We start from the raw sequence: 144,179 nt of genomic DNA, 5'->3' as shown, positions 1-144,179 counted from the left end.
TTGAGTTCAGTTGTATTTATGAGAGTATTTACCTTATGTGATTAGGCGGAGGCTAGGTCACATTTCTACCGAGTCAGACACTTACCGAGACACCGAGGTGAGTCTTCTCACTATACATTACCTAGAGTGGTACTATGCGATGATCAGAGGGACTTATGTGTTATGTATGAAATTATGTGCTATGTGATATTTGTATGTTGTATGATGATATAGACTGGACCGGAGGGTCCAACGAGCTATGACCGGACCAGAGGGTCCAACGAGCTACGGGACTGGAGGGTCCCACTAAGACACATCGACCGGAGGGTCGTATTATAGCCTCGAGTGGCGTATGTGCTGTATGTGGTATTTTGGGGAACTCACTAAGCATTCATGCTTACAGATGTTGTGTTATGTGTTTTAGGTACTAGTGATGAGCGCGGGAAGGTGCCGGCATGATTCGTACACACACGCATTGGAGTTTTTGTAGAGATTCTAGGGAGATGTTTTGTGACAATAACATTTGATACAATGTGTTTGACATTATTTTATGAATGAATGAATGTTTTAAAAATGAAAAATTATTTTGAAAATTTACGTTGTTACACCCCTTTATTCAATTAATCTCTTTAAGTCACCAAATTGATTCTTAATTAATATATGACTTATATTAGTCAAATAATATTATTATTCCTTTAATATATTATTCTCATAATATATTAACAATAATATCTCTTCTCTCTTTACAAATCATCCTGTCAAGTTGCTATGGTGAAGGCAACCCAAAAGGACCATGCACAACCGGGTCAAGTACTTACCAAATATAGTTACAGCCTTAGACACTAATCCAACAGTCTCCCACTTGGATAAGTCTAGTAACTATATATGCAAACACAATCCGATTAGTAATTGTAGCTCTTAAAGATGCTGTCAAACTCTGATCTTATCAGTATCCTGTCCTTTAGATAAGGAATCGTACAGTCCTCTGTTTACATATTGTGCGGACAATCTCATGGAACTTATTGTCCAACAGTTGGTTTCTTGATCTCAGATTCATTTGACATAGAACTTAATTGAACACATCAATTCAGTCCTGACCGGGCCCAACACATAAGTCGAATCAAATCATTGAGGGGCCCTGATATCGCTTTTACCCTCGTAGGATAAAAGTAACAGATAAACTTCGACTTATATGCATTTACTATTTACTAATCAATTATACATAACAATGCGTTTTATGAAATCAATTTACTGATGCGGTTTCACATTGTCAATGCACAACTAATTAATAAACAATAAACCATATATCTTGGTTTTCAGACCATATGATATTATCGTCTTGCGATCACTTGCGTTACGTTCCATAAAGTGATTCCAGCAAGTGCGGGTTTATTCCAATGCTCAAAACTTGTTCATAAGCACTCATGAACGTTGCAGCAAACCTTTGCTATGTCTAATACCTTTTAGACAATCTACACACCAATTCATGACAATCTTCATTCATACCTACTTCCAACATATGAACGATTGTGGACCATTCGAATAATTCGATTATTCTTAATAACTCAATTATTCAGGAAGTCAAAACATGCAAAGTGAAACAATAGTTAAACAATTAACATAAGACAGTAGCTTTACTTATAAATAATACTCCTTTATTTAATCATCAAATGTCAATTACATTTATCTATTACATGTTTCCAAAGTATCTAATCTAAACTAATATTGTCTCTCAGCCCAATGCTCCTAGTGTGCTGCAAATTCTTAAACCTACTCAGTCCCTTCGTAAGCGGATCTGCTGGGTTATCCTCTGACAATACCCTCTTTACTACGAGGTGTCCTTGTTCTACTCGATGTCTAATAAAGTGATATTTTCTGTCGATATGCCGAGATGTACCATGATCCCTCGGTTCCTTGGTCAAGGCAACCGCTCCTTCATTATCACAGAAAATTTCCATAGGCTCCTTTATGGCAGGCACAACTCCAAGGTCACCAATGAAGTTTTTCCATAGGCTCCTTTATGGCAGGCACAACTCCAAGGTCACCAATGAAGTTCTTCAACCACATCTCCTCCTTTGACGCTTTACTCGCTGCAATGTACTCTGATTCGTATGTTGAATCGACTATGGTCTCTTGCTTTGAACTTTTCCAAGTCACTGCTCCTCCATTAAGGGTAAAGACCTAGCCCGACTGCGAATGATAGTTGTCCCTGTTGGTCTGGAAGCTTGCGTCACTATACCCTTGTACCTTTAAGTCATCACTCCCTCCGAGGACTAAAAACCATTCCTTGGTCCTCCGAAGGTACTTAAATATATTCTTCACCGCAATCCAATGGGCTCTGCCAGGTTTCCCTTGATATCTACTGACCATGCTCAAAGCAAAGGCCACATCAGGGTGAGTACAAGTCATAGCGTACATGATTGAGCCAACTGTGGAAGCGTAGGGTACTCAACTCATCTCAGCTATCTCGGCTTCTATACTCGGACTCTGAGTCTCACTCAATTTGGCATTACTCTGTATCGGTAGTTCTCCCTTCTTCGAGTTTTCCATACTAAAACGTTTTAGTACCTTATCCAAGTAAGTATTTTGACTAAGTCCTATTAGTCTCTTACTTCGTTCTCTTACTATCCTTATTCCCAAAATATAGGAAGCCTCTCCGAGGTCCTTCATAGCGAAGCACTTCCCGAGCTAGGACTTAACCTCCTGCAGAGTCGGGATGTCGTTTCCTATGAGCAGTATGTCATCGACATACAAAACGAGGAAACTAACTATACTCCAACTGGCCTTGACATATACACATGATTCATCTTCACTTCGTACAAATCCAAACTCTTTGACTTTCTCATCGAAGAAAAGATTCCATCTACGAGATGCTTGCTTAAGTCCATAAATGGACTTCTCAAGCTTGCACACTTTATTGGGATGCTTCGGATCGACAAACCCTTCTGGATGAGCCATGTAAACATCCTCATCCAACTTCCCATTAAGGAAAGCGGTCTTGACATCCATCTGCCATATCTCATAATCATGAAATGCAGCAATGGCTAGCATCACCCTAATAGACTTTATTTTAGCAACTGGTGAGAAGGTCTCATCATAGTCAACTCCGGGAGTTTGATTAAAGCCCTTCGCCACCAATCGTGCCTTATACGTGTGCACATTCCCATCCACGTCAGTCTTCTTCTTGAAGATCCATTTGCACCCAACCGTCTTATGTCCGGGTACATTGTCAACCAAATTCCAAACTTGGTTGTCATACATGGACTAAATCTCGCTGTCCATCGCCTCTTTCCATTTTGCAGACTTTGGGCCTTCCATGGCTTCCTTATAGCTATTAGGTTCATCTAGATTTATTAGTGTACCATCACTAATATACATGTTCCCTTTGGTAGTAATATGAAAGCCATAAAACTGGGGTTGAACTCTAAATCTTTCGGAACGTCTAAGAGGTAATGACTCGTCAATCGGTTCAACCAGAGTTTCCTCCTTGGGTTGAGCGCCAGCGTTAGAGGTTCCTTCATCGCTCGACTCTTGAATCTCTTCAAGATCGATTTGCCTCCCACTGTCCCCTTGGCTTTTGAGTTCTCGCTCTTGGAAAACTCCTCTCCTTGCAACAAAGACAACATTGTCACTCGGCCTATAGAAGAGATATCCAAAGGATTTCTGTGGGTAGCCGATGAAAATACATCGCTCACTACGAGGTTCGAACTTGTCGTGAGTTTCTCGTCTTATGAAAACTTCACAACCCCAAACCTTGATATGTGCCAACGAGGGAGCTTTCCCTGTCCACATCTCGTGAGGTGTTTTGGCAACCTTCTTTGTAGGGACTCGGTTAAGGATATGTGTGGCGGTCTCTAAGGCATACCCTTAGAATGAGATAGGTAGCAAAGCACGACTCATCATAGAACGAACCATGTATAATAGGGTTCGATTACGCCTTTCTGCCACACCATTCAACTGCGGTGTCCTAGGTGGCGTCAATTGCGAAATTATTCCGCATTCCTTGAGATAGTCGTGGAATTCAAGACTTAGGTACTCTCCTCCTCGATCGGATCGAAGCATCTTGATTTTCCTGCCCAATTGATTCTCCACTTCATGTTTGAACTCTTTGAACTTTTCAAATGTTTCTGACTTGTGCTTGATTAAGTAAATATACCCATATATACTATAATCGTCGGTGAAAGTCACGTAGAAGCGATTCCCATCCTTTGTGGTGGATCTAAAGGGCCCACACACATCGGTGTGTATGAGATCCAGTAAACCCTCACTCCTCTCACAAGTGCCAGCGAAGGGTGACTTGGTTATATTTCCAAGTAAACAAGATTCGCACGTGTCATCTTCCCTAAGGTCGAATGATTCCAACACTCCATCCTTTTGGAGTTGGGCTATGTGCTTCTTGTTGACATGTCCAAGATGACAATGCCACAAAGATGCTTTATCCATACTATTGGAAGAATCGATACACAACACATCATTTCCTAGGTTATCTACAACCATAACAGTTTCATAAATTCCATTACAAGGCATTGCTTCAAAATATAAAACACCATTTAGATAAGCATAAATCGAACCATTCTCATTATTAAACGAATATCTAAATCCTTGTCTAAATAAACCATGAAAAGAAATGATGTTTCTTGCTATATCTGGCGAGTAGCAACAATTATTTAAATCTAAATTCAAACCATTACTAAGCACTAAATAATACACTCCAATCTTGGTAACAGGCGACGATCTTCTGTTCCCCATGATTAGATTTATTCTTCCAAGCTCCACATCCCTATTTCTTCCTAGTCTCTGCAAATCAGAACAAATGTGATAACAACATCCTATATCAAGAACCCAAGAAATAGCATGAGATGAATCATTAGATTTAATTGTGTAAATACCTGCGAAAGATGGCTTGATCTTCCCATCCTTGATGGATTGCAGATATTCCGGGCAGCTTCTCTTCCAATGCCCTATTTTATGGCAATGGTGGCACTCTGCCTCCTTTGGGTTTGGGTTAGGCTTAGCAGGATCAACATTGGTCCCACTAGAAGAGGAATCATCTTGGGACTTTCCCTTGTGGTGGTTCTTTGAAGAAGCCTTCCTCTTCTTGCCCCTTCCCTGCCCAATAGCCAAAACAGGAGCAGCGGGTGGATTGGGAGTTGGTGCAACAGACTTGTCCTTGAGGTTGCTCTCAGCAGTCCTTAGGATCCCTTGGAGTTTGCTTAGGGTGACCTCTTCCTTGTTCATGTGGTAGGTCATCCTAAATTGGTTGTAACATGAGGGCAAGGAGTGAAGAACAATGTCGATAGCCAAATCTTCCCCAAAGTTGACATTCAACTTGCGAAGATGATCAACATACCTTTGCATCTTTTGCAAGTGCACGGTTAGAGACTCTCCACTTCCCATTTTAACAGTGATCATATTCGTTATGATCTCATATCGCTCTTGTCTCGTGCTTTGGTGGTATCTTTCCATCAAGTCTAGATGCATCTTATAAGGATACATGTCCTCATAGGACTTTTGGAATTCGGAGTTCATTATGGCTATCATGATGCAATGGACTTTCATTGCATCACGTTCATGGGTCTCAAAGACAGCCATTTCTTCAAGAGTTGCAGTTTGTGACAAGCCGATATTTCAACTCTTTGTAATGACCTAAAAAGTCAAGTATTGTAACCACTTTTGTGTCAAAGAAATTAACTTTGATAATAAAATGTCCAAAAAGTTTCTATTTAACTACCTGCTATGTTTAATATCATTAAACCGAGATCGTACGTAAAAAGAATGCCCAAATCCGGCTTCGCTTACTAAAGTTAAGATTTTTCCAAGTTCAGCTTAGCAACAGACAGCTAAAAACTCGAATCGAAGATCGAACGACTTTTGGCCGGAATGACCTAAACGAGAATCGAAGGTCTCGACAATGGTATTTCAGCGGTAAAAAGTCTGGCAAAAACCGACGTCAGATAAAGAAGTTATGAATTTTTAAAAAAATTCCTTAATCACGTCATTTTAATAAATAAATAATAAAAATAATTTCGGAATTTGCCGACGGAGTCTAAACGAAAGTTGTAGAGCGTAGTCTCACCTACGCGTGGATATAAAGACCATCGAAAACGGAATTCGTATGAAGATACGAATTTTAGAAGTTTATTAAATAAATTATATATAAATTTAATTATAAACTCTTGGTATTATCCGAAGGAGTCAGCTGATAGGGCCGAAGTACGCCCTGCGTACCCTCGTACGCCCCACGTACTCAAGGCCAAGGCCTCAGATCGTCCACGTCCCGGTCTATGCGAAACTAGCCTGTCCCATCCGAAGTTCGAGGCAGTCGAGGACTCGGTCATGCATGACGTACGCGTACGCCCCGCGTACCGAGGCTTCTCAGACCCCCTATAAATATATATGCGAGGGTTCCGGGAAATTCACCCCATTTCTCTCATTTCTCTCACGATATTGCGTCGTTTTCCGTGCCCGCACTACCCCGAAGCCCTGGTCATTTTGCTTAAGTCCCGAAGATCGATTTTACTCCAGAGATTCCCAAGGATCCTGAGAAAAATCCGTTTCCCGAGACGAAACTCTGCCCGGTTTTCCATCTCGCTATCTTCAAACTTTCAAGTGAGTTCATACCCCTTAATTAACCCTTTATAACCACTTTTGTGTCAAAGAAATTAACTTTGATAATAAAATGTCCAAAAAGTTTCTATTTAACTATCTGCTATGTTTAATATCATTAAACCGAGATCGTACGTAAAAAGAATGCCCAAATCCGGCTTCGTTTACTAAAGTTAAGATTTTTCCAAGTTCAGCTTAGCAACAGACAGCTAAAAACTCGAATCGAAGATCGAACGACTTTTGGCCGGAATGACCTAAACGAGAATCGAAGGTCTCGACAATGATATTTCAGCGGTAAAAAGTCTGGCAAAAACCGACGTCAGATAAAGAAGTTATGAATTTTTAAAAAAATTCCTTAATCACGTCATTTTAATAAATAAATAATAAAAATAATTTCGGAATTTGCCGACGGAGTCTAAACGAAAGTTGTAGAGCGTAGTCTCACCTACGCGTGGATATAAAGACCATCGAAAACGGAATTCGTATGAAGAAGATATGAATTTTAGAAGTTTATTAAATAAATTATATATAAATATAATTATAACCTCTTGGTATTATCCGAAGGAGTCAGCTGGTAGGGCCGAAGTACGCCCTGCGTACCCTCGTACGCCCCGCGTACTCAAGGCCAAGGCCTCAGATCGTCCACATCCCGGTCTATGCGAAACTAGCCTGTCCCATCCGAAGTCCGAGGCAGTCGAGGACTCGGTCATGCATGACGTACGCGTACGCCCCGCGTACCGAGGCTTCTCAGACCCCCTACAAATATAGATGCGAGGGTTCTGGGAAATTCACCCCATTCTCTCATTTCTCTCACGATATTGCGTCGTTTTCCGTGCCCGCACTACCCCGAAGCCCTGGTCATTTTGCTCAAATCCCGAAAATCAATTTTACTCCAGAGATTCCCAAGGATCCCGAGAAAAATCCGTTTCCCGAGATGAAACTCTGCCCGGTTTTCCATCTCGCTATCTTCAAACTTTCAAGTGAGTTCATACCCCTTAATTAACCCTTTTTAAATATTCTAAATGTTTTTATATGCTTTCTAAGAGGGGGGAAATACAAGTAAAACACACGACTACTATCGGGTGTTATATATAAAGATTATTATACACTTTTATTAAGTAGAATCATATGTGGTTTATAAACTTTATAGGGAACTCCCGTATACAAAATATATTACAATAGCATTCTATCTTTAAAAATATAAATTGTTGTAATGCATGTGTAAACTAAACATTTTTCCTAGATTTAATGTATATGTGTCTATCTAGGCTCTACAAAAATCTATGCTTTCATAACAAGTGATTCCTTTTCTAGATATTCTAAAACAAACGAGGCACACTTTTAGAAAACTATAATAGGTATAGTTTTACGAGGATATTGCTAACTTTTACATACTAGCAACACGATTTTCAAGAAATCACTTTCATATACAAGAACAAACGAACATTTTAACACGTAGATCTGTTTTTATACCACGGTTTTGTGAGACATTAACTTCACGTACGTTCGAGTACACATTTCAAGTCCTGTATTATATACCAGAATCCCTTGGAGGGGGAGCATGGTGTTTGTGTATAGATCTATACGGGCTTGACAACCCGCGCCTTGACTGTTAGCTACAGTCCACCATTTGGGGTGACAAACGTCATAACATTCCAACGCCTGAAGAACGTTGTGTATAGGCATTCCGAGTCAATAGTATGGTTATAAAACTCACATGAGGTATTAAAAATACAATGATTTACGAGGTTTTCAAACATATTGGTTATTTTTACACTTAAATACATTTTTGGAAACAAACTTTGGTCTTGAAGGAAGACTACTTTTATACTAGTAGAAAATATAGGATTTTCTAAACACAAACAAACAAAGACAAAACATTTCATACAAACATTTTCATTTAAATACTTATGAAAATCACCAGCTTAAATGCTGATCTACTCTTTCAAAATTACTTGTATGTCCCAGGGATTCAGTAACTACATGTATCATTATGCTTTTGATGAGGGGATGCTGCGGCGCCAGTTAAATCTCATATTTTGACATCATATTGTAATTGGTTTTGAACATGTAACTTTTGACAAATGTAAACTTTCAATTATATATATGATGGTTGTATTGCTTTCTTTACTATGTATTCATTTGTTGCGTTACCACATGAAGTCATCCGCCCCCGAACGTTTCCGCCGTTCAGGTTTGGGGGTGTGACAGATTGGTATCGGAGCAATGTTTATAGTGAACTAAGTATATCGAACCACATAAGATATACAAACTATAAATGCTTAAGGGACTAATACTCTCTGACAAAACAATTTTCTTTTTACGCTTGAGCAGCGTTACATTTAACTTAAATTGTAATTCATTTAAGTACAAATACGTGCATACAACAAATTATTTTCATGATATCTAAACTATACAACAAGTATTTAGGCAAGTTGACACTACGATTAAGACTCGATATATGTAATCGGATTTGGGACAAATATAGCGTGATCAACTATATTTGCCCGAAATCGGACCAATGTATATCGAGGAATGTTCGTAGTAAGCAACAAGTCAAACTCACCAAAAACATCGCGAGAATCAAAAACAAGAATTTAAATACTATAGGAGTATTTGCTACATAAACTAGTTTAACTTACATGTTTAATCTTACATGTTCCGACTTTATTCAATTCTTATAACCCTATTCTCGTACAGTCAAATTGCTGGATTTCATCACCCCGACGACCCCTACTATCCCAACCAAGGCAACGGGGGATGGATCGAAGATGATCCCGAGGAGAACGAAGAACCCATAGAATTGGAAGAAGAGGATGACTCCGGTACCGACTCTGAGCCGGAAGTGATCAACCCACCACCCGTACAACCTCCCGCCTTCGTAAGGAACTTTCAAGGACCGACTCCCGTTTGGGGAAGTCACCTCCACCATTGGAGCCAACAACAAAGTCTACGCCCTCCCTACGGCATGTGCCGAGATTTCTACGATGTTCGCGGTGGAGGTTCAGCCGATCGGGCACTTCCGGTCATGGTGGGCAAAATCGCCAACCAGTCCTACCAATCCAGAGTTCAAGCTAGCCGGATTCGGGAAGTCAACGTGGAAGTACAGGTTCACACTTCCGACATCCGTAGGCTGGACAGAGCTCAGGACAATGCACAACTCCAAATCGAGGCATTTCAGGCGCAAATGATTGCAGCGCTCGCCGAATTAAGGGAACAACAGCCCGCCTTCGATAGACGTCTAATGGAGTCAAAGCAATCAGATGCGGAGTCAAGCTCCAAGCACAACCTACGTCGCAAGTAGTGCTTGTCAAAGACTCAAATTTTGTTATAAATTAGGACCTCGGCTAAAAGTCTTTAAATTTCTCGAACTTTGTAATCGGAGACCCTTATAGGGGTCAAATCGCCAACCAGTCCTACCAATCCGGAGTTCAAGCTAGCCGGATTCGGGAAGTCAACGTGGAAGTACAGGTTCACACTTCCGACATCCGTAGGCTGGACAGAGCTCAGGACAATGCACAACTCCAAATCGAGGCATTTCAGGCGCAAATGATTGCAGCGCTCGCCGAATTAAGGGAACAACAGGCCGCCTTCGATAGACGTCTAATGGAGTCAAAGCAATCAGATGCGGAGTCAAGCTCCAAGCGCAACCTACGTCGCAAGTAGTGCTTGTCAAAGACTCAAATTTTGTTATAAATTAGGACCTCGGCTAAAAGTCTTTAAATTTCTCGAACTTTGTAATCGGAGACCCTTATAGGGGTCAAATTTTCATGATCGTTGTATCAACTTTTATATTAATATAAGTGACACTATTATTACTATGTTGAGTATTTCGTTCAAACCTTGAAAAGTCATCGAGAAACCAAATACTTGTTTCATACTTTCAGTCTTACAAATAACTTTCATTCTTCTATTTTAAGACTCATTCTATCATCTGTTGTTGAACTATAGCAATTTAGTTCATGAGACACATACATTCTCTATTCTATGGAATTCTTATCTTTACCTTTTCAACCTATAGTTGAAGGATGCCTCCATGTAGGAATTCGAGACGAAACAACGGTAAGGAAGCACCGCTACCACCACCGCCTCCACCACCTCAGTTTGATGCTACCATGTTCCAAGCAGCAGTCACCGCAGCTATAGCGGCTGCCATGTCACAAGTTAATACCCCTGTTGCTACTGGCTCGGGAATTGGCACACTTCCATCCAACCATGGCGAGAGTCATGGACAACCCTGAGAGTGCACCTATAAGGACTTTACTAATGCCAAACCCCGGATGTTTTATGGAACTGGTGGTGTGATGGCTCTGAGGCAGTAGATTGAAAGGACAGAATCAGTCTTTGAAATATGCTCCTGCCCCAAACACAGCAAAGTCAAGTTTGCAACCTTCACACTCATTGATAGAGCTTTAGCTTGGTGGAACGGCCACGTTAAAGTACTTACCCTAATAGTGGCAAAATCCATAAGCTGGGAGAGCCTCAAAGCCATGATGATGAGAGAATATTGCCCACGGGGAGAGATTCAAAAGCTTGAACACGAACTCTGGACTCTCGGAATGGTTGGTACCGATATCGCAACTTATACCAACAGATTCTGCGATCTGGCAATCCTTTGCCCAGATATGATTGCTCCTGAGAGCAAGAAAATAGAGAGGTACATATGGGGACTGACACCCCAAATACGGTCAAGCGTGTTAGCTTCCAAACCCGACACCTTTGAAAGTGCTAAGGAACTGGCACAATCTCTGATTGACTACGGAGGTCATCAGAACTCAACCGTTTCTACACCAGAACCACAGAAAGGAAACAACAACAACAACAACAACAACAATAGGAAGAGAGTATGGAATAAAGAGAAGGGTGGGTCTTCCCAAGAATCCGTAAAGAAACAACTGGTTTCAGTGAATGCTGCCACTGTACCTACTACAGCTCCTATAAATTCCTACCTAGCAAAGCCTTATGTAGGCAACCTTCCAAAGTGCACCAAATGCGCTTACCACCACCATGGACCTTGTCGGGAAATGCAGTGCTCCAACTGCAATAGAAAGGGACACACAGCTCGTTTCTGCAAGGATCCCGCAAAGCCGATCACTCAAGTTCCTAGTGTAGGTGTAGGCCAGACTTGCTACGGTTGTGGCGAGGTGGGCCACTACAAGAGGAACTGCCCTAAGGCAGTAGGCAATGGCAGTGTGGGACGAGTTTTAGCTATAGGCCACGACGAAGCTGTAGCTGACCCAACTGTAGTTGCTGGTACGTTCCTTCTCGATAATTCATATGCATGCATATTATTCGATAGTGGAGCGGAGAGAAGCTTCGTGAGTCAAAACTTTATTCACTTACTTAGATGTGCACCTAGCAAGTTAGAAAAATCATTCACTGTAGAGATGGCCAACGGAAAAACCAAAAACACTATCTTCATATACAAGGACTGTACGTTAACTTTAGACGGTCATTCTTTCCCAATCAATCTCATGCCGGTCCCTATTAAAAGTTTCGACGTCATAGTCGGCATGGATTGGTTAAGTCTTCTTCGCGCCGACATCATGTGTTTTGAAAAAGCAGTTCGTCTTAATCTCCCTAACGACGAGACATTAGTGATTTACGGCGACAAATCAAGTACAAACCTTCGTATCATTTCGTGCATCCAAGCTCGAAAGTGTTTATGGAAGGATTGTCGAGCATTCCTAGCGCACATCGTCGATACAAGTCAGGAACTGAAGGACATCAAGAACATTCCAGAAGTACGCGACTTTCCCGATATCTTTCCAGAAGAACTACCAGGATTACCACCACAACGCCAAGTCGAATTCAGAATCGACTTAGTTCCAGGGGCTACCCCAGTAGCGAAGTCGCCTTATCGTCTAGCACCAGCAGAGATGCAAGAACTTTCCAGTCAACTTAATGAACTCCTTCAAAAAGGATTCATAAGACCAAGTTTCTCACCTTGGGGAGCACCGGTCTTGTTTGTAAAGAAGAAAGACGGATCGCTCCGCATGTGCATCGACTACAGAGAGCTGAACAAACTTACTGTCAAGAACCGTTATCCTCTACCCCGTATTGACGACCTATTCGATCAACTTCAAGGAGCAAACTACTTCTCGAAGATAGATCTACGATCCGGATATCACCAATTACGGGTACTGGAGGGGGATATTCCCAAGACAGCTTTCCGAACTCGTTATGGACACTACGAATTTGTAGTAATGCCATTCGGATTAACCAACGCACTAGCAGTATTCATGGACCTAATGAATAGGGTGTGCCGTCCTTACTTAGATCAATTCGTCATCGTATTCATCGATGATATACTCATCTACTCCCGAAGTAAGGAAGAGCACAGTCAACACCTACGAAAAGTCTTAGAAACACTTCGATCGGAGAAACTCTGTGCGAAGTTCTCTAAATGCGAATTTTGGATTCGAAGAGTCGAATTTTTGGGCCACGTTGTTAGCGAAAATGGAATACACGTGGACCCCTCCAAAATCAAGGCCATCGAGAACTGGTCGGCACCAAAGACACCTACAAAAATTCGTCAATTTCTAGTTCTTGCTGGCTACTATCGCAGATTCATAAAGAACTTCTCTAGCATTGCGAAACCTCTTACTACGTTAACCCAGAAAGGCGTGGCCTTTGACTGGGAAGCGAAACAAGAGAAGGCGTTCCAAACCCTAAAACAGGCCTTGTGCACCGCACCGATACTATCCCTCCCCGAAGGGATAGAAGATTTCGTAGTGTATTGCGATGCATCAAACCAAGGACTTGGTTGTGTTCTTATGTAGAGAGGGAAGGTTATTGCTTATGCCTCCCGACAGCTTAAGACCCACGAAGTGAACTATACAACACACGATCTTGAGTTAGGAGTAGTGGTATTTGCTCTGAAGATCTGGAGACACTACTTATACGGAACAAAGAGTACTATTTTCACCGATCACAAGAGCCTTCAACACATTTTCGATCAGAAGGAACTCAACATGCGACAACGACGATGGGTTGAGTTACTAAATGACTACGAATGCGAAATTCGTTATCATCCTGGAAAGGCCAACGTGGTAGCTGATGCCCTCAGTCGAAAGGAATACACTGGTCGGAGGGTCAGATCTCTGACTATGACTATCCATTCCCACTTATCCACACAAATTAAAGAGGCACAAATGGAAGCTTTGCGACCTGAAAATGTGGCGGGTGAATCCCTGCGGGGAATGGAAAAGAATTTAGAAGTCAAGGGTGGCAGAGCATATTATCTCATGGACCGAATCTGGACGCCGAAACATGGCGGGTTCAGAGACGTAGTCATGACTGAAGCACACAACACGAGGTATTCCGTTCACCCAGGTTCAGATAAGATGTATCTGGATCTTAAGAAATTGTACTGGTGGCCTAACATGAAAGCAGAAGTTGCTACCTTCGTAAGTAAATGCCTTACTTGCGCTAAGGTTAAGGTCGAGTACCAAAAACCGTCAGGATTACTACAACAACCAGAGATACCAGAATGGAAATGGGAACGGATTACTATGGACTTCATAACCAAGTTACCGAAGACGATGGGTGGACTCGATACCATATGGGTCATCGTCGACAGATTGACCAAATCCGTGCATTTCCTACCCATCAAGGAGACTGACAAAATGGAAAAGCTTACAAGAACTTACTTAACGGAAGTAGTGCGACTGCATGGTGTTCCGATATCCATTATCTCCGATCGAGGTAGTAGATTCACTTCAAGATTCTGGCAGTCACTACAAAGTTCCCTAGGGACTAGGCTTGACATGAGTACAGCCTACCACCCACAAACAGACGGGCAAAGTGAGAGAACGATACAAACTTTAGAAGATATGTTGATAGCCTGTGTGATTGACTTTGGAAAGGCATGGGATATCCATTTACCCCTTGTCGAATTTTCATACAACAATAGTTATCATACAAGCATAAAGGCTGCTCCGTTTGAAGCCCTCTATGGTCGAAAGTGCAGATCCCCTTTGTGCTGGACTAAAGTCGGCGATACCCAGTTAGCTAGAGGAAGAGTTCCTGAAAGCACTCTCACCAGTCCGAAAATCATACGAGAAACGACAGAGAAGATCGTTCAGATTCGTGAACGATTGAAAGCCTCTAGAGACCGATAGAAAAGCTACGCTGACCAAAGGAGGAAACCTTTGGAATTCCAGGTAGGAGACCACGTTTTATTAAAGGTCTCACCGTGGATGGGTTTAATACGCTTTGGAAAGCGGGGGAAACTAAATCCAAGATACATAGGGCCTTTCGAGATTCTTGCCAGAATCGGCCTTGTGGCTTACAAGCTTAACCTACCGCGTGAACTTAGTAACATACATCCAACTTTCCACGTCTCAAACATGAAAAAGTGTCTGTCCGATGAGACTCTTGTTATTCCACTCGACGAGATCGAGATCAACGAGAGCCTCAACTTTGTGGAAGAACCAGTAGAAATCATGGACCGAGAGGTCAAACAAACAAAACAAAGTCGCATACCCATCGTGAAGGTTCGCTGGAACGCCAAGCGGGGACCTGAATTCACATGGGAACGCGAAGATCAGATGAAACAAAAGTACCCTCATCTCTTTCATGTTCACTAGTATCTTTACTACTTTGAATTTCGGGACGAAATTCCCTTTAACGGGGGGATGATGTGACAACCCGATATTTCAACTCTTTGTAATGACCTAAAAAGTCAAGTATTGTAACCACTTTTGTGTTAAAGAAATTAAATTTGATAATAAAATGTCCAAAAAGTTTCTATTTAACTACCTGCTATGTTTAATATCATTAAACCGAGATCGTACGTAAAAAGAATGCCCAAATCCGGCTTCGTTTACTAAAGTTAAGATTTTTCCAAGTTCAGCTTAGCAACAGACAGCTAAAAACTCGAATCGAAGATCGAACGACTTTTGGCCGGAATGACCTAAACGATAATCGAAGGTCTCGACAATGGTATTTCAGCGGTAAAAAGTCTGGCAAAACCCGACGTCAGATAAACAAGTTATGAATTTTTAAAGAAATTCCTTAATCACGTCATTTTAATAAATAAACAATAAAAATAATTTCGGAATTTGCCGACGGAGTCTAAACGAAAGTTGTAGAGCGTAGTCTCACCTACGCATGGATATAAAGACCATCGAAAACGGAATTCGTATGAAGAAGATATGAATTTTAGAAGTTTATTAAATAAATTATATATAAATTTAATTATAAACTCTTGGTATTATCCGAAGGAGTCAGTTGATAGGGCCGAAGTACGCCCTGCGTACCCTCGTACGCCCCGGGTACTCAAGGCCAAGGCCTCAGATCATCCACGTCCCGGTCTATGCGAAACTAGCCTGTCCCATCCGAAGTTCGAGGCAGTCGACGACTCGGTCATGCATGACGTACGCGTACGCCCCGCGTACCGAGGCTTCTCAGATCCCCTATAAATAGAGATGCGAGGGTTCCGGGAAATTCACCCCATTTCTCTCACGATATTGCGTCGTTTTCCGTGCCCGCACTACCCCGAAGCCCTGGTCATTTTGCTCAAGTCTCGAAGATCGATTTTACTCCCGAGATTCCCGAGGATCCCGAGAAAAATCCGTTTCCCGAGACGAAACTCTGCCCGGTTTTCCATCTCGCTATCTTCAAACTTTCAAGTGAGTTCATACCCCTTAATTAACCCTTTTTAAATATTCTAAATGCTTTTATATGCTTTCTAAGAGGGGGGAAATACAAGTAAAACACACGACTACTATCGGGTGTTATATATAAAGATTATTATACACTTTTATTAAGTAGAATCATATGTGGTTTATAAACTTCATAGGGAACTCCCGTATTCAAAATATATTACAATAGCGTTCTATCTTTAAAAATATAAATTGTTGTAATGCATGTGTAAACTAAACATTTTTCCTAGATTTAATGTATATGTGTCTATCTAGGCTCTACAAAAATCTATGCTTTCATAACAAGTGATTCCTTTTCTAGATATTCTAAAACAAACGAGGCACACTTTTAGAAAACTATAATAGGTATAGTTTTACGAGGATATTGCTAACTTTTACATACTAGCAACACGATTTTCAAGAAATCACTTTCATATACAAGAACAAACGAACATTTTAACACGTAGATCTGTTTTTATACCACGGTTTTGTGAGACATTAACTTCACGTACGTTCGAGTACACATTTCAAGTCCTGTATTATATACCAGAATCCCTTGGAGGGGGAGCATGGTGTTTGTGTATAGATCTATACGGGCTTGACAACCCGCGCCTTGACTGTTAGCTACAATCCACCATTTGGGGTGACAAACGTCATAACATTCCAACGCCTGAAGAACGTTGTGTATAGGCATTCCGAGTCAATAGTATGGTTATAAAACTCACATGAGGTATTAAAAATAGAATGATTTACGAGGTTTTCAAACATATTGGTTATTTTTACACTTACATACATTTTTGGAAACAAACTTTGGTCTTGAAGGAAGACTACTTTTATACTAGTAGAAAATATAGGATTTTCTAAACACAAACAAACAAAGACAAAACATTTCATACAAACATTGTCATTTAAATACTTATGAAACTCACCAGCTTAAATGTTGATCTACTCTTTCAAAATTACTTGTATGTCCCAGGGATTCAGTAACTATAGGTATCATTATGCTTTTGATGAAGGGATGCTGCGGCGCCAGTTAAATCTCATATTTTGACATCATATTGTAATTGGTTTTGAACATGTAACTTTTGAAAAATGTAAACTTTCAATTATATATATGATGGTTGTATTGCTTTCTTTACTATGTATTCATTTGTTACGTTACCACATGAAGTCATCCGCCCCCGAACGTTTCCGCCGTTTAGGTTTGGGGGTGTGACACAGTTTCTGGATTGATCTTTTCAAGCTTCGCATCGAGAACATACTCTTTGTCCTGATAACGCGCGATCGTGCGAATGTATCTTATCCATTTGCTAAAGTTCGATCCGTCAAAAGTCACTTTTTGACAAAGGCTCATTAGTCTGAATGAGCTAGCAGCAGCGTTGTTCGCGTTAGACATCTACAAATAGAAAGGAAACAAAGTTTGATTAGAGTTAAATCCCTAATTAACACCCAAAATAAAAATTAGGGCTAGGACCCAACAACATCATTTACACATTAGAATAGGGATTCCGTAATCCAACATGCAAATAATTTGGAGGTAAGTGAAAAACATAAGCTTAAGTTGTAAATGTATTGAGAATTCCTAGATTTCTTTGAGATTCATTAAACTTTTCAATGGCATGTTTAAATCTTGATATGCCCCTCTAGTTTGTGACTGGGATGCCGAGGTTCACAAAGCGGGTGTGAATAACCTTGCAAATCTACATGGTGCCTTCATTGTTATAGTCACCTATTTGATGTGCCGGTAAACCACACACGCTCCATCGAGCTACCACAAACAATGAATTACCCTTTGCCACCTTTGGTTAGAACCAATTAGTGTGCTGATTAACCACACACGCTCCACTAACTTCTTAGCATGGGTGCAAAGTGTAATTTCATGGGATTGCATCAATTCACTTTTTCTAAAGTAACTAAGATTGGGAATTTTATTAAACACGTTTAGTTACTTTATGTAGATTCATTATACTTATTAATGAGAAGAGGTTTGCCCTATCCTACCCATTCGGCTAACGACCCTCCACCAGTCAAGCAAGCGGTGGGTGTGAGTGTACACCCATTAAGCGCCATTTTATAGGCAGCAACCTTATACCCACCTTATAGACCGGCTTCTTCAATGAGGCCTACTAATTATATATATATATATATATATATATATATATATATATATATATATATATATATATATATATATATATATAAAGCTTGTAATAATATAATAGTATAGTGTTGAATTTTAAACTTGTAAAATTCTAGGGTTTGAAATTTAAATTATTCAAATTAAACTTTTAATCACTAACTTAAATTTCAAAACTTGAGGACAAGTTATAAACTTTTCAAAACATAAGGATCAAATAGCAAATAATACAAATCAACTAATTAGATTATCTCAATTTGATCTTATTCAATATTACTTGCAAGACAATTCACCAATTCAATTCAAATAATCAATTATTATCATATAAGGAAATTATTATTCAACTAATTGGTAATTATCTTTTGTTTGGTCAAGAATATACTCATATATATGATTAAAATCAGATTTAACGACTTAAAGCAGTTAAGGCAAGTATCCTCAAGTAAAACAGCAAGAAATCCCGAAACTACCTCCAACTTTGACAATCCGAAAATTTTCCCTCATTGTAACCCGTTTCCGTTAATAAAACCCGTTTGTATTTCAGTTTTTTTCGTTAACTTTTGGATTAAGTTAATTAAATTGAGGCTTCATGTGTGTCCAAACGCATTAGAAACACGTGAAAACTCCCTCAATGTTCATTTGGGAGATTTTTAGTTACGACCACGTCGGGTTACGACAACTTAATCGGGTATGACCATAATCCTCGTTAAACGTCAGTATCGGGTAGATTTCCACTGGGCCTCAAACTCTAACCCTATATAAAGGTGAGTGGACTTCATTTGACGCTTTTTCACTCTCTCTCTACTCTCTCTCTCTCTACAATCCAAATCTTCATCCAAAATCACCCATTTCAAGCTCCAAATTGGTAAGTAATCCATCCTAGCTTATAGTTTAGCTTGTTTAGCATTCAAATCGGTGTTTAAATCATCCAAATGTGCCAAAAACATGTGTTTACAGCCCAGGAACAACCCCAAACCGCAAACACCTATAAATGGGGTTTTGAAGCCCCAAAACCCTTCCAAATCACTTCTGGTGCTTAGCTATGAGTTAGAGGCTTACATGTAAGAACTTAGAACACCAAAAACTTGATGTTTGGGGAGTAAACATGAGTTTACGGACCAAGATCATGATCGGACCGTAAACCCTCCTTCAAGGGCCGTAAACACCATTTAAGGTGTTAAATTGCCCCTTAAACACCTCCTATGGCTTGGAATAATGTCTAGAACCAACCACCATTGCATTAGGGACCTTAAAATTGAAAGAAAATATGACCATAAGGGGATTACGCCCGTAAACCCCTAAGGGAAGGGTCCTTTGGCCGTAAACACCTCTATAGAGGTCAAATGGTGCCCTAACTTCCTTCCATGGCTTGTAAGTTGGACTAGTATCATTTGTACTTAACCTAGGACCATCAAAACACAAAAGGAAAGGGGAAGTAAGAGTTTACGGTCATAAACTCTATGTTTATAGCCGTAAACTCCCCATAATGGTCCATTTAATGGTTTAATCACTTCCATTGCCTTAGAACTGAACTTAGCCTAATTCCACAAGTGTTGTAAGACCTTTAAGCATCCAAGAAGACACCACCTATAAGTTTACGGCTGTAAACTCATGGGGATATGGTCATTGGGCCGAAAACTCCCTTAGGAGTTTACTCTTGAAGAGCAATATCCATATCTAGGCCTTACACCTCCTTAGATGCAACCCGGATCACTCCTAACACTTGAAATAAAGTGTGTCCGCGTCTCGGAGTGTATTATGTCACAAAATTAGTAGTTTAAAGTATAATTAGATACAATTATGCATCTCGTTATGTTACATAGGAACCTCACGCGTGTTCAAGCCTTAAACTGATACTTAGCATCTTAACCGGCACATTTCTCGTCTGGTGAGTTCATACCCCTACACATTTTTCCGTGTTTTTCAATGTTTTCTGGGGGGAATACAAGCAAAAGTACAAGAATATCTTGTACTCAAACTTACTATTTCGTATGAAATGTTTCATATTCCGCATGCTTTTAACACCGGAAACCGTATTGACCAACCGTTTAACTTGCAGAGTTAGCTTTCATACTAATTGTGAAACTCATTATAAAATGTTATAATTTATGTTATATTTTATAATTTACAAAGGATTCATGCTAATCATAAAACAGGATTATTACTAACATTATACGCCTTTGGATGTCACCAGAGCTTCGAAAATACAGCTAATGTACTTCTTTGAGTGTCACCAAAGCTTCAAAAATACGTCTAATATACGCCTTTGGATGTCACCAGAGCTTTGAAAATACAGCTGATGTACTTCTTTAAGTGTCACCAGAGCTTCGAAATTTCGTCTAATATCCTTCTTTGAGTAAAATTAGAGTTTCGAAAATACATCTATTAATATACTCCTCTAAGCGAAATTAGAGTTTCGAAAATAAAATTCTTGTTAAGTATAGTAGATATTCGCGTATGGATAATAAATCACCTACTTTTAAGGAAAATAAGGGTTTTTCCTGGGATAACTTAACTTTTCATAAACATGCTGTTAACAAATGGATAACTAAACTTTTCTTATAAGAAAATATGGGATTTTCTTGGATAACAAGTTTTTCAGAAAACCAAAGGAAACTTGTTCTTTTGCAGAAACAAACCGCTTATGAACTCACCAACTTTATGCTGATATTTTAAAACTGCTTGTATTCTCAGGTCCTTGTTAGACAGGTATCCCGCGTTCTTTTGGAGAAGACGGAGCATTTTAGCAGTCTCGTCTTTACTTTTGTTATATTGATGTATATGTAAAACATGTATTACTTCGCTTTCAAACAAATGTAAATATTCATATGTAATGTAATGATTGTGTTTACTATGCTTACTATGTACATTGGTTATGATACTTTACATGACGTCCTCCGCCCCAGAACGTTTCCGCCATCGGTTTCAGGGTGTGACAACAACTGACGCTCGAACTCGCCGAGTTCCACTATGGACTCGCCGAGTTGGAGCTACTCGCCGAGTCCATAATGGAACTCGCCGAGTTTATCAGACAGAATCACAAAAATCGAATTTTTCAAGCAACAAGCAATCAACCAATGCATCAATTCAATATAAATCAATCAAAGCTCTGATACCACTGATGGGTTTGAGCCATAAGAACTTTCCTATGTGCATATACAAACCCTAATGCTTGGATCTAAGTTTCTCTAATTGAACATGCAATGTATCCAAGACTTACAATTCTAGATCTATTGTAAACAATTGAATCATATCATATAAAACAGATCTAGAAGAGTACCATAAGTTGCTTGCTTGAAACTTCTTGTTCTTGGAGCTTAGAGTCACAATTGTCACTCCTCTAATGGCTTACAAACACCAATTAGCAAGAGGATGATATTGAGAGAGAGATAGGAGGGTAAGAAATCAGCCCTAGGATTTCTTGCCTTGCATGAATGCCGATTTCCCTCACCCAAGGGATCTATTTATACTATGAGGTATTAGGGTTTCACCCTTAACCCTAATTGAATAACTTAGGCCCTAAGCAATCCAAAGATCCTCCTAGATATTAGGCTTGGATGATTTTAAGGTCTCCTAACCCTAAAATCCGTCCACCCTTATATCCATAAGGATACAAAGCCCAAAACACAACTATCACACATTTGACAGTTTATGCCCCTTTATTCAATTAATCTCTTTAAGTCACCAAATTAATTCTTAATTAATATATGACTTATATCAATCAAATAATATTATTATTCCTTTAATATATTATTCTCATAATATATTAAAAATAATATCTCTTCTCTCTTTACAAATCATCCTGTCAAGTTGCTATGGTGAAGGTGACCCAAAAGGACCATGCACAACCGGGTCAAGTACTTACCAAATATAGTTACAGCCTTAGACACTAATCCAACAAATTCATGGTTCCCTTGATATACTTAAACACTCTATTCACTGCTTGCCAACGTTGAGCCCTAGGATTGCTAGTGTACCTGCTCAATTTACCCACAACAAAAGCTATATCAGGTCTGGTACTTTTCATGGCATACATCAAGCTACCAATAGCCTTAGAGTATTCCAATTGTGAAATGGGAACACCATTATTTGGCATTAATTTCACTTGGGTCCATAGGAGTACTCACAGGAGAACACTCGGTAAAATTAAACCGCTTGAGAATTTTCTCAATATAATGACTTTGAGTCATTATCAATCCTTTGTTCATCCTCTTAATTCTTATTCCAAGAATTACATCAGCCTCTCCTAAATCTTTCATGGAAAACTTGGATGATAAAAATTTCTTTGTTTCATCCAATTGATTTTGGTCGGTACCAAAAATCAACATGTCATCTACATATAAGCAAATGATCACTCCAGCTCTAGTAGCATCATCAAATCTACTATAAACACATTTGTCACATTGTTTTGTATTGAAACCAAAAGACAAAATCACCTCATCAAATTTTTGATGCCATTGTTTTGGCGCTTTTTTCAGCCCATACAAAGATTTGACAAGTTTACAAACCATATGCTCTATACCGGGCATAATGAAATCTTCTGGTTGTTTCATGTAAACTTCCTCATCAAGATCACCATTTAAAAAGGCTGTTTTTACATCTATTTGGTGAATAACCAGATTGTGGATACTTTCCAAGGCAACCAACAATCTAATAGTAGAAATACGTGCAATTGGAGCATACGTATCAAAATACTCAATACCGGCTTTTTGTCTAAAACCTTGAATGACTAACCGGACTTTGAATTTGTCAATAGTCCCATTAACATTCATTTTCTTTTTGAAAATCCATTTGCAACCAAGTGGTTTAGAACCTGGAGGCAAATCAGACAACACCCATGTGTTGTTTTCAAGAATTGATGACATTTCATCATCAATTGCTTCCTTCCAAAAGGCACTATCACGAGACTCCATGGCCTCTTGATAAGTCTTAGGATCATCTTCAATACTATAACAATATGAGTATTCAAGATTAATTTCATCCCTTGAACCTTCCACCAAGTATAGTTGGAAGTTGGATCCGAAATTTTTAGCAATTTGGGCTCTTGTGCTTCTACAAATATCTTGTGATTCTTTCACGATACCACCATCTTGAGTTTCTAAATTTTGCTCTTTATTAGCACCAAAAGTCAGATCCTTAGACCTTTGAATCGATGAAAATCTCATCTCATCAAAAATTGCATCCCACAATTCGATGACAGTGTTAATTGAAACCAAATCATTCGGTTTTATTACATAAAACCTATATGCCTTGGAATGTTCAACATATCCAATGATTATGCAATCAATTCCACATTCTCCCAAAGTTTTCTTTTTGGGCACGGTAAGTTTTACAACTGCCCGACATCCCCAAACCCGAAAATAACTCAAATTCGGCATTTTCTTGAACCAAAGTTCATATGGGACTATTTTGTTCCTTTTATTTTGAACCCTATTCAATAGATAGCAGGCCGTTAACATGGCCTCTCTCCAGAATCCTTCACTCAATCCGAGTAAGACAACATCGAGTTTACCATTTCCTTTAAAACTCGATTTTTGCGTTAAGCAATACCATTCTGTGGGGCGTGTAAGGTGTCGTGGTATCATGAATGATACCCACTGACTGGAAGTATATGGGATCCATATACTCACCTCCCCTATCAGTCCTGAGACATTTAACCAGAATGTCTAATTGCAATTCCACCTCGGTTTGTATATTTTGAATTTTTTTATGGCTTTATCCTTAGAATGCAACAAATACACATAGCAAAACCGAGTGCAGTCATCAATAAAAGTGACCACATACTTTTTATTTCCCAAAGAAGGAGTGGAGTGAAAATCATGCAAGTCACTGTGTACAAGTTCCAAAACAGCTAAATTTCTAGTTACACTAGGAAATGGCTGTTTTGTCACTTTTGTAAGCATGCATGTTTTACATTTATCAGATGTCATATCAAAGGTTGGAATTAATCCATCTTTTTACATCTCATGCATCCTTCTAAAGTTGACATGACCTAATCTTACATGCCAAAGCATAGATTTATCAACATTAGAAGCAGAAGATACAAATGCAGAATTTTGAACAAGTAATAATTTATCAACAATATTTAAACGAAACTTTCTATGATTTAAATATCCAAAGCCAACAAACGATCCACCCGTAGACAAAAAAAAACTTATCCGACTGAATAACTTGTTTAAAACCATCAGAATTCAAACAACTAGAGCTAACAAGATTCTTGCGAATCTAGGGAACAAACAAAGCATCAAATAACCTAATTGCCTTTCCATAAGTAAATTGAAGACACACGACACCTAAACCACAAATATGAATAAAAGAATCGTCTCCCATTTTCAGCACTGACCCAACTTCAAGCGGAGTTAATGTTTCAAACATCTGTTTATCCTTGCATACATGGTTCGTTGCTCCGGAGTCGATCCACCAAGCAACATCATCATCCTGCACATAGAATGATTCAGGAATAAATGAAACATAATAAACATAATTCTGATTAGAATAATCAAAGTTACTCAAAAACTGACCTCCTTTAACTTGGGTTGAAGACCCGTTCACTTTCCCATTTGCTCCACTGTTTCCAGCACCATTGTTGCCCAAATTCACACGACAATCACGTTTGCAATGCCCAACTTGATTGTACCTCCAACAAACCAGATCCTTTCTCTTTTTATTGGAGTTGCTTGGGACATGTTCCTGCTTACGTTTTCCATGTCCTTTGTGGTTCTGGTTCCTTGGTTTGTTTTCAACCATATGAACCGAGGGCTGTCCAGGTTCAACTTTTCCTTTGGGTTTTTCAGATTTGTCACTTTCCTTTGCACGAAGAGATTCTTCAATACGAATGTGACTAGCAAGTTGAATCAATGACAGTTCCTCCTTTTGATGTTTCAAGTTATGTTTGAAGTCTTTCCAGGAAGGAGGCAGTTTGTCAATGATAGTGGACATAGCAATGGATTCATCCATATTCATACGGTGTAGTTTAAATTGACCGTATATGCCAAGGAGTTCATTGTACTGTTCAGTGACAGACCTTGAATCTTCCATCTTATAGTTATTAAAGTCACTGACTAGAAACTTCTTGCTGGAAGCATCCTCAGTAATGTATTTCAGTTCAATAGTGTCCCACAACTCCTTAGCACACAAGGCTTCACTATGGATATCAAATAAAGCATCAGACATACCGTTCAGAATGTGACCTTTGCAGATGTAGTCATCATTGTCCCACTTCTATCTCTTTCTTGTCTCTTCATCCGTCTCAACAACACCTTTCGCAGGCTCTACTGGTCTTGGAGTAGTCAGCACACATGCTGCTTTCAGAGTGGTCAGAGTGAAGTGTATCTTTTTCTTCCAACGCCTGAAATCGACGCCTTCAAACTTCTCCAGCTTGGCAAACTTAGTAGTCATCTCCCAGATTGAGCCACCCATCTCCAAAAATAAAGAAGTATCAGTTCAAATGTAGGGAAATTTAGGGTTTGTGGTGGAGATCTAGATACCAACTTGGATCGTGATATCACTTTCCGAACTGATATTTCTACCTTATGCCTGGGTTACATGAAATTTAGCCTAGGATAATCTAAGTGGACACTTACGTTTATAGGCACATAAAACGTAAGCCAATATGCTAAAGGATTCTGTGAAAGTATGATGAAAACGAGAGCTTAAGATCGTAACCCCATCTGGAGAGGAAGAGCTCTTTATATATTAAACACGATTAGGGTTTCATTAGGGTTGGGCCGTCATTAGTTGCTTTGGAAGCAAGTAATGTCAATTCAGATTTAATGAGGATTTAAGGTTACCAAAAACTAATGAGTTTCGTTAGTTTTACCTTAACCACCCTCAAGAAATTGAATTTTCCATTATGTTCCCATATGTAATCAGCCCAGCTAGGGGCTCTGCCCCTTGGACCCCGCTAGGGGCGCTGCCCCTAGACCCCGCCAAAGGGGTGCTGCCTCTTTAGAAACCCTGGACCCTAGACTAGTCGTCGAACCGGCTTCTGACTTGATCTTATACATGTGTGCACTCCGCACAACCCCGTACATATATTAGAGTACAAATCATGAAGCCCCTTACCTCACATGTTGGTTCCAATTGCTTAAAATGACATGGTGATACTAAAATCACCAACATTTTTCGATTGCTCTCATTATATGAACCATGTTAATTCTTTTTTTTCTGATATTTTCTTCACATCATTATCATGTGTGGTATGTGTTCATCGAGTCTTGATTATAACAACCAGTATCAAAGATACAATTACGATTGAAGAAAAGAATGTCAGGATCGATAAACTTAAAGGTCATGAGTTTGACTTTTGGAATATGTAAATAGAATATTATATTTACCAGGAGAAGTTCCACGAATCGTTGTACGGAATGAAAACCAAAGATGATTTTGGTGTTTGGAAGATATAGATAGAAGATTATAGATCATGTAAAGGAAATTAATTATATACTATTTAGTTGATTATCAATTAAAAAATCATTTGAAGATGGAGTGTAAACGTTGTTATATCATCAGATCATACTATACTTATAAAGGATGCATTTTTCCTAGCATCTCATTCATTCGAAGCTCACACTCCTCTTTTTCCTAGCACCTCATGCATTTGAAACTCCCACACCTCTTCAACTTCAAAATAATTAATCAATAATGATTATTTATTTGAAACTTCCATGTTTTTTCATATTCTCCAATGACTTTTCAAATGTATTTTTAATAATGATTATTAATTACTTATACATCAAGCATATTATATAAATTGTTACATGTGACTTATGAATCTTTGTTGCTCTTTTAGTTCTTGGTTTCCTAAACATCTCACTTTGAGTAAAGTTCTTTCTACATCTTCGTAGTTTATAATGTCACCAACTTGGAACATTTCAGTTTTAACAACATTGCACCACACTTCTCCAATCACTCATGTAAGAAGAATGATGATTAAATTGTTTTTATATAGAAAAGGGAAAATATTATTTATTTTACTATGGATTTAAAAAAACGGTGGTCGGATATTGTACATTTAATTTTAGTGGATGTCTAATATTAGGATTTGGTTCACAATATTCTTTTTCTATGTTAATGTCTTTTTGTTTATGTTATATGAAGATTATTGTGCACTGTTGGTTGTTTTGTGGTAACTTTATGTTTGTAATTATATTATAGTTTCCATTTATGGGTGGTTGTAATTATACTTTATTTTCGTAGTTGTAATTTAGTTTGAGTTTATTTTGTTTACGGGCAAGAAAAATATGAGAATGATTGATACTTTGATTGTAGGCGTTTTTTATTTTGTTGTATGCATCAAATCCACGTTAAACATAGATGAACATTTAACCTTATGGTGTATGTTATGATAGAGTAAAAACATTTATATATATTTTTTATTTAGGTACCTTTATCTTTGTTTTGAAAAACTCTTGCTACCCAAGTTTTACCTTTATTCCATTCATATAGAATAAATTCTAAGATGTTTACCTTTTTTTATTAATATTGGAATGTGATTGTCCTTACTATATTTTCCCTTTGGTGTACGTCACAAATGAGCACAAGTAAGAATTAAAATAAATAGCATTATTAATAACTTTAATTATAAATAACTTAAAATTTCATCCGGTTGTACTATATGAAGTATTTTCAACCAAATGCTTAATTTCCTTAACAATTAAACATAAATATATGTTTATAATTCTCATTTTATTAACAAATATTGTTTTTTCTATGACAAGTAAATAAAACTTGTTATAAACGTTCTCTTAAATTTTTACCTTTGTTCCACTTATATAAAGAAATTCTTAGATGTTTACTTTTTTTTTAATAAATGGAATGTGATTGTCCTTTACATTTTTGTCATTTATTATACGACACAAATGAAGACAAATAAGATTTAAAATAATTAGCATTATTAATAATTTTATTTATATATAACATAAAATTCCATCTACTTGTAGTATTTGAAGTATTTTCAACCAAATGCTTAATTTCCTTAATAGTTAAATACCAATCAACGTTTATAATTCTCATTTTATTAATAAGTATTGTTTATTCTATGATTAGTAAATAAATATTGTTTTAAATATTCTCTTAAAACAACATGATAACAATAATAGCTTAAACAACTTAAAACTAAAAGAAAATAGATTATGATATATTGAAAAAACGATTAATGTTTGAAAGTTAATCATAAATGAAATAAATAAAATGTTTAAATAAATTGTTTTCTAATCAACAACGTCAATAGCTAAAAAATATATCAAATAAAAAACTACATTTAACTAACTAAGTTCACACACAACATATGAATGGATATTATTGAGACGGTATGATCCTAAAATACACCTATCTAAATTGATTGAACATAAGTAGATGATATTATAATGATTTCGATTTAATATATATATATATATATATATATATATATATATATATATATATATATATATATGTGTGTGTGTGTGTGTGTGTGTGTGTGTCTTAGAGTATATTTAAAATAATTATAATATTTTATAACATCTTAGTGCAATATTCATTGGAAACCCCATCTTTTAATTAATATCACTCAAAATGCTTCTTAATAATGACTTAAACGCTCAAAAGTTTTATAACATATATATTATGTTTAATATGCATTTAACGAAAACATTACAATAATAAGATCAATCTTTTGTGTAGACAACCATATAAATAACTTACAATTGACAAAGCAAACAAAAATAAAACTTATTGTGTTGGTTAGAAGTATTTTCACAGTTTTTTGAATTATTTTATTATGGTAGAGCTTTTAATTTATATGTTTGTTATATGTTAATTTATATATATATATATATATATATATATATATATATATATATATATATAGTTATAGTATTCTTATAATACAATTGTTGTATGTTGTGGTTAAATCGTAAATGTAAATTATATTGTATACATGTTGTCGATCATATATTATATATGTTGTTTCAAAAAATAATTAATTAGAACAATGTATATGCTATATTTTTTATGGGGTGTATGAGTCAATTTCGTACAGTTATAGGCCAAAACCAAACCATAATCATTGCAATTGGTTAGTGAATTTTGGTAACCAATGTGTATTGGTTAACATTTTAGTTGGTTAATGGTGTTCATATATCTGTTAATATTGGTTAACGTTAATGGTTTAAAATGATAAGGAAATAAAAAATACATTACTATTAAATATGAGAAACAAAAAATCATTGCTATAAAAATACATTACTATAAAATGTGAGCAACAAAAAATCATTGCTATAAAAGTGAAAAATCAGAAAGTAGGTTGCTAAAAATACAAGTGGGAAATTAATGATGATTAACTAATACCAAATTATATAACTAAATCTAATTCAAAATTAAGTACTTGATAACCATGACATGATTACTCTTCAAATTCTCAGTTTCCAATATAATTACATATTATATATATATATATATGTATATATATATGTATATATATATATATATATATATATATATATATATATATATATATATATATATTCGGTTAATGAATATTAGAAATCACACCATCTTTTAGTAATGGTTCAATTATATTGGTTGATTTGGTTTTGATGTGGTTTTCGGTTAATATGTTCACCCCTCAATGTTTTCCATGTATGTCTCCTTTGAAATTCAAATCGCCAATCTTATCATGTTATACTAATCTTGCAACACGCAGGTATACGCCTAGTATACTTATAAATGAGACATTTTTCCAAGCATCTTATGCATTTGAAACTTTCATGCATTTTTCCATTCACCACATTCATTTGAAACTACCATGACTTTTCAATTTCTTTCTAATAATGATTATAAGTTGGTTAATAAGGTTAAAAAAATATCAAACTTATAGTGTAATCATATATAAACTAAATTTCAATGTTAAAAAATATCTTTACTTCTACCTGTAAAGTTTTTTTTTTTTTTTTTTTTTTTTTTTTTTTTTTTTTTTTTTAACTTTTAACATATTATACTTAATGTATTAGTTTTAATATATTGTTGGATGTCAACCATTATCATTTGAAGTTTCAAATTTTGAACAATTTGTATAAAATACTTAAATTATTAATTTAAATATAACATTACAGGGTCAACCTAAATACAAATTTTAGTTTAACTTAAACAACCCAAAAAATATTTTGTAAATAGTTAAAAGTGATAAATTGTAGTGACTTTCTAATAATGATTATAATTTGGTTAATAAGGTTAAATAAATATTAAACCTAAAGTGTAACCATAAATAAACTAAATTTCAATATTAAAATAATATCTTTACTTCTATTTATAAAGTTATGACTTTAACTTTTAACATATTATACTTCATTTATTAGATTTAATATGTTGTTGTATGTAGACTATTATCGATTTAAAGCGACAACTTTTGAAATGCCCATAACTAACAGGTTGGAATGCCCACATACTATGAGTCCAATCATCCTCGAGATGGAATAATCACGACCCACAACTAACATGTTGGAATGCCCAGGTCTGTTTGCCTTCGCACAAAGTAGAGAAGCCTCAACTGCTAAACAAACATGTTCACATATATATACCAGATAATCACATAACAGTTTATAGACAACAAGTGATCAAAACAATTCATACTACATAATACATAATACCATCCTGTCTACCAGGATACCAGTCTAATAGATCACACTAGCATATCGTATAATACCACTCTATAACCAGGACATTTACCTAGCCAGGTTACTAAGCATAACATAAACTCATCGTAACTACCAGGATTCAAACCAATAAACATATCATGCCATAACCAGATACAATCCATAAAGGGCCAACCTTGGTGCCATAGACCCTGTTGATATAGTGAGGATAACTCACCTCGCTAGTAGTGCTAAAATACTGCAAATCTCTGACTGCTGTCTCACCGGGAATCCCAAACTATTACACAAGAAACACCAAATTAATACCCAAAAGAACCTTCTTGACTAAATATCCACACCATTCATTAAGTCCACTCTCGTTATTGGGCCAAGTCTCAAGTACCCAATCCTTGACTTGAAAGTTCATATGAAAGCCCATTATTGGCCCAATTTACCAAATTGGGCCCAACCTCCTAATTGGGCCTAACCCCAAGATCCACTATCACTACTTGGCCTAACATATTTTATTTAAAAAGTCCAGTAAAGACCCAATTCCATTTAGTCCATAAACAGATCAAAACCCGAAGCCCATTTGTCAAAAGCCCAACAGAGGACGTACGCGGGGCGTACTCCTCTAGGTACGCGGGGCGTACTCATCAAATCGCTGACCACCATCAGGGTGGTTGACCCAGTACGTTGGGCGTACTAGATTTATGCTAGGCGTACTAGACAATGTGTCAAAACCTCATTAAGTGCTTAATGGCTTAAACACTCAAGCCCAAGCTTCAGATCTAAAGACCTATCATGCCTAGGATCCTTAAAGTCATGAACTTTATCACTTTGGACGTCCATAAAGCTCTTAATGCTTGGTCTTAATCCATTAAGACCCTATTTTGCATGCATGGGGCAGATTCAACTAATGGGACCTTATTTTTATCATTCAATGTACCTTCATAAGTCTAGAAGGACAATCATTTTTGTCCAAAACACAACATGCACCACCTTGTGGATTTTGGGACAATAAATGGGTCTTTTAAAGCAACATGGAGAGATCTAATCATATAAGCATAAAGTTTGGAACTTTATACCTTTTGGAGCTTCTTAAGCATGAGCTAACTTCAGATCTACAAGATCGGTCTCTTCCTTCAACTCCTTGATGCAATGATTCCCTATTAAAGCACTCAAGAACACACAAATGAGCTAAAACACACAAAAGGGAGGGCTAGGGTTTGGGAGAGACGAGTTTGATCTGTGGAGGCTGAGGTGGGAGGGGTATTGGTACTCATTATGATTCTTATATAGGCCCCAAAACCTAAATATTAGGGTTTCACCCAGACATTAGTACGCCCAGCGTACACAAGTATACGCCCACCGTACTAAGGCGAGCCTTAATACGCTTAGTGTACTTGTATGTACGCACACCGTACTCCCTTTTTGGCCCAAGTGTGCAAAATTCGTCCGTAAGCTTATCTTGGCTCTTCACTTCCAACCCCAAGGACTATAAATGACAAGGAAAAAATAGAAAAGGGTTCGAGAATACCTGCCAAATCTCAGCATGTTACAATTCTCCCCCACTTCACCTAGACTTTGCCCTCGAAGTGTAACGACCATAAAAATTCAACAAATTTTTAACTTTTAAAAAACAACCCATTTTCATAATGTTATTACAAAAAGGTTTTCAGTATAATTATTATCAGAGTCTTCCCAGAATCACATCATAAAACATAAACACGAGGAGCGGTACGATCACGCCTTCGCCTTGCCACGGTCTCCTGAAGAACCTAAAAAACATTAAACCACAATTGTAAGCCCGAAAGCTTAGTGAGATATCCCCAAAATACCAACCACATATACCATACACGAATAACATGCCAAATCATATCTGATCACAGAACAACCATGCACTTCGGGTCTACTGTGTGACTGGTCCACCGCTCCGGCCAACAGTCCACATGGTCCACCCTCCGAGTCTAGCCATATACATCGAGTCTGCAGTGTGATTGGTCCGCCCGCACCGGGCCTTCAATCCACCTGGTCCACTCTCTGAGTCTACAGTATGAATGGTCTGCCCGCACCGGGCCTTCAGTCGGCCTGGTCCAGTCTCCGAGCCTCGGCACGTCTGGTCCGCCCTCTTGGGGCCTACAGCCTATCCGGACCGCTCGCTGGGCCTTCGGTACAACCGGTCCGCCCTGGGTATCTTGGCCTACAACACAAAGTAGGACCCGTCTCAACCCAACTCCAGTCTAAACAACCATGTGGACATAAACATAAAATCATATAACAATTCACAGTCAACAAGACGATCAAGCAGATCATATAACATACCATCATCCTAACTAGGATACCGACCTAACTGGTCACTAGCATAACATCACTCTACAGAACAGGATACCGACCTCGACCAGGTCTCTAACATATACCATCCTAACTACCAAGATGCAAACATATCAAAGCAATAACATAACAACAAATACCCTGATCTCAATCCGACAAAGGGCCGGCCTTGGTGCCTTAGACCCTGTTGATATAGTGAGGATAACTCACCTCGAAATTGCCGACTGAACAGATAAACCCAAGCTACTCCCACCACTGATATGATCTCCAACACTGGCCAACACCAAGACTCTGAACTCAAAACAAAAGGCAACAATTACCAAAAATGCCCCTAAAATCAACTGGTCAACCCTTGGCTAACTCTACTCGCCGAGTCAACCCGATGACTCGCCGAGTCCCCATGCTCAGAATCTTCCACAATTCGCGACTCAACTCGCCGAGTCACCCCGAGACTCGCCGAGTCCAACAACTCTGAGTCCTTCCTCACTCGACTCACCGAGTCATCCCTTGACTCACTGTTACACAGCTCACCCTGAAGAAGGATCAAGACCTCGCGACCAGACTCGCCGAGTCCAAGAACAGACTCGCCGAGTCTAAGGCTATCTTCAACCTACTCGCCGAGTTGTTCTTCCAACTCGTCGAGTTCCAGTCCATCTTCAAGCAACTCGCCGAGTACACCTTTGTGACTCGCCGAGTGCCTCTAGATCTCATCCCATACAGAAGCCTTCCAGGCCATGCAATTGATCCAAAACGTAGATCTACCCTCCTACAACCCATCAATCACGTAAAGTGGCAAACTTTACGTGAATCCAAAGAGATCTAGGCATTAATCACTCTAGGGTTAGGGTTTGGGACAAGATGACTTCACCAAATACTCAAGAACAGGGACTTTAATGCACTCTAGACCTTCTCCATTCCAGATCTGAGGTAGCAACCTCAGATCTAACCTTCAAACTCAAAATACCACAAGCTAAACCTCCCACACATCCCAAAAAATGAAGAATCTAGATGAATAGCAGCCCAAGAACGAGATAATACCTCAAAAGGAAGCCCCAACAGCAATGAAATCCGAATCTAAGCAAAGCCCCTTGCTCCAAGCCTCCTAACTCTCCAAGATCTTCCTCCAAATCTCTTCTCCAAGGCTCAATTGCACTCAAATCATTCACAATCGCGTTTCTAGGGTTTTCTGGACTTCAAGGGAAGATAAGGAGGCTGGGGGAGAGGGTATAATGTCGTTTATATAGGGCTCATTCTCCGAAATTAGGGTTTTCTCCACTCATCACCAACTCGCCGAGTCTAGCCGCCGACTCACCGAGTTGGCCACTTAACACACGACCAAAGTCGCGACCCTACTCGCCGAGTCCACTCGTGGACTCGCCGAGTTGCCCTTTCCTAAATACACTTTTAGCCCTTCAACTTTATTCTTGATTTTCCGGGATGTTACAATTCTCCCCCACTTAAATTAGGCTTCGTCCTCGAAGCCTGCGGCGACTCAACTCTAGAATTACTCTCGCGTTGCATCACCTGGCACTAACCACACCAAGTTCCTCAAAGCACTACCATCGAAACCCAAAACCCAATTTCCTTCCCGCGGTGTTCCGACCACCACTTCAAGATGGCCACTGGCCTCGCCCTTTGACAATCACACTTACCAACTCATCAACTGAGTATCATTCCATGATACCTCACCCGCTCCAATTCACAACAATCACTCGACTCAACGAGCTAGAGTCACTGGACACCCGATTTAAGTCTAACTTCATCCACTCCAGGTTGACAGAAGAACACATCCTTCAATCTCAGAGCAGCTCCCATGAGTTCTCCTCTTGTAATCGCATGCACATGCTGAACTGGCTCTAGCACTCTTGGGATGGGACCACCCGTCACACTGACGACACCTCCAAACATCCCCCCCAAGATGACTCACCACTATATACACAATTCCTTGATCAGAATCAAGCTGGGAATCCATGAGTCCATCCCTGCATCCCTTTCGAGCCTCTTGACTTTACACCCGCGGAATCCCTTCCGCGACCTCAGTAGCCATCCAATACGGATGTGATTCCACACTACTGCCGCAATCACACTGCTCAAAGACCATAATTGGATCATTCCAATCATAACTCTGCACTGCCACTTTCACTTCCGTGAATTTACACTTCCTCTCGGAGCTACATTCTTCTCTCTTTCCTAACCAGGGAAATCCACTTGGCCGCCTTGTCACTACGACAAATGCCACAGTGCTCGCCCAATGCTACACCACTCCCTTATAGCATAACCGCTATCCATGCAACACACATTCTCTGATTATGCTCGCAAGGACTCTCGAGCCCATGCACCATCTCCACTAAGCAAGATCAATACCCGGGGCCAGACCCTCTAATGCTAACACATCGCGACATACTCAACCCATTTCCTCGAACCGGTCTATCAATATCTGCAGAGTCTTCAGCATGACTGGACCGCCTTACCAGGCCTTCAGCCAATCTGGACCACTCTCAGAACCTTCAGCCAATCTGGACCGCCTTCCAGGGCCTTCAGTCTGGTTGGACCGTCCTCCGAGCCTTCGGCCTAACTGGTACGCCTACTGGCCATCAGTCTATCTGGACCGCTCAACTAGCATTCATCATTTCGAGTTATCTCTCCGGGAAATTCCCCCCTCATGCATACTGTTCTAGCCCTCTAGGGCTTCCGAACTCTATCTCCATCATACACACTCAATCTCGGCCTGATCCCAGGCCCTCCACAATCAAATACCCTTGGTCTGTATCCCGCCCCGCATGCCTGCCACTTACTCATACCAGCCTATGCTCTTGGCTGACAGAAACACTGCTGAATCCCAAACAGTTAACAACCTCATATGCTCATCGATATTCCGGAGAACTTTTCAATTCTCCCCCACTTATAGCACTGACTAACAACCACTGGTCGTCATCACCGACCTCCTTCAACAACCCTACACACAACACACACACTTACACGCGAACTGCGTCCCGCAAGCATGAACAACCTTCACAAAATCACATATCAACACTGATCATTTTGAACTCGAAAGAATCTCAAACTGCAGCTAACCACTCCTCAAAATGTAGATGCTACCATCCTTCAAACCAGATGCCAGATTACCACTAATAACCCCCATGAATGATAACCAACGAAATTCCCAACATTAAGCCATAACCAAATCATATCCTCAAGGAATAACGGATACCATACCAAAAACCACACAATGGGACTAGCAGATAACCATACTCCACAAAAATCACAAGATAAACAAGACATCAAGAAAGAAACATACCCGCAGCTGCATCTGGCACTGCTCTGACCTCCTCTGGTGTAAGCTGAAAAGCACGACCCTGAGCCCTTGGGGGCTCCGCTCCACCCTGACCTCCACCCGTGATCCTCAAAGTGGCTGGTGCTGGAGTCTGCACCGGTCCTGCAGCAAGCTGTGGACAGTTGACCCTCAAGTGCCCAACCTGATGATAATGATAACAAATCCTCAGATCCCAAACCGGCGCTGATTGTCGACAATCCCTCACATAGTGCCCCTCCTTCCCGCACTTGCAGCATGCACCACCGGACCTACAAACTCCAGTGTGACCCCTCCCACACTTCCCACAAGCGTGGCTGCTTTGATCTCCCACCCTAGAATCAACAGTCTTGGACCCTTTCGGCGCCGGCTGCGACTGCACCGGAGCCTGCCTCAGCTCACGCAACTGCAACTCAATCTCTAACTCACGCCGCCTGGCGGCCTCCTGCAACTCCAACAAGGTCTCGCACCTCTGCATAGACACAAACTATCTGATATCCCTCTTGAGCATACTCAGATATCGAGACATCTGAGCTTGCTCCGAAGCGAACTTAGGGCAAAACATCACCCTCTCAGTGAACATCCTGGTGATCTCCGTCACTGAATCTGAATCCTGCTTCAGCTCAAGGAACTCCTGAGCCAATCTCTCCCTCTCAACCTACGGAACATAATGAGTGCTGAACATCTCTCTGAACTGATCCCATGAAACCGCAGCCCTCTGCGCATCCGAATATGATCCCATGGTCAATCTCCACCAATCCTTCGCCCTGAGCCTCAACAAGTTCAGAGCACACCTCACCCTCTGATCAGCAGGGCATGAACACGTGAAGAAACACCCCTCCACGTCCGATAACCATCTCATAGCAACAATCGGGTCCTGAACTCCATCAAAGGTAGGAGGATTCGTATTATCGAAGTCCCGATACTGAAAACCTCGACTGGCTCCTCCCCCTACCGCTGCTACAGCCGCTGTAGCCGCGGCGACAGCCGTCTCAGTGAGAGCCGCATAGCGCTCATCAAAATACTCAACCATGGCGGTCTTGATCGACCCAAACAGTTCTGGCAACTCAGCCCGGAACAATGCAGCAACCTCATCGTGTAGGATCTTACGAATCCTAGCATCCAACTCGCCTGTGCTCATTTGACCAATAACTTCGGGCGGTACTGACCCACCCTGACCGTCCTCTCCTGCTCTCAATCCTGACCCAGATCCGCTCCCCACATGCCTCGTAACCACCATACTGAAAAACATAGCAAGATCTCAGATACTTCCCACTAACCCGGGAACCAACCCCCGAACCAACCCTAGAGGTTGTGGCTTACTTGATACGTGTATGGGTCCTGTGCTTTCAGTAGTACGGGCCCATACTACCTTCCACACCTACCCATATTTATATCAATTATCACCACAACACCCTAGTGAAGAACAACATAATAATAACTCAACCCTCACTCCTAGAGGAACACTGGAAATCTCTCACAGAAGAATCCCTAGGCTAGAAGGCATCATAAAACAGACAACATTATCATGAAATCCTGAAGATCCCTAGCCTAGTACTAGCATGTTGTTCTATCAAAGCTCAAAACAATTATCATGTATGGTATTTTGGTGTTACTTACTGGCTCCGGCTGATCGTACCTTCGCATCCTCCTTTTACTCATTTTGAAAACCATTTTAAATTCTCTTTTAAAAACTCTCCCTGATTTGAGACTGGATTCACACGAATGTTCCTCCAATTCACTCAAACCAAGGCTCTGATACCAACTTGTAACGACCATAAAAATTTAACAAATTTTCAACTTTTAAAAAACAACCCATTTTCATAATGTTATTACAAAAAGGTTTTCAATAAAATTATTATCAGACTCTTCCCAGAATCACATCATAAAACATAAACATGAGGAGCGGTACGATCACGCCTTCGCCTTGCCACGGTTTCCTGAAGAACCTGAAAAACATTAACCCACAACTGTAAGCCCGAAAGCTTAGTGAGATATCCCCAAAATACCAACCACATATACCATACACGCATAACATGCCAAGTCATATCCGATCACAGAACAGCCATGCACTTCGGGTCTACTGTGTGACTGGTCCGCCGCTCTGGCCAACAGTCCACATGGTCCACCCTCCGAGTCTAGCCATATACATCGAGTCTGCCATGTGATTCATCCGCCCGCACCGGGCCTTCAATCCACCTGGTCCACTCTCTGAGTCTACAGTATGAATGGTCTGCCCGCACCGGGCCTTCAGTCGGCCTAGTCCACTCTCCGAGCCTCGGCACGTCTGGTCCGCCCTCTTGGGGCCTACAGCCTATCCGGACCGCTCGCTGGGCCTTCGGGACAACCGGTCCGCCCTGGGTATCTTGGCCTACAGCACAAAGTAGGACCCGTCTCAACCCAACTCCAGTCTAAACAACCATGTGGACATAAACGTAAAATCATATAACAATTCACAGTCAACAAGACGATCAAGCAGATCATATAACATACCATCATCCTAACTAGGATACCGACCTAACCGGTCACTAGCATAGCATCACTCTACAGAATAGGATACCGACCTCGACCAGGTCTCTAACATATACCATTCTAACTACCAAGATGCAAACATATCAAAGCAATAACATAACAACAAATACCCTGATCTCAATCCGACAAAGGGCCGGCCTTGGTGCCTTAGACCCTGTTGATATAGTGAGGATAACTCACCTCGAAATTGCCGACTAAACAGATAAACCCAAGCTACTCCCACCACTGATACGATCTCCAACACTGGCCAATACCAAGACTCTGAACTCAAAACAAAAGGCAACAATTACCAAAAATGCCCCTAAAATCAACTGGTCAACCCTTGGCTAACTCTACTCGCCGAGTCAACCCAATGACTCGCCGAGTCCCCATGCTCAGAATCTTCCACAATTCGCGACTCAACTCGCCGAGTCACCCCGAGACTCGCCGAGTCCAACAACTATGATTCCTTCCTCACTCGATTCACCGATTCATCCCTTGAATCACTGTTACATAGCTCACCCTGAAAAAGGATCAAGACCTCGCGACCAGACTCGCCGAGTCCAAGAACAGACTCGCCGAGTCTAAGGCTATCTTCAACCTACTCGCCGAGTTGTTCTTCCAACTCGCCGAGTTCCAGTCCATCTTCAAGCAACTCGCCGAGTACACCTTGGTGACTCGCCGAGTGCCTCTAGATCTCATCCCATACAGAAGCCTTCTAGGCCATGCAATTGATCCAAAACGTAGATCTACCCTCCTACAACCCATCCATCACGTAAAGTGGCAAACTTTACGTGAATCCAAAGAGATCTAGGCATTAATCACTCTAGGGTTAGGGTTTGGGACAAGATGACTTCACCAAATACTCAAGAACAGGGACTTTAATGCACTCTAGACCTTCTCCATTCCAGATCTGAGGTAGCAACCTCAGATCTAACCTTTAAACTCAAGATACCACAAGCTAAACCTCCTACACATCCCAAAAATGAAGAATCAAGATGAATAGCAGCCCAAGAACGAGATAATACCTCAAAAGGAAGCCCCAACAGCAATGAAATCCAAATTTAAGCAAAGCCCCTTGCTCCAAGCCTCCTAACTCTCCAAGATCTTCCTCCAAATCTCTTCTCCAAGGCTCAATTGCACTCAAATCCTTCACAATCGCGTTTCTAGGGTTTTCTGGACTCCAAGGGAAGATAAGGAGGCTGGGGAGAGGGTATAATGTCCTTTATATAGGGCTCATTCTCCAAAATTAGGGTTTTCTCCACTCAGCACCAACTTGCCGAGTTGGCCACTTAACACGCGACCAAGTCGCGACCCTACTCGCCGAGTCCACTCGTGGACTCGCCGAGTTGCCCTTTCCTAATTACAATTTTAGCCCTTCAACTTTACTCTTGATTTTCCGGGATGTTACACGAAGTCTGTTGTGGAAAATAGATCTAGGTAATTCTCCTACATCTCGGACTCGGGATCCCATGTCCACTCGGATCCCTTCTGATGCTCTCACTGTACCTTCACCAAAGGTATCTCCTTGTTCCGTAGAACTTTCTTCTTACTTTCTAGAATGGCCACATGACTCTCCACGTAATTTAGGCACTCATCGACCTGAATATCATCCAATGACACCATTGCCTCGTGATTCATAATACACTTTTTCAATTGCAAAACGTGGAAAGTTTTGTGGATTCGGCTAAGCTCCTCTGGTAGCTCTAGCCTGTATGCCACCTTGCCAACCCTGACAACAATCTTGAACGGTCCAATGAAGAGGGGACCCTATTTCCCCCCTCTTCCTAAATCGGATCACACCCTTCCAGTGTGAGACCTTCCGGAGTACCATATCACCCACCTGGAACTCTAACTCAGATCGGCGTCTTTCAGCGTAACTCTTCTGCTGACTCTGAGCAGTCTACAGTCGCTACTTAATCAGTTGAATCTTCTCGGTGGTCCGCGAAACTACCTCCGTCCTACCCATCACCCTATGTGCGACCTCACCCCAACAAACTGGGGTGCGACATCTCTGCCCATACAACAGCTCGAAAGGCGGGGCGCCAATGTTGGAATGGTAGCTGTTGTTTTAGGTGAACTCTACAAGGGGTAGGTGGGAATCTCAGCTCCCAACGAAGTCAATGGCACATGCCCTCAACATATCCTCGAGGGTCTGGATGGTCCGCTCACTCTGACCGTCGGTATGTAAATGAAATGATATACTAAAATGTAGCTATATGCCTAGTTCCTCATGGAACTTTTGCTAGAAACGGGAGGTAAATCTAACATCTCAGTCAGAAACAATGGAGACCGAAACCCCATGGTGAGCAACGATCTCGCGAACATACATGTCGACCAACTTCTCGGCCGAAGAACTCTCCTGTATAGCCAAGAAGAAATGGGCACTCTTGGTCAATCGATCTACGATGACCCATATAGCATCAAATCCCTTTTTGCGTCCTCGACAGTTTGGTAATGAAATCCATTGTGATCTCTTCGCATTTCCACATGGGAATCTCTAGGGGCTGCAACATACCATGTGGCCTCTGATGCTTGGCCTTGACCATCCTACAGGTCAAGTACCTCTCGATATACCAAGCAATTTCTTGCTTCACACATGGCCACCAATAACTTAAACTCAGGTCTCTGGACATCTTGGTGGCCCTCGGGTGAATAGAGAAATGAGACTTATGAGCCTCCTCCATGACTGTCTGTCTGACCCCACCAGACATCAGAACCTATACCTGACCGCATTGGGCCAATAATCCCCGACTATCCTGCACAAACCGGGTATTCTCACCCCTAATCCTCACCAACTTCCAGTTCTCAGGCCTCAACCTGAGCATCTCTGATCAAACTCACAAGCGTAGAATCAACCACTATCCTCATACATTTCGCTTTACTGGGATGCTAAAGGATCTCACAATCATAGTCCTTGACTACAGCCAGCCACCTATGCTGCCTAATATTTAGGTTCAGCTAATCCATGATGCGTCTCAAGCTCTTGTGATCCATGTATATGGTACAACAAACCCCATATAAGTAATGTCTCTATATCTTGAGAGCAAACACCACCACTCCTAGCTTTAAATCATGCGTAGGGTATCTTGTCTCATGCGGCTTCAACTTCCGCGATGCGTAGGCTATCACTTATCATCTCTGCATGAGGACCGTCCCCAAGCCAGTGATGGATGCGTCATAGAACACCACAAAATCCTCAACTCCCTCCGGGAGAGTCAAAAATGGAGCCTCGCACAAACGATGACGGAGGGTCTCAAACGCCCTCTGCTGCTCAGGGCCCCACCCGAAATCCACCCTCTTCCTCGTCAGACGAGTGAGGGGTACTACAATATTGGAGAAGTCCTGAATAAATCTTTGGTAGTACCCTGCTAATGCCAGAAAACGTCTGATATCCGAGGGAGATCTCGGCACCTCCCACTGCATGACCACGTCAATTTTGGCCGGATCGACCAAAATCCCCTCCAGGTTAATGATGTGTCCGAGGAATTAGACCTATCGTAACCAAAACTCACACTTTGAGAACTTAGCATACAACAGTTCTCGTCTCAAAACTCACACTATGATCGAGCGATCAACCATCGGTCTGCAAAGCCGATTCATCAAATCCATGAATACGTCCGGCGTGTTGGTGAGACCAAACGGAATCACCACGAACTCGTAATGACCATGACGAGTCCGAAACATGGTCTTCTCCATGTCCTCCTCTCTGACCTGGACTTGATGATATTCTGACCTCAAATCTATCTTGGACAACCAAGATGCTCCCTGTAACTAATCGAAGAGGTCATCAATCCTAGGGAGTGGATAACGGTTCTTCACCGTTAACTTGTTCAACTCTCTATAATCAATGCACATCCGTTGCGAACCGCCATTCTTCCTGATGAAGAGGATCAGTGATCCCCATGGAGAACTGCCAGGTCGAATGAACTGCTTGCCCAACAGTTCCTGTAGCTGTGATAATAGCTCCTGCATCTCGGGTAGTGCCAACCGGTATGTCGCCTTGGCAATAGGGGCCGCACCAGGCACCAGGTCGATTCGAAACATGACCTGCCTCTCCGGAGGTATCCCTGGAAACTCCTCCGGAAACACATCTACAAACTCCCTGACTACCAGAACTTCTGAAACTGAAATCTACTCCCCGGCTCATGTATGCACCGTATGCTCTAGAAAACCCGCACACCCGTGCTGAATATACTGTCGAGCCCTTTCAGCTAAATAGAAGCCAGATCCCACTCTGGTGCCCTCGCCATATATCATTAGTTCTCCCCTACTTGGGGTTCGAACTACCACCCGCTAGCCCTCGCAATCTATCAAAGCACCGAATCGGCTAAACCAATCCATCCCCACAATCACACACACTTTCCCTATGGGAATAGGAATCAAGTCTACCGGAAAGGATACTCCGATGATCTCCAACTCGCATCCTCGGTAGACGGAAGAAGCAGAAACCCCGTGTTCGTTGGTGATAGAGACTGGCAACGGACACTCAAGCTCACCTACTGGCACACTGAACTCCCTATTGAAAGTCTGAGACACAAATGACCGACTCGCCCCTGAGTCAAATAAAAGCAATGCAGGAAAGGAGTTCACTAAAACTATACCTAAACACAGGTACAACACATAAGCATGACATAGATATAATAAATGATATAAGGGATAGAAACATACTAGCAACCACATCCGATGTTGACTGGGCCTCCTCGGGCGTAAGTCGGATGGCACGCCCTTGAGCCTTCGGAGGCTCGGCCTTCACTGGCCTCCCATCGGCAATCCTCAATGTAATCGGCGCTGGAGCCTACGTCGGCTTAGTAGCTAGAAGAGGGTACCAGGCCTTCATATGGCGCACCTGCTCATAATGTTAACAAAGTGTGACTCCGAAAGTCGGAGTCTGCTGCCTGCAATCCTTGGCCAGATGGCCCTGCTTGCCACATCGGTGGCACCCACTCCCTGATCGACACATCCCTGAATGATCCTTTCCTCACTTCCTACAAGTGCGACCTGGATGTCCCCTAGTCCTGGTAACAGTGGTCTTAGACCGCTTCGGTGCCGACTAAGACTGTGACGGGGCCCGACGGTGCTCCCTTAACTGCAACTCAATCTCCAACTCTCACCGCCTAGCAGCCTCCTGTAAATTCAGAAGAGTATCACATCATTTCGTCGAAACAAATGGGCATATGACCGTTTTGATCATGCTCAGATACCAAGTCATCTGAGCCTGCTCGGAAGCAAACTATGGGCAGAACATCGCCCTCTCGGTGAACATATGGGTGATCTCCGACACTGACTCCCCATCCTGTCTTAAACTCAAAAACTCCTGAGACAATCATTCCCGTTCAACCCGTGGAATGTATCAGGCGTAGAATGTAACATCCCCCATTGTCACAGCCAGAAAACACCAATTTGTTTATACTTTATTTAAAAGTCAGAGTAACATTTTAAATACAAGAGTTGCGGAATTTTTTCCCAAAACAAAATATGATAAAGATTTATCACAACATTTCCATAGAAATCTGTTTCATTAAAATGACTCAGGATGTCATGTTCGATACAGATCAAAAGTATAAACAATACAATATAAGCCTTACTAAGTTATTTCATATCTACAGGCCTATATCTGTAATCCGTCATCCAAAACCTCACATCTATGCTTGAGCGCCACTACTTTTAATACCTGAAACTGAGTGGGTCAGGTAAGGGAGCCTGGTGAGCACATAGGGTTTTCAACCCCCAGTAAATAAGTTTATTAATTTCAACAACCAACAATAACCCGATTACCCGTTCTGGTTATCCTCACATTACGTCCCTAAAACACCTATCATAAGGCACCTAGACTAAGGATCAATATCGGGATGTACACTACTGCCAAGGGGGTTCCTCAGCAATAAATTTCTTATAGGCAACCATGTGTGGGATGGAGTACACCGGTGAACACATCGTTCACAAACACCTATAGGTTGCGAGCCTGCTAGCGTTCCACTAGAATGTCTAGAAGAGTCTGTGGTCGTCATCCATACTCTGCTAAATGATAGAATCAACAACAACAACATCGAGGCCTCTCATCATCTTATCACACATCGTTTATTACATGTACCCATGTTTTACCCCAACATTTTTGTAGATATAAAATACATATATAGTTTAAATCATTTAAAAGATGCATACAAATCTTTCATTAGCATAGACAACAAGTATTCACACAATATGCACACATAGAACGTAGTTTATATTAAATAATTCATATCTATGTGTAAGATGAAAGTAACTATGTAATCACTTGGAAAGGTGGTGACTGGATACTCGGACAACACTTCATTATCTCAAAACAATTACCCTCAGACAAAAACTAGTATCATTTCCACTAGAGTTTAGTCTAATATTCACCGAGATTAATTAATAGTCTAATTATTACTATTATATAATCATGAAACGATACTTTTCACCCACTATGTTTAGACAGGGGCCAAACATGAAACACCAGAGGGCATGATCATTTTGGCATATAGCACTTCAGAATCCAGCAATCCAAGCAACCCTCCAAACCAGATTCCCTGTACCACGAGTGGTTAAAAAATATATTATAATGACACCTATATAACCCATAATAATAGCCTAAATACTTATTATAAGTTCCTAATAACGTTACTATAATTAAATAAAAGGTATACTAAAATTAGCATAGGTGTAGCTCACTTACAACGGGTTTTATAAAAAACTGGGCTTCGCTTGGAACAACTTCTTTGAACTGAAAGACCCTTTATCTCAGGACTTCGGGAGCCTCGGGGCTTCCTTCGGGTGCTAGGGGGTTTACCTAGACTTAGGGGGGGGGGGAGGGGGCGTTAGGGGGCTTAGAAAGAGAAACTAGCGAGAGAGAGAGAAGGATTTGGGGTGTGGAAACCGGCTGACCTCGCACCTCTATTTATAGGTGCTGAGCTGCTGGGAATGCAGCGCATTCCGGTGGGTATGTGTCCGAACTCTACCGGGGCGACGTGGCTGATCCGAGGCCAAGTGTTGCGAGAACGCGGGGCGTTCCTCCTATGTAGGGCGTTCCTTCGCAGATCACTCTCTCGACTTCTAAAGTTCATAACTTTCATATACGAGCTTCGTTTTCGACGTTCTTTATATCCACGTGTAGGCGGGAACGTACTCTATAACTTTCATTTAGACTTCGTTGGCTAATTTTGATTTTATTTTTTAAGTTATATTTTTAACAGGCTGGGACAGGATTGGTCCGTTAAAAATCTACAACTTCTTCATCTGACATCTGTTTTCATCTGTCTTTTTATCATTATGCTGATATTAATGAGATCTTCGATTCTTGTTTAGGTTGTGTCAGCTAAAAACTGCTCGATCTAATAATCGAACTTCAGGCTATACACTGCTAAGCCGAAACTTCGAAAAATCATAACTTCCTCATATGAAGTCAGATTTGGGCGTTCTTTTTATGGATGCTCTTAGTTTAACATATTCTACAACTTTTGTTTAGATCACTAAGTCTAAAAATCACTCTATCATCAATTCACTATTTACTCTTCCCAGTGTCGTGCCGGTTCCCTTGCGAAACTTCCACGAATCATAACTTCTTTGTTATTACTCGGATTTCGGCATTCTTTATATCACCAAATTCCTTGTTTCGACAACTTCAACTTTATGTAAAGATATCGGGCTTATCTAACACTTTAATTCTAACGCTTATTTTTATTCTTTATTAATTATACCTTTATAATTAAGTAATAAACACATAAATGCACATAATTCACATAATACCCAAATAATTCATCTTTATTATTTCAAAAAGAGTTACAATAGTTGACCTAGATTATTACATCATTTATTAATGCCTAGCCCCAAAACCCGGACGTTACAATTCTCTCCCCTTAGGATGATTCCGTCCCGGAATCATGCATCATCAAACAGATGTGGGTAGCGACTCATCATGTCACACTCTATTTCCCAGGTGTGATTCGGCCCATTCGAATGTTTCTGTTGGACTAGCACTAAGTCGTCCATATTGTGTTGTATCTTCTTAGTCTTACGGTCAACAATATCCTCCGGCTCATCAATCAGACTCTTATTCTCATCCATTCTTAACTCCGAGATTGAAATTATGTTGGGAACTTCTCCCATGAACTTCCTCATATAACACATATGGAAGGTGTTATGAATTCCATCCAGTTCTTTGGGTAATTCGAGCTTGTAAGCTTGCTTCCCAATCTTCTGAAGAACTATGAACGGTCCAATAAACCTTGGACTCAGCTTTCCTCATTTTCCAAATCGCATAAGTCCCTTCCACAGTGAGACTTTAAGCAAACCCGAATCCCCAACTTTGATGGTCATCGATCGCCTTTTGTTGTCAGCATAGCTCTTTTTACGATCCTAAGCTACTTACATTCTTTCCCTGATCACCTTCATCTTTTTAGTAGTCTCACGGACTATCTCGGGGCCCATAAACTGCTTTTCCCCAGCCTCAAGCCAACAACATGGCGTACGACAGTTCTGTCTATACAATGCTTGATAGGGTTTCATCTTGATGCTCGAGTGGAAACTGTTATTGTAGGAAAACTCTACCAAAGTTAAGTGCTCATCCCAGTTGCCATGGAAATCCAGGGTACATGCTCTGAGCATATCTTCGAGTGTTTTTATCATTCTTTCGCACTGACCATTAGTCTGTGGATGGTAAGTTGTACTCAAACACAACTTCGTACCCAATTCCTCTTGTAGACTTCTCCAAAACCTCGATGTGAAACGACTATCATGATATGATACAATTGTTAGAGGCACACTGTGAAGTCTCATAATTTCCTTCATGTAAGCACTTGTGAGCTTATCCATATACCATATTTCGTTGGCAGCTATGAAGTGTGCACTCTTAGTGAACCGATCTACGACCACCCAAATCGTGTTGTGACCATTCTTTGTCCTAGGCAGTTTAGTCACAAACTCCATGGTGATGTCTTCCCATTTACCCATGGGTACAGGTAAAGGTTCTGAACTCCCATACGGTTTCTGATGTTGTGCCTTAACTCTTGCACAAGTTACATACTCGGCCACATACTTCGCAACATCGAGCTTCATCGTCACCCACCATTAGTAGGGTTTTAGGTCCCTATACATTTTAGTGCTACCAGGATGAATCGAGTATCTGGTCTTGTGAGCTTATTCCATCAGAAGATCTCTTATCCTTCCTGTCTTAGGTACCCATATTATATCTTGGAATACCTCCAAATGCGTCACTATAGACTGCGAAGTCTTCAACTCCATCAGGTAGAGAAAGAATCGGTGCTTCACATAACTTCTTCTTTAGCTTCTCGAATGCCTCTTCGTGCTTCTCACTCCACATATATGTAGCTCCTTTGTGGGTTTAAATTAGTCAGTGGATCAGCTATCGAAGAAAAGCCGTGGATAAACCTTCGGTAATATCTAGCTAATCTCAGAATGCTTCAAATCTCTGTGGGACTTTTCGATCTTTCCCACTTCAGCACAACTTTGATCTCTGCTGGGTCAACCATTATCCTTTCCTTGTTAACCACATAACCCAATAATTGGACTTCTTGGATCCAAAAGTCACACTTGGAGAACTTTGCATACAACTTATCCTTCTTTATTACTTCTAGCACTTCTCACAAGTGTCTGCCATGCTCCTCCTGGATTTTCGAGTAAATCAAAATGTCATCTAGGAACACTATCATGGCTTTATCGAGGAATGGTTTACAAACTCTGGTCATCAAATCCATGAATGTTGTTGGAGTATTGGTTAGTCCAAATGACATAACCAAGAACTCATAGTGTCCATATCTTGTTCTGAATGTGGTCTTCTCGATATCCTGCTCTCTCACCTTCAGCTGATGAAATCCTGACCTAAGATCGATCTTTGAGAAATAGCACGAAGCTTGCAGCTGATCGAACAGGTCATCAATACTTGGCAATGGGTACTTGTTCTTTACCGTTGTCTTGTTCAACTCTCTGTAATCTATACACATTCTCATGCTTATGTCCTTTTTCATGAATAGCATCAGAGCTACCTAGGGTGATGAACTCGGTCTAATGTAACCTTTATCCACCAACTCCTGAAGTTGCGTCATGAGCTCCTTCATCTCCATCGGTGCTAATCGGTATGGTGCCTTCGCTATCAGCATTGTTCCTGGTAACAAATTTATTCTGAACTCTACTTGTCTATTGGGCGGTAATCCAGGAAGATCTTCGGGAAAGACTTCTGGATAATCACACACCACTGGTATACTTTGCACCTCCTTTTTCTCCTTCTTTTCATCGATCATGAATTCCAAGTATGATATGCATCCTTTGGACAAACATTTCCTGGCTTTCATCAGGGAGATGATTCCAAAATTCACTCTGTGTTTATCCCCGTACACCATAAATGACTCTTTTCCTGGTCGGTTCACCCTTACTATCTTCTTTCTACAAAGTATCTCAGTATCGTTGGCGCAAAGCCAATCCATTCCCAGAACGATGTCAAAACCGTTCAAATCTATGGGTAATAGATCTTCGTGGAATTCATTTTCATTTAGGTCGACGACGATGTTCCTAATACGATTACTAATAGGTACGAACATGCCACTGGCAACTTCCACAATTAGGGCATCCTTAAGTTTTTCTATAGGTACTGCTAACTTTTCTCTAAATCTATGCGATACAAAGGAGTAATTTTCTCTGGAATCAAACAGTATATTGGCAGGTAATCCATTTCCAAGAAAGGTACCCAAAGCGACATCTGTTGCCTCCTTTGCAGCCTCAAGTGTCATCTGGAAGGCCTTCGCCTTCGGCTTCGGTGGAATGTTGGGTCTCCCTATCTCTTTCTTATTTAGGCAGTCCTTCGATATGTGCCCCTCCTCACCACACTCATAACAGACTTTCTTGTTGAAGGTGCATTCATTGGCATAGTGCCCAGGCTTTCTACACTTAAAGCAGGTGACCTCACCTTCAGATTTTCCAGAGTGCTTCTTCTTTCACTTATCACACCATTTGGCTTCACCTCCAACATACTTCTTCACATCCGACCTTGAGAACTTGCTCTTCTTCCTGAACCTCGATGATCCATCAAATTTCCTTTTCTCACCAACCTCTACCCTCTCCAGACCCCTTTCCTTCATCTGGTTCTCTACATTATTAGCTTTTCGAACAGCTGCCTTCAGAGTGGTTGCCATCTTGACCGTTGGGCCAAAGTCGGCTGCCAGTCCATTCGCAAACTTCTCAATTTTGGAGAGTTCGGTTGGCACTAGGTATGGAAACAACTTCATCTTCTTCGTGAATGCAGTAGCATAATCGTCAATTCTCATTCTCCCCTTTTTCATGTTTTGGAATTCATTGTTCAGATCAATCAGATCTATCTTTGAACAGTACTGCACCTTTAGTTGTTCCAAGAACTCATCCCATGACATCTTTAGGGATTCTCCTCGCGGCATTGTATCTGCCAATAGCTTCCACCAACTCAAGACTCCGGTTTTCAGTTCTCTTACTGTGAAGATGATTTTCTATTTCTCGCTGCAGTTGTGGCTATCGAACACCATCTCCATTTCAGAGATCCAATCCATAATCTCAATAGGATTTGGGCTTCCTGAGAGACTTGGTGGCTTTGCACCCAGGAAATTCTTATACATGCGCCCGTCCTTGTCGTTTCCCCTCTCCGGGCCATTCCTTCATTCTCCTTGAGTCCCAACTTGACTCACTTGGTGGCTATAGTTCCCTTCCTTCGATTGCTCGAAATCATCTCGGGGTTCTCAATAGGGTATGGTAGATTCATCCTTCTTCCACATCTGCCTCATTTCTTCCCTTTGTTTAGCTAGCATAGCCTGAATCATGGCTTGTATTCTAGGCATGGTTATTGGCTCAGGTGCAACTTCTACTACAACATATATTTGTTGTATCACTGGGGGTTGATTTATGTTTCCATTTGCATTGCCAACTCCGCTGCGGGTTCCTGGCATCTTGACCTACACACCGAATAGGGTGAATTTAGATCTTTATTTAGGACAAATGTTTACATCATCCTTATCACTCCAAAATGTTTACATGTAAGTTCTAATATCGTAGTCGTATGTTTAGAATCCTGAACACATAAGGTTTCCAAATCCGGTCGGCAACAAACCATAGATCTGTACAAATAACAACATATACGGCATAAAGTATATAGCACATAAAGCATATTAGGCATAATTCCTAAATAAGCTAGTGCTCACATCTCACAATCATCGCTTAGCATTCTAAGTTTAAGTCTAGAAATCCTACAAATTCCTAGTACGCTTAAACTGATGTTCTGATACCAACTGTGACATCCCCAATTTCCACAGCCATAAAATACCGATTTGTTTATACTTTGTTTAAAAATCAGAGTAACATTTTAAATACAAGAGTTGTGGAATTTGTTCCCAAAACAAAATATGATAAAGATTTATCAAAGCATTTACGTAGAAATGTGTTTCATTAAAAAGACTCTGGATATCTTGTTTGATACATATCAAAAGTATAAACAATACAATTTAAGCCTTACTACATTATTTCATATCTACAGGCCTATATCCGTAATCCCTCATCTAAAACCTCACATCTATGCTCGAGCGCCACTACTTGTAATACCTGAAACTGAGTGGGTCAGGTAAGGGAGCCTGGTGAGCACATAGGGTTTTCAACCTCCAGTAAATAAGTTTATTAATTTCAACAACCAATAATAACCCGATTACCTGTTTCCGTTATCCTCACATTACGTCCCTAAAACACCTATCATAAAGGACCTAGACTAAGGATCAATATCGGGATGTACACTACTGCCAAGGGGGTTCCTCAGCAATAAATTTCTTATAGGCAACCATGTGCGGGATGGAGTACACTGGTGAACACATCGTTCACAAACACCTATAGGTTGCGAACCTGCTAGCGTTCCACTGGAATGTCTAGAAGAGTCTGTGGTCATCATCCATACTCCGCTAGATGATAGAATCAACAACAACAACATCGAGGCCTCTCATCATTTTATCACACATCGTCTATTACATGTACCCATGTTTTACCCCAACCTTTTTGTAGATATAAAATACATATACAGTTTAAATCATTTAAAACATGCATACAAATCTTTCATCAGCATAGACAACAAGTATTCAGACAATATGTACACATGACACGTAGTTTATTTTAAATACTTCATATCTATGTGTAAGATGAAAGTAACTATGCACTCACTTGGAAAGGTGGTGAATGGGTACTCGGACAACACTTCGTTATCTCAAAACAATTTCCCTAGGACAAAACCTAGTATAATTACGACTAGAGTTTAGTCTAATATTCACCGAGACTAATTATTTGTCTAACTATTATTACTATTATATAAGCGCAAAACATTACTTTTCACCCATTATGTACAAACAGGGGCCAAACAGGAAACACCGGAGGGCATGATCATTTTGGCATATAACACTTTTGAATACAGCAACCCAAGCGGCCCTCCAAACCAGATTCCCCATACCGCAAGTGGTTAAAAAGATATTATAACAACACTTATATTACTCATATAATATCCTAAATACTTATTATAAGTTCCTAATAATGTTACTATATTTAAATAAAAGCTATATTAAAAATAGCATAGGCGTAGCTCACTTACAGCGAGTTTATAGAAAACCGGGCTTCCCTAGGAGCGGCGTTTCTGAACCGAAAGACCCATTCGGGAGCCTCGGGGCTCCTTCGAGTACTAGGGGCTTACCTAGGCTTGGGGGGGGGGGGTTAGGGGGATTAGAGAGAGAAAGTAGTGAGAGAGAGAGAGAGATGGATTTGTGGTGTGGAAACCGGCTGCCCTCGCACCTCTATTTATTTGTGTTGCAGAAATCGGCCTTCACGGCCGATTAATCGCTTGGTAACCTTGAACCGATTACTATTAGGGTGCTTGGCGGAAATTGGTCAAAATCGGTCAAATTCGGGCTTGGCGGTCCTTGGTGGGTCTAGGCGGTCCTCTGTGGTCATATGCGGGAAATATTTATAAATTTCAAAAATTTTAATTTTCAATTATTACACTAAAAATTTTAAAATTTCAAAATTTTAAGTTTTCAAATTTTAAAATCTTATACTAAAATTTTCAAATTTTAATATTTTTAAAATTTTAATTTTCAAATACTTAATGTTTTAGGAAGTATTCATTTTTTAAATAAATTTATTTATAATTTAGGGTCCCCAATTAATCCCTGCATAGTCCGATTAATTGCTTATCGCCAGTCGACCGCCGAGCTACCGCCGAACGATTTTAACAACCTTGCTATTTATAGGTACTGAGCTGCTGGGAACGCAACGCGTTCATTGCGAACGCAGCGCGTTCTCGTGGGTATGTGTCCGAACTCTACTGGGGCGACGTGGTTGATCTGAGTCCAAGTGTGGCGAGAACGCGGGGCGTTCCTCATACGGGGGCGTTCCTTCGCAGATCACCCTCTCGACTTCTAAAATTCATAACTTTCGCAAACGACCTCCGTTTTTGTCGTTCTTTATATCCACGTGTAGGAGGGAACGAGCTCTACAACTTTCATTTACACTCTGTCGGCTAATTTTGACTGTATTTTTAAAGTTATATTTTTAACAGGTCGGGACATGATTGGTTCATTAAAAATCCATTACTTCAACATCTGATGTCCGTTTTTGTCTGTCTTTTTATCGTTATGCTACGCTAAACGAGATCTTCGATTCTCGTTTAGGTTGTGTCGGCTAAAAACAGCTCAATTGAATATTCGAACTTCAGGTTGTACACAGTAAACCGAAACTTCAAAAAATCATAACTTCGTCATATGAAGTCAGATTTCCACCAACCCTATAGCACTAGTGTATGCTAGTCACACATGACGCTGGACCTTATAGACTTTCGAATATCCAATTCTACCCTAAGCTCCAATCAACAAGAACAGAATCATAAGGCCAATTCAAACATTCTCAGGCTATAAGATCTTAATTATGTATAGCCATGATGCATACACTAAGCAACTATACTAAAGGTGTCAATCTCATATAAAGGAAACCCAAGGCTAGAAGGCATCATGTGATCAAACAATTCTATCATGCAATTCCTGAAAATCCCTAGCCTAGCACCAACATGTTGTTCTAACATATCACATATCAAATAAGTGTATGGTATTTTGGGGTTTACTTACTGGCTCCGGCTGATTGTACACCGTGCATCCTCCTTTAGTTATTTTGAAAACCAATTAAAAAAATCATTTTGAAAATATTTCCTCGATATGAGATTGGATTCACACGAATGTTCCTAAAATTCACTCAAACCAAGGCTCTGATACCAAATTGTGACACCCAATAAAAATCATGTCAATTAAAACGTTTCCAAAACACTTAAATTCATTTAGCATTACGTAGTTTGTTTTCAAAATAATATATATCAGAGTATACCAGTATCCAATCATGAAATCATAACACAGGGGGAACGGTACGACCATGTCGTCACATTCCCACGATCACCAGAAGTACTTGAAACAACCAACTGAAATTGTAAGCCTGAAAGCTTAGTGAGCTACCCCCAAAATACCCATACCCACGATAATATACATACAATCATAAACAACACACTATGGGTCCAGTCAACCATCGGGTTGGAATACCCCATGCCTACAACCAACAGGTTAGAATGCCCACCTACTATGAGTCCAATCATCCTCAGGATGGAATACTTACGGCCCACAACCAACAGGCTGGAATGCCCAGGTCTATTGGCCTTCGCACAAAGCAGAGAAGCCTCAACCACCAAACAAAGATGTTCAAATATATATAATAGATAATCACATAACAGTCTATAGACAACAATTGATCAAAACAGATCATACCACATAATACATAATATTATCCTGTGTACCAGGATACCAGTCTAACAGATCACACTAGCATATCTTATAATACCGCCCTATAACGAGGACATTGACCTAACCAGGTCACTGAGCATAACATAAACTCATCGTAACTACCAAGATTCAAACCAACAAACATATCATGCCATAACCAGATACAATCCATAAAGAGCCAGCCTTGGTGCCATAGACCGTGTTGATATAGTGAGGCTAACTCACCTCGCTAGTAGTGCTGAAATACTGCAAATCTCTGACTGCTGTCTCACCGGGAATCCCAAACTATTACACAACAAACACCAATTTAATACCCAAAATAACCTTCTTGACTAAATGTCCACACCATTCATTAAGTCCACTCTCATTATTGGGCCAAAGCCTAAATACCCAATCCTTGACTTGAAAGTTCATATAAAAGCCCATTATCGGCACAATTTACCAAATTGGGCCCAACCTCCTAATTGGGCCTAACCCCAAGATCCACTATCACTACTTGTTCCAAAATATTTTATTTACAAAGTTCACTAAACGCCCAATTCCATTTAGTCTATAAACAACCCAAAACCTGAAGCCCATTTGTCAAAAGCCCAATAGAGACTCCTCTAGGTACGCATGGCGTACTCATCCAATCGGTGACCACCAATGGGGTGATTGATCCAGTACGCTGGGCATACTGGATTTACACTAGGCGTACTGGACAATGTGTCAAAACCTCATTAAGTGCTTAATGGCTTAAGCATAGGGATGAGCATCGGAACTGGGTACCCGCTTTCGGAACCAGAACCGCCTCGGAATTGTCGGTTCCGAAATTGGAACCGCATTAAGCGGTTTCGGTTCTGGTTCCTAAAGATACGGAACCACCTTAAGCAGTTCTGGTTCTCATTTTTTAGGAACCGCTACCCGCGGGAACCGGTTATATATATATATATATATATATATATATATATATATATATATATATATATATATATTATCTAGTATGAATATATGTATGTTATTTTGGCCGATTTAGAAAATATTGGTCTGATTTTATCCGTCTTTGGTCTGAATTGATTCGATTCCGACCGAAATAAATTGTGGTTTTAGTGAAAATTTTTAATAAAGTGGATGTAACCGGGTTACCCGCTCACGGAACCAGAACTGATTCCAAAAATTTAAGAACTACCTAGACCGGTTCCGGTTCCGGTTCTAACTTTCTAGAAACCGCCGATTCCGGTTCCGGTTCTCGCCAAATGAGGCGGGTACCCGCCTATGCTCATCCCTATTTAAGCACTTAAGCCCAAACTTTAGATCTAGAGACCTATCATGCCTAGGATCCTTAAACTCATGAAATTTATCACTTTGGATGTCCATAAAGTTCTTAATGCTTGGTCTTAATCCATTGAGACCTTATTTTCCATGCATAGGGCACATTCAGCAAATGGGACCTTATTTTTATCATTCAAGGTCCCTTCAAGAGTCTAGAACGACAATCCGTTTCGTCCAAAACACAACATGCACCACCTTGTGTGTTTTGGGACAAGAAATGAGTCTTTTAAAGCAAAATGGAGAGATCTAATCATATAAGCATAATGTTTGGAACTTGATACCTTCTAGAGCTTCTTGAGCACGAGCTAACTTCAGATCTACAATCTTGGTCTCTTCCTTCAACTCCTTGATGCAATGATTTCCTCTTAAATCACTCAAGAACACACAAATGAGCTTAAACACACAAAACGGGGGGCTAGGGTATGGGAGAGACGAGTTTGATCTGTGGAGGCTGGGGTGAGAGGGGTATTGGTGCTCATTATATTGCTTATATAGGCCCCAAACCCTAAATATTAAGGTTTCATCCAGACATTAGTACGCCCAACGTACACAAGTGTACACCCAGCATACTAAGCAAGCCTTAAAACGCTTAGCGTACTGTTATGTACGCGTAACGTACTACCATTTCGGCCCAAGTGTGCAAACTTGGTCCTTAAGCTTATCTTGGCTCTTCACTTAAAACCCAAGGATTTTAAATGACAAGGAAAAGATAGAAGAGGGTTCTGGAATACCTGCCAAATCGCAGGATGTTACATATGCACTTTTGAAATGAATATTGTTTGTGTTCGTAATATTATGACTCGAAATGATAATTGGATCAAAAAAGGAAACTCGTTGAACTGTCTCCCTGATGAGTGTTATAACTGTTGGATTAGGTGTCTAAGCCCATAACTATTCTGGTATGTAATTGACCTGATTATGAGCATGGTCCTTTTGGGTTGCCTTCACCATAGCAACTTGTAGGATGAATTAAGGAGAAACAAGATTAATTATGGTTTATTAATACATTATGTGAATAATATATTAAAATAGAAATCATATTGTTTAATTAATATCGGTCAAGAATTTATTTTGTGGTTAAAAGAGATTAATTAAATAAAGGGGAATGATATTGTAATTATAAGATAGATACAAAGATGGTCCTAGGATCCATAAGGAAGCAATAAACGAATTCTATATGAGAGCCCATATAAAATTGTCCAAGGGGCCTTCTAAAAGGATCTTTGGGACGCTTAAGGACTAAGCAACTGGTTAGGGTTTTGAAGTTGATAACAATAGGATCCTAACTGTATAAGGAACCCTAAGGCCACCAAAATCGTCCCTAACCATTCTTAGAGTATCTTCGACGATTTTTGTGCCTCTCCCCTCCCCCCCCCCCCTCTCTCTCTCTCTTATTCTTCCTTTTTTCTAGTGATGTTTGTGACTCCATTAGAGGTGCAACATTTGAGGCAATAAGCTTTCAGAAGTCAAGATCAAGATAGTTTGTAATTGTTATTACTACATAACAATTAAGGTAATATTCCTAACCCTATTCATAAGTTAATTTCGATTATAGTATGCTAGATCAAGGGTTTATGAGATTTGGATAATTATTACATGTACAATTAGAATAAATTAGATCCAAAGTATTAGGGTTGCATGCCTACCATAGGATTTATGTAATGCTCAAAACCCGTCAGTCGTATGAGAGCCTGGTTGTTTATTCTAATGTATTTGATGCAAAGTTTATTGTTCATAGCTGTTAAAATTCATTTTCTGTTCACTGCCCAACTCACGACATGACTTACTGAACTTACGACGTGAGTTTAGTAAATCTGCTCAACTCGATGAGTCCATATGGTGACTCAACGAGTTGGAGGATCACATGGCAGATTTCTCGGGATTTTGACATATTTTGAGTTTGGATAATTACCAAAAATGCTTTTGATTGATAAAATCCGATTTTTATTAATATGGTGTGATTATCCTTATCAAAATAAAAGATAATTGTCAATTAATTGGATAATCACTGCCTTATATGATAAACTTCAATTATTTGAATTACTTGATTGAATTATCTTTCCATGAAATTGAATTAGGTCAAATTTAGATAATCACTAATTAATTGTTTAATGAAATTGTTTAAAATTTGATCAAGTATGTTTTGAAAAGTTTCAAAACTTGTCCTCAGGTTTTGGAATTTAAATTTAGATTAAAATTTAATTTTGAAAATATTAAATTCTAAAACCCTAGTGTTTTGAAAAGTTCAAAATTACACATTTATGGTTTTATTAAATTAATTAAGTTTGTAATTAAAAGAAAGTTAAAAAATCCATCATGATATGGTTTATATTTATTAAAATTAAAAGTATAATTTATCAAATTAGACCACCTAGTATTTTAAAAGTGTAAAATACACCCTTATAGTATATAAAATTAAAAGTTTAATATATTATATGTATATGTAAAACTCAGTCTTACTGTTAGTAGGCCTCATTCATGAAGCTGGTCTATAAGGGGTGTTAAAGAAAATTACCTAGAAAATGGCGATTGAATGGGTTTGTAGTCTCACCCACTGCACTCTTGACTAGTGGATGTCTTTATCCGAATCGGTAGGAAAGGATACGACCTTCCATTATAAGTATAATGAAGTACGAAGTAACTAAACACCTTTTATAAATTCCCAAATCTTAGTTACTTTAGGAAAAATATGAATTTGGTGCTAACCCATGAAATTACACTTTGCAACTTGTTAAGTCATTAGTGGAGCGTGTGTGGTTAACCGGCACACCAATCAAGGATTGGCAATGTGTGGAAAAGGGTAGCTCGATGTTAAACATGGAGCAACGGAGTGTGTGTGGTTACCCGACACATTCATTGGACGATCTGTAACATTAAGTGTACCAAGCTAATTTGCATGGTCATTCACACCTTGTTTGTGATCCTCGACATCCTAGTCACAAACTGGAGAGGGCACAATCGAGATTAAAAATTCCATTGAAAAGTTCAATGAATCTCAAAAGATCTAGGAGTTTCAATTCATTTAAAAGTTAAAACTTCATTTTCGTTTTTCATGGTGGAAATTGGTAAATCGTCATTTACCTACCTTCAAATATTCTGCAACTGGATTACGACATCCATATTCCGAGTTGTAGAATATTGTGTTGGGTCCTAGCCTTGATATTTCATTTGGGTGTTATATCAAGGACTCTTATCAATTGACTTGAATTTTCTCCCATTTTGAAGATGTCAAACTCTAACAACTATGGTCGTCCTGAATCCTTTGGAAAAGGCTTTTCACAAGAAGACGATGTTATACGATTAGATCATGGAAATGGAAATCATGCTTCACTTCCTCCACCTCCTCCAATAATTCTCCCTGACCCATGTGTTATAAGACTTGAAACGTTCAATGTCACTCAATCCCTATTGGCAAGCAAACACATAGATGGAAAGTCTGTGTGTGCACTTGTCATGGAGATGAAGTCACACATTTACAAGTTGGGAATGTTGGGTGTCGATGTTTCAAGGAAGTTGGCTGTTGATTTGGTTCTTCAATCACTTCCTGACTCATATAGTGAGTTCATTAGAGAGTACTATATGATGGACCACGATGTGACCCTCATCGTTCTCCCTATTTGCTTATTGCTACTGAATCATCAATGATTTGGCGCACTGGTGAAGAAAACTTGATTGGTAAATCTACTTTCCAAACATCCATGGACATAGGAAATGGTGACGATAGTCCAGAAATGATTTCTTCTCCTAAGGGAAGGAAACATGCCATGGTCGAAAAGTTTGACCATAAGAAAAAGGAAAATTAAGAGACTGTCCCTTGTGTCATTCCCAAAGAGTCAATATGTTTCTATTTCCATGAAAAAGGGTATTGGATGCAAAGCTTCTGTGATTAGCTGAGAGATCGCAAGGATGGGAGAGTCAAAATGTATGACTCTACTTCAGGTAAAATTCATTATGTAACTCTATTAAGTTCCTATTTGTAGATTCTTAATACATAATTTGATAATATTGCATTTTGATGTTTTGTAGGATCAAATAAAAGATAGGAAGCTTAAAGGAAGAGTGGGCTAAGTCTGATAGCGAAGAAATGGATTTCGATCGCATGGTTCGATGACCGGATTTTTGAGCAGCTACTTTAGAGTTGAGATAGATTGATTTGGAATATAAAAAAAACATAGTTTTCATTTATAATTGCCTTGTAAGGACAAGTTTTTCCGCATTTTATAAATAAAATAAAATTTGTTCTTTGTCTTACTTATATTTCCTTACAATGGAATATGTGAAAATTGGTGTTTATCTAATTTGAGGAATATTGTGAATGGATTTGATTCTTTCGTTTGTGTGATAATTTACCAAATAAGGAAGGATTCTCATCACCCAAATTTCAATTGGATAGAACTTGGAATCGTGCAACTTGCATTGTATGATGAATGGGAATCTTCATCTTTAGAAATTTAAGACTAATTCCTTGTTCACATATAGATGTGAGTCAAGTGAAGGACTAGGAAAACTAGTACATATTGTTGTGCACTAGTCGAGTCCAGCACAAAGATCGATAAGACTATTTATCATGATTTACAAAAAGGTTAGTGAATGTGGTTATACTTACAAGATTAAGTGTAATTCTGAATCATTGGAAAAGTTTCAATGAATAGAAGAATGAATGAGAAGAATCAATTGGGCGGAAAGATAAAAGTTTCTCCAATCTGAAAAGAAGGGAGAGTACTTTTTTATTGTGTTTCATGATTGTCTTAATGATTATGAAACCATATCACGATTAATTCTATTAGTGCACTAGTATGGCTAAGAAGAGGAACTGGGAATGGTTGAAATGGTTAAAATCATAAGATAAATCATACTTCGTTCCAAAATCGAGTCTTAGAGTCATACTCCAAGATTTTGACTTTAGTGATAATGTGGAGTAGAAATGTTCTTACTCTTGAACATTTGAAATTGGTAAGTTGTGATGTATTGAATAAGACAAGAACCAACTAATATCAATTGTGCAAAGTGTTTATCTTGATAAGAATCTGCACCAACTCTTGGATATTTGTTTGTCAAGGAATGTTTCTTGACAAGAGAATCTTATATGTCAAAAGGTCAGTGAGAGTCTTAATGGTCTTGAAAAGTTGAAGAACTAATCAAGAGTAAACAAATTGTTAATCACTAGAACACAACTTGACGTTCATGACCTATCGTGTTGACATATTCTTATTTCTGTGCCATTCCAGTTGAGTTAGCAAAGAATGTGAGTTCTCATTTGAATGCATAAAGGTAAAGCACCTTGTTCAATGGAAGTACATTGACTAGTATAGTGAGCTGTTGAACAACTTGGAAGCAATAGTGGGACCCTTGATGATAAGAAATAAATATTGGATATGTTTTTCCATATGAGTTGGATTTGTCACAAACCTTATCTTGTGATTATGGTTATGACATATTCACATGGATAGGAACACATACACCATAAAATCTAAGTGTCATAAGGTTTCTCTCCGCTTCATGAAAATAATTGTGAGGAAATGCTTTCACTAAGAGAGATTTTAAAGAGATAGCAATTGTGATATTTGCATTCTCAAATTCAATTATGATTACAACATCCCTCTTCATAGTTCGAATTATGAGATTTGGCAGATAGTTTGAACATTTAAGACTTATTGCTATAAGTTCTAAAATGGTTTAGACATACATATGAGCTTTCTAAGGAAAGGTGTATGAGTTTGAGAAGCTTGGATAATGGTTTATCGAAGTATCTCATATTAGAAATATGAACTTTGGGAAACAAGTCAATAAGTATTGAGTTTCTAGAAGTCCAGCTGATTTCTAAGTACATGTTAAAGCTAGTGGGAGCATGAGTGTTATGCTGGTAAGGATATAATTATCATGTTAGTGGGAGTATGATTATTATGTTGCAAGTTAGAATTATCAATTATAGAAAACAAGAGTTTCACTTCGCAAAATTGCAGAGGTTGAAAGGTTGTTTTGCTATAATTAAGGGAGAGAATATTATACTTCATTTCAAATCTAAAAGCTCAAATCGAGATATTTTAATCAAATTTAGTCAAAGCACATATATGAATGTTATGTTGAAAAGCTTCAACATAAGAGAACTTAATATATGGCAATATTTTAGCAAGAAACTAGTAAAGTATCACGTTTTTCATTATGAATCATGTCCCATACGCTTTGGGTATCGGATCGACTGCATATGTCATAATATTCGACCGTTCTAAATTTCCCAAATGCCAAGGGCATTAAGAAGGAAAAAGGACTGGAATGGGATACGACTAAAGTAATTAAGCAACTGTCAAGGACAATATGAGGTTTGCTGAGGATTGGTCGCTTACAAGTAGTTGGAAGTATAGTAATGGATGGACCATATTGAAATTATTATTAATATATAGGATTCTATTAAGAATGAGTTTTCATATGGTAAATATGGAAATATTTCCATAATGGAAGTTGGATATTAAGAATCTATGTAGATTAGAAACTTTTATGCAAGAATGATGTTCAAAGAAATATATTTTGAATGTGAGACTTCATGGAATTTTCTTGTAACAATCTCCGATAGGGCACTTTGTAGTTTCATTGGCAAAGTCTCTGTGACTTTTATGATATGACATTACAAAAGAATCATTACGTAAAATGTTAGAATCTAATATATTCTAATAGTGGCAAGGATTTGGTATTGCTACACTTATAATAAGGATTAGGAATTGTGAAATCAATGTCATTTAAAGTGTGTTCAATTGATCTATTTCACAAAGTAAGGACCATGGGTTAACATAGTGTGCATGCTTGGAAGTATGAGACCATATAGGATTAGTATTATTCTTGGAAGTATGTATGAGGCAAGACTATTAAGAATCTGTATGTAGATTGTCTAAAGTGTATAGACATAGCATAGGTCCGCTACAGAGTTCATGAGTAGTCCTGAAATAAGACTTGAGTATTGGATTAAACCCATGCTCACATGAATCACTTCATGGATTTTATCACGGGTGATTGTGAGACGATAATATCTTATATACTTTAAACGGAGACATGTGAGTTGTAATTTGCAAGTCGGTTGCACATTGATAATATGTAAACGCACCAGTAACTTGGTGTTCTAAAACATATTGTTGTGTGCGATCTGATGAGTAGGTACAAGTGAGCATTTGAGTCGAAGTTTATTTATTCCTTTTACCAAATGTGGGATAAAAGAGATATCTATAGGCCCCTCAATGATTTAGTGATGACACCCTAAAGTGCTTGGCCAAGTCTTGACTAAGTTGATGTGTTCAATTGTAGTCTGTTGCCAGTCGTCGTAAATCGAAAATCGGGAAACAACACATGAAAACTGAGTATGATTAACATCTATGTCTTAGTTCATACGATATCTTGTAGAATGGAGGAATATATGATCCCTTATCTAAAGGACGCGTTATTGATATGATCAGAGTTGATAGCGGCTTTTGAAAGCTATGATTGCTGATCAGGTTCTGAAGTCGTTCTTGAAAATAAATTATTAGACTTATCCAAGTGGGAGACTGTTGGATTAAGTGTCTAAGCCCATAACTATTTTGGTATGTACTTGCCCCGATTATGAGCATGGTCCATTTGGGTTGCCTTCACCATAACAACTTATAGGATGAATTAAGGGGAAAAGAGGATTAATTATGGTTTATTAATATAATATGTGAATAATATATTAAAAGAGAAATCATATTGTTTAATTAATATTGGTCAAGAATTAATTTTGTGGTCAAAAGTGATTAATTAAATAAAGGGGATTGATACTGTAATTATAAGATATGTACAAAGTTGGGCTTAGGATCCATAAGGAAGCAATGGACAAATTCTATATGAGAGCCCATATAGAAATCGTCCAAAGGGCCTTCTAAAAAGATCTTTGGGCTGCTTAAGGACTAAGCAACTGGATTAGGGTTTCCAAGTTGATAATCCTAGGAGCCTAACTATATAAGGAACCCTAAGGCCACCAAAATCATCCCTACCCATTCTTAGAGTATCTTCGACGATTTTTGTGCCTCTTCCTCTCTCTCTCTCTCTCTCTCTCCCTCTCTCTCTTTTTCTTCCTTGTTTCTGGTGGTGTTTGTGACTTCATTAGAGGTGCAACATTTGAGGCACTAAGCTTTCAGAATCAAGATAAAGAAGGTTTGTGATTGTTATTACTACATAACAATCAAGGTAATATTCCTAACCCTATTCATAAGTTAATTTTGATTATAGTATGCTAGATCTAGGGTTTATGAGCTTTGGATGATTATTGCATGTACAGTTAGAAAAAACTAGATCTGAAGTATTAGGGTTGCATGTACACGATAGGATTTATGTAATGGTCAAAACCCATCAATAACGTCTTTTCTTATTGATCCTTTGCAAGTGGGTCAGTGTATATTTAATGTATATTTGTTTTTTGGTCTTATTGTACATGTTAGTTTCAGGGTAAAGAGCATAATTGGTATTTAGACGATGACTGGTCAAGACATATGACAGAATTCAAGTCTCTCTTGGAAGTTTTCATAATGAAGGATGGTCCGTCAGTCACATATGGAGATAATGGAAAGGGAGCTACAAAGGGATATGGATCCATCAAGTGTAACTACGTTTTCTCAAGAATGTATCTTATGAGAAAGGTCTTCAACATAATCTCATTTCGAATAGTCAATTGTGTGACGCTGGCTATGAAGTTCTCTTTAATAAGAAAGAAAGAAAAGTTGTTGATTAAAGGAACATTAGTGTTCTTACTACAAATCAAAAAAGTGACCTCTATGTTCTAGATAGGTTTTCCACCGACAACTCACTTCGTTGTTGCTTCTTCTCTCATGATCAGTCTCAACTAAATTGGTTGTGGCACAAAAGGCTATCATATCTGAACTTCAAGAACATCTTAAGGAATGTATGGAATCAACTTGTGAGAGGAATTCCTAAGATTTAATTTGTCAAGTACAAATTGTGCTCAACATGTGAAAAAGGGAAGGAAACCAAGTCTTCGTTCAAGCTAAAGTCTTATTCTTCTATCAACAAACCTCTTCATCTTCTTCACATGGACCATTTTGGACCAGTTCTGATCAAGTTAAGAGCTAGGAAGAAATATACACCTGTCATTGTGGATGAATTTTCTAGGTTTACATGGGTAGTTTTTTTAAGAAAGAAGAGTTATGTTGCTGATGAAATCATTGCTTTTATTTAGCAATTGGAAGTCGTCTATGATCACAAAGTAAAGCAATTGCACAGTGATCATGAAATAGAATTCCGAAACTCTTCCCTGGAAGATTTTTGCTCAATCTCAGGAATCTCTCAGAACTTTTCATTAGTTAGAACTCCCCAACAAAATGTTATTGCCAAAAGAAGAAACAAAACTCTCATTGAAGCTAGAAGAACTATGGTTGTTGAAGCTGGTCTTTCATTGTCATTTTGGGCTGAAGCCGCCAATACAACATGCTATACCCAAAACCTGTCTATTATTATCAAGCGTCATGGGAAAACTTCTTATGAGCTTCTAAAAGGAAGAAAACCAGACATTTCTTATTTTCATGTGTTTGGATGTGTTTGTTACATTAAAGAGACCAACTCTCTAAGTTTGTGGCTAAAGCTGATGAGGGGTTGTTTCTAGGATACTCTAACATATCCAATGCTTTTAGAGTATTTAATCTTTCAAGGCAAATTGTTGATGAAAAAAATTCATGTCACCTTTGATGAGTACTCATTTATTCATGATCGAGTTGATAACCCCTCGTCAATTCTGAATGAACTTACTTACACTCCTTAAGACCACATTCCTGAGCTCTTTTCAAATGACATTGATCCCATTGTTCCTAATGTTGATCAATTAATCAGTTCTCAACCTATATCTGAAGATCAGGTTATTGTCTATGAAGAAGCTAATTCATCAAATTAGGAAGTCTCTGCCCATAGCGATACAATTGAATGTTCTAATCCTGCAATCCTTCGAGATCATCCTGAATCTCAAATCACTGGAGATGTAAAATATGGAATTCTCACTCACAGCAGAGTCGGTAGCAACTTCTGCATGTTTTTGAATTTTGTCTCAATGATCGAACCGAAGAATATTATTGATGCTTTGAAAGAAGATGAATGGACTAAGGATATGTAGTATAAACTAAAGGAATTCAAACATCATCGTGTGTGGACTCTTGTTCCCAAACCTCAAGGAAAGACTATCATTGGCACTCACAGGGTTTTTGGAAATAAAATTGATGAAGATAGAATCATCATGAGGAAAAAATCTAGGCTAGTAGCTCAAGGGTTCTTTCAGCTTGAAGGATTAGACTATGATGACACATTTGCTCCAGTTGCTAGACTTGAAACAATTTTTCTGTTTTTTGGCCATTGCCTCCTTTAAAAACTTCAAAGTCTACCAAATAGATTTAAAGACTGCCTTTTTAGATGGAGATCTGCAAGAAGAAGCCTTTCTAAAACAACCTCCAGGGCTTGAAAATGAAGAGTTTCCAGATCATGTGTATCATCTTGATAAAGCCGTTTAGGGCTTAAAGTAGGATCTTAGGGCATTGTCTGACACATTGGTAAGCTATCTTCTCTCAGCTGGATACAAAAGAAGAAAGAATGATAACACTCTGTTCTTGAAGCAATCAAGATTCCATATCATTCTCTCTCAAGTTTATGTTGATGATATCATTTTCGGGCCCACTGATAAAAAGTTAAGTAGAAATTCACAAAGGTTATAGCCAAGAAATTCGAGATAAGGATGATTGGTGAACTAACTTTCTTTTTAGGCTTGTAGGTGAAACAAATAACTGATTGTATTTTTGTTTGTCAAGCTAAAGACATTGCAGATATGTTGAAGAAGTATGGTTTCTTTGATTGCAAAAAAGGAAAAAAAAACTCTGATGTCTTCATTAGCATCTATTGGTACTGGTCTAAGTGGCACAGTTGTAAATGCAACTCAGTTTCGGGGAATGATAGGCTCTCTACTCTATCATATAGCTATTTGCGCTGATATGATGTTTGCCACCATATTTTGTGATCGCTATCAAGCTAGTCCTAAGGAGTCTCATCGTCACAGTATCGAAAGGATTTTCTGGTAGATTAAACATACACCCAATCTTGGGTTATGGTATGCTCGTGACTCTGAGTTCAAGCTTGTGTGATACATTGATGCCGATCATGGTGGGTGTGGCATTTTAAACATCCCCATTTTCACGGCCAGAAAAGACCGATTTGTTTATGCTTTGTTTAAAAATTAGAGTAACATTTTAAATACAAGTGTTACGGAATTTGCTCCCAAAAACAAAATATGATAACGATTTATCAAAACATTTACAAAGTAATATATTTCATTAAAACCTCAGGATGTCACGTTCGATATAGATCATAAGCATAAACAGTAAAATATAAGCCTTACTACATTATTTCATATTTACACGCTTATAAGCCCCTTACTCTCATCCAAACATCTATGATCATGTGCCACTATCTGTAATACAAGAAACTTAGTGGCCCAGGCTTGGGAGCCTGGTGAACACATACGGTTTACAACCAACAATAAATAAATTTATTAACTTCATCAAACTAAACAAACTCGATTACCCGTTCCCATTATCCTCAATTTACGTCCTAAAACATCTAACACAGGGGACCTAGTCTAAGAACTTTCATCGAGGTGACAACACATGCTTTGGGGGTTCCTCAGCAATTTATGTCAATAAAGCAACCATGTGGGGGATGGAGTACTTTTGGTGAGCACACATCTCAAAGCAGAAGACACACCAGTAGTTGAGGTTGGAATCAAAGTAGAGTTCTCAGAGGAGAGCTGCGGGCCTGCTAGCGTTCCACTGGACTGTCTAGAATAGTCTGTGGTCATCATCTATACTCCGCTAGATTAATAGATCATCAATAACATCTGAAACGAGGCCTCTCATTATTTTATTTGGTCACACAGAAACTATTACATCTACCCATGTTTTACCCAACACATTTTGTAGATATAAAATACATATACAGTTTAAATCATTTCAAACATGTATAAAAATCTTTCATTAGCAAAGACAACAAATATTCAGACAATATGCACACATAGCACGTAGTTTATATTAAATACTTCATATCTATGTGTAAGATGAAAGTAACTATGCATTCACCTGGTAAGGTGGTGAATGGGAAATCGGACAACACTTCGTTACTCTTAAAACAATTTTCCTTGGATAAAACCTACTATAATTACCACTAGAGTTTAGTCTATCGTTTGACGAGATTAATTAATAGTCTAACTATTATTAATATTATATAAGTGTGAAACAGTACTCTTCACCCACTATGTACAGACAGGGGTCGGGCATGAAACACCGGAGGGCAATATCATTTTGGCATAAAGCTCTTCTGAATCCAGCAACCCAAGCGGCCCTCCAAACCGAATTCCTCGTACAGCGAGTGGTTAAAAAGATATTATAACGACACCTATATAACTCATAATAATAGCCCAAATATTTATTTTAACTTCATAATAACAATCCTAATTTTAAATATAAGCTATACTTAAAGTAGGGTAAGCATAACTTATTTGCAAGGGGACTGTAGCTTGGAGCCGAGCTCTGCAGGGGCAAAACTTCATCGCTGAATATTTCTAAGATTCGTGCAACGCTTTAGCGCTCAGCTTACTATACTAACACTATAGAAAGAAAAGTCAAATCACGAGGGACCGAAATGCTCGGGCGATAAGAAGAGAAAGACTCTTGAATTAAGAGAACGGTGCAAGAAATATGAGAGCTAGAGGCTCTTATTTATAGTAATTGAATTTTCAAAAACTACCCTCCATAATTACTTAATGACCTTATAGTTATATAAAAAACTAAACACCCCTTCATAATAATATTTTAAATAGATTTAACGATATTTTTACTAAACCAATATCGAAAGTACTCAACACTAGTCTTATAACGACCGCATCGTTGATACCTTTCTAATGATATATACATATGTGTATATGATGATTTATACTTTATTTTGATACATAAATATGCTATTATAATATGTAACTCGTTCATTCAAACTCTATTTTTGACGTTCTTTATATCCAAGCGTAGGCGGGACGGTACCCTACAACTTTCGTTAGACTCCGTTGGCTAATTTTGACTTCATTTTTAAAGTTATATTTTTAACAGGATGGGACAGGAAAAGTCCGTTAAAAATTCATAACTTCTTCATCCGACGTTCGTTTTCGTCTGTCTTTTTACCAGTGCGCTAATATTAACGAGATCTTCGATTCTCGTTTAGATTGCATTGGCCAAAAATCGACCAATCTAAAATTCGAATTTCGGGTTGTGCACTACTATGCCAAAGTTTAGAAAAATCATAACTTCCTCATACGAAGTCAGATTTTGGCGTTCTTTTCATGAACGGTCTCTGTTTAACGTATATTACAACTTTCATTTAGATATCTAAGGCTAAAAAGTAGTTTATCAAAATTTCACTATTTACGTTTCCCAGTATCGTGCCGATTATGCCGTAAAACTTTGACGGATCATAACTTCTTCGTTATAACTCGAATTTCGGCCTTCTTTATATATCTGAAATCCTTGTTTTGACCAATACAACCTTATGTAAACCGTTATTTATTATACATTTATAAATAAGTTATAAGAACATAAAGGCTCATAATTCACATAATACAAAAATATTTCATCTTTATTACTTGAAAAAGAGTTACAACAGTTGACCTAGACTATTACATCATCTATTAATGCTTAGCCCAAAAACACGGACGTTATAATTCTCTCCCCCTTAGGATGATTCCGTCCCGGAATCATGCGTCAGCAAACAGATGTTGATAGCAACTCATCATGTCACTTTCTGTTTCACAAGTGAGATTCGGCCCGTTCGAATGTTTCTAACGGACAAGCACTAAGTGGATCATCTTGAATCGTAACTTCTTAGTCTTACGGTTAAGGATTGCATTGGGCTCTTCGATAGGATCTTATTCTCATCCATCCTTAACTCTGAGTTTGGAATTATGTCAGGAACTTCTCCCGTGAATTTCCTCAAATAACACACATGGAAGGTGTTATGAATACCATCTAGTTCTTCAGGTAATTCGAGCTTGTAAGATTGGTTCCCAATCATCTGAAGAACTTTGAACAGTCAAATAAACCTTGGACTTAGCTTTCCTTGTTTCCCAAATCTTAGATGTCCCTTCCATGGTGAGACTTTAAGCAAAACTGAATCTCCAACTTCAAAAGTCATCGGTCCTCTTTTCTTGTCAGCATAGCTCTTTTGACGATCCTGAGCTGCTAACATTCTTTCCCTAATCACCTTCAGCTTCCCAGCAGTCTCATGGACTATCTCGAGGCCCATAAACTACTTTTCCCCAGCCTCAAGCCAACAAGACGGCGTACGAAACTTCTGTCTGTTCAAAGCTTGATAGGGTTCCATCTTGATGCTCGAGTGGAAATTATTGTTGTACGAAAACTCTACCAAAGGTAAGTGCTCATCCCAATTACCTTGGAAATCCAGGGTACATGCTCTCAGCATATGTTCAAGTGTTTGAATCGCCCTTTCGCTCTGACCATCAGTCTGCGGATGGTAAGCTGTACTCAAACACAACTTCATACCCAATTCCTCTTGTAGACTTCTCCAAAGCCTTGACGTGAAATGAATATCACGATCCGATACAATTGTTAGAGGAACGCTGGGAAGTCTTACCACTTCCTTCACGTAAGCATTTGCGAGCTTATACATAGAACACCTTTCGTTGGCTGCTATGAAGTGTGCACTCTTGGTGAACCAATCCATGACCACCCAAATCATGTCGTAACCGTTCTTTGTTCTGGGTAGTTTAGTCACAAAATCCATGGTGATGTCTTCCCATTTACCCATAGGTATAGGTAAAGGTTCTAAACTCCCGTATGTTTTCTAATCTTGTGCCTTAACTCTTAGACAAGTTACACACTCGGCCACATACTTTGCAACATCAAGCTTCATCGTCGGCCACCAGTAGTAGGGTTTTAGGTCCCTATACATTTTATTGCTACCGGGATGAATCGAGTACATTGTCTAAAGAGCTTCTTCCATTAGGATATCTCTTACTCCTCCCGTTTTAGGTATCCAAATCCGATCTTGGAATACCTTTAGTCCTTGACTGTTTGTACCGAACTCTAACGTTTTTCCCAAACGTTCTTCCTTTCGGTCATTCTTGTCTGTAGCTTCTTCCTGAGCTTTATATATACTTTCCACAATCGTCGAGACAACTTCAATTTTCAATGCTCTTGGCCTTTTGTTTTCAAGGTTTACTTTCCGACTGAGAGAACCAGCAACAAGATTTACTTTACCGGGGTGGTAAAGTATCTCACAGTCGTAGTCCTTGAGTAATGCTAGCCAGCGTCGTTGCCTCATATTCAATTCCTTCTGATTAAATAGATACTGGAAACTCTTATGATCAGTGAAAAGTTTGCACTTCGTTCCATAAAGGTAATGCCTCCATATTTTTAGAGCGAAAACTATCACTGCTAACTCCAGATCATGAGTGGGGTAGTTCTTTTCATGCTCCTTCAATTGTCGAGATGTGTATGCTATCATCTTTTCTCTTTGGGTCAGGACACAACCCAACTCGACTCCATATGCCTCACTATAGACCACGAAGTCTTCAACTTCATCGGGTAGTGAAAGAATGGGTGCTTCACATAACTTCTTCTTTAGCTTCTCGGATGCTTCTTCCTGCTTTTCGCTCCACGAATGTGTAGCTCCTTTGTGAGTCAAAGCTGTCAATGGAGCAGCTATCGAAGAAAAGCCTTGGATAAATCTTCGGTAATATCCAGATAATCCTAGAAAGCTTCGAATCTCCATGGGACTTTTCGGTTGTTCCCACTTCATCACCACTTCAATCTTTGCTGGGTCAAGCATTATTCCTTCCTGGTTAACCACATGACCCAAGAATTGGACTTCTTGGATCCAAAAGTCACATTTGGAGAACTTTGCATACAACCTATCCTTCTTTATTACTTCTAGCACTTCTCACAAGTGTCTGCCATGTTCCTCCTAGCTTTTTGAGTAAATCGGAATGTCATCTATGAACACTATCATGGATTTATTGAGGAATGGTTTACAAACCCTGTTCATCAAATCCATGAATGCTGCTAGAGCATTGGTTAGTCCAAACGACATAACCAAGAACTCGTAGTGTCCATATCATGTTCTGAATGCAGTTTTCTCAATATCTCGATCTCTCACCTTCAGCTGATGATATCCTAACCAAAGATCGATCTTTGCTAAATAGCTTGAACCTTGCAGTTGATCGAATAGGCCATCAATCCTTGGTAATGGGTACTTGTTTTTCACCGTTGCCTTATTCAACTCTCTGTAGTCTATGCACATTCTCATGCTCCCGTCCTTTTTCATCACGAATAGCACCGGAGCTCCCCAGGGTGATGACCTAGGTCGAATGAAACCATTGTCCAATAACTCCTAAAGTTGCGTCATGAGCTCCTTCATCTCCATCGGTGCTAATCGGTACAGTGCTTTTGCTATCGGTGTTATTCCTAGTAACAAGTCTATTCTGAACTCTGCTTGTCTATCAGGCAGTAATCTAGGAATATCCTCGGGAAAGACTTCTGGATAGTCACACACCACTGATATATTCTACACCTCCTTCTTTTACTTCTTAGCATCGATAATAAATGCCAAATATGATGCACATCCCTTGGACAAACATTTCCTGGCTTTCATCAGGGAGATGATTCCAGTATTTACTCTGCGTTTGTCCCCGTACACCATAAACGACTTTTTTCTGGGTGGGTTTACCCTTACTATCTTCTTCCTGCAAAGAATTTTAGCATCATTGGTGCTAAGCCAATCCATTTCGAAAACGATATCGAAACCGTTCAGCTCTATGTGTAACAGCTCCTCATGGAATTCGTTTCTGTTAAAGTCGATGACGATGCTCTTAATACGATCACTAACAGGTACGAACTTGCCACTAGGAACTTCCACAATTAGGCATTATCAAGTTTTTCTATAGGCAATGCTAATTTCCCACCAAATTTATGTGATATAAAGGAGTAGTTTGCTCCAAAATCAAACAGTATATTGGCGGGCAATCCATTTACATCTATGATCATGTGCCACTATCTGTAATACAAGAAACTTAGTGGCCCAGGCTTGGGAGCCTGGTGAACACATACGGTTTACAACCAACAATAAATAAATTTATTAACTTCATCAAACTAAACAAACTCGATTACCCGTTCCCATTATCCTCAGTTTACGTCCTAAAACATCTAACACAGGGGACCTAGTCTAAGGACTTTCATCGGAGTGACAACACATGCTTTGGGTGTTCCTCAGCAATTTATGTCAATAAAGCAACCATGTGGGGGATGGAGTACTTTTGGTGAGCACACATCTCAAATAAACAGCTACGGGTTGCGAGCCTGCTAACGTTCCACTGGACTGTCTAGAATAGTCTGTGGTCATCATCTATACTCCGCTAGATTAATGGATCATCAATAAGATCTAAAACGAGGCCTCTCATTATTTTATTTGGTCACACAGAAACTATTACATCTACCCATGTTTTACCCAACACATTTTGTAGATATAAAATACATATACAGTTTAAATCATTTCAAACATGTATAAAAATCTTTCATTAGCAAAGACAACAAATATTCAGACAATATGCACACATAGCACGTAGTTTATATTAAATACTTCATATCTATGTGTAAGATGAAAGTAACTATGCATTCACCTGGTAAGGTGGTGAATGGGAAATCGGACAACACTTCGTTACTCTTAAAACAATTTTCCTTGGATAAAACCTACTATCATTACCACTAGAGTTTAGTCTATCGTTTGACGAGATTAATTAATAGTCTAACTATTATTAATATTATATAAGTGTGAAACAGTACTCTTCACCCACTATGTACAGACAGGGGTCGGGCATGAAACACCGGAGGGCAATATCATTTTGGCATAAAGCTCTTCTGAATCCAGCAACCCAAGCGGCCCTCCAAACCGAATTCCTCGTACAGCGAGTGGTTAAAAAGATATTATAACGACACCTATATAACTCATAATAATAGCCCAAATATTTATTTTAACTTCATAATAACAATACTAATTTTAAATATAAGCTATACTTAAAGTAGGGTAAGCATAACTTATTTGCAAGGGGACTATAGCTTGGAGCCGAGCTCTGCAGGGGCAAAACTTCGTCGCTGAATATTTCTAAGATTCGTGCAACGCTTTAGCGCTCAGCTTACTATACTAACACTATAGAAAGAAAAGTCAAATCACGAGGGACCGAAATGCTCGGGCGATAAGAAGAGAAAGACTCTTGAATTAAGAGAACGGTGCAAGAAATATGAGAGCTAGAGGCTCTTATTTATAGTAATTGAATTTTCAAAAACTACCCTCCATAATTACTTAATGACCTTATAGTTATATAAAAAACTAAACACCCCTTCATAATAATATTTTAAATAGATTTAACGATATTTTTACTAAACCAATATCGAAAGTACTCAACACTAGTCTTATAACGACCGCATCGTTGATACCTTTCTAATGATATATACATATGTGTATATGATGATTTATACTTTATTTTGATACATAAATATGCTATTATAATATGTAACTCGTTCATTCAAACTCTATTTTTGACGTTCTTTATATCCAAGCGTAGGCGGGACGGTACCCTACAACTTTCGTTAGACTCCGTTGGCTAATTTTGACTTCATTTTTAAAGTTATATTTTTAACAGGATGGGACAGGAAAAGTCCGTTAAAAATTCATAACTTCTTCATCCGACGTCCGTTTTCGTCTGTCTTTTTTTACCAGTGCGCTAATATTAACGAGATCTTCGATTCTCGTTTAGATTGCATTGGCCAAAAATCGACCAATCTAAAATTCGAATTTCGAGATGTGCACTACTATGCCAAATTTTAGAAAAATCATAACTTCCTCATACGAAGTCAGATTTTGGCGTTCTTTTCATGAACGGTCTCTGTTTAACGTATATTACAACTTTCATTTAGATATCTAAGGCTAAAAAGTAGTTTATCAAAATTTCACTATTTACGCTTCCCAGTATCGTGCCGATTATGCCGTAAAACTTTGACGGATCATAACTTCTTCGTTATAACTCGAATTTCGGCCTTCTTTATATATCTGAAATCCTTGTTTTGACCAATACAACCTTATGTAAATCCGTTATTTATTATACATTTATAAATAAGTTATAAGAACATAAAGGCTCATAATTCACATAATACAAAAATATTTCATCTTTATTACTTGAAAAAGAGTTACAACAGTTGACCTAGACTATTACATCATCTATTAATGCTTAGCCCAAAAACACGGACGTTATAATTCTCTCCCCCTTAGGATGATTCCGTCCCGGAATCATGCGTCAGCAAACAGATGTTGATAGCAACTCATCATGTCACTTTATGTTTCACAAGTGAGATTCGGCCCGTTCGAATGTTTCTAACGGACAAGCACTAAGTGGATCATCTTGCATCGTAACTTCTTAGTCTTACGGTTAAGGATTGCATTGGGCTCTTCGATAGGATCTTATTATCATCCATCCTTAACTCTGAGTTTGGAATTATGTCAGGAACTTCTCCCGTGAATTTCCACAAATAACACACATGGAAGGTGTTATGAATACCATCTAGTTCTTCAGGTAATTCGAGCTTGTAAGATTGGTTCCCAATCATCTGAAGAACTTTGAACAGTCAAATAAACCTTGGACTTAGCTTTCCTCGTTTCCCAAATCTTAGATGTCCCTTCCATGGTGAGACTTTAAGCAAAACTGAATCTCCAACTTCAAAAGTCATCGGTCCTCTTTTCTTGTCAGCATAGCTCTTTTGACGATCCTGAGCTGCTAACATTCTTTCCCTAATCACCTTCAGCTTCCCAGCAGTCTCATGGACTATCTCGAGGCCCATAAACTACTTTTCCCCAGCCTCAAGCCAACAAGACGGCGTACGAAACTTCTGTCTGTTCAAAGCTTGATAGGGTTCCATCTTGATGCTCGAGTGGAAATTATTGTTGTACGAAAACTCTACCAAAGGTAAGTGCTCATCCCAATTACCTTGGAAATCCAGGGTACATGCTCTCAGCATATGTTCAAGTGTTTGAATCGCCCTTTCGCTCTGACCATCAATCTACGGATGGTAAGCTGTACTCAAACACAACTTCATACCCAATTCCTCTTGTAGACTTCTCCAAAGCCTTGACGTGAAATGAATATCACGATCCGATACAATTGTTAGAGGAACGCTGGGAAGTCTTACCACTTCCTTCACGTAAGCATTTGCGAGCTTATACATAGAACACCTTTCGTTGGCTGCTATGAAGTGTGCACTCTTGGTGAACCAATCCATGACCACCCAAATCATGTCGTAACCGTTCTTTGTTCTGGGTAGTTTAGTCACAAAATCCATGGTGATGTCTTCCCATTTACCCATAGGTATAGGTAAAGGTTCTAAACTCCCGTTTGTTTTCTAATCTTGTGCCTTAACTCTTAGACAAGTTACACACTCGGCCACATACTTTGCAACATCGAGCTTCATCGTCGGCCACCAGTAGTAGGGTTTTAGGTCCCTATACATTTTATTGCTACCGGGATGAATCGAGTACATTGTCTAAAGAGCTTCTTCCATTAGGATATCTCTTACTCCTCCCGTTTTAGGTATCCAAATCCGATCTTGGAATACCTTTAGTCCTTGACTGTTTGTACCGAACTCTAACGTTTTGCCCAAACGTTCTTCCTTACGGTCATTCTTGTCTGTAGCTTCTTCCTGAGCTTTATATATACTTTCCACAATCGTCGAGACAACTTCAATTTTCAATGCTCTTGGCCTTTTGTTTTCAAGGTTTACTTTCCGACTGAGAGAACCAGCAACAAGATTTGCTTTACCGGGGTGGTAAAGTATCTCACAGTCGTAGTCCTTGAGTAATGCTAGCCAGCGTCGTTGCCTCATATTCAATTCCTTCTGATTAAATAGATACTGGAAACTCTTATGATCAGTGAAAAGTTTGCACTTCGTTCCATAAAGGTAATGCCTCCATATTTTTTGAGCGAAAACTATCACTGCTAACTCCAGATCATGAGTGGGGTAGTTCTTTTCATGCTCCTTCAATTGTCGAGATGTGTATGCTATCATCTTTTCTCTTTGGGTCAGGACACAACCCAACTCGACTCCATATGCGTCACTATAGACCACGAAGTCTTCAACTTCATCGGGTAGTGAATGAATGGGTGCTTCACATAACTTCTTCTTTAGCTTCTCGGATGCTTCTTCTTGCTTTTCGCTCCACGAATATGTAGCTCCTTTGTGAGTCTAAGCTGTCAATGGAGCAGCTATCGAAGAAAAGCCTTGGATAAATCTTCGGTAATATCCAGATAATCCTAGAAAGCTTCGAATCTCCATGGGACTTTTCGGTTGTTCCCACTTCATCACCACTTCAATCTTTGTTGGGTCAAGCATTATTCCTTCCTGGTTAACCACATGACCCAAGAATTGGACTTCTTGGATCCAAAAGTCACATTTGGAGAAATTTGCATACAACCTATCCTTCTTTATTACTTCTAGCACTTCTCACAAGTGTCTGCCATGTTCCTCCTAGCTTTTTGAGTAAATCGGAATGTCATCTATGAACACTATCATGGATTTATTGAGGAATGGTTTACAAACCCTGTTCATCAAATCCATGAATGCTGCTAGAGCATTGGTTAGTCCAAACGACATAACCAAGAACTCGTAGTGTCCATATCATGTTCTGAATGCAGTTTTCTCAATATCTCGATCTCTCACCTTCAGCTGATGATATCCTAACCAAAGATCGATCTTTGCTAAATAGCTTGAACCTTGCAGTTGATCGAATAGGCCATCAATCCTTGGTAATGGGTACTTGTTTTTCACCGTTGCCTTATTCAACTCTCTGTAGTCTATGCACATTCTCATGCTCCCGTCCTTTTTCATCACGAATAGCACCGGAGCTCCCCAGGGTGATGACCTAGGTCGAATGAAACCATTGTCCAATAACTCCTAAAGTTGCGTCATGAGCTCCTTCATCTCCATCGGTGCTAATCGGTACAGTGCTTTTGCTATCGGTGTTATTCCTAGTAACAAGTCTATTCTGAACTCTGCTTGTCTATCAGGCAGTAATCTAGGAATATCCTCGGGAAAGACTTCTGGATAGTCACACACCACTGATATATTCTACACCTCCTTCTTTTACTTCTTAGCATCGATAATAAATGCCAAATATGATGCACATCCCTTGGACAAACATTTCCTGGCTTTCATCAGGGAGATGATTCCAGTATTTACTCTGCGTTTGTCCCCGTACACCATAAACGACTTTTTTCTGGGTGGGTTTACCCTTACTATCTTCTTCCTGCAAAGAATTTTAGCATCATTGGTGCTAAGCCAATCCATTTCGAAAACGATATCGAAACCGTTCAACTCTATGTGTAACAGCTCCTCATGGAATTCGTTTCTGTTAAAGTCGATGACGATGCTCTTAATACGATCACTAACAGGTACGAACTTGCCACTAGGAACTTCCACAATTAGGCATTATAAGGTTTTTCTATAGGCAATGCTAATTTCCCACCAAATTTATGTGATATAAAGGAGTTGTTTGCTCCAAAATCAAACAGTATATTGGCGGGCAATCCATTTACAAGAAAGGTACCTGAAGCGATATCTGCTGCCTTCTTTGCAGCCTCGAGCGTCACCTGGAAGACTCTCGCCTTCGACTTCGGTGGAATGATGGGACTTGCTGCATCTTTCTTCTTCAGGCAATCCCTAGCAATGTGTCCTTCTTCACGGCACTCATAGCACACCCTTTTATTGACGGTGCACTCATTGGCATAGTGCCCCGTTTTCCCACACTTGTAGCAGGTCACTTCCTCGCTACATTTCCCCAAGTGCTTCTTCTTGCACTTCTCACACCATTTTGATTCGTTCCCTCCTCCTCCAAACTTCTTTAAACTGAATTTGCCCTTCTTATTGTTGGGCCTTGAAGATCCCTCAAAATTTCTCTTCACGCCAACCTCAACCTTGCTGGCGGCTCTTCCCTTGATCATTTCCTCCACATACTTGGCAGCCCAGATAGCTTCCTCCATAGTATGTGCCTGACATACCAGCACCGCATACTCCCATGGGAGTCCCTTGGCATACTTGTCGATTTCCGTAAATTCATCCGGCATAAGACGCAAGGAAAACTCCATCTTTTATGTGAAGTTGTTGGTGTACTCATCAATCGACATGCTTCCCTATTTCAGGTTCAGAAACTGCTCTCTAGGTCAAGCAAGTTTTGGGTTCAGCAATACTTGCGCTTGAATTGTACTAAAAACTCTACCCACGTCAGTTTGGGCTTAAAGTCTTCCCAAGGGTGTTCCACCAGTGCACTGCTCCTCCTCGGAACTGACGTAATGAAAAGGTGGTTTGCAACTTGCCTCTTCAATCGCGTGTCATGAAAGCTAACTCCATTTTTGAGATCCAATCCATGACTCCGATCGGATCTTCCTTTCCAGTGAAATTTTATGGCTTGCAAGTAAGAAAATCATTGTACTTGCACCCATTCCTCTCAGATCCATCATCGTGGTTGTTTTGTTGAACTATTGGTGGGTTGAATTGACCAAAGGTCCCACTATAGTTCCCTCCCTCAGACTGTCCATCATTCACTTTGGGCTGTTCAATCGGTATGGTAGCTTCCTCTCGATTCTACTGGAGTAAACGTCTGGTTTCCTCCATTTGACGATCCAACATCATTTGGATCATCGCTTGTACTCCAACCATCATGATTGGCTCAGGAGAGGCTACCACAACTGGTATTTGTTCAATCACGGGTGGTTGATTTTTGTTCCCATTTGCATTCGCAACTCCATTGTGGGTTCTTTCCATTTGATCTATACGCCGAATAATGTGATTTTAGATCTTTATTTTAGGATAGACGTTTAAATCATCCTTATCGCTATGAAACGTTTACATGTTAGTTCTAATATCATAGTCATACGTTTAGAATCTTGAACACATAAGGTTTTCAGATCCGGTCGGCAACATACCATAGATCTGAACAAATAACAACATATAAGGCATAAAGCATTTAGCACATAAAGCATATTAGGCATACTTCCTAAATAAGCTTGTGCTCACATCTCACAATCATCGCTTAGCATCCTAAGTTTAAGTCGAGAAATAAATCATTATTCCTAGTTCGCTTAAACAAATGCTCTGATACCAACAGTGACATCCCCATTTTCACAGCCAGAAAAGACCGATTTTTTTATGCCTTGTTTAAAAATCAGAGTAACATTTTAAATAAAAGTGTTGCAAAATTTGTTCGCAAAAACAAAATATGATAACGATTTATCAAAACATTTCCAAAGAAATATATTTCATTAAAACCTCGGGATGTCATGTTCGATACAGACCATAAGCATAAACAGTACAATATAAGCCTTACCACATTATTTCGTATTTACAGGCTTATAATCCCTTTACTCTCATCCAAACTTCTACGCTCATGTGCCACTACTTGTAATACATGAAACTGAGTGGGTTAGACTTGGGAGCCTGGTGAGCACACATGGTTTTCAACCCACAATAAATAAATTTATTAACTTCATCAAACCAAACAAACTTGATTAACCGTTCCCCGTTATCCTCACTTTACGTCCCTAAAACATCTAACACAAGGGACCTAATCTAAGGATTTTGATCGGGGTGACAACACATGCTTCGGGGGTTCCTCAGCAATTTATGTCAAAAAAGCAACCATGTGGGGGATGGAATACTTCTGGTGAGCACATAGTTCAAATAAACACCTACAGGTTGCGAGCCTACATGCGTTCCACTAGACTGTCTAGAATAGTTTGTGGTCGTTATCTATACTCTACTAGATGATTGGATCATCAATAACATCTAAAACGAGGCCTCTCATTATTTTATTTAGTCACATAGAAACTATTACACCTACCCATATATTACCCAACACATTTTGTAGATATAAAATACATATATTGTTTAAATCATTTAAAACATGTATAAAAATCTTTCATCAGCATAGACAACAAGTATTCAGACAATATGCACACATAGCACGTAGTTTATATTAAATACTTCATAACTATGTGTAAGATGAAAGTAACTATGTATTCACCTGGTAAGGTGGTGAATGGGTACTCGGACAACGCTTCGTTACTCTTAAAACAATTTTCCTTGGATAAAACCTAGTATCATTACCACTAGAGTTTAGTCTAACGTTTGACGAGATTAATTAATAGTCTAACTATTATTAATATTATATAAGTGTGAAACAATACTCTTCACCCACTATGTACAGACAGGGGCCAGACCTGAAACACCGGAGGGCAAGATCATTTTGGCATAAAGCACTTCTGAATCCAACAACCTAAGTGGCCCTCCAAACCAGATTCCCCGTACCGCGAGTGGTTAAAAAGATATTATAACGACACTTATATAACTCATAATAATAGGCCAAATATTTATTATATGTTCATAATAACGATACTAATTTTAAATATAAGGTATACTTAAAGTAGGGTAAGCATAACTTACTTGCAAGGGGGCTGTAGCTAGGAGCTGAGCTCTGCAGGGGCAAAACTTCATCGCTGAATCTTTCTAAGAAAGATTTGTGCAGTGCTACAACACTCAGCTTACTATACTAAAACGACAAAAAGAAAAGTCGAATCACGAGGGACCAAAATGCTTGGGGGATAAGAAGAGAAGGACTCTTGAATCAATAGAATGGTGCAAGAAATATAAGAGCTAGAGACTCTTATTTATAGTAATTAAATTTTCAAAAACTACCCTCCATAATTACTTAATGACCTTGCAGTTATATAAACGACTAAACACCCCTTCATAATACTATTTTAAATAGATTTAACGATATTTGTACTAAACCAATATCGAAAGTACTCAACACTAGTCTTATGACGACCGCATCGTCGATACCTTTCTAATGATATATACGTATATATGATTTATACTTTATTTTAACACAAAAATATGCTATTATAATTTGTAACTCGTTCGTATGAACTTTGTTTTTGACGTTCTTTATATCCACGTGTAGGTAGGACCGTACCCTACAAGTTTCGTTTAGACTCCGTAGGCTAATTTTGACTTCATTTTTAAAGTTACATTTTTAACAGGCCGGGACAGGAAAAGTCCGTTAAAAATCCATAACTTCTTCGATTCTCTTTAGATCGCGTTGGCCAAAAATCGACAGTCCTAAAATTCGAATTTCGGGCTGTGCATTACTATGTCAAATTTTAGAAAAATCATAACTTCCTCATACGAAGTCAGATTTGGGCGTTCTTTTCATGAACATCCCCTATTTAATGTATATGACAACTTTTATTTAGATATCTAAGGCTAAAATGTAGTTTATCAAAATTTCACTATTTACGCTTCCTGGTGCCATGCCAGTTTTGCAGTAAAACTTCGACGGGTCATAACTTTTTCGTTATAACTCGGATTTCGGCGTTCTTTATGTCCCCGAAATCCTTGTTTCGACCACTATAAATTTATGTAAAGATACCGGGTTTATCTCATACTTTAATTTTGTCATGTATTTTTATCTTTTATTTATTATACATTTATAAATAAGTAATAAGCACATAAATGCACATAATTCACATAATACTCAAATGTTTCATCTTTATTAATTCAAAAAGAGTTACAATAGTTGACCTAGACTATTACATCATCTATTAATGCTTATCCCAGAAACACGGGCGTTACACCATTGACCGTAAAAGCACTTTAGGAAGGTTTAAATGCTTGGAAATAGATTAGTAAGTCGGTCCAAAAAAAACAGACATCAGTGGCTTCTTCTACCGCTGAAGCAGAATATATTGCCACTAGAAGATGTTGTGCTCATATTCTATGGATACAAAATCAACTCTTGGATTATGGTCTAAAAATTCTCTAAGACACCCAACTGCTGTGACAACACTAGTGCTATTCAAATGATACAAAATCCAATGCAGTATTCCAAGACCAAGCACATCGATATTCGTCATCATTTCATTACGGACATAGTTAAAAAAAGAATGGTGGAATTGTTCTATATTTCATCCACTCATCAGGTGGCTGACATTTTCATAAGGCAATGGATGAGAAGACTTTAAACAAATTGATTGCAGATCTTAGCATGCTTTCAATGATTTAATTACTCTCTAACTTTTAATTTAACATTGATTTTGTTTTTTTGGTGAAAAACACGAAAAAAAATGTTGTTTTTATTATTTTTACAAACGTTTACAATAGTTGTTTAACCTTTGCTTCTAGTATTTACATATATTCTATTTTCTCTCTTTTCATCTTTCAGATATATATAAATTTTGTTTGCATCATTCTTCTTCAAAACTAGTAAGATTTTGAAAGATCTTAATGCTCTTGGTGCTGAGAAAAAGAGCAGTATCATGTCCTCTTATTCTTGAGAATGTCCTCTTTCTCTTCCACTTATTGTTATGGATGCAAAGAGCAACCATCAATGCAGTAAGTCTTGTTTTCATCTTCTGACTCATAATCCAATTAAACCTCGTATTCTCTCCTGTGGATCTTGAAGAAACACTGGTTTTATGGATTCGATTTAGTTAACGTGTTGGTTACAAAGACTGATCTCTGCTTCTCGCTTGATCCTAATGAAGCTTGGAATCCATTTGTGAAGCTTCAATAAAAATGGCTTCATCACTTGTGATGTATTGTGAGTTGTATTGATGTACTTACCATTGTTTGTTTGTTCTCTTTTATAAAAAAAAATCAAGGGTTGATATCTCAAAAAATGAAAGTGCATTAATGACCATTCAATTCCAAGGATTTGATAGAACGAATTCTTTGAATCTTGATAAGTGTGCTTTCCAAAAAATGCACAATTCCGCTAAATCTTACTTGAATTTTCAATCTCAATTTCCTTGCCACTCTTCATATGATAACAGTTTCACAACCTTTGTTTCTAATTCAATTTGGATTTTGTAAATCTGAAGTATATTGTTTGTTTATACTAATAAAGGGGTAAATTTGACAAATTATAGTTTTTGGATGTTACAAAAAGCTATATGGAAGTTAAAACGGTTTTCAAAATTTTTTAAATTGTCAACAGATGAACTGACACAAATCTACTTATGATCACAATAAGCTTCCCAATGGAGAAGTCAGGTCCAGTCTTAAGGAATTAAAGATTTTCAAAGGCTTAAGACGAGCTAGAAAAAAAGGACTTTATCATTATTATATATTTTTAAATAAAGATGTATAATAATAAAAAGTTTGAACTACTCAACGCCACCCATGAGAGATGGTTGCTCATCTAAGTAGATTGTGGACTACTAAACAACCTTAGCTAGTCAACAAAGTATGCTTGGAACTCACAAGGGGTGTTTCCCTTTAGTATCCCCCAAGGTTTGAAACCATGACCAGGGCCACACATAGGTATAAACCGCACACATCAATCCGACTAGGCTGGACGCCATTTTCATATAAGCCACCATTACTTGATAATTTATAAATTGTATATATGCAATTTTAACCCCGAAATAGACAGTATACAGGCATGGTTAATTTTACTAAATATTTTATATTACCATATATTTTCTAGTGGAAGTCATGTATAATTTATGGATTAAACATTTATACACACAAACTCAGGTCAACGCCATTGCTTCATCAAGAAATTGTATATATGCAATTTGAAAGCAGCTGTGTACCTATACAATATACATATGTAGACATTTTCTTTAACCATTTGACATTATAAGTATTCAATAAATATTAATTAATTCGCAATCTACATAACATACTTTTTATGTAATTGGAAAGAAACCTGGTATTTAGAAAAATCTCCATCTCGCATGTTAATTTTTTTATTCCTATTTTATATTTTCCATACAAAATAATTGGGTTAAACATTTAGGAGAAATATTTTCTCCATTTTTGGATTAAAAAAATAAACTACAATGATTAAGTAATTACCATAGCATTTCCAATTACCATCACAAAATTATATAAATGGTCCCCATGGTGTTTCTAATCTTGCATGAATGGTCCTTATAGTTCTAAAACTTGTATGAATGGTCTTTGAGCCAAATAAAATAATTTTTTTTCCTTTTCTAATTTATTTTATCTTTTTTTATTGCTAAATTTAATTATTAAAAATATGAAAAAAAAACCCTTACCCCCCGCCCCCTAAAGGACCCATTTACACAAAATGGAGCAACTCATGATGTGCAGATTAATCTGTTATTGAATCAGCCACCTCAATGTTTATACTTCAGACCTATCATCAAACTGATTCAAACAAAAGCCCACCTCCTTTATTTTGATTATTTTGTTCTCATCGTTAGTTTAAACATATCTTCTTAAGCACACAATAAACTAATAATTGGATTTTGGTAATTGATTTATTGGGATTTTGTTTGATTTCATTTGTAAATTGATTTGTGTCCTGCTTTAGTTTGAATCGTTTTTCCTCAGCACAAGAAATTTTATTTCTTAAATTTTTATTTGATTTCATGGGGTAATCATTTTTTGGTGTGGTTTCTTTGGGGGTGAATCAAGATTTTTGAACATAAGTCGGATTAGAAGCAACCCATACCCTTGCTCTGCTCTGGATCGATTTATAAGTCTGATGGAGATGATGTCTTGATTATCTAATTTAGGGTTGTAGAGAAGAGAATAAACATGCATGTACTTTTTTTCTTTCTTTCTTGACTTGTGGTGGTTTAAGATGGAGGCATTCGATTGAAGGCAATAGTGAATATGATTGATCGATGGTGTGGACTTTTGATCACCCCAGAGCTATCCCTTTGTGAAGTAATCAAGAAGCAGCATGTCTTCTTCTTTCTAAGATTTTTATAGATACGAATATTGTGGGTTGTGTACGGTTAGTGTTGGAAATGTTGGTGGTGTATGGTGGATGTGAGGATGGAAGTTGGATGAACGGTGAACATGGTGTAACATCCCAAAAAACAGAGATAAAATTTTGCATTTTTAATTCATTAATTCACATAGCATTTGTCCAGAAACACATCATAGTATCCAATGTATAAAAATCATCAGAGTACAATAGTAGACATCAATGCCGAAAATCATCAGGGGTATAATGTTGTGCAATCAAACCATACCCTTCCCTTTTGAACTATAATTACCTGAAATAATTCAAACCATAAAACCGTAAGCACGAAGTTAGTGAGTTCCCCAAATTACCACATACTATACATACATTTCCAAGGGCTACTAATATGGTCTTGCATACAAGTGCCAAGGGCTACCCCCGGGTGTTTCATACCATTTCCATAGGTTGTCATATGGTCTTCCTTTGCAATTCCTTGGCTACCCTAAGGTCTTATACACAAGTGTCATGGGCTACCCATATGGTCTTTTATACAAATCACATGGGCTACCCCTGGAGTATTCAATGAAAGTTTTACAAAGACAAATAGCATCCTATATAGTATAGTGAGAAGACTCAACTGTCTCACAAAATCAACTAAGAACACAACCTACTGCCACACAAATAATCCTATGGCCCACCTATCATGGTAACGTCACGGGGAACAAACACAACCCTATCCCAACACACTCACGCTTTAACACAACTCAGCTCAACTTAATCTAGATCCAACTCATCGTGACGTTATGGTGTACTCATGATCACGTCGTGACGAAATTATTCTAAAAATAATCGGGGAAGACCCCAATCCTCACATCATAACAGTAAGGGTTTCATGTCTTGAAAACTGGATATTCTGGTTTAATGGATTAAGCCAATTTCTATCGATTTGTCAAGCTCCAATTCTCATATCTGATTCATCCCAGGATCAAAATGGATAAAGTTTCCAACGTTATCCATTGAGACACCACTTTATGTTTAGATCTCATGTCCAAGGTCCTTAATCAGAAATCTAATGCATGGAATCACCCATTAAGCACTTAATTCATAAATTCTTCATTTTGAAACTTCCAGAAGGGCTTTAGGGATCCTAATGATCCCTAAAAATTAAAATTTTATCGAAATGCACTCCACATACATGTCCTTTCCTAAATTTATCTCAAAAGATACAAAATGACCTAAGATCCAAGCAAGGTCTTAAAACCACAACCAATTCCTAGATCTATTAGATGTGATGTTCAATGGACTTAGAGAAACCAAAAGGTTGCAAACTTTATCTCTTAAAACCATACCAACCACATCAAAGGGACCAAATAATAATGGTACACCTAGATCTAAAGAGAAAATCATTAAAAAACGAAATGTTGAGGACTTACAAAGAGTCTAGAAAATGCACACAAGTGAGGGAAAGGTTGCTTGGGGGAAACAGGGCCCCACAACTTCCTCTCATTCCTTCAACTCCATCAAAACTGTGAAGAATGAGCTCAAAAGCTGTGACAACCCGATATTTCGACTCTATGTAATAACCTAAAAAGTCAAGTATTGTAACCACTTTTGAAAATAATGAAATTAACTTTGAAAATAAAATGTATAAAAGTCTCTATTTGGTTACCTACTATGTTAGATATCATTAAACCGTGAGCGTACATAAGAAGAACGCCCAAATCTGACCTCGTATGAGGAAGTTATAAATTTCCGAAGTTTGGAATAGTGGTAGACAGCTAAAAAATCGAAACAGAGATCAAGCAACTTTTGGCCGGAACAACCTAAATGAGAATCGAAGGTCTCGACAATGTTATTACAACGGTAAAAAGTCTGGTGAAAACAGACATCGAATGAAGAAGTTATGGATTTCTAATGAACTTTTCCCGCCTCGACCTTTTCAAAATAAATAATAAAAATAATTTCCAAATTTGTCGACGGAGTCTAAACGAAAGTTGTAGAGCGTAGTCTCACCTACGCATGGATATAAAGAACGTCTAAAACGGAGTTCGTATGAAAAAGATATGAATTTTAGAATTTTACTAAATAATTAAAATATAAATTTAATTAAAAATTTGGTATTGTCCGAAGGAAGGGTCACCAGGCCAATCCGAGTTACGCCTAGTGTAGCCTCGTATGCCCAGCGTACTCAAGTGCTAGGCCTCAGAACATCCACGTCGCCCCTCTACACCTCATTATCCCATCCCATCCGAGCTTCGGCAGCCGAGGATGCGGTCATGCATGACCTACGCGTACGTCCAGCGTAACCGCGTACGCCCAGCGTACCGAGGCGGTTCCGCCTCCTATAAAAGGGATGCGAAGGTTCCGGGTAAAATTGCTCAATTCCTCTCTTTCTCTTGCATTTTTACCCTGTTTTGCTTGCAAGTAATATCCAGAAGCCCCGATTTTCATACCCAAGCCCCGAAGGAAGTTTACGCTCACGAGATTCCCTAGAATCCCAAGAAAATCTGTTTTCTCGAGTCAAAGTTCTGCTCGGTTTTCGTCTCACCTTCTCCAAGCTATCAAGTGAGTTCATACCCCTATAAACTATGCTTTTAAATGTTTGATAAATGCTTTTTATACACTTTTAGGGGGGGGGGGGAATACAAGAAACACAAGGTTATTATCGTATGTCACCTAAAGTTTCACTATATACACTTTTTATTAAGTAAATCATATGTGATTCACAACTACTACATGAGAACTTCGTATGAGATATATATATTCTCGATAACATCTTGTCTTTTGGAAAAACATGTTTATATATATATATATATATATATATATATATATATATATATATATATATATATATATATATATATATATATATATATATATATATTTACACGAATCAAACGCGTTATTTATACTTTAAGTATATGTGATCATTTATGTCACTATAAATATTATACTTTACATAACAAGTGAGTATTACACCAGGGTTTACTATACGAATGAAACACACACTTTGAAAAACTATAATAGGTATAGTTTACTAGAAAATCATGAACATTTACATACTAGAAACACTATATCAAAGAGATATTTTCATACACAAGAACAAATTGAAATTTTCGTACGTAAATCTGTTTTATACTAAGTTTTGTGAGACATTTCACGTACTTTCAAGTATGAATTTTAAGTCCTGTATTATATACCAAAATCCCTTGTAGGGGGAGCGTGATACTTGTGTATAGATCTATATGGGATTGACAATCCCACACCTAAGCTGTTAGCTACAGCTAGGCCGACAAGCCTGGGGTGACAAACGTCATAACTTTCCAACGCCTGAAGAACGTTGTTATAGGCATCCTGGTCAAATAGCATGGTTATAAGACTCACATGGAGTATTAAAAACACATTAATTTACGGGGTTTTTCAAATGCCGTAGCAATTTATACATAAACTTACTATTTTAGGCATGAAAAGCACTATTGCATTACAAGTTTTGGAACACTTAAACTTGAAGGGTTTTGAGCATTCTAACACTTCCTAAGTGTACATGCAACCCTAATAAACCTTGGATCTATGTTTTTCTAAGATACATGTAGATAATTATTTTTCCAAGGTTTATATCCTAACTAGCATGGCATGGGGAACATGAATCAAATAAGCTAGCAGATATACTTACCTTGTAGTTGTAGTTGATTGCTTGGAGTTTTAGATCCTAGCACCAATAATGTGGATGCCTCAAATGGAAGTCACAAATCACCACAAACTTGGAACTTTGAGAGAATAGATACTACTATCTTGAAATTGCCCTCACCTCAACAAGTGTCAACTAGTCCCATTTCAAGAACCAAAGCCTCCTTTATATAGTGTGGTGGATTAGGTTAAACCCTAAAACCCATGTCTCTTCATTTCCATGAGATCCATGGGTTAAAGCTCCATGGAGTATCCATGGACTTTTCCATCCAAGCCTAGCCCATTCCAAATAAGCATTAGCCCACACAATATAAATATAGAAGCCCATATTTAATTAGTAATATCTTTGATCACTATATTAATCCTAGATTAATTATAGATCACTACTAATTAAATAATATGATCTTATATTAATATATTAGAACTTATAATATATTAATAAATCATAACTTGTACTATTCTCAAATATTATCCATAAACTGTTCGGGTGAAGTGCAACCCAAATGGACCATGCCGGGTCGGGTCAAGTACATACCAAATATAGTTATGAACTTAGACACTATATCCAACAGTCTCCCACTTGGATAAGTCTAATAACTATAGTTGCAAGTATGACTTCAGGAACCGATCAGCAATCGTAGCTCTTTAAACTTTGTTGAACTAGAACTTGCCATTTAAGATAAGTGATCATATAATCCTCTGTTCTAGATATCATCCAGACTAATACATGGAACAATGTCTTACTTATTGTCCAGCAGTTTGTTTCCCGATTTCCGATTTGTTTGACAAAGAACATAATTGAACACATCAACTTAGTTCTGACCGGGCCCGGTACATAGGTCAAAACAAAATCATCGAGCGGCCCAGATATCAGCTTCTAATCCAACAAGGAACAGATAAACTTCGACTCATATGTTTGTTTTACCACTCATTGAATTACACACAAAAGTACGTTTTATAACATCGAGTTACCAATGCGTTTTCGTACAGTCAATGCATAACCAACTTGTAAGTAACAAATCATATCTCTAGGTTTGAAGACTTATATGATATTACCGTCTCACGATCACTCGAGATAAAATTCCATGAAGTGATTCCAGTGAGCGTGGGTTGAGTCCAATGCTCAGAACTTATGAGCACTCATGATTGTTGTAGCCTTGTCCAACACCTTAGACCTCTGCAACCAATCATGACAGTCTTGATTCATACCTACTTCCGACATATGACCGACTGTGGAGGTTTGAATAATATGTTATACCAAACAAAATTATTCTGGAAGTCAAAACATGCAAACGAAATATAGTAAACGATCAACAAGAGATAGCAACACTTTACTCATAAATAAAACACTTTTTATTCATCATCTAATGTCAATTACACTTTACAAATTTCGAGGTTATCTAACTACTAAATCTAATATCATCCTTCAGCCCTATGCTCCGAGCATGCTAGAGATGCTTAACCCTACTCAGTCCCTTCGTGAGGGGATCTGCTGGGTTCTCATCCGATGATACCCTCTTCGCCACGAGGAGTCCTTCTTCGATTCGATGTCTGATAAAATGGTATTTTCTGTCGATGTGTCTGGATCTCCCGTGATCCCTTGGTTCCTTGGCTAAGGCAACCGCACTATTGTTGTCACATAAAATCTCCATTGGCTCTTTTATAGCTGGTACAACTCCAAGGTCTCCGATGAAGTTCTTTAGCCATATAGCCTCCTTTGCTGCCTCGCTTGCTGCAATATACTCTGATTCACAAGTGGAATCAGCCACTGTCTCCTGCTTGGAACTCTTCCAAGAAATTGCTCCTCCGTTTAGGGTAAAGACCCAGCCCGACTGAGAGCGGAAATTATCCCTATCAGTCTGGAAGCTAGCATCACTATACCCTACAACTCTCAAGTCATCACTCCCACCGAAGGTAAGGACCCAGTCCTTAGTCCTTCGCAGGTACTTGAGGATATTCTTTACCGCAGTCCAGTGTTCCTTCCCAGGGTTCCCCTGATACCTGCTAACCATGCTTAAAGCAAAGGCTACATCAGGTCGAGTACACGTCATAGCATACATGATCGATCCTACAGCTGAAGCATAAGGTAGTCGACTCATTTCTGCTATCTCAGCCTCAATACTAGGGCTTTGTGTCTTACTCAATCTGGCATTACTCTGAATGGGTAACTCACCTTTCTTGGAGTTATGCATGTTGAATCTTTTCAACACTTTGTCCACATAGGTGCTTTGACTAAGTCCAATTAGTCTTTTACTCCTGTTTCTTAAAATCCTTATCCCTAGGATATAGGCAGCTTCACCAAGGTCCTTCATAGCGAAACACTTCCCAAGCCAGGACTTTACTTCTTGCAAGGTTGGGATGTCATTTCCTATGAGTAGTATGTCATCCACATACAGTACCAAAAAACTGACTATACTCCCACTAGCCTTGATATAGACACAAGATTCATCTTCACTCCTTGAAAAGCCAAATTCCTTGACCTTCTCATCAAAGCAAAGATTCCATCTGCGAGGTGCCTGTTTCAATCCATAAATGGATTTCTCGAGCTTACACACTCTATTGGGGTACTCTGTACTGACAAAACCCTCTGGCTGAACCATGTAAACATCCTCAGCCAACTTTCCATTAAGGAAAGCGGTTTTGACATCCATTTGCCATATTTCATAGTCATGAAACGCAGCAATGGCTAACAGGACCCTAATAGACTTTATCTTGGCCACTGGTGAAAAAGTTTCATCATAATCAACTCCTAGAGTTTGAGAATAACCTTTTGCAACCAGTCGTGCCTTATAAGTGTGTACATTACCATCCATGTCGGTCTTCTTCTTGAAGATCCATTTGCACCCCACTGTCTTACGACCTGGTACATTTTCAACCAAGTTCCAAACCTGATTGTCATACATGGATTGTATCTCGCTATCCATTGCCTCTTTCCACTTGGCAGCCTCAGGGCCTGCCATGGCTTCCGTGCAGCTGTTAGGTTCATACAGACCTACTAGTGTCTCATCACTAATAAGTGTCTCACCTTCCGCAGTAATATGGAAACCATAGTAATGCTCAGGTGCATTCCTAACTCTCGTGGAACGCCTCAGTGGTACAGGCTCGTCAACTGGCTCAACAGGAGTTTCCTCCTCAAGTTGAGGGCTAGTGTTTGAAGTTCCTTCACCGCTTGACTCTTGAATTTCTTCAAGATCAATTTGCCTCCCACTGTCTCCTTGGCTTATAAATTCTCTCTCTCGAAAGACTCCTCTTCTTGCTACAAAGACCACATTGTCACTAGGTCTGTAGAAGAGGTAACCAAAGGATTGCTGTGGGTAGCCGATGAAAATACACCTCTCGCTTCGAGGTTCGAGCTTATCATGAGTCTCACGTCTCACGAAAGCCTCACAACCCCAAATCTTGAGGTGGTCTAGTTTAGGTACTTTACCAGTCCACATCTCGTGAGGAGTTTTGGCAACTTTCTTTGTAGGGACTAGATTAAGAATATGGGCGGCAGTCTCTAAGGCATACCCCCAGAATGAGATTGGTAGCGTAACTCGACTCATCATGGAACGAACCATATCTAACAAGGTTCGATTACGCCTCTCAGCTACACCATTCAACTGTGGTGTCCTGGGAGGTGTCAATTGTGAGACAATCCCACATTCCCTAAGATAGTCGAGGAACTCTAAACTAAGATACTCACCTCCTCGATCGGACCGAAGCATCTTAATGTTCCTGCCCAATTGATTCTCGACTTCCTGTTTAAATTCCTTAAACTTCTCGAAAGTCTCTGACTTATGCTTGATTAAGTAGACATATCCATATCTACTGTAATCATCAGTAAAAGTCAAATAATAACGATTAGCATCCCTTGTGGCATGTTTGAATGGTCCACACACATCCGTGTGTACAAGGTCCAACAAACCTTCACCCCTCTCACATGAGCCTGTGAAGGGTGACTTTGTCATTTTTCCAAGTAAGCATGATTCGCAACTATCATCTGACTTTAGGTCAAACGACTCCAAGACTCCATCCTTTTGGAGTTGGCCTATGCGCTTCTTGCTTATATGTCCAAGACGACAATGCCATAATGATGCTTTATCCAAGTTATTATTATTAGTAGAATCAATACACAAAACATTATTTCCTAAATTATCTACAACATATACGGCTTCATACAAACCATCACAAGGTAATGCTCTAAAATAAAAAACATTATTAAAGAAAGCATCAATAGAACCAACTTCATTATTAAATGAAAAGGTAAACCCTTGTTTGTACAAAGAATGAAAGGAAATAATATTTCTTGCCATTCCTGGCGAATAACAACATTTATTCAAATCTAAACTAAACCCACTACTTAGAGATAAAGTATAAACTCCAATCTTGGTGACAGGTGAAGCTTTCCTATTCCCCATGATCAAGTTTATCCTTCCTTGCTCCACATTCTCACTTCTTCTTAGTCCCTGCAAGTCACAACAAATATGAATACCACAACCGGTATCAAGGACCCAAGATTTAGAATGGGGTGAGTTATTAGATAAGATAGTGTAAATACCTGCGTGGCTGGGTTTAACTTTCCCATCCTTCACATCCTGCTGGTACTTTGGGCAATTCTGCTTCCAATGATCCTTTTCATGGCAATAGAAGCATTCAGCCTCTTTTGGGTCAGAAGAAGGAGTGATGAAACCTTTCTTGGTTCCACTTGAAGAAGAGCCATCAAGGGTCCGAACCTTGGTACCCTTCGAAGAGCTCTTTCTCTTCCTCCCTCGACTTTTCCCGATTGCCAAAACCGGAGTTGAGTTTGGAGTAGGAGTGATAGCAACTGACTTCCCCTTAAGACCTGATTCTGCGGTCTTGAGAAGTCCCTGAAGTTTGCTGAGGGTGACCTCTTCCTTATTCATGTGATATGTCATGCGGAATTGATCATAGCACGATGGCAAGGAGTGCAAAATGATATCTATTGCAAGCTCCTCAGGGAAGTTCACATTAAGCTTCAGCAACCGATCCACATACCTTTGCATTTTCTGCATGTGGCTCGTGACGGATTCCCCGTCCTTCGTCATGGCTGTTATCATGGAGCAGATGATCTCATACCTCTCTTGTCGTGCACTCTGATGGTATCTTTCCATCAAATCTTGGTGCATTTCATAAGGGTAGAAATCCTCATAAGACTTTTGGAGTTCAGCTGTCATTGTGGCTAACATGATGCAAGCCACCTTGGTAGCATCTCTTTCATGAGTATGAAAGTCAGCGATCTCCTGGGGAGTTGCAGTGGTCTCATCAATTTCCTTAAGCTCCTTGTCAAGGACATATTCTTTGTCCTCGTAGCGGGTAATCATCCTGATGTTTCTGATCCACTCATTGAAGTTGGATCCATCAAAGGTAACTTTCCCACACAAGCTCATAAGAGTAAAGGAGCTATCAGGATTAGAGCCAGAAGCAGCATTGTTTAAAGACATCTTAAAAGAAGAGAACAAGATTAGTTTAGATATTAAGAGAGTCCTTAATAAAACACCCAAATGTAATATTAAGGCTAGGATCCAATCACAATATAATATAACTTAGAAGAGGTATGCCGTAATCTATGTTATACCATATTTGAAAGGTAGGTGAATGACGATTCACCAATTTCCACCACGAAAACCGAAACATTTAAGTATTAGGTTTTTGATTGGTTCTTAGAAATTCCTAGATTCTTTGAGATTCAATGAACTTTTCAAAGGCATGTTTCAATCTCGAGTGTGCCCTCCAAGTTTTGTGACTGGGATGCCGAGGATCACAAAACGAGGTGTGAAGTAACCATGCAAATCACTTGGTACCCTTAAAGTTTATCACTCAATCGATGTGCCGGTAAACCACACACGCTCCACCGATACTATAATAAACCCTAAGTCACCCTTTACCTACCTTGTTAAGTCCAAGTTAGTGTGCCGGTTAACCACACACGCTCCACCAACGACTCAATCAAAGTGTAAAGTGTAATTTCATGGATTAGCACCTTATTCACATTTTTCCTAAAGTAACTAAGATTGGGAATTTAATAAAACATTTAGTTACTTTATAATATTCATCATACTTTCAATGAGAATTTATAAGTCCTTGTCTTACCCGTTCGGCTAACGACCCTCCACCAGTCAAGCAAGCGGTGGGTGAGAGCAGATACCCATTAAGTCACCATTTTATAGGCAACAACCTTATACCCACCTTATAGACCGGCTTCGTGAATGAGGCGTACTAGCGGTAAGACGACTTTGTTCTTATATATATATATAATTATTAAATCATCATAATATAAGTATAAGGGTTGAATTTTAACTTTTTAAAATTCTAGGGGTTGGAACTAAAGTTTAACTTAACTTTACTTGTTCCAAAACTTGAGGGCAAGTTTTGTAAACTTTCAAAACTTTTCATTTCTTGTAACTTATGAGTTTAATAGAGTCATAAAATGAGGACTTTTCATTTTTCTAACTCTTGTGTTCTTTTAATGGTTTTTTTTAGTCCAAGAGACTTTTGGTTTTCCATAACTTGAGGACAAGTTATGGACTCCATTAAAACACATTATGATCAAGAATTAAACTACCACATAGGTTACAAATAATTCCTATGATCATCTAAACTTCATAAGAACAAGAACATGAATATGAACACTTTCAAGAATCAAAATCACATTAAACTTTGTAATTTTGATAACTAGTTGTTGTAAATGAATTAGCAAATACATTATACCATCTAAAACAAGTTTTCAAGTACCAAAACAGTTTAGGGTAATGTATCCAATCCATTTCCAGCAACTAAAGTCGAAAATCTGCACTCTGTCGACCCTACTCGCCGAGTGCATGAACCTACTCGCCGAGTAGGTTGAAGATACAAGTGAACTCGCCGAGTTCCCCCATGGACTCGCCGAGTCCATTCGTCAGACAACAAGTTTTCGACTTTTTTTTTCAACTTTTAATCACAAGTATCAAACAAACGGACCTAGGCTCTGATACCACTGAAGGGTTTTGAGCATTCTAACACTTCCTAAGTGTACATGCAACCCTAATAAACCTTGGATCTATGTTTGTCTAAGATACATGTAAATAATTATTTTTCCAAGGTTTATATCCTAACTAGCATGGCATGGGGAACATGAATCAAATAAGCTAGTAGATATACTTACCTTGTAGTTGTAGTTGATTGCTTGGAGTTTTAGAGCCTAGCACCAATAATGTGGATGCCTCAAATGGAAGTCACAAATCACCACAAACTTGGAACTTTGAGAGAATAGATACTACTATCTTGAAATTGCCCTCACCTCAACAAGTGTCAGCTAGTCCCATTTCAAGAACCAAAGCCTCCTTTATATAGTGTGGTGGGTTAGGTTAAACCCTAAAACCCATGTCTCTTCATTTCCATGAGATCCATGGGTTAAAGCTCCATGGAGTATCCATGGACTTTTCCATCCAAGCCTAGCCCATTCCAAATAAGCATTAGCCCACACAATATAAATATAGAAGCCCATATTTAATTAGTAATATCTTTGATCACTAAATTAATCCTAGATTAATTATAGATCACTACTAATTAAATAATATGATCTTATATTAATATATTAGAACTTATAATATATTAATAAATCATAACTTGTACTATTCTCAAATATTATCCATAAACTGTTCGGGTGAAGTGTAACCCAAATGGACCATGCCGGGTCGGGTCAAGTACATACCAAATATAGTTATGAACTTAGACACTATATCCAACAAAACTACCATCTACTATAGTAGAAAATATGGGATTTTCTAGGAACATTCAAACATGTACAAACCATTTCATTCTATTTCATACAAAAATTGTTACTAAAAACTTATGAACTCACCAGCTTAAATGCTGATCTACTCTTTCAAAACTACTTGTATTTCTCAGGAATTCAATGAAACAGGTAAACAAACAGCTTTTGAAGAAGGGACGTTGTGGCGTCAGTTTAGTTTCATTTCGACATCATATTGTAATTTGTTTTTCAAACAAGTACCTTTCAACAAAGTAAACTTTTAAATTATATATATGATGGTTGTATTACTTTCTTTACTATGTATTCAATTGTTGCGATGCAACATGAAGTCATCCGCCCTCGAACGATTCCGCCGTTCTGCTTTGGGGGTGTGACCAAAGCCCCAAGAGAACTATTGTTTGGCCAAAGGGTCATTTTGAGTTGATGGAGGTTGAGGGTGAACGAAACCATCTCCCCACACTCCCTTTAAATATGGTCTATGTCCGAAATTGGGGTTTTGCATCTGATGAGGTGTCACGTCATGACCCATAGAGTGTAATTTATAAATTGGATATATGCAATTGTAACCCCGATAGCGACTTTATACCAGCTTGGTTAGCTTCGTTAATTTTATTAAATATTTTATATTACCATATATTTTCTAGTGGAAGGCATGTATAATTTATGGACCGAACATTTATACACACAAACTCAGGTCAACGCCTTTGTTAGATCAATAAATTTATATATGCAATTTGAAAGTAGCCGTGTACCTATACAATATACATAGGTACACATTTTCTTTAACCATTTGACATTATAAGTATTCAATAAATATTAATTAATTAGCAATCTATATAACATACTTTTTAAGTAATAGGAAAGAAACCTGGTATTTAGAAAAATCTCCATCTTGCATGTTAATATTTTTATCCTTATTTTATATTTTCCATACAAAATAATTGGGTTAAACATTTATGAGAACTATTTTCTCCATTTTTGAATTAAAAATAATAAACTACAATGATTAAGTAATTACAATATCATTCCCAACTACCATTACAAAATTATATAAATGGTCCCCATGGTTTACCCAAGATCATAAGTTCAACACTCGCTAATGTTATTTTATACGAAAGGTCCATGTGGTTTCTAAGCTTGCACGAATGGTCCTTATAGTTATAAAACTTTTATGAATGGTCTTTGAGCCAAATAAAATAATTTTTTTTCCTTTTCTAATTTCTTTTATGTTTTTTTATTGCTAAATTTAGTTATTAAAAATACGACATAAAGTAAACCCTTAACCCCCCCCCCCCCCCCAAAGGACCCATTATACAAAATGGAGCAACTTATGATGTGCACATTAATTTGTTATTGAATAAACCACCTCAATGTTTATTCTTCAGACCTATCATCAAGCTGATTCAAACAATAGCCCACCTCCTTGATTTTTATTATTTTGTTCTTGTCGTTAGTTTGAAGATATCTTCTTAAGCACACAATAAACTAATAATTGGATTTTGGCAATTGATTTCTTGGGATATTGTTTGATTTCATTTGTAAATTGATTTGTGTCCTGGTTTAGTTCGAATCGTTTTTCCTCAGCACAAGATATTTTAATTCTTAAATTTTTATTTGATTTCATAGGGTAATCGTTTTTTGGTGTGTTTTCTTTGGGGGTGAATCAAGCTTTTTGAACATAGGTCAGATTAGAAGCAACCCATACCCTTGCTCTGCTCTGGATCGATTTACAGGTCTGATGGAGATGATGTGTTGATTATCTAATATAGGGTTGTAGAGAAGACAATGAACATGCATGTACCTTTTTTGCTTTTTTTCTTAACGTGTAGTGATTTAAAATGGAGGCATTCAATCGAAGGCTATAATGAATATGATTGATCAATGGCGTGGGTTTTTGATCACCACAGAGTTATCTCTTTATGAAGTAATCAAGAAGCAGCATGTCTTCTTCTTTCTATGATTTTTATAGATACGAAGATGGTGGGTTGTGTACGGTTAGTGATGGAAATGTTGGTGGTGTATGGTGATTGTGAATATGGAAGTTGCCTGAACAGTGAACATGGTGTAACATCCCAAAAACAGAGATAAAGTTTTTCATTTTTAATTCATCAATTCACATAGTATTTGTCCAGAAACACATCATAGTATCAAATCTATAAAAATCATCAGAATACAATAGTATACATCAATGCCGAAAATCATCAGGAGGTTAATGTTGTGTAGTCAAGCTTGACCCTTCCCTTTTGAATTGTAATTACCTGAAATAATTCAAACCATAAAACCATAAGCACGAAGCTTAGTGAGTTCCCCAAATTACCAAATACCATACATACATTTCCATGGGCTACTCATATGGTCTCGAATACAAGTGCCAAGGGCTACCCCCTGGTGTTTCATACTATTTCTATAGACTGCCATATGGTATTCCCTTGCAGTTCCTTGGCTACCCTAAGGTCTTATACGCAAGTGTCATGGGCAACCCACATGGTCTTTCACACAAATCACATGGGCTACCCCTGGGGTATTCAATGAAATTTTTACAAAGACAACTAGCATCCAATATAGTATAGTGAGAAGACTCACCTGTCTTACAAAATCAGCTAAGAACACAACCTACTGCCACACAAACAATGCTATTACCCACCTATCGTATCAAACAAGGTGCTACCTTAGTCTAACCTCCAAAACTAGCTATGTGACCAAAAATCAAACCAAGTCAACAATCTAGGTCAAATTCAACGATCAACTCTCCTATTATTTGACCCTCACATCATAACTAACTCATGGTAACGTCATTGGGAAAAAACTCAACCCTTTCCCAACTCACTCACGCTTTAACACAACTCAGCTCAACTTAATCTTGATCCAACTCATCGTCAAGTTGTGATGTACTCGTCATTACGTCGTGATCAAATTATTCCAAAAATAATTAGGGAAGTCCCCAATCCTCACATCGTAACAGTAAGGGTGTCCTGTCTTGAAAACTGAATATTCCAGCTTAATGGATTAAGCCAATTTCTATCGATTTGTCAAGCTCCAATTCTCATATCTGATTCTTCCCAGGGTCAGAATGGATAAAGTTTCCAACGTTATCCATTGACACACCACTCTATGTTTAGATCTCAAGTCCAAGGTCCTTAATGACAAATTTTTGAACATAGGTCGGATTAGAAGCAACCTATACCCTTGCTCTGCTCTGGATCGATTCACAGGTCTGATGGAGATGATGTGTTGATTATCTAATTTAGGGTTGTAGAGAAGACAATTAACATGCATGTACCTATTTTGTATTTTTTCTTAGCTTGTGGTGGTTTAAGATGGAGGCATTCAATTGAAGCCTTTAGTGAATATGATTGAACGATGGTGTAGGTTTTTTATCACCCCAGAGTTATCTCTTTATGAAGTAATCAAGAAGTAGCATGTCTTCTTCTTTCTATGATTTTTATAGATACGAAGATGGTGGGTTGTGTACGGTTAGTGATGGAAATGTTGGTGGTGTATGGTGATTGTGAAGATGGAAGTTGCCTGAATAGTGAACATGATGTAACATCCCAAAAACAGAGATAAAATTTTTCATTTTTAATTCATCAATTCACAATAGTATTTGTCCAGAAACACATCATAGTATCAAATGTATAAACATCATCAGAGTACAATAGTACACATCAATGCCGAAAATCATCAGGTGGTTAATGTTGTGTAGTCAAGCTAGACCCTTCCCTTTTGAATTGTAATTACCTGAAATAATTCAAACCATAAAACCATAAGCATGAAGCTTAGTGAGTTCCCTAAATTACCAAATACCATACATACATTTCCATGGGCTACTCATATGGTCTTGAATACAAGTGCCAAGGGCTACCCCCTGGTGTTTCATACTATTTCTATAGGCTGCCATATGGTATTCCCTTGCAGTTCCTTGGCTACCCTAAGGTCTTATACGCATGTGTCATGGGCAACCCACATGGTCTTTCACACAAATCACATGGGCTACCCCTGGGGTATTCAATGAAAGTTTTACAAAGACAACTAGCATCCAATATAGTATAGTGAGAAGACTCACCTGTCTTACAAAATCAGCTAAGAACACAACCTACTGCCACACAAACAATGCTATTACCCACCTATCGTATCAGACAAGGTGCTACCTTAGTCTAACCTCTAAAACTAGCTATATGACCAAAAATCAAACCAAGTCAACAATCTAGGTCAAAGTCAACGATCAACTCTCTTACTATTTGACCCTCACATCGTGACTAACTCATGGTAACGTCATTGGGAACAAACTCAACCCTATCCCAACTCACTCACGCTTTAACACAACTCAGCTCAACTTAATCTTGATCCAACTCATCGTCACGGTGTGATGTACTCGTCATCACATCGTGACGAAATTATTCCCAAAATTGTTAGGGAAGACCCCAATCCTCACATCGTAACAGTAAGGGTGTCATGTCTTGAAAATTGGATATTCCAGCTTAATGGATTAAGCCAATTTCTATCGATTTGTCAAGCTCCAATTCTCATATCTGATTCGACCCAAGGACAAAATGGATAAAGTTTCCAACGTTATCCGTTGAGTCACCACTTTATGTTTAGATCTCAAGTCCAAGGTCCTTAAGGACAAATTTAATGCATGAAATCAACCACATGGTGTAACATCCCAAAAATTATGGACCAAAAATTTCATTTTTAATTAAGTGATTTGCAAAACGTTAGTAACAAAATCTCATTCGACCATATCATTTAATAAAACATGTCTCGCGTTTGTAAACCAGAACGTAAATCATAATTATATTAGAGAACAAATTCCAGAATGTCTCATAGTGCGGAAAAACAAGAGCATGTGTGTGATATGCCACTACCGCGCCAGCTCCTTCCTCTTGGCTGAAGAGGTACCTGAAACAACAACTAAAAACCGTAAGCACAAAGCTTAGTGAGTTCCCCCAACGTACCGCATACCAAATAACCATATAACATACAAATATTGTCAGGCATATCTGGGTGCCCGACCTACCCTTTCGGTCCTCTCGCCCTGATAATGACTAGCATATCTGGGTGCTGGTCTCCCCTTCGGTCCTTTCGACCGAATACTGACTAGCATATCTAGGTGCTAGTCTCCCCTTCGGTCCTTTCGACTAGATACTGACTAGCATATCTGGGTGCCAGTCTCCCCTTCGGTCCTTTCGACCGGATACTGACTAGCATATCTGGGTGCTAGTCTCCCCTTCAGTCCTTTCGGCCGGATACTGGGGACTATTTCACCCCTACCGCTACCACGTAACACGTATCACATAATCTATTTAGCATGGTTGGGCATGACTGCCCTTTTGGCCCTATCGACCGGCAACCTGGGGACTATCTCTCCTACTATCGCTAGCACATAGCATCATATCGTACAAACACATAAACATAACACAGGTAGTGACAACCCTAGATGAATATCACAGAGACAATCATCTACTCATACAATTCCTACTAGTGGGCCGGCATTGTGGCCTTAGAGCCACCGCTACTGGAAGGTAACTCACCTCGAAGTAGCTGCTGAAAGTCTGCTTGCTGAGCACCTGACTGCTGAACGGGAACTCCCCGGGTACAATTTCCATAAACACTAAGTAAGATACTGATAACTAATCTTAGGCTAAAATGACTATTTTACCCCCCCCCCCCTCGGGTCAAAGTCAACGTCCTGGTCAAAGTCAACTTCCTGGTTGATCGGACTCGCCGAGTTGGCTCGCCAACTCACCGAGTCCCTTCCATCCGTTCTAGTTCTACACTCGTTTCTACTCGTCGAGCTTAGCGAAGACTCGATGCGTTCTTCCTCAATGCATACATACCAAGTCCAAGTTCATCTGACTCGCCGAGTTGAAGAACAACTCGTCGAGTCTAAGGCAATCTTCATCGGACTCGCCGAGTTGCTCATCCAAGTCGCCGAGTCCACAGCTATCTTCATAGGACTCGCCGAGTCCATCGTTCTACTCGCCGAGTTCATTCAGTCCTTTTTCTATATAGACTTGATTTGAGCCATTCAGTGGCTCCAAACCGTAGATCTAGGCTTCTAGGGCATGCTTATCACGTAAAGTTGCAAACTTTACGTGCATGCATAGCTTTAGAGGCTTCAAATATCCACACTAAGCTCTTAATGGGGTTCTAAGCTCAAGAGGGACCTTAATCACCAATATGACCGAAACATAACACTTTAAGAAGGTAATGAGAGTCCAGATCTGAAGTATAACCCAACCATAAGGTTTCTCTTGAAGGGTTTGGGGTTTTAGGGTTTAAAAGCAACAATTTAGGGACAAACAAGATCTAATAGATCAATAACCAAGATGGAAACTTTATTACCAGAATGGATGACCACAAATGAATGTGTTCTGGAACTAAGTCCCCTTCCTTGACCTCTTCAACTTCTCCCTTCTTCCACTTGCTCCAAATTCCACCAAAAGTCCCTTCACAAGGCAACAATCACTCAAACTTACCAATGGAGGCTAGGGTTTTCGATAAGGAATGCTCTGAGGGTGATGGGGACTGAGATGGGGCTGTAAGGACGTTTAAATAGGGTGCAAACCCTAAGGATTAGGGTCTCTTCCTGATTGTCCTACTCGCCGAGTCCAGGCGTGGACTCGCCGAGTAGATCACTTAAAGCCCGCATCCACTCGACATCTACTCGACGAGTTAGGGCTACAACTCGCCGAGTAGCTCTTCCCAAAAGAACTTTTAATCAAAAAAAAATACGTACAAGGAACGGGGCGTTACAATTCTCCCCCACTTATCTTAGACTTCGTCCTCGAAGTCTGCTGTCTCCAGAAACAACTCGGGGTAGTGCTCCCTCATCTCTTCCTCCGCCTCCCATGTCCACTCTGAACCCTTCTGGTGCTGCCACTGCACCTTCACCAACTAAACCACCTTGTTCCTCAAGGTCTTCGCCTTTCGATCTAAGATCGCAACTGGTCTCTCGATATAATTTAGGTTGCTATCAACCTGAATATCCTCCAAGGGTACAACTGCTGACTCGTCCACCAAATACTTTCTCAACTGAGAAACATGAAAAGTGTTGTGGATCTGGCTAAGCTCTACTGGAAGATCCAATCGATAGGCGGCCCGACCCACCCGGGCCAAAACCCTAAAAGGACCAATGAACCTGGGGCCCAACTTGCCCCTCTTCCGAAACCTAATGACACCCTTCCAGGGTGATACCTTCAGGAGGACCATGTCACCCACTAGAAAATCCATGTCTGAACGCCTCCTGTCGGCGTAAATCTTCTGCCTACTCTGCGCAGTCTGCAGTCTACTACGAACCTGCTGGATTAACTCTGTCGTCTTGAGCACCACTTCGGTGCTCCCAATGACACGCTGACCGACCTCGCCCCAACAAATCGGGGTCCTGCACTTTCTCCCGTAGAGCATCTCGAAAGGAGTGTGGTCAATACTCGCATGGTAATTTTTGTTATACGAAAATTCTGCTAACGGAAGATACGTATCCCAACTGCCGCCGAAATCTAGCATGCATGCCCGCAACATATCCTCAAGAGTATGGATGGTCCGCTCACTCTGACCATCCATCTGCGGGTGGAAGCCAGTGCTAAGATGTAGACAAGTGCCCAACTGATCATGAAACTTCTTCCAAAACCTGGAAGTAAAACGCACATCTCTGTCTGAAATCACTAACACTGGCACCCCGTGCCGCGCCACTCTCTCCCTGATATAGATGTCGGCCAACTTCTCGGCCGAGATGCTCTCCTGAATTGGAATAAAATGGGCGCTCTTGGTCAATCGGTCCACAATGAACCATATAGAATCCACTCCTCGTGCGGTCCTGGGAAGCTTTGTGATAAAATCCATCGTAATATCCTCCTACTTCCACAACGGGATTTCCAACGGCTGCATCTTGTCATGCGGTCTCTGATGTTCGGCCTTGACCTTCCTGCAGGTCAAGCACCACTCAACGTACCAAGCCACATCCCACTTCATTCAGGGCCACCAATAGTCCAGATGAAGATCCCTATACATCTTCGTCGCCCCGGGATGAATGGAGAATCGGGATTTATGCGCCTCCTCCATCAAAATCTGGCGCACGCCTCCGAGGTATGGCACCCATACCCTGCGGTGTAATGTCAATAATCCCCTGCTGTCATAGTTGAAGGAGGAGACCCATTATACGCTCACTCTTCCGATGTTCCTCCTTCAGGGCCTCCTGTTGGGCCTCCTGAATCTACTCCAAAATCAGAGTCACCACTGTCATCCGCACGCAAATATCCCTGATCGATGCCGCCTTACGGCTAAGCGCATCGGCCACCACATTGGCCTTCCCCGAGTGGTAAAGGATCTTGCAATCATAATCCTTCACCACATCAAGCCACCGACGCTGCCTCATGTTCAAATTCGGCTGATCCATGAGGTACCTCAAACTCTTGTGGTCCGTGTAAATGGCACACCGAACCCCGTAGAGGTAATGTCGCCAAATCTTGAGGGCGAAGACCACCGCCTCTAACTCTAAATCATGTGTCAGGTAGTTCGCCTCATGAGGCTTCATCTGCCTCGAAGCGTAGGCTATGACGTGCCCTCTCTGCATCAGCACCGCGCCTAATCCCAAAATGGACGCGTCACAATATACCACAAAATCCTCTACGCCCTCTGGCAGGGCTAAGATTGGCGCCTCGCACAATCTCTGTCTCAGGGCCTCGAATGTTGCCTGCTGCTCAGGCCCGTATCGAAAGACTACGACTTTCTTAGTCAACCATGTCAGGGGTACGACTATCTTGGAGAAGTCCTGAATGAATCTCCGATAGTATCCCGCTAAACCCAGGAAACTCCGAATCTCGGATGGAGATTTCGGAACCTCCCATCTCATCACGGCCTCTATCTTGGCCGGGTCGACCGTTTTACCACTCTGGTTGACAAGGTGCCCAAGGAATTGCACCTCACGCAACCAGAACTCGCACTTGGAGAACTTAGCATACAAGCTCTCCCTCCTCAGAGTCTCCAAAACCTCTCTCAGATTCTCCTCGTGCTCCTCCTGCGTCTTGGACTAAACCAAGATATCATCAATGAAAACTATCACAGATCGATCCAGCATCGGTCTTCATACGCGGTTCATGAGGTCCATGAACGCGGCAAGAGCATTGGTGAGCCCGAACGGCATCACCACAAACTCATAATGGCCATAACGCGTCCGAAACGTGGTCTTCTGCACATCCTCCTCTCTGACCCTCATCTGATGATAACCTGAACGCAAATCGATCTTGGAGAACCAAGATGCTCCCTGCAACTGAACAAAGTGGTTGTCAATCCTCGGGAGCGAGTAACGGTTCTTCACCGTTACCTTGTTCAGCTCCCGGTAATCTATACACATCCGATGCGACCCGTCCTTCTTTTTCACAAATAGGATTGGGGCTCCCCAGGGTGAACTGCTCGGTCTAATGAATCCCTTATCTAACAGCTCCTGTAGCTATTTAGACAACTCCTGCATCTCAGGAGGAGCCAACCGATACGGTGCCTTGGCTATCGGAGCCACACCAGGAGGTATTCCAGGAAGCTCCTCCGGGAACACATCAGCGTAGTCTCGCACCACTGGAACCTCGTTCACCGTCGCCTTACCCGCCTCCCGGGTATCCACAACATACGCGACATATCCTGCGCAACCCTGCTGAAGGTAGCGCCTAGCTCTCGCTGCTGAACATACTGTGGGTCCACGTTGTGGCCTCTCGCCATAAATCACCAACTCTCCCCCACTTGGGGTCCTGATTCGCACTAGTTGTTGTGCACAATCTATCACCGCCCCATTAGGGCTCAACCAATCCATGCCTACAATCACTTTGTTCCCACGCAATGGAATGAGAACCAAATCCACCAAGTAGCGCTCCTCGAATAACCTCAGAACGCAATCTCTGAACACCGCTGATGCCCGCACCGATCGATCATCGGCGATCTCTACCTATAAAGAGCAATCCAACATGCCTAAAGACTCAGAAAACTTCTTGCTAAGTGCAAGAGAAACAAACGATCGGGTGGCACCCGAGTCAAACAACACCTGAACAGGGATGCCGTTCACATGGAACGATCCTAAGGCATATACACATATCACATATCAATAACATAATAGCATGAAAATGAAATAGAGGGAAAGAATCATACCCGTCACCACATCGGGTGCGGCGCGTGCCTCCTCGGTAATCAACTGAAACGCCCGGCTCCTCACCACTAGAGCCTCTGCCTTGCCCTGTCGGCCATAAGTGATCCAGAGGGTCGTTGGAGCTGGCGCCTTTACTGGCGCCGATGCTGCTGTCAACTGGGGGCAACTGGCCCTCTTGTGGCCCCTCTGGTTGCAACGGAAACATAGCAACTCGGACGTCTGTATCACAGGTGCAGGGTCGGTACAATCCCTGCTAAAGTGCCCTGACTTGCCGCACTTATAGCAGCCTGACGATCCTGACTTGCACGCTCCCTCGTGCGCCTTGCCGCATTTCCTGCAGCGGCCCCACCACCGTTGGCCTTTCGGCCCCACATCTGGTCCCTTGGGCTTCTTCCCCGAAGCCCCCATAACATTACCCTCTTCCTCCTTCCTCTTCCGGATGTGCTCCAGATCTATCTCCCTCTCCTTTGCCCTGGCAATCATAGAGTCCAGGGTAGGGCAAGCTGAAAAACTGACATGTTCCCGAATATCAGCTTGTAACATGTCATGATAGCGGGTCCTCCTCATATCCTCGTCTCCCGCGTACTGGGGCACCAACAACGCCCTCTCCCGGAACTTGGCGGTGATCTCCGCCACAGTCTCCGTCGTCTGCGTCATATCTAAAAACTCCCTGGCCAGCTGCTGAAGCTCGACAGCTGGTGCAGACTCTACCCTGAACATGGTCACGAAGTCCGACCAGGTCATAGCCTCGACAGCCAAGGCTCCCAACGAGTCACCAACGGACTCCCACCAATCCCTAACTCGATCCCTCATACATCCTGCTGCAAATCTCACCTTCGACCCCTTAGGGCAGAAGCTAGTCAACTGTGCAGACTCAATGTCTGCAATCCATCGCCTGGCAGCTATGGGGTCCTTTTCCCCGTGAAGATCCGACGCACCACTGCCCCTGAAGTCCTTGAAGGACAGTGTGTGAGATCCCAACTGGCCAGATGCCATGTCGCTCCTAAATGCCTGAAGGCGATCCTCCATCAGCTAAACTATCCCTTCCTTGATCGACCTGAAGATAATGGGGGTTGACTCAAGGATGCCCCTGGTGATCTCTGATGTGATGAAATCGCGTAGCCTCTCATCCACCGGCTCGAAACCTGATCCCGAACCCGATCCCTCCCCTGAACTGCCAACTTCTGGTCTAGGGCGTAATACCACCATACTGAAACACAACATAATAAACGTCAGGAACACTGATATATCTCGATGAATCACTACTACCACAAGTTTCCTGATCTCATCTCAGCTTTCCTCGATTCGAGTACGGATCCTCTGCTTCCAGTAGTATGGGCCCATACTACCTTCCACATCTATCCGTAATTTCCTCAAGTACAGCCTTGACTCCACCAAGTCATTATTACTGCTAATAAAATCTGCTACTCCCATCCTAGGCTTGCCCTAGAGAGTTCTCTGACTATACCCGATCCCGTCCTCAACTGCTAAAAGCCTCCTTATGATGCCAATTTGCCATCACCTGAATACCATCACATGCGGCGAGGCTCAGATAATCCTTCAAGTAAAAGTCTCGTCCCTACAACGGTTAGACTCAGACAAGAGTTGCGCCATAAGGCCAAGTCTAGCACTCTCAGATTATTCAACCCTGTTCGCATGTGACGTGACACATTCACCTAATGGATAACTCCCATCACTTAGAGTCCCACAAAGCACAAAGCAAGCAACATTCAGACGTAGGAGACTACTCAAGCAATTCTATCCTCATAATGGGAAACTGTACAAGCATACAATGCTAAGCTCATGATATCAGGCATAACCTAAACAGGCTATCCTACTGCTTTCTACTCAATCCTAGCATGCAATTTTCATATACTGAAGCACATAAAGCAGGCACATAAGGCATCACTCCTAGATCCTTAGTCCTATTCTAGCATGTTGTTCTACTGAAACAGATAAACATACATAAACTTGTATGGGTACATTGGGGAATACTTACTTGAGCTCGGCCGGTCGCGCACATCACACACTTTGTTCCTTCTTAAGATTCTTTACTTAACCTTTTAGAAAAAAAATTTCTTTATCAAAATCTGGTAATCCCTTGATTTGAGTTCAGACACCCCTGAAGGTGTGTCTGAATCCCTCAAACGAGGGCTCTGATACCAACTTGTAACATCCCAAAAATTATGGACCAAAAATTTCATTTTTAATTAAGTGATTTGCAAAACGTTAGTAACAAAATATCATTCGACCATATCATTTAATAAAACATGTCTCGCATTTGTAAACTAGAACGTAAATCATAATAATATCAGAGTACAAATTCCAGAATGTCTCATAGTGCGGAAAAACAAGAGCGTGTATATGATATGTCGCTACCGCGCCAGCTCTTTCCCCTTGGCTGAAGATGTACCTGAAACAACAACTAAAAACCGTAAGCACAAGGCTTAGTGAGTTCCCCCAACGAACCGCATACCAAATAAGCATATAACATACAAATATTGTCAGGCATATCTGGGTGCCCGACCTACCCCTTCGGTCCTCTCGACTGGATAATGACTAGCATATCTGGGTGCTGGTCTCCCCTTCGGTCCTTTCGACCGGATACTGACTAGCATATCTGGGTGCTAGTCTCCCCTTCGGTCCTTTCGACCGGATACTGACTAGCATATCTGGGTGCTAGTCTCCCCTTCGGTCCTTTCGACCGGATACTAACTAGCATATCTGGGTGCTAGTCTCCCCTTCAGTCCTTTCGGCCGGATACTGGGGACTATTTCACCCCTACCGCTACCACATAACACATATCACATAATCTATTTAGCATGGTTGGGCATGACTGCCCCTTCAGCCCTATCGACCGGTAACCTGGGGACTATCTCCCCTACTATCGCTAGCACATAGCATCATATCGTACAAACACATAAACATAACACATGTAGTGGCAACCCTAGATGAATATCACAGAGACAATCATCTACTCATACAATTCCTACTAGTGGGCCGGCATTGTGGCCTTAGACCCACCACTACTGGAAGGTAACTCACCTCAAAGTAGCTGCTGAAAGTCTGCTTGTTGAGCACCTAACTGTTGAACCGGAACTCCCCGGCTACAATTTCCATCAACACTAAGTCAGATACTGATAACTAATCTTAGGGTAAAATGACTATTTTACCCCCCCCCCCCCCGGATCAAAGTCAACATCCTAGTCAAAGTCAATGTCCTGGTTGACCGGACTCGCCGAGTCCTTTCCATCTCTTCTAGTTCTACACCCATTTCTACTCGTCGAGCTTAGCGAAGACTCGACGCGTTCTTCCTCGATGCATACATACTAAGTCCAAGTTCATTTGACTCGCCGAGTTGAAGAACAACTCGTCGAGTCTAAGGCAATCTTCATCGGATTCGCCGAGTTGCTCATCCAACTCGCTGAGTTCACGGCTATCTTCATAGCACTCGCCGAGTTCATTCAGTCCTTTTTCTATATAGACTTGATTTGAGCCATGCAGTGGCTCTAAACCATAGATCTAGGCTTCTAGGGCATGCTTATCACGTAAAGTTCCAAACTTTACGTGCATGCATAGCTTTAGAGGCTTCAAATGTCCAAACTAAGCTCTTAATGGGGTTCTAAGCTCAAGAGGGACCTTAATCACCAATATGACCGAAACTTAACACTTCAAGAAGGTAATGAGAGTCCAGATCTGAAGTATAACCCAACCATAAGGTTTCTCTTCAAGGATTTGGGGTTTTAAGGTTTAAAAGCAACAATTTAGGGACAAACAAGATCTAATAGATCAATAACCAAGATGGAAACTTTATTACCAAAATGGATGACCACAAATGAATGTGTTCTGGATGTAAGTCCCCTTCCTTGACCTCTTCAACTTCTCCCTTCTTCCACTTGCTCCAAAGTGCACCAAAAGTCCCTTCACAAGGCAACAATCACTCAAACTTACCAATGCAGGCTAGGGTTTTCGATAAGGAATGCTCTGAGGATGATGGGGACTGAGATGGGGCTGTAAGGACGTTTAAATAGGGTGCAAACCCTAAGGATTAGAGTCTCCTCCTGATTGGCCTACTCGCCGAGTCCAGGCGTGGACTCGCCGAGTCCAGGCGTGGACTTGCCGAGTAGATCACTTAAAGCCCGCATCCACTCGACATCTACTCGGCGAGTTAGGGCTACAACTCGCCGAGTAGCTCTTCCCAAAAGAACTTTTAATCAAAAATAAATACGTACCAGGAACGGGGCGTTACATATGGTCTTTCATACAAGTGTCATGGGCAACCCACATGATCTTTCATACAAATCACATGGGCTACCCCTGGGGTATTCAATGAAAGTTTTTACAAAGACAACTAGCATCCTATATAATATAGTGAGAAGACTCACCTTTCTCAACAAAATCAGCTAAGAACACAACCTACTGCCACACAAACAATGCTATGACCCACCTATCGAATCAAACAAGGTCCTACCTTAGTGTAACCTCTAAAACTAGCTATGTGACCAAAAATCAAACTAGGTCAACAATCTAGGTCAAAGTCAACGATCAACTCTCCTATTATTTGACCCTCACACCGTGACTAACTCATCGTAACGTCATGGGGAACAAACTCAACCCTATCCCAACTCACTCACGCTTTAACACAACTCAGATCAACTTAATCTTGATAAGTCATCGTCATGTTGTGATGTACTCGTCATCACGTCGTGACGAAATTATTCCAAAAATAATCGGGGAAGACCCCAATCCTCACATCGTAACGGTAAGGATGTCATGTCTTGAAAACTGGGTATTCCAGCTTAATGGATTAAGCCAACTTATATCAATTTGTCAAGCTCCATATCTCATATCTGATTCGTCCAGGGTCAAAGTGGATAAAGTTTCCAACGTTATCCGTTGAGACACCACTCTATGTATACATCTCAAGTCCAAGGTCCTTAATCACAAATTTAATGCATGGAATCACCCATTAAGCACTTAATTCATAAATTCTTCATTCTGAAACTTCCAGAAGGACTTTAGGGATCCTAATGATCCCTAAAAATTAAAACTTTATCGAAATGCACTCCCCATGCATGACCTTTCCAAAATCTAGGTCATAAGTTACAACATGACCTAAGATCCAAGCAAGATCTTCAAACCACAACCAATTCCTGGATCTATTACACGTGATGTTCAAGGGACTTAGAGAAACTAAAAGGTTGCAAACTTTATCTCTTAAAACCATACCAACCACATCAAAGGGAAAGGTTGAGGACTTACAAAGAGTCTAAAAGATGCACACAAGTGAGGGAAAGGTTTCTTGGGGGAAACAGAGCACCATAACTTCCTCTCATTCCTTCAAATCCATCAAAACTTGCTAGAATGAGCACAAAAGCTTCAAGAGAACTACGGTTTGGCCAAAGGGTCATTTTGAGGTGATGGAGGTTGAGGGTGAGTGAAACCCTCGCCCCTCACTCCCTTTAAATATGGTCTGAGTCCAAAATTGGGGTTTTGCTTCTGATGAGGTGTCACGCCGTGACCCATAGAGTGTAATTTATAAATTGGATATATGCAATTTTAACCCCGAAAGCGACTGTATACCTGCTTGGTTAATTTTACTAAATATTTTATATTACCAGATATTTTCTAGTGGAAGGCATGTATAATTTATGGATTGAACATTTATACACACAAACTCAGGTCAACGCCTTTGTTTGATCAATCAACTGTGTATATGCAATTTGAAAGCAGCTGTTTACCTATACAATATACATAGGTAGACATTTTCTTCAACCATTTGACGTTATAAGTATTCAATAAATATTAATTAATTAGCAATCTATATAACATACATTTTATGTCATTGGAAAGAAACCAGGTATTTAGAAAAATCTCCATCTCGCATGTTAATTTTTTTATCACTATTTTATATTTTCCATACAAAATAATTTGGTTAAACATTTAGGAGAACTATTTTCTCCATTTTTGGATTAAAAAAAATAAACTACAATGATTAAGTAATTACCATAGCATTTCCAATTACCATCACAAAATTATGTAAATGGTCCCCATGGTTTACTCAAGGTCATAAGTTCAACACTCGCTAATGTTTTTTTATACGAAAGGTCCATGTGGTTTCTAAGCTTGCACGAATGGTCGTTATAATTCTAAAACTTGTATGAATGGTCTTTGAGCCAAATAAATTTTTTTTTTTCCTTTTCTAATTTCTTTTATCTTTTTTATTGCTAAATTAAAGTATTAAAAATACGAAAAAAAAATAAAAAAAGTAAACCCTTACCCCCCCCCCCCCCCCCAAAGGACCCATTTACACAAAATAGAGCAACCCATGTTGTGCATATTAATCTGTTATTGAATCAATCACCTCAATGTTTATTCTTCAGGCCTATCATCAAGCTGATTCAAATAAAAGCCCACCTCCTTGATTTTGATTATTTTTTTCTCATCGTTAGTTTAAACATATCTTCTTTAGCATACAATAAACTAATAATTGGATTTTGGTAATTGATTTCTTGGGATTTTGTTTGATTTCATTTGTAGATTGAGTTGTGTCCTGCTTTAGCTAGAATCGTTTTTCCTCCGCACAAGATATTATATTTCTTAAAATTTTTATTTGATTTCATAGGGTAATCCTTTTTTGGTGTGTTTTCTTTGGGGGTGAATCAAGCTTTTTGAACGTAGGTCGGATTAGAAGCAACCCATACCCTTTCTCTGCTCTAGATTGATTTACAGGTCTGATGGAGATGATGTGTTGATTATCTAATTTAGGGTTGTAGAAAAGACAATGAACATGCATGTACCTTTTTTGTTTTTTTCTTAACTTGTGGTGGTTTAAGATGGAGGCATTCAATTGAAGGCTATAGTGAATATGATTGATCGATGGTGTGGACTTTTGATCACCCCAGAGCTATCCCTTTGTGAAGTAATCAGGAAGCAGCATGTCTTCTTCTTTCTAAGATTTTTATAGATACGAAGATGGTGGGTTGTGTATGGTTAGTGTTGGAAATGTTGGCGGTGTATGGTGGATGTGAAGATGGAAGTTGGCTGAACGGTGAACATGGTGTAACATCCCAAAAACAGAGATAAATTTTTTCATTTTTAATTAATCAATTCACATAGTATTTGTCTAGAAACACATCATAGTATGAAATGTATAACAATCATCAGTCTACAATAGTAGACATCAATGCCGAAAATCATCAAGGGGATAATGTTGTGCAGTCAAGCAACCCACATGGTCTTTCATAAAAATCACATGGCCTACCCTGGGGTATTCAATGAAAGTTTTACAAAGACAACTAGCATCCTATATAGTAAAGTGAGACGACTCACCTGTCTCAGAAAATCAGCTAAGAACACAACCTACTGGCACACAAACAATGCTATGAACCACCAATCGAATCAAACAGGGTCCTACCTATGTCTAACCTCTAAAACCAGCTATTTGACCAAAAATCAAACCAGTTCAACAATCTAGGTCAAAGTCAATGATCAACTCTCCTATTAATTGACCCTCACATCGTGACTAACTCATGGTAACGTCATTGGGAACAAACTCAACCCTATCCCAACTCACTCACGCTTTAACACAACTCAGCTCAACATAGTCTTGATCCAACTCATCGTCACGTTGTGATGTAATCATCATCACATCATGACAAAATTATTCCAAAAATAATCAGGGAAGACCCCAATCATCACACCTTAACAGTAATGGTATCATGTCTTGAAATCTGGATATTCTAGCTTAATGGATTAAGCCAATTTCTATCGATTTGTCAAGCTCTAATTCTCATATCTGATTCGTCCCAGGCTCAAAATGGATATGGTTTCCAATGTTATCCATTGAGATACCACTCTATGTTTAGATCTCAAGTCCAAGGTCCTTAATGACAAATTTAATGCATGGAATCACCCACATGGTCTTTCATACAAGTGTTATGGGCAACCCACATGGTCTTTCATACAAATCACATGGGCTACCCCTGGGGTATTCGATGAAAGTTTTACAAAGACAACTAGCATCCTATCGAAGTATAGTGAGAAGACTTACCTGTCTCACAAAATCAGCAAAGAACACAACCTACTGCTACACAAACAATGCTATCTCCCACCTATCGAATCAAACAAGTTCCTACCTTAGTCTAACCTATAAAACTAGCTATTTGACCAAAAATCAAACCAGGTCAACAATCTAGGTCTAATTCAACGATCAACTCTCCTATTATTTGACCCTCATATCGTGAATAACTCATGGTAACATCATGGGGAACAAACTCAACCCTATCCCAACTCACTCACACTTTAGCACAACTTAGCTCAACTTAATCTTGATCCAAAAATAATCGGGGAAGACCCCAATCCTCACATCATAACAGTAAGGGTGTCTTGTCTTGAAAACTGTATATTCCAGCTTAATGGATTAAGCCAATTTCTATCGATTTTTCAAGCTCCAAATCTCATATCTGATTCATCCCAGGGTCAAAATGGATAAAGTTTCCACTCTATGTTTAAATCTCAAATCCAAGGTCCGTAATCATAAATTTAATGCATGGAGTCACCCATTACGCACTTAATTCATAAATTCTTCATTCAGAAACTTCCAGAAGGGCTTTAGGGATCCTAGTGATCCCTAAAAATTAAAACTTTATCGAAATGCACTCCCCATGCATGTCCTTTCCCAAATCTAGGTCAAAAGATACAAAATGACCTAAGATCCAAGCAAGGTCTTCAAACCACAACCAACTCCTAGATCTATTAGATGTGATATTCAAGGGACTTAGAGATACCAAAATGTTGCAAACTTTATCTCTTAAAACCATACCAACCACATCAAAGGGACCAAATAATAATGTAAAACCTAGATCTAAAGAGAAAATCGTTAAAATATGGAATGTTGAAGACTTACAAAGAGTCTAAAAGATGCACAAAGGTGAAGGAAAGATTGCTTGGGGGAAACAAAGCACCACAACTTCCTCTCATTCCTTCAAATGCATCAAAACTTGCTAGAATGAGCTCAAAAGCTCCAAGAGAACTACGGTTTGGCCAAAGGGTCATTTTGAGGTAATGGAGGTTAAGGGTGAATGAAACCCTCGCCCCTCACTTCCTTTAAATATGGTCTGAGTCTGAAATTGGGGTTTTGCATCTGATGAGGTGTCACGTCGTGACTCATAGAGTGTAATTTATAAATTGGATATATGCAATTTTAACTCCGAAAGCGACTGTATACCAGCTTGGTTAATTTTATTAAATATTTAATATTACCATATGTTTTCTAGTGGAAGGCATGTATAATTTATAGATTCAACATTTATACACACAAAATCAGGTCAACGTCATTTCTTGATCAATAAACTGTATATATGCAATTTGAAAGCAACCGTGTACCTATACAATATACATAGGTACACATTTTCTTTAACCATTTGACATTATAAGTATTCAATAAATATTAATTAATTAGCAATCTATATAACATACTTTTTATGTAATTGGAAAGAAACCTGATATTTAGAAAAATCTTCATCTCGCATGTTAATTTTTTTATCCCTATTTTATATTTTCCATACAAAATAATTGGGTTAAACATTTAGGAGAACTATTTTCTCCATTTTTGAATTAAAAAAAATAAACTACAATGATTAAGTAATTACCATAGCATTTCCAATTACCATCACAAGATTATATAAATGGTCCCCATGGTTTTCCCAAGGTCATAAGCTCAACACTCGCTAATGTTTTTTTATACGAAAGATCCATGTGGTTTCTAAGCTTGCACGAATGGTCCTTGTATTTCTAAAACTTGTATGAATGGTCTTTGAGCCAAATAAAAATATTTTTTTTCCTTTTCTAATTTCTTTTATCTTTTTTTATTGCTAAATTTAATTATTAAAAATACGAAAAAAAAAATAAAAAGTAAACACTTACCCCCCCCCCCCCCCTAAAGGACCCATTTACTCAAAATGGAGCAACTCATGATGTGCACATTAATCTGTTATTGAATCAACTACCTCAATGTTTATTCTTCAGGCCTTTCATCAAGTTGATTCAAACAAAAGCCCACCTCCTTGATTTTGATTGTTTTGTTCTCATCGTTAGTTTGAACATATCTTCTTAAGCACACAATAAACTAATAATTCGATTTTGGTAATTGATTTCTTGGTATTTTGTTTGACTTCATTAGTAAATTGATTTGTGTCCTGCTTTAGTTTGAATCGTTTTTCTTCAGCACAAGATATTTTATTTCTTAAATTTTTATTTGATTTCATAGGGTAATCATTTTTTGGTGTGTTTTCTTTGGGGGTCAATCAAGCTTTTTGAACATAGGTCGGATTAGAAGTAACCCATACCCTTGCTCTACTCTGGATCGATTTACAGGTCTGATGGAGATGATGTGTTGATTATCTAATTTTGGGTTGTAGAGAAGACATTGAACATGCATGTGCCTTTTTTGTTTTTTTTCTGAACTTGTGGTGGGTTAAGATGGAGGCATTCAATTGAAGGCTATAGTGAATATGATTGATCGATGGTGTGGGTTTTTGATCACCCCAAAGCTATCTCTTTGTGAAGTAATCAAGAAGTAACATGTCTTCTTTTTTCTATGATTTTTTATAGATACGAAGATGGTGGGTTGTGTACGGTTAGTGTTGGAAATGTTGGTGGTGTATGGTGGATGTGAAGATGGAAGTTGGCTGAACAGTGAATATGGTGTAACATCCCAAAAACAAAGATAAAATTTTTCATTTTTAATTCATCAATTCACATAATATTTGTCGAGAAACACGTCATAGTATCAAAATTTATAAAAATCATCAAAGTACAATAGTAGACATCAATGCCAAAAATCATCAGGTGGATAATGCTGTGCAGTCAAGCCAGACCCTTCCCTTTTGAACTGTAATTACCTGAAATAATTCAAACCATAAAACCATAAGCACGAAGCTTAGTGAGTTCCCCTAATTACCACATACCATATGTAACACTCGTGTTTCTAGCCTAGGCATTTATATTGAGTTGATAGTCTAGGTTAAACTTTGTAACTCATTTTGAAGAAATGAAAAGGAATTATGTGAATATTATGTGAATTATGTGTTTTATGTTTAATTATTAGGGCTTAATTAATTAAGAATAAAAATAAGCGTCAAAATTAAGTGTGAGATAAGCCCGATATCTTTACATAAAGTTGTAGTGGTCGAAACAAGGATTTCGGGGATATAAAGAATACCAAAATCCGAGTTATAACGAAGAAGTTATGACCTGTCGAAGTTTCGCGACAAAACCGGCACGGTGCTGAATGTCGTAAAAAGTGAGTTTTTGATAAACTACTTTTTAGCCTTAGTAATCTAAACGAAAGTCGTAGTATTCGTTAAATCGAGAAGTTCGATAAAAAGAACGCCCAAATCTGACTTCTATGAGGAAGTTATGATTTTTCGAAGTTTCAGCTTAGCAGTAGACAGCTAAAAACTCGAATTTTAGATCGAGCAATTTTTAGCCGACACAACCTAAACGAGAATTGAAGGTCTCGTCCTTAGGAGTACAACGGTAAAAAGTCTGACGAAAATGGACGTCGGATGAAGAAGTTATGAATTTTTAACGGATTTCCTGTCCCGGTCTGTTAAAAAATAATAATATAAAATTTAAAGTCAAAATTAGCCGACGAAGTCTAAACGGAAGTTGTAGAGCGTAATTTTAGCTATGCGTGCATATAAAGAACGTCAAAAACGGAGCTCGTATGCGAAAGTTATGGATTTTAGAAGTTTTGGCGCGAAAATCGAGAAAATTCGCATAGTCACGAGTTGCCACGTCACCCTCGCTGAAAAAGTGCCACGTGTCCTGCTGAGTCACCAAGCTGCTGAGTCACCAAGCTGCTGAGTCACCGAAGCTGCTAAGTCATACGAAGCCACGTGTCGGATCCTGATTCGACCGAGGAGGAGGCCCAATCCGAAGCAGCCAGCTCTCCGGCAGAAGCTTCGCCCTGCTGCCGCGTGTTCCGAGCCTCGCATAGCCTAGCTCCGAACCTCGCATGTGCACCAGCAGGCCGCGGTCCAACCAGAAGCTGCCAGCGAGCCCTCGCAGGTGCGACCCATGTGCGAGCCATGCGCAGCCTCGTGCGAGCCACCCCCCTGCGAAGCCTCTCAGCCGTCGGATCAGAAGACTCTCAGCCCTTGGATCAGAAGCTTCACCCTATAAATAGAAGGCTGCCAGCCTTCTCGGATATTTTTAAGAAATTGCCATATTTAGCCCCTTTCTTCATATTTTCTTCACCTTAACCTTCCACAAAGCCCCGGTATCGATTGTAAAGCCCAGAATACTCCACGAAGAGCCCGAGCATCCTGGAAAATTTATCTTTTCGGTTTCGAAGCCCGACTTTTACAAAGCCCGGTTTCTCAATAAAACTCCCGGTTTTATTAGAAACGATCGTTTTAGGAAACGAATTGCTGCCCGATTATCATCAAATCATGTGAGTGTGTAGTTACTTTTAATTTCCACATAGATATGAAGTATTTACCTTGAAATACGTGTTATGTGTAAATATGTTAATTGTTTATTCGAGGTGACTGTTGAATTCATGTTTTATACAAGTTTTAAACTGTATATGCTTTTATCTACATAATATGTTGGGTAGAACATGGGTAGATGAAATAGTTGATGTTTGTTAAAAAGGTGAGAGGCCTCAATGTTGTTGTTGTTGTTGTTGTTGTTGTTGTAGTCATCTAGCGGAGTATAGATGACGACCACAGACTTCTCTAGACAGTCGAGTGGAACACTAGCAGGTTCGCAACTTGTAGGTGTTGATGAATTAAATGTTCATTGGCATACTCCATCCCCCTCATGGTTGCCTTAAGGACATGTATGGCTGAGGAAACCCCTTAGCAGTAGTGTCCATCCCGATCATATTCCTTAGGCTAGGTCCCTTGTGATAGGTGTTTAGGGACGTAAAGTGAGGACAACGGGAATGGGTAATCAGGGTTATTTTTGGTTAGTGAACTTAATAAGTATATTATTAATGTGGGTTGAAAACCCTATATGCTCACCAGGCTCCCAAGCCTGACCCACTCAGTTTTATGATTACAGGTAGTGGACCCCGAGCATAGTTAGAGGACGATGAGAGATTTTTGGATTATAGGCCAGTAGTTGTAAATAACTATTGAAAGGCTTATAATGTCTTGTTTATGCTTTTGATCTGTATCGGAACATGACATCCCGAGGTTTTGATATGAAATGAAACTATACATTTCTTAAAGAAGGTTTTGATAAACTTTTATCATGTTTTGTTTTGGGAACAAATTCTGCAACATCTTTTAAAAAGACTTCTCTGATTTTATGTTAAAAAGCATAAATTAAATCGGTCTTTTCTGGCCGAGAAATTAGGGGATGTCACACCATACATACATTTCCATGGGCTACTCATATGGTCTTGCATACAAGTGCCAAGGGCCACCCCCTGGTTTTCATACCATTTCCCTAGGCTGCCATATGGTCTTCCCTTGCAATTCCTTAGCTACCCTAAGGTCTTATACACAAGTGTCATGGGCTACCCACATGGTCTTTCATACAAATCACATGGGCTATCCCTAGGGTATTTAATGAAATCTTTACAAAGACAACTAGGATCCTATATAGTATAGTGAGAAGACTCACCTGTCTCACGAAATCAGCTAAGAACACAACCTACTCCCACGCAAACAATGCTATGACCCACTTCTCGAGTCAAACAAGGTCCTACCTTAGTATATCCTCTAAAATTATCTATTTGACCAAAAATCAAACCAAGTCAAAAATCTAGGTCAAAGTCAACGATCAACTCTCCTATTATTTGACCCTCACATCGTGACTAACTCATCGTAACGTCCTGGGGAACAAACTCAACCCTATCCCAACTCACTCACGCTTTAACACAACTCAGCTCAACTTAATCTTGATCCAACTCATCGTCATGTTGTGATGTATTCGTCATCACGTCGTGACATAATTATTCAAAAAATAATCGGGGAAGACCCCAATCCTCACATCGTAACAGTAAGGGTGTCATGTCTTGAAAAGTGGATATTCCAGCTTAATGGATTAAGCCAATTTCTATCGATTTTCAAGCTCCAATTCTCTTATTTGATTTGTCCTAGGGTCAAAATGGATAAAGTTTCCAATGTTATCCATTGAGACACCAATCTATGTTTACTTTCTATCACACCCCAAAACCATGAACGACAGAAACGTACTAGGGCAGAGGACGTCATGTACAGTATCACAACAATGAAAAGTAGTAAACAAGCAACAACATCATCCATTGCATTAATAATATAATTTTAATACAAGTGTGTTCTATCAAATTATAATAAACACTAAAGTATAAATCAAAATGAAAGATGAGTCTTGAACGAGCTCCATCTTCTCTAAACCTTGCATCGGTACCTGTCTACTGTTGACCTGAGGATACAAGTTATTTTCAAAGAGAGTATCAGCTTAATGCTGGTGAGATCATAAGTATATTAATGTCTGTGTTTGTATGAAAGCATTTGTAAGATGTTTGTAAGATGTAATGTATAAGTTTTGTAAAGTTTATATTTGTTTGAACTATCCTAGAAAACCCTATGTTTCCTACTAAAAGTAGCCTTCTACCAAGGCATCTAGTAACTGTGTGTGTGTCTCTTTTAAGAGTGTGTATTTTCCCAAATCCGACTATCATTAACCAAAAATATAGTTTTTACATTACCGTGCATCGTGTGAATGTTCACGAAGTGAATGTAATAGGAAAATATTATAGTACTGTAGTGTTGTATTAAGTAACTACTGCTGTACTAACTACCTTAAACCAATTGTTATTTAAAGTACCATGTGATCGGCCTGTACCCTACTACCAACTCAATAGTAAGACAACGATGTAAGACGTCGTAAGAATGTTCACGAAGTGAATGTAATAGGAAAATATTATAGTACTGTAGTGTTGTATTAAGTAACTACTGCTGTACTAACTACCTTAAACCAATTGTTATTTAAAGTACCATGTGATCGGCCTGTACCCTACTACCAACTCAATAGTAACACAACGATGTAAGACGTCGTAAGAATGTTCACGAAGTGAATGTAATAGGAAAATATTATAGTACTGTAGTGTTGTATTAAGTAACTACTGCTGTACTAACTACCTTAAACCAATTGTTATTTAAACCAATTGTTTCTCATCACTATGTATTATGTTTGTTTCTCATCACTATGTATTATGTTTGTTTCTCATTACTATGTATTAAGTTTTGTTTCTCATCACTATGTATTATGTTTGTTTCTCATTACTATGTATTAAGTGATGACTCATGTATGAACTGACTCTTTGTATGATTCATTGTTCTAGTATTAGTATTAGTAAAACCCTAAACTACGCCTATTGTACTTTACTAGTAATATAACTTGTACGTATGAACATGGGACTATAGCCTTGCTACCCAAGGGTACTGAATGAACTGGAAGAACCTTTATGACTATATATGTACACATGATATATAACTAATATTTAAACGACCTTCGGACAGGTACCCGATATCCCACCAGACCACATCTCAAGGGCGAAAACGAAATAGGGCAGGCAGGCCTTCCTAAGCCTTTTAAACATTGCTTATATAACTATACATACATAGACATGGAATTGATAATATAAAAGTATAAAATAAGTTTCATAAAAGCATTTGATATGTAAAAGAGTGTTTAAGACAATTTGAAGTAAAACAGTTTGGTAAAACAGTTTGAAAGTAAGAGATTCACTTGTCGATAGTTATTAATTACATGTGATTGAGATAATAATTATCGTAACTTTACTTGTATCCCCCCATGAAAGTATCTATAAACATTAGAAAACATTTAAAAGGTTAATTTACGGGTATGAACTCACCTGTAGTGAGTGAATTGGATTGAAGTGTCGGATACGATGCAAGGTGACAAGTGGAGACTTATACACACACAACGAGCCTAGTTATCATATAATCAATATATATATATATATATATATATATATATATATATATATATATATATATATATATAACTAATTAGGAACTTTATCTCTAATAATATAAGTTAAGACACTCTAGAACATGGTAACACTTTGTTTCAAGTGTTAAAGATCACAAGGGTTGCAACCAAGTGTTGTAGGGAAAGGCTAGTGTGATTGGGGTCCAAGGAACACTCCTTTAAGGAGTTTACGGTTTTATGGTCACTAGAAAAAGGGTTTATGGTCGTAAACCCTTGGTTTTACGGTCGTAAGCTCACCCCCTTCGTGACCATTTGATGTTTGAAGCTTTCTAAGCCAATCCAAGTATTCCTACTTCATGTTTAAGCCTTAGGAAGTGTTGTGTGGCATCAAGACACTCCTAAATGGAGTTTACGGTCTATGGACCATTTCTCCATGAGTTTACTACCTTAAACTCTCATGGACTTAGGCATTTTAGTGTTTTCAAGTCCTTAGCTCATCATGGTAATAGTCTACGTTAGATTCTAGGCATTAGGAGTAAATATGGGACATTTAAACACCTTTTGGGGTGTTTACAGTTTTGGGAGATCCCCAAACCGTAAACACATATAAACGTGAGGTTTTTTTTTGCTTTTTGTGTGATAAACTCATCAAGGATGGATCTAGACAAGTCCCTAAGGCATTGTGAAGCATCTAGGCACCCTAAGGCACCACTTTGGCCCTATTCTTGGTGTTTACGGTTTTGGGAGCCTCCTAAAACCGTGAACACCTTGTTCTTGGGACTTTTCTTTGATATTAATATGTATAGCAAGCTTTAAATGACTCTAGGATAGAAGTACTTACTTTGTGGAAGCTTGAAATGAACTAAAAGTCCAAGAACACTATTGTGTGTTCTTGGTGTTCTTGGTGTTTTGGAAAACTAGACAAAACACATAAATGGATGGATTAAAGGATGTATAATCACTAGATGTTATGTTATATCAAATAATCAAGTCGAGAAACACTTACGTTTTCGGGAAATCGGGCGAAAACCGGGATGATACTTCAGAGAGTTTGGAGTTTACTCTTTAGATTGCAAGAAAGAATGAGACACATTGGGAAGTAAACTCATGCTTAACGCATGAGTTTACGGTTTTTAGGGGAGTTTACGGCTTAAACATAAAAGTTTGGCCGTTAACTTCTAAGCTACGTGGTATTCGCGGTTTAGAAATTTCAAGACCCAAGACGGCACATTCTTTCACCCGTTCATTTAAAGAATAATTATTATAATAGTCAAACGAATCTTTAAATTTGTTAAAAACAAATAGAACTGAAATTGACTTATAATATGAAGTGATTGACTTTTAGGGTTTGACCGAATGAAAATGTCGAGTTGTCACAGTTTCCAACGTTATGCATTGGCAAATTTAATGCATGGAATCATCCATTAAGAACTTAATTCATAAATTCTTCATTATGAAACTTCCATAAGGTCTTTAGGGATCCTAATGATCCCTAAAAATGAAAACTTTATCGAAATGCACTCCCCATGCATGTCCTTTCCCAAATCTAGGTCAAAAGATACAAAATGACCTAAGATCCAAGCAAGGTCTTCAAACCACAACCAATTCCTAGATCTATTAGATGTGATGTTCAAGGGACTTAGAGAAACCAAAAGGTTGCAAACTTTATCTCTTAAAACCTTACCAACCACATCAAAGGGACCAAATAATAACGTAAAACCTAGATCTAAAGATCAAATCATTAAAAGACAGAATGTTGAGGACTTACAAAGAGTCTAGAATATGCACACAAGTGAGGGAAAGGTTGCTTGGGGAAAATAGGGCACAACAATTTCCTCTCATTCCTTCAAATCCATCAAAACTTGCAAGAATGAGCTCAAAAGCTTCAAGAGAACTAGTGTGTGTTCTTGGTGTTCTTGGTGTTTTGGAAAACTAGTCAAAACACATAAATGGATGGATTAAAGGATGTATAATCACTAGATGTTATGTTATATCAAGTAATCAAGTCGAGAAACACTTAAGTTTTCGGGAAATCGGGCGAAAACCGGGATGATACTTGAGAGAGTTTGGAGTTTACTCTTTAGATTGCAAGAAAGAATGAGACACATTGGGGAGTAAACTCATGCTTAAGGCATGAGTTTACGGTTTTTAGGGGAGTTTACGGCCCAAACATAAAAGTTTGGCCGTGAACTTCTAAGCTACGTGGTATTTGCGGTTTAGAAATTTCAAGACCCGAGATGGCACATTCTTTCACTCGTTCATTTAAAGAATAATTATTATAATAGTCAAACGAATCTTTAAATTTGTTAAAAACAAATAAAACTGAAATTGAATTATAATATGAAGTGATTGAATTTTAGGGTTTAACCGAATGAAAATTTTGATCTGTCACATCATCCCATTGTTAAAGGGAATTTTTTCCTGAAATTAGAATTTAGGTAAGGAAGTAGGTATGAATGATCAAGTCATGAGGTGGAAACTTCCTAATCGATTGGTTCTTGTGCCCATAAGTGAATTCGGGTCCTCGGTTGGTATCCCAACGAACCTTCACTGAAGGGACGCGGCGCTGCTTCGTCCGCTTGACCTCTCGGTCGGGGGTCACTACGGTTCTTCTATGAAGGCGAGGGTCTTGTGAATTTCGATCTCGTCGAGTGGACCTATGAGAGTCCTGACGGAAAGGTACGGTCTCAAGATCGAGACGCGAAGGGTAAACTGTGTGTTACTACACTCGCGGAGTAGGTCTATTTTGTGAGATATAGGACCAATTCTGGTAAGAATCTCGGAGGTCCTAACTATCTTGGATTTAGCTTTCCACGCTTTACGAAGCGTATTAAGCCATCCCCAGAGTGAGAATTCCTAAAGAATTTGGTCTCTCACTTGGAATTCCAAGGGTTCTTTCTCTTGCTTAACTTCCCAGTCAAGGGCTACCCCCTGCTGGGTCAAAGTCGTAAGGGTTTCTGTAATTTGCAAGGAGTTCTGAATGGACTACGATAGTAGGTCTGCAAGACCTAGCATTTGGCGAATTTCTGTCGGCGTCTTCGGTGTCGACATATTCTCAACGGTTTTGATAAATTGAAAGAGTACTCAAGAATTCCCACATCACTAATAGTGGGTCTTAGGAATCTGACTCTTCAATTCCAAAACTCGTGTTTAGAGAACTTCGTGAAAGTTTCTCTGAGGGTAATGTTTCCATGGATTCCTTCTTACTACGAGGTAGATAAGTATGTCATTACAAGGAGAATGACGAACTGATCCAAGTAAGAACGGCGTACCCTACTCATTAAGCTCATGGATATTATGGGCGTATTGGTCCTATCCGAGGGGTATCACTATGGACTCGAAGTGTCCGCATCGAGTTCGGAAGGTAGTCTTCGAGACATCCTTCGCTAACACTCGAAACTACTTATATTCGGATCTCGGTCCATTTCTGAAAGGTAACTCGTTCCTTGCGTTTGTTCAACCAATTCATCTATGCGAGGCAGAGGTAATGATTTCTAATGAAATTCTTGACGGAGTCCTCGATAGCCGAGGTACATATGATGCCATCCGTCGACTTCTGGAAGAATAAGACTGGAGCTCTCCAGGGTGAGAAGCCTGGTCTCCCAATTCTATTGCTGAGTAGTTCGCTAAGTTGCCCGGACTATTCTTGTATCTCCGTAGGTGTTTATACTGTAGGGCGATCTAGTTACAGGAGTCATACTGGACTCTATGTTTGTTCGCATGACAATGCGATTACTCGTAGTCTTGGGCAGTTCTCCGTCCTGAAGTTCATATTAGAATTCATACATGGTTCAACGATCACCATCTCGTGTATACGAGTCATATATAATTAAGATTGAAAAGATAGTCAAATTACTGATTCTTCTTTAAGCTCACATCCTATCGAGGAAAAAGAAGTTAAAGTGGAATCATCAATTCTAAACCTGTAGAACCTTGATTATATATCACCCCTACGTATACATTCTTCAGCGACAGATCAAACGTATGGATCTTTGGATTGAACTTGACGTACTGTACGAGTGGTACTTCGGGGATTTCTTCGGAAAGGAAAAGAACTATAAGGTACTCCATGCATGAGTACTTCGGTGTTCTGATATGACGGCTTTGCTGGAAGGCGATTTTGAAGAAAGAGATGTACGTATGAAGCTGGTTTTGTGCGGATCAGATTGAATCTAGTTGTATGATAATGTCGGAATCATAAGGAAAATAAAATACATTAGATTTGAACATAAGGCGTTACAGACAAAAGACAACCGTGCAACCATCAACATAGTTACAGTACTTTAGACTTACTACAAGACTATTGCTGCGAATTAGGTATACTACAAACGACAAGTATACGCAGCACGAGCATCCCTTTACTGACGAGATCTCGCAAAAGATAAGACTCTAGTTGCACTAGTTTTGGATGGTTTATAAGTCTGTTACAACGAAATGCCTTAATTACATTAACGTGGGTCCGGAGTAGTCTCCCCTGCGGCAGTGATCCTTAGAATTCTGTCGTCCGTGCCGGAGTTCTTTGTTATAGGACAATCCTTCTTGAAGTGCCCTATCTCACCGCATTGGTGGCATGACTGGCTAGCACTAGCATTGGTGGTGGGAGTGAGGTGTTTAGCCAGAGTTACGTGGATGCGAGTGCCTTCCTTATTACTCCATTTTGTAAATTGCCTCCTAAAGCGTTCTGTAGGAGTTGCCACTTGCTGTTGTGGTATGGCAAGTCTTTGAGATCTTTTGCGCTCCTTTTGGGCTTGACGATATCGTCTCTTCTTTTCGGTCTTACGACTTTGCAAGTCCATGATTGTTGCCATTTGTTGGTTTCCCGGTTTGGTACTACCATCGGAACTCTCGACTCCTTTGTCAGTCTTGCTTGTGTTGCCTGAGTTGATGTATGTAAGGAAAGTTGTCACAGTAGCTGCTACTGCATCTTGTAATGTAGCAGCGTCGATATGGAGGATAGGGGTTTCATTGCTCGGCTGATTGTTTCCAGATGACGACATGATTCTGTAACACGAAAGATAAGGATTTTGTGAGCAATTCTGGTTGACCCTAGTTGTACTTTGCTCGTTCAAACGAAGAGTAAGAGTATGTTCTCGAAAGTTTGACCTACATCCCTATGATGCAGTCCTAGTAAGGAATAGAAGTATGTTCGCAAAGGTTCGACCTACATCTCTATGATGCAGTCCTAGTAAAGAATAGAAGTATGTTCGCAAAGGTTCGACCTACATCCCTATGATGCAGTCCTAGTAATGAGTGGAAGTAAGTTCGTAGAATGGTCTCAAGACGCTTGTCGTTCAAGCCGAGGTATCATTGGTTGGTGAGTAACATGATCCAACCACTAAAAGAGACTTGGAAATGTCTCCGGAGTTAAATTTCTATAGTCTAATGTCTTGATTAAAGCATGTTTCAGATAGACTCAAATGAAAGTATGATGAGAGTAATTGAATAAAGAATGACACAGAAGTTAGCCGACTGTCAATATCTTTGATATTCACGACGTAGAAGTTCGGGAAAATGACCTTGTAACAGGTCTTACATCATATCCAGGGGTGATAGTCCTTGACAGAATAAAGGCCTAACTAAAGTACTTACAGTACAAGATGGTTTCATAGAAAATGCCACATAGGGCATAGACAGAAAAAAATTCCTTTTTAACAAGGAAAATAAAGTAAAGCATCTACTACTGGCGACGGTCATCCCTCTGGTGAACTCTCAGTTCAACTAGTTGACATTCCATATCAAGCAGGTATCTTTCGTATACCCTCTAACGTACTCGGAGCTCTATGACTTTGGCTCGGGTTTCAGCTAGTGCTTGCAGTAGGGTTTCGTGGTCTCTCTCAGATCTCTCACGAGCATGTTCAAGGCTGTTGGTGCGAAGGATATGTACCCCTCCATTGGTGTCAACTTCCGCGATACGACGTAGAGCTGTCCTGCCCTGAATTTCGTTTCGGGCAACTCTACGGATCAGGATTGGTAGAACTCTGTCTGCTGTGCTCCCTTCATTTACGTTATGGAAGCTTCGGTCTCCATTAAACGGCATAGGTTGAGCTTGATCTTCGCTCCATGCTTCCAAACATTCGACCCATGGAGGCGTCAGGCCATGAAAAGCCAGAAGAAGGTTAGGATTTGGAATGGGAGCTACCGGGGGTAGATTCTCAACCTCGGGTTCGGAGTTACCATCATCTGTGAGGTCTTCATCATGGTGATCATTCAAAGGAATCGGATGATCATTTGTGACACCCAAATTTTTTCAAAAATTTTAAACTTTTAAAACCCATCTTACATTAAAATAAAACAACTGAAATAGTCATAACATAATCCATCTACTTAATAATCTTATAAATAAGTGCGAAAGTAATAATAATAATAAGGTCCCAACAAAAATAACTAGTAGTGATGTCCCGGTGCTCCATGTCAAGCCCTAGCCTCTTTAATCTTAACACCTGAAAAGTTATAAGGGAAACCGTAAGCACAAAGCTTAGTGAATTCAAACATAGACATTGTACTAACATTCATATTTACTAACCCTAATCCATTTTCCAATTATAGTTTTATAATAAGGGCAAAGAACGAATCAACACCAATAATACAAGAACGACTTGTAGGTTTGAGCCGCACCGGGAAGATCACGTATCACTTGGCCCTAATCACCGCACCTCACGATGAGTATTACGTTGGTGATCTTACCTACCCACCGCACTGGTAAATCCATATCCTTTGGTGGTGTCCCCATATCCATGATTAGTTACATACAGTGCACATGTATGAATTAAAACAATACTTATATAGCATGCTTTTATAATAAATTCAAATAATCACACACGAGCTAACTAGCAAACACAATCATCAATACAACGGTGTGAGAGAACTCACCTTGAGTGAGTAGTAAAGATAGCTAAGAATCAAATAATGCTACCAAGCTTGAGCAAACTTCAAAACCCCACCTAAGAAGGAATAAAGTTTAGAAAGGAGAAGTAATGAAGCTATGAGTTGAGAAAAGAGTAATCACAGCAAGGTCTCTAAAACAGACCTGCTGTTTAAAACGGATTTACTCCAAAATCTAAAACAGAAACATAGCTTTAACTAAATTTTATAGGAAACTATGATTTCTCAGGATTCCACAACTATAAAGAACTCATTATAACTCCAAAAGATGAATTAAATATGAATTTTACAAACTGGTGTATCACTTCTGTCTCCAACAATACAGTCAAGTGATGTTGGCCAATTCTACCTAACTAGTGAGTAGAATTCGTCCAAGCCAAAATTAAAAGAAGTAAAGGACATAAAAATGAAAGTGTCAGAGTTGGAATTGAATGAAAATCATCTACTAAACTCCAGATATAAAATTCACATTGTGGACAATCACAGCACTAGCAAAAGCTTGTAACTGCCCACTGATCTGGAGTGTGGATCCATTCTAGCCAATTTCTAATTGGAAATAACACCCCATCTTCTCCAGATCTTAAATTCATAATATATGGAACATATATAGACTTGGAATCACTCTGGATCCTTTTCCAAGCCTTAGAAATGATGAAAACAAAATGACATATCAGAACAGACCCGAATCAGACCTAACAGCAAAGATTCCATTCTTTCCCATAGATAAAGTCCTTATCAGTGAGGTTGGCCTGCTTAATAAAGTTAGCCAACTCAATTTTTGAACTTTTGGTACTGGTTTGGGGTCCGTTTGAATTCTAGAGCTCATGATATGAGTTTTACAAAATGACTACAGATCTGATGGAAAACAGAATCGTAGCCACCCGTGATTCCTTTTTGGCTTATCCATCCTTCTCCCTTTGAAACACAATTTAAGATGTGTTCATAATCCCAATTTAGTCCCCATTATCATGGTGGTACTAAAAAGGGTTAGGTATCATTAGGATTTCATTTTTCCACAAGATTGTAATAACAATCAACATGAAAATGAACATAAAGCACATAAAATCACCATTCTCCCTTTTAGGGTTTCCATGATATTTTGCCGCATGTAAAACCCTAGATCCATCATCCACCATATATGGGGTGAAGATAGGACCTTGAGATGATGTATAACATACAATTACAAATCAAATAAGAAGGAGAAGAAGTGAAGATGAAATCATAAGACTAGAACAAGTTTATGAATCAAGTTGTAAGAAATGATAAGGAGGTTCATACCAATATGAATCAAGGCTGGAAATGAACAAGAATTAAGCTCCAAACAACATCCCCTTGGCTGCTCTTGATCCCAAAGAGATAGAGGACGATTTTAGAGAGAGAGAGAGGGAGGGTTTGGAGTGTTTTTCTTGTGTGTGTTCCAAATGACTCAATTAACACATTAAGTACTATTTACTAGATGGACTTTGCAAATAGGCCCATAGTCCATGGACTTCAATAAAAGGAGTTTACAAGATGATCAAAAGAGTCCAATAACATAAGAAATCATACATTGGTTAAATAAATTAACCCAAGGTTACAAGGATAACTAAATTAAAATAACCAAACGTACCGAGAAAAACCAGGGCGTTACTACTCTTCCCCACTAAGAATGGACTTCGTCCTCGAAGTCAACACCTAGAAACAGATCCGGATAATGAGCCTGCATCTCGCATTCCGGTTCCCAAGTCCATTCCGAACCCTTCCTATGTTGCCACTGCACCTTAACCAAGTTTATAGTCTTGTTGCGGAGAGCTTTCGTCTTTCGTTCTAAAATAGCGATTGGTTTCTCAACATAATTGAGACGCTCGTCAATCTGTATGTCCTCCAGTGGTATCACTGCGGTCTCATCAACAACGCATTTTCGTAACTAAGACACATGGAACGTATTATGAACTAGACTAAGTTCGTCAGGAAGCTCTAAATGGTAAGCCACCTTCCCCACACGGGCTATGACCTTGTAGGGTCCAATGAATCGGGGTCCGAGCTTTCCCCGCTTCCGAAATCGAATCACACCATTCCATGGGGAGACTTTAAGCAACACATAATCTCCCACCTGGAACTCAGGATTGGAGCGTCTTTTGTCGGCATAACTTTTCTGACGACTGCTCGCTGTGACCAAATGATCCCGAATCACTTGGATTTTCTCTGTAGTCCGTAGCACGATATCGATACTCCCAAGTACCCTCTGCCCAACCTCGCCCCAACAAACGGGCGTCCTGCACTTCCTCGCATACAAGGCTTCATACGGAGGCATTTTAATGCTCGAGTGATAGTTGTTGTTATAAGAAAACTCAGCTAGATGTAGATGGTCATCCCAACTACCCCCAAAATCAATCGCACTTGCCCTAAGCATGTCCTCCAAGGTCTGAATCGTCCGCTCACTCTACCCGTCTGTCTGCGGATGGAAGGCGGTACTAAAATGTAATCGTGTGCCCAATTCCTCCTGAAACTTCCTCCAGAACCGAGAGGTAAATCGGGTGTCTCGATCGGAGACGATAGAAATGGGCACCCCATGTAATGAGACAATCTCCCGAACAAAGATCTTGGCTAATTTCTCCGCCGATGAGCTCTCCTTTATAGCCAGAAAGTGAGCACTCTTAGTCAAACGATCAACAATCACCCATATCGTATCGGATCCTCGGGCAGTTCTAGGAAGTTTTGTAATGAAGTCCATGGTTAGATGCTCCCATTTCCATTCAGGAATCTCCAATGGTTGCAACTTCCCATGCGGTTTCTGGTGTTCCGCCTTGACCTTCCGACAGGTCATACATTCTTCCACAAATCGAGCCACATCATTCTTCATTCCATGCCACCAGTAAGCCTCATGAATGTCCCGATGCATTTTAGTAGCACCAGGATGGATAGAAAATTTTGACTTATGAGACTCATCCATTAGGTTTTCCGATTTCCCCCGGTATATGGAACCCAAACCCTACCGTAGCGAGTCAGCAAACCCCGCCCATCTCGTTCCATCTTAGGCAACTCTTTCCCAATCTTCTCACGCCTGATGTTTTCCTCCATTATTGCCATCTTGTGGGCGTCCCGGATTAGATCTAACAAAGACGATACCATCGTGATCCGGAGACACTTAGCTCGAATCGGTTCGGCAGATTGTTTACGACTGAGAGCATCAGCTACCACATTAGCTTTATCGGGGTGGTAGTGAATTTCACAATCATAATCTTTTACCACATCCAACCATCGGATCTGCCTCATGTTTAAATCCCGCTGCTCGAACAAATATTTCAGACTCTTATGGTCAGTATATATGATAAACTTCACTCCATAGAGATAGTGTCTCCAAATCTTAAGAGCGAAAACAACAGCCCCAAGCTCCAAATCATGAGTGGGGTAGTTTCGTTCATGGGGTTTCAGCTGTCAAGAGGCATAGGCTATCACCCTATCTCGTTGCATTAACACGGCACCAAGACCCTGAAGTGATGCATCACAGTAAACCACCATATCCTCAACCCCATCAGGTAAGGCCAAAATCGGAGCATCACACAATCGTTTCCTTAACTCATCAAACGCCAGCTGCTGCTCCGGGCCCCAAATGAAATTCATTGATTTCTTGGTCAATCGGGTGAGTGGTAAGGCAATTTTAGAGAAATTTTCAATGAACATCCGGTAATAACCGGCTAAACCCAAGAAACTGCGAATTTCAGAAGGTGTTTTTGGAATCTTCCATTGTTTAACCGCATCAACCATGGCTTGATCGACCTTAATATCGTGTTTGTTTACCACATGCCCCAAGAACTGAACTTCTTCCAACGAAAATTCACATTTTGAGAATTTAGCATAAAGCCTTTCTCTTGCCAGAGTTTCCAGAATCTCTCGAAGGTGTTGATGATTCTCCTCTTTGCTCCTAGAATAGACTAAGATATCATATATGAACACTATGACCGAACGGTCAAGCATTAGGCTACACACCCGATTCATGAGATCCATAAACATTGCGGGTGCATTGGTGAGCCCAAAAGGCATCACCACAAATTCAACGTGCCCATATCGAGTACGGAATGTTGTTTTCTCAATGTCTTATTCACGAACCCGCATCTGATGGTAACCGGAACGTAAATCAATCTTGGAAAACCAAGATGCTCCCTGAAGCTGATCGAAAAGATCGTCAATACGTGGCAACGGGTAACTATTCTTTATCGTGCGCTTATTTAGCTCCCTATAATCAATACACATTCGCTGGGATCCATCTTTCTTCTTCACAAAGAGAATAGGAGAACCCCAAGGCGAGAAGCTTGGCCGTATAACCCTTTATCACTTAGTTCTTGAAGTTGATCTTGGAGCTCTTTCATTTCAGGTGGTGCCAAGCGGTAAGGAGATTTCGCTACCGGAGTCGCACCTGGCACCAAATCAATGCGAAACTCCACTTGCCGAATAGGTGGCAAGCCAGGGAGTTCCTCCGGAAAGACATCGCTGAAGTCGGAAACGATAGGAACGTCGTCTAGTGCTATAGAAGAAGAGCAAGAAGCCATAGCCAGGCGGGGAATGTTCCTCTGAATAATAAGTTCTCCACCTCTAGGGTTTCGAACACGAACTTGCTTCTTACGACAGTGGATTTCCGCATCAAATGCATCAAGCCAATCCATGCCTACGATAAAGCAGAGCTCTCGCATCACAATAGGGATAAGATCAATAGGGAATTCAACTCCAGAAAACTCAAGAGTGCAACCCCGATAAACATCGGTGACATAAATAGTGCGGTTGTCGGCAAGTTCTACAACCATTGGGCGAGCCAATTTTCCGATACTACACCCCAACCGATTAATAAACGTGCGAGATACAAAAGAATGGGTAGCACCGCTATCAAACATAACAACAGCGGGCTCAGAATCTATCAAATAAGTGTCTGATTTAGCACATACAATCATGTAAACAATTCTAACTACCATTTATTAAATAATGGCAGGAGAGAAAAGAAAAAAAAGAAATTTACCTGCCACTGTCGCGGTAATCACCGGCTCATCCGCAGTCATCTGGTGAGCACGACCTCGTGTCACTATAGTGGGTCCCTTAGAAGACAATGCAATTGCAGGATTTGTATCCCCGCCTCCTTTACCAGCCTTCAACTTCAGCCATTCGGGCTTCTTGTGTCCCGTCTCATTGCAGTGATAGCAGACGGGAGCGGCAGAAGTAATCTGAGGAACTGCACTCGCAGGGGGAGCCCTACAATTCTTCCAATAATGCCCTGGCTTTTTGCAGTTGTAGCATATCAACGGATTTTTGTCGCGCTGACCTGAAGACGGCCTGTACTCATACCTTGACTTACCACCCTGCTTTTGCTTTTTCTGGGCATCTCCGGATGTCTTGGAGGAGGTGTCATTGGCCTTCCTCTTGGACTGGGTCTGCAACTCGATTTCCCTCCTCCTCGCTGCATCCATGATCGCGGATAAAGTCGGGAACTCCTGCATGCTAACGAATTCCCGAATCTCGGTACATAGAATGGTAGTGTATCGGCTGACCAACCAGGCCTCATTCCCAGCAAACGAGGGACAAAAAGATAGCATCTCCAAGAACTTGGCGTTCAGGTCGCTAACAGACTCGGTAGTTTGCTGTAAGGCCATGAACTCTTGCTGCATCCGCTGCTGCTCCACCTTAGGGACATATTGTGCCTCGAACCTCTCCACAAATTGGGCCCAAGACATGGCCCTCACTTCTTCTTTGTTTAATAGAGCGGTGATGGTGTTCCACCATGTCTTTCCCCTTTTTCGCAGCTGATTCATGGCGATCACAACTTTGTACTGGTACGGACACCCAACAGTCATCAAGGCGCCCTCAACATCTGACACCCAGTGCTTAGCAGCAACTAGGTCAGATTCACCATTACAAAGAGGAGGGCTACACTTGCTGAACTTCTCGAAGTAGTATGCCGAATCTCGAACGGGTGGAGCCGGTAACACTCCCCCGGGAATAGCTGCGAGGCGCTCATCTAGAAGAGCTTTGACGTGGTTGATTATGTCATTGGTCACGCCCGGGATTAGTTCGTTGAAAGCGTTATTGAATTCCTCAGCGACAATATTCCTAACTTGCTCCATTTGGAGCTGATTAAGGCGAGCAGGTGGAGCCATATGTATCCATAGAAGGAGGAAAATATTTAGAAATAATTCAGCCTAGATATTTCTAGGAAGACGAAACACTCAGCTTGCCGAAAATTTCTCAACCTTGCCCCGACCCGAAACCGCACCGATGTTTCAAATAGTAGGGGCCCTTCTACTACGTTCCACACAAGTTCCAATTTCGCATTCGCGTCTAGTTTCAAAATTTCCAGCTCGCTCTAGCCGTTAGTTGTACAACTCTCTCACATGTTAACATTAAATAAGTGTGTAACCTAACATTTTAAGACTAGTAGAATCCAATTCATAGTGAACAATTTAACATAAACATTTAACAAAAGAAATAAGGCTTACTTAGCTGGCCGACTGACACACCGCGACATCTTCCACTACTAGTCTTCAGAAAGTTTTGAAAAATCTTTTAAAAAGAAAATAAACTCTTATAGAGCCTCAAATTTGAGTCTAGAACATCCACAAGAATGCCTAGTTCCCTCAAATTGTGGCTCTGATACCAACTTGTGACACCCAAATTTTTTCAAAAATTTTAAACTTTTAAAACCCATCTTATATTAAATTAAAACAACTGAAATAGTCATAACATAATCCATCTACTTAATAATCTTATAAAATAAGTGCGAAAGTAGTAGTAATAATAATAAGGTCCCAACAAAAATAACTAGTAGTGATGTCCCGGTGCTCCATGTCAAGCCCTAGCCTCTTTAATCTTAACACCTGAAAAGTTATAAGGGAAACCGTAAGCACAAAGCTTAGTGAATTCAAACATAGACATTGTACTAACATTAATATTTACTAACCTTAATCTATTTTCCAATTATAGTTTTATAATAAGGGCAAAGAACGAATCAACGCCAATAATACAAGAAGGACTTGTAGGTTTGAGCCGCACCGGGAAGATCCCGTATCACTTGGCCCTAATCACTGCACCTCACGATGAGTATTACGTTGGTGATCTTACCTACCCACCGCACCGGTAAATCCATATCCTTTGGTGGTGTCCCCATATCCATGATTAGTTACATACAGTGCACATGTATGAATTAAAACAATACTTATATAGCATGCTTTTATAATAAATTCAAATAATCACACACGAGCTAACTAGCAAACACAATCATCAATACAACGGTGTGAGAGAACTCACCTTGAGTGAGTAGTAAAGATAGCTAAGAATCAAATAATGCTACCAAGCTTGAGCAAACTTCAAAACCCCACCTAAGAAGGACTAAAGTTTAGAAAGGAGAAGTAATGAAGCTATGAGTTGAGAAAAGAGTAATCACGGCAAGGTATCTAAAACAGACCTGCTGTTTAAAACGGATTTACTCCAAAATCTAAAACAGAAACATAGTTTTAACTAAATTTTATAGGAAACTATGATTTCTCAGGATTCCACAACTATAAATAACTCATTCTATCTCCAAAAGATGAATTAAATATCAATTTTACAAAATGGTGTATCACTTCTGTCTCCAACAATACAGTCAAGTGATGTTGGCCAATTCTACCTAACTTGTGAGTAGAATTCGTCCAAGCCAAAATTATTAGAAGTAAAGGACATACAAATGAAAGTCTCAGAGTTGGAATTTAATGAAAAGAATCTCCCAAACTCTAGATATAAAATTCACATTGTGGACAATCACAGCACTAGCAAAACCTGGTGACTGCCCAATGATCTGGAGTGTGGATCCATTCTAGCCAATTTATAATTGGAAATAACACCGCATCTTCTCCAGATCTTAAATTAATAATATAAGGAACATATAGAAACTTGGAATCACTCTGGATCCTTTTCCAAGCCTTAGAAATGATGAAAACAAAATGACATATCAGAACAGACCCGGATCAGACCTAACAGCAAAGATGCCATTCTTTTCCATAGATAAAATCCTTATCAGTGAGGTTGGCCTTGTTAATAAAGTTAGCCAACTCAATTTTTGAACTTTTGGAACTGATTTGGGGTCCGTTTGAGTTCTAGAGCTCAAGATATGAGTTTTACAAAATGACTACAGATCTGATGGAAAACAGAATTGTAGCCACCCGTGATTCCTTTTTGGCTTATCCATCCTTCTCACGTTGAAACACAATTTAAGATGTGTTCATCATCCCAATTTAGTCCCCATGATCATGGTGGTACTAAAAAGGGTTAGGTATCATTAGGATTTCATTTTGCCACAAGATTGTAATAACAATCAACATGAAAATGAACATAAAGCACATAAAATCACCATTCTCCCATTTAGGGTTTCCATGATCTTTTGCCACATGTAAAACCCTAGATCCATCATCCACCATATATGGGGTGAAGATAGGACCTTGAGGTGATGTATAACATACAATTACAAATCAAATAAGAAGGAGAAGAAGTGAAGATGAAATCATAAGACTAGAACAAGTTTATGAATCAAGTTGTAAGAAATGATAAGGAGGTTCATACCAATATGAATCAAGGCTGGAAATGAACAAGAATTAAGCTCCAAACAACATCCCCTTGGCTGCTCTTGATCCCAAAGAGATAGAGGACGATTTTAGAGAGAGAGAGAGGGAGGGTTTGGAGTGTTTTTCTTGTGTGTGTTCCAAATGACTCAATTAACACATTAAGTACTATTTACTAGATGGACTTTGCAAATAGGCCCATAGTCCATGGACTTCAATAAAAGGAGTTTACATGATGATCAAAAGAGTCCAATAACATAAGAAATCAGACATTGGTTAAATAAATTAACCCAAGGTTACAAGGGTAATTAAATTAAAATAACCAAACGTACCGAGAAAAACCGGGGCGTTACATCATTCTCTGGTTCTTTTCCAAACCATCCAACAATGACTTCGTTCGGAAGGTACTGGTTGCCGTGGGGATGGAGTCCAGCCATGTTATCTACGCGAGAATTAGGGTAATAAAATAATTATTAGGTGAACTATCTAGATAATTAATTAGAAAATCTTCATTAGTTACATCACTATTTGTGAAGTGCATACCAGTTATATGTAATCGAATAGGATAGGCCTTCGAATAAGTGACCTTAACTCCAAATTCATAAAGAATAGAGGTAAAGCAAAATTTTCACAGATTCTAAGTCTATAATATCCTAGTTACATATAACTTTAGTGTATCCACTTAGCAACTATCAACTTAGTAATGAAGATCCCTTTTAGTTCTCAAGTATAAAGTACCTATAGTCACACCAAATACTCCTATAGTATTTTAAGTTTAATGTTATGTTCTATTGTTCTCATTGTGGTATTGTTGGTAAGATTTTAGACTTGTTGAAACCACACAACTACACTTAGGCAAATGCTAGTCAACCCTCGGATAATATAGTTGATTAGGCTATATCTTCCCAGTTTTGACTATATGTCTCTAAGTCCACCTGTGTTGCCCAACAATCGTAATTCTTTTGTACTGTCCTAGTGACGCTGATTTTATTAAGAATGCAGGCACGTATACTTAATTAAATATTTTATTATTTAAAGTATAAACTCTTGGTCAGAGTATTTTTAATCCCATTGTATTTATAGTCTATATATCTTTTATGGGTTGATATACTTAATTCAATATAAACAATGCACTGATACCAATCTATCACACCCTAAAACCGTGAACGGCGGAAACGTTCTGGGGTGGAGGACGTCATGTACAGTATCACAACAATGAAAAGTAGTAAACAAGAAACAACATCATCCATTGCATTAATAATATAATTTTAATACAAGTGTGTTCTGTCAAATTATAATAAACACTAATGTATAAATCAAAATGAAAGATGAGTCTTGAACGAGCTCCATCTTCTCTAAACCTTGCATCGGTACCTGTCTACTGTTGGCCTGAGGATACAAGTTATTTTGAAAGAGAGTATCAGCTTAATGCTGGTGAGATCATAAGTATATTAATGTTTGTGTTTGTATGAAATCATTTGTAAGATGTTTGTAAGATGTAATGTATAAGTTTTGTAAAGTTTGTATTTGTTTGAACTATCCTAGAAAACCCTATGTTTCCTACTAAAAGTAGTCTTCTACCAAGGCATCTAGTAATTGTGTGTGTCTCTTGTAAGAGTGTGTATTTTCCCAAATCCAACTATCATTAACCAAAAATATAGTTTTTACATTACCGTGCAACGTGTGAATGTTCACGAAGTGAATGTAATAGGAAAATATTATAGTACTGTAGTGTTGTATTAAGTAACTACTGCTATACTAACTACCTTAAACCAATTGTTATTTAAAGTACCATGTGATCGGCCTATACCCTACTACCAACTTAATAGTAAGACAACGATGTAAGACGTCGTAAGAAATGACATTTGGCACCCGTAGACTTGCAAGTCCCACCGTAGCGACCAGCAAGGTATAGGATAGTCAATCCTGTATAGATCTATACGCAAACTCATACGCTCCCCAATTAAGGAGATTCTGGATACAAAAACGATCATGGCAGGTAGTGCCATGACCCGTTTAATGGCTCACATAACTGAATGTAATGTATATGTAATGTATGTGCTAGCTGTATTGTGTGTTCTTTCTCTGTCTAGCCTGTATATTCGTTTCTCATCACTATGTATTATGTTTGTTTCTCATCACTATGTATTATGTTTGTTTCTCATCACTATGTATTATGCTTGTTTCTCATCACTATGTATTATGTTTGTTTCTCATCACTATGTATTATGTTTGTTTCTCATCACTATGTATTATGTTTGTTTCTCATCACTATGTATTATGCTTGTTTCTCATCACTATGTATTATGTTTGTTTCTCATCACTATGTATTATGTTTGTTTCTCATTACTATGTATTAAGTTTTGTTTCTAATCACTATGTATTATGTTTGTTTCTCATTACTATGTATTAAGTGATGACTCATGTATGAACTGACTCTTTGTATGATTCATTGTTCTAGTATTAGTATTAGTAAAACCCTAAACTACGCCTATTGTACTTTACTAGTAATATAACTTGTACGTATGAACATGGGAGTATACCCTTGCTACCCAAGGGTACTGAGTGAACTGGAAGAATCTTTATGACTATATATGTACACATGATATATAACTAATATTTAAACGACCTTCGGACGGGTACCCGATATCCCACCAGACCACATCTCAAGGGCGAAAAGGAAATAGGGCGGGCAAGCCTTCCTAAGCCTTTTTAACATTGCTTATATAACTATACATACAAAGAGATGCAATTGATAATATAAAAGTATAAAAGAAGTTTCATAAAAGCATTTGATATGTAAAAGAGTTTTTAAGACAATTTGAAGTAAAATAGTTTGGTAAAACAGTTTGAAAGTAAGAGATTCACTTGTCGATAGTTATTAATCACATGTGATTGAGACAATAACTATTGTAACTTTACTTGTATCCACCCCCCCCCCCCATAAAAGTATTTATAAACATTAGAAAACATTTAAAAGGTTAATTTATGGGTATGAACTCACCTGTAGTGAGTGAATTGGATTGAAGTGTCGAATACGATGTTAGGTGAGAAGTGGAGACTTGTACACACACAACGAGCCTAGTTATCATATAATCAATATATATATAACTAATTAGGCACTTTATATCTAATAATATAAGTTAAGACACTCTAGAACATGGTAACACTTTGTTTCAAGTGTTAAAGATCACAAGGGTTGCAACCAAGTGTTGTAAGGAAATGCTAGTGTTCTTGGGGTTCAAGGAACACTCCTTTAAGGAGTTTACGGTTTTATGGTCAGTAGCAAAACCTTGGTTTTATGGTTGTAAGCTCACCCCCTTTGTGACAATTTGATGTTTGAAGCTTTCTAAGTCAATCCAAGTATTCCTACTTCATGTTTAAGCCTTAGGAAGTGTTGTGTGGCATCAAAACACTCCTAAATGGAGTTTACGGTCTATGGACCATTTCTCCATGAGTTTACTACCTTAAACTCTCATGGACTTAGGCATTTTGGTGTTTTCAAGTCCTTAGCTCATCATGGTAATAGTCTAGGTTAGATTCTAGGCATTAGGAGTAAATATGGGACATTTAAACACCTTTTGGGGTGTTTACAGTTTTGGGAGATCCCCAAACCGTAAACACATGTAAATGTGAGGTTTTTTGCTTTTTGTGTGATAAAATTATCAAGGATGGATCTAGACAAGTCACTAAGGCATTGTGAAGCATCTAGGCACCCTAAGGCACCACTTTGGCCCTATTCTTCGTGTTTACGGTTTTGGGAGCCTCCCAAAACCGTGAACACCTTATTCTTGGTGTTCTTGGGACTTTTCTTTGATATTAATATGTATAGCAAGCTTTAAATGACTCTAGGATAGAAGTACTTACTTTGTGGAAGCTTGAAATGAACTAAAAGACCAAGAACACTAGTGTGTGTTCTTGGTGTTCTTGGTGTTTTGGAAAACTAGTCAAAACACATAAATGGATGGATTAAAGGATGTATAATCACTAGATGTTATGTTATATCAACTAATCAAGTCGAGAAACACTTACGTTTTCGGGAAATCGGGCGAAAACCGGGATGATACTTCAGAGAGTTTGGAGTTTACTCTTTAGATTGCAAGAAAGAATGAGACACATTGGGAAGTAAACTCATGCTTAATGCATGAGTTTACGGTTTTTAGGGGAGTTTACGGCAAGACCCGAGACGGCACATTCTTTCACCCGTTCATTTAAAGAATAATTATTATAATAGTCAAACGAATCTTTAAATTTGTTAACTTCTAAGCTACGTTAACTTCTAAGCTACGTGGTATTCGCGGTTTAGAAATTTCAAGACCCGAGACGGCACATTCTTTCTCCCGTTCATTTAAAGAATAATTATTATAATAGTCAAACGAATCTTTAAATTTGTTAAAAACAAATAGAACTGAAATTGACTTTTAGGGTTTGACCGAATGAAAATTTCGAGTTGTCACAGTTTCCAACGTTATGCATTGGCAAATTTAATGCATGGAATCACCCATTAAGAACTTAATTCATAAATTCTTCATTATGAAACTTCCATAAGGTCTTTAGGGATCCTAATGATCCCTAAAAATGAAAACTTTATCGAAATGCACTCCTCATGCGTGTCCTTTCCTAAATCTAGGTCAAAAGATACAAAATGACCTAAGATCCAAGCAAGGTCTTCAAACCACAACCAATTCCTAGATCTATTAGATGTGATGTTCAAGGGACTTAGAGAAACCAAAAGGTTGCAAACTTTATCTCTTAAAACCTTACCAACCACATCAAAGGGACCAAATAATAACGTAAAACTTAGATCTAAAGATCAAATCATTAAAAGACAGAATGTTGAGGACTTAGAAAGAGTCTAGAATATTCACACAAGTGAGGGAAAGGTTGCTTGGGGAAAATAGGGCACAACAATTTCCTCTCATTCCTTCAAATCCATCAAAACTTGCAAGAATGAGCTCAAAAGCTTCAAGAGAACTATGGTTTGGCCAAAGGGTCATTTTGAGATGATGGAAGTTGAGGGTGAACGAAACCCTCGACCCTCACTTCCT

The 144,179-nt window shown here is 39.3% G+C and overlaps 1 protein-coding gene across 1 annotated transcript; it reads right to left on the bottom strand.

Moving 5' to 3' along the window:
- Nucleotides 1-25,590: 25,590 nt before the first annotated feature.
- Nucleotides 25,591-136,695, bottom strand: LOC145060967 (uncharacterized). Its single transcript, XM_079008299.1, has 3 exons — nucleotides 135,564-136,695; nucleotides 135,040-135,476; nucleotides 25,591-25,788 (listed from the first exon to the last, which is right to left on the bottom strand). The coding sequence occupies exons 1-3, from the start codon at nucleotides 136,693-136,695 to the stop codon at nucleotides 25,591-25,593; spliced, it is 1,767 nt and encodes a 588-aa protein (XP_078864425.1).
- Between the last annotated feature and the right edge of the window lie 7,484 nt (nucleotides 136,696-144,179).

This window comes from Lactuca serriola, chromosome 1 (assembly GCF_051521515.1).
Source record: "Lactuca serriola cultivar US96UC23 chromosome 1, Lser_US96UC23_V15, whole genome shotgun sequence".
Lineage (NCBI taxonomy): Eukaryota > Viridiplantae > Streptophyta > Magnoliopsida > Asterales > Asteraceae > Lactuca > Lactuca serriola.
Note: the sequence above shows the minus strand (reverse complement) of the source record. Positions and strands in the feature narration are given on the sequence as shown.

Bases quoted from the DNA above. Each gene is read 5' to 3' on its own strand.
- LOC145060967 (XM_079008299.1), bottom strand. From the start codon at position 136,695: ATGGCTCCACCTGCTCGCCTTAATCAGCTCCAAATGGAGCAAGTTAGG. The intron at 135,477-135,563 runs GTAAATTTCTTT...GTGCTAAATCAG, and splicing joins GATTACCGCGACAGTGGCAG to ACACTTATTTGATAGATTCT. The intron at 25,789-135,039 runs GTCTTTCCGGAG...TTATTTTTGGAG, and splicing joins TCGTTTCCGACTTCAGCGAT to ATGGGTGGCTCAATCTGGGA.